We start from the raw sequence: 144,179 nt of genomic DNA on the forward strand, positions 1-144,179 counted from the left end.
CATGGCATGTGTGTTCTGTTCCACATCCTGGTGCCTCACTCTTTCCTAATGCTGCTATGTGATGACTTGCTGTCCCGTACACATGCCCTCCCACCAAGAACCAGGCTGATATGACCATCACTCTGTCTTCCCCATCCTCCAAGTCAGTGGCATCATCTATATTTTGCTTTAGGCAACATTGCTGGCCCAGTAATTCAATTTAGAGACTGGAGATTCCAGCTCTTACCCTGGAGAGGGCTGTCTCCATGGAGGGGAAAAAAATCTCATATTCCATAATTGATAATTTAGGATTTGTATTTTTTTTGCTTTATTTTTTTGTTGTCTATTTATTTGATTGTTTATGGCAATATTTCTTCCTTTTGTAGAATAAGTAGAAGTACAGAAGAAATTGTAAATTTGAGGAAGATGGACTCATGTTTGGAATATGCCAGGATATTTTGCACAACTCAGCTACAAGAGGACATCTTTTTTGACCACAGTGCATGTCGACCTCTTGTCTTACATAGGGATAGCCACCCAAAAGGGTGTGATGGTCTTCGCTGAAATGAGGGGCCTGGGATTGAGTGCAGAGATGTAATATATGAAAAACTAGGGGTTAATTACTTTTTTTAAAAAAAGGGAAATACAAACAATATTCAACAATAAAGTCTTCTCTAAGAATGTGAGCAAAGAAAGATAAAAGCTTCCGCTGAAAACTGGGAGATAAAGTTTCTCATGGTCTGCTGCCAGGGTTGGGATGGTCATTGTGTGGAGATTGTTACCTGGTTTATTTTTCTTGTATTTACTGAACTCCTACTTGTACTATTGAACTCCAAGAAAAAAAAAAAAAAAAACAGCAGGCACTTGCTGCACGCTCCTATTTCAGGCAGCAGAGAGAATTCTTTATTTCCCCCTTAACTACTCCAAAAATGCAAATGGAAAAGAGGGCACGACCTCCTGTGTTCATCAGCAAATACCAGGGCCCACCACCATCCTTCTTCACCCCAGGCCCTGTGGCCTCGAAATTCTGATGATGTATAGCATCATGTTGTTTTCTTAAAGCATCAGCCAGCAGGTGTATTGACACTCGGTTGGCACCCTCCAGAATTAGGCTCTGCACAAGGGAAACTGAACAGGGCAGATGTCTGGGAAACTGGGAAGCCATGGCAGGGGTGTGAAACTCACCAGCCACTTGCAAACAGCATGTGGTTAGTGACCATATTTCCTTGGTGCTAAGGGTAACATCCTTTCACATTTTAACATTTATGAAGTTGGGATATTGCTTGTAGTATATATGGATGTATATTTTTACACACACACACACACACACACATTTGATGAGGTAGTGTTCTGTTTTTCTCTTCAATAACTATAATTAAATCAATGCTGTAGTTTACCAGCATGTTACTTGCCAATGCGGGAATGCACTCATGACCATGTCAATTCTCACAATGTGCTAATGATACTAGTTGCCTGTTTTTTAAAGCCATATGTCAAAGTGATTAGTGCCTTTCTCTTTTTCATTAAGAAAACTTACAGCATGCTTCTCTTTTATTAGGCAATTGTGACACCTGCTGTCAGAAACAAAGAACTTACTTTCCAATTCCTTGCTGGTCTTTCCTATGGAAAAGAGATAAATATTGCTAGAACATGAAAACTTCTAGGAGAAAATGAGCAAATAACAGTTAATTTTTCCTGACCGTTGAAATTCCAGTATTAAGTAGGTAGCATTATGTGTTGAAATATTGTAAGCAGCCCAAAGCATGTCTCTGTGTCTCCCCCTTGTTTTTTCCTGAGGATTTGGTGATGAGTAATTAATGACCACAGATGGACAAATATTTGCAGACATCTACCCATTCTTTGAGCAGGTAGATAGCACCCTTCTATAGTTTCTAGTTCCTTTTGTATGTTTGTTCCTATGTTTTGTTTTGAGCATTTTCTTTTCTTTTAATTTTTATTGGAGTTTAGTTTGCCCATGGGCTCTGTGGGTTAGGATTTCAACAGGGCACGCTGGGGACAGCCCTTTACTGTCTGGGGTCTCAGCTGGAAGTACTAGGAGTGACTAAATGCCTGGATGTCAGAGCAATTGAGGCGATGTCACCCATGCATCTAGCGGTTGATGCTATGGGCAGAGACCTCTGTGCTCTACAGACGGGGACACTTATCTGCTGCTTCCCCACAGCACGGTGAGTGAGCGTTAGCATACGGCAGGTCCTGGATCCAAAGGCCTCCAGAGCCAGGCAGAAGCTGCATGGCCTTTTCTGACACAGTCCCAGAGGTTGTATAGCGTCACGTGTGCTGTACTGTATTGCTTGCAAATGCACCCCTGTGGTCAGTCTAGATTCAAGAGGAGAGGTCCACGTTCAGAGAATCTGTGAACATGTTTTAAAACTACCGCGATCTATTTAATTGTGTGCCCTGGCAGTCCATTTCTTAAAATCAATTAGCAGAGTACCATCGTATGGCTGTGCCATACTTAGTGTAATCGAGTTAACTTTTCATAGATATTTAGGTGGTTTCTAGTTTGTGGCTATCAGGACTATAACTGCAATAAATATTTGTGTACAAGTCTTTCTATGGTCATATATTTTTATTTCTCAGGAAAATACCAAGGATAAAATTACTAGGCCATATGGCAGTATATATTTAACATGAGAAAGTAACACAATGTTTTCTAGAATATTATGACTTTGTATCCCCATCAGTTTATATGTGAGAATTCAAGTTACTCCACATCTTCACCAACAGTTAGTATCATTCATCTTTTTAAATTTTAGCCATTCTGCTACGTATGCAGCATTATCTCCATGTGATTTTCATTTGCGTGTCCTTATTGACAAATGTTATTGAACACACTTTTGTACGCTTATTGGCTATATCTATTTTCTTGTGCAACGTGTGCGTTCAGATCACTTGTACATTTTTATTGTGTTGTGTATCCTATTATTGAGTGATAGCAATTGCTTATGTATCTGGACACAAGTTCTTTGTCAGATATACCTATTACAAATATTTCCTCCTAGGCTATCTATCTCTTGCCTTTTCATTTTCTTAAAGATTTCTTTCCAAGATTAAAAGACTGTTGTTTTAGCATATATGTGGAACCTAGAAAAATGGTACAGATGAATTGGTTTGCAGGGCAAAAATAGAGACACAGATGTAGAGAACAAACATATGGACACCAAGGGGGGAAAGTGGCGGTGGTGGTGGTGGTGTGATGAATTGGGAGATTGGGATTGACATATATACACTAATATGTGTAAAATGGATAACTAATAAGAACCTGCTGTATAAAAAAATAAATAAAATAAAATTGAAAAATTCCAAAAAAAAAAAAAAAAAAAGGATTGTTGTTTTTAGACTTGTGGTTGCCAAAGGGGACGGAGAGGCAGGGGAGGGCTGGACTGGGAGTTTGGGGTTAGCAGATGCAAATTATATATAGGATAGATAAACAACAAGGCCCTACTGTAGAGCACAGGGAACTTTATTCAATATCCTGTAATAAACCATAATGGAAAAGAATATGAAAAAGAATAGATATATATGTATAACTGAATCACTCTGCTGTATACCAGAAACCAACACAACATGCTAAATCAACTACACTTAATTAAAAAAGGGTTTTATTTCTTTTTGTTTTTTAAGTATGTATTTTTTAGAGCAGTTTTAAGTTCTCAGCAAAATTGAGAGAAAGGGAGATTTCCCATATAGCCCCTGCCCCGACATGCATATGCACATAGCCTCCCCAAAGTCCTAAACCAGAGTGGCATATCTGTTACAGCTGAGGAACCTACACTGACATGTCATTATCAACCAAAATCTACAGTTTACATTAGGGTTCAGTCTTGGTGCTGTATATTCTAAGGGTTCGGACAAATGAATAACGACATGTATGCATCATTATAGTATCTAACAGAGCATTTTCATTGCCTTAAAAATCCTCTGTGCTCTGCAGATCTTTTTCCTCCTTGCCCCAACCCTTGATAACTACTCATCCTTTTAATTGTCTCCATAATTTTGCCTTGTTCCAAATATTGTATATAGAGTTAGAATCATATAGTAAGCACCCCTTGGTTGGCTTCTTCACTTATTAATATTCATTTAAGGTATTTTCATGTCTTGTCATGCTTGAGATCGCATTTCTTTTTGGCACTGAATAATATTCCATTGTCTGGATGTACCACAGTGTATTTATCCATTTACCTACTAAAGAATAACTTGGCTGTTTCCAAGTTTTGGCAATTATGAATAAAAGAGCTATAAACACTCATGCATATAGGTTTTTGTGTGAACCTAAGTTTTCATCAACTTTGGGAAAGTAGTACAGAGGGCAAATGCTGTATTACATGGAAAGAATATATTTAGTTTAGCAAGAAACCACCAAATCATCTTCTAAAGTGCTTGTACAATTTTGCATTCCCACCAACAATGAGTAACAGTTCCTGGCACTCCACACCCTCATCAGCACTTGGTATTCTCAGTGTTCTGGATTCTGGCCATTCTAATAGTTGTGCAGTGTTATCTCATTGTTGTTTTAACCTGTGTTTCCCTGATATATGGTATGGAGCATGTTTTCATATGCTTTTCTCCCGTCTGTAGATAGTATTTGCTGAGGTGCCTGTTAAGGACCTTGGCCAATTTTTTAATGTGGTCATTCGTTTTCTTACTATTGAATTTTCAGTTCTTTGTATATTTTGGATAGCAGTCCTTTATCTGATGTGTCTTTTGCAAATATTTTTTCCCAGTCTGTGTCTTGTCTTCTCATTCTCTTTACATTGTCTTTTGCAAAACAGAAGTAAAGTTTGAGGTCCAGTCTTACCTTCATACCTAAATGTTTAATCTCCACGTATTTGGGGATTTTCTGGTTATCCTTCTGTTATTAATTTCTAGTTTGTGGTCCATGAGCAGATGTATGATATCTATTCTGTTAAATTTGTTAAGGTGTGTTTTATGGCCCAGAATGTGGTATCTTCCTGGATGTTAGGCATGAGCTTGAGAAGAATGTATATTCTGCTGATGTTGGATGAAGTAGTCTACAGATGCCAACTCTGTTGTTGATTGATAGTGCTGTTTATTTCAGCTATGTCTTAACTGGTTCTCTGCCTGCTGGATCTGTCCATTTCTGAGAGAGGAGTGTTGTGTCTCCAACTATCAACTATCAAGTGGACTTATCTATTTCTTCTTGCAGTTCTATCAGCCTTTGCAACACACTGTTGTTAGGTGCCTACACAGTAGGAACTGGTATACCTTCTTGCAGAATTGACCCCTTTATCACAATGTAATACTCTTTAACTGTGATAACGTTCATTGCTTTGAAGTCTGTTCTGTCTGAAATTAATAATGGCTACTCCTGCTTTCTTTTGATTAGTGTTAACATGGTATTTTTTTCTCCATCCATTTACTTTTAAGCTATATATATCTTGTAGATGACAAGTGGATTTCTTGTAAATGACATATGCTTGGGTAATTTTTTTTTTTTTTCTTTTTTTTCTTTTTGTGGTACACAGGCTTCTCACTGTTGTGGCCTCTCCCATTGCGGAGCACAGTCTCTGGACGCGCAGGCTCAGCGGCCATGGCTCATGGGCCCAGCCGCTCCGCGGCATGTGGGATCTTCCCGGACTGGGGCACAAACCCGTGTCCCCTGCATCGGCAGGCGGACTCTCAACCACTGCGCCACCAGGGAAGCCCCAGGTAGTATATTTTATAACAACAAAATAATTCTAATTTCTCACCAGTCCCATCCTGATTACTACCATTCAATTCACACACACACACACACACACACACACACACACACCCTATATATATATATATATATATCACACAACCATATATATGATATATACATAAGCATAATTGAATACATTGTTGATAATATCATTTTGAGCAAGTTGCTATCCACTAGATCAATTAAGAATAAGAACAATAAAACTTTTTATTTACCTTCAATTACTCCTCCTTCAATGCTCTTTCCTTATGTATATCTGAGTTTCTGACTTGATCATTTTCCTTCTTTCTGAAGAATTTCTTTTAACACATTTTGGAAGGCAGGTGTACCAGCAAAAAAGTCCTTCAGTTTTTTTCGTCTGAGAAAGTCTTTATTCCTTCTTCACTTTTAAAAAGTAATTATTCTGGGTATGGAATTCTAGGATAGTTGGTGTTTTCTCTCAATACTTTGAATATTTTACTCTACTCTGTTCTTTCTTGTATAGTTTCTGAGGAGAAGTTAGATGTAACCTTATCTTTGCTCCTCTGTAGGTAAAGGTTTTTTTCCTTTGGCTTCTTGAATTTTTTTTTTTTTTTTATCATTTCCACTTGCTTCAAGGTATTTTTAAATTTTGTTTGTGATTTCTTATTTGATCACTGGTTGTTTAAGATTGTGTTGTTTAATTTTACTTTCCCGCTCTTTATGGGACTAAAATTATATACATATTAGAAATCTTGACTTTTTCCCATAAGTTGTTAAAATTTTATTTTTTTCAGAATTTTTACACTCTACGCTCCATTATAGACATTTTCTATTGTTATATCTTCAGGTTCACTGATCTTTCCTTTTGCATGCCTAATCTACTGTAAATCATAAGCAGAAATTTAAATTTTGAGACCAATTTTTAAATTTCTAATAATTCCTTTTTTGTATTCTTTGTATCATTCATCACTTCATTAACTTCGTTTTCTTTTAAATCTTTGAACATATTTCATATCAATGTTCTAGTGGGCTAATTTCATTATTTCTGTGATTTCTAGTTCTTTTTTTATTGGTTTATCTTCTCCTGGTACTGGGTAATATTTTTCTCTATCATGTTTAGTAATTTTTATTGGATGCCAGGCATTGTAGATTTATACTGTTGAATTCTGGGCTTTGTTGTGTTCCTTTAAAGTGTACTGGGATTTTTTTTCCTTAATTTCTCTTTCTGATTGTTCATTATTAGTGTATAGGAGTGCCAGAGATTTCTGCACATTAGTTTTGTATCCTGCAACCTTACTAAATTCATTGATTAGTTCTAGTAGTTTTCTAGTGACATCTTTAGGATTCTCGATGAATAGTATCATATCATAAGCAAACAGTGACAGTTTTACTTCTTTTCCAATTCCTTTTATTCCTTTTTCTTCTCTGATTGCTGAGGTTAGGACTTCCAAAACTCTTGAATAAGAGTGACAAGAGTGGACTTCCTTGTCTTGTTCCTGATCTTAGTGGAAATGCTTTCAGTTTTTCAGCACTGAGAATGATGTTTGCTGTGGGTTTGTCATATATGGCCTTTATTATGTTGAGGTAGATTCCCTCTATATGCATTTTCTGGAGAGTTTTTATCATAAATGGTGTTGAATTTTGTCAAAAGCTTTTTCTGCATTTATTCAGATGATCATTTGGTTTTTATTCCTTAATTGGTTAATGTGGTGTATCACCTTAATTGATCTGCATATATTGAAGAATACTTGCATTCCTGGAATAAATCCCACTTGATCATGGTGTATACTCCTTTTAATGTGTTGTTGGATTCTGTTTGCTAGTATTTTGTTCAGGGTTTTTGCATCTATGTTCAACAGTGACATAATACCTAGGAATAAACCTACCTAAGGAGGCAAAAGACTTGTACTCAGAAAACTAAAAACACTGATGAAAGAAATCAAAGATAACATAAACAAAAGAGAAATATACCATGCTCTTGGATTGGAAGAATCAATATTGTGAAAATGACTATACTACCCAGAGCAATCTAAAGAGTCAATGCAATCCTTATCAAATTACCAATGGCATTCTTCACAGAATTAGAACAAAAAATTTTACAATTTGTATGGAAACACAAAAGACCCCGAATAGACAAAGCAATCTTGAGATAGAAAAAAGGAGCTGGAGGAATCAGGCTCCCTGACTTCAAAGTGTATTACAAAGCTACAGTAATCAAGACAGTATGGTACTGGCACAAAAACAGAAATATAGATCAATGGTACAGGATAGAAAGCCCAGAGATAAACCCACACACATATGGTCACCTAATTTATGACAAAGGAAGCAAGAACATACAACGGAGAAAAGACAGCCTCTTCAATAAGTGGTGTTGGGAAAACTGGGCAGCTACATGTAAAAGAATGAAACTACCTAACACCATACACAAAAATAAACTCAAAATGGATTAAAGACCTAAATATAAGACTGAACACTATAATAAAACTCTTAGAGGGAAACACAGGAAAGACACTCCTTTAAATAAACCACAGCAAGATCTTTTTTGACCCACCTCCTAGAGTAATGAAAATAAAAACAAAAATGGGACCTAATGAAACGTAAAAGCTTTTGCACAGCAAAGGAAACCATAAACAAGATGCAAAGACAACCCTCAGAATGGGAGAAAATATTTGCAAATGAAGTAATGGACAAAGGATTAATCTCCAAATATACAAACAGCTCATGGAGTTCAATATCAAAAAAGCAAACAACCCAATTAAAAAATGGTGGGGGGCTTCCCTGGTGGCGCAGTGGTTGAGAGTCCGCCTGCCGATGCAGGGGACACGGGTTCGTGCCCCGGTCTGGGAAGATCCCACATGCCGCGGAGCGGCTGGGCCCGTGAGCCATGGCCGCTGAGCCTGCGCGTCCGGAGCCTGTGCTCCACAACGGGAGAGGCCACAACAGTGAGAGGCCCGCGTAATGCATAAAAAAAAAAAAAAAAAAAAAAAAAAAAAAAAAAATGGTGGAAGACCTAAATAGACATTTCACCAAAGAAGACATACAGATGGCCAAGAGGCACATGAAAAGATGCTCAACATCACTCATTATTAGAGAAATGCAAATCAAAACTACAATGAGGTATCACCTCACACCAGTCAGAATGGCCATCATCAAAAAATCTACAAACAATAAATGCTGGAGAGGGTGTGGAGAAAAGGGAACACTTTTGCACTGTTGGTGGGAATGTAAATTGATACAGACACTATGGAGAACAGTATGGAGGTTCCTTAAAAAACTAAAAATAGAATCACCATATGACCCAGCAATCCCACTACTGGGCATATACCCTGAGAAAGCCATAATTCAAAAGGACACATGTACCCCAATGTTCATTGCAGCACTATTTACAATAGCCAGGACATGGAAACAACCTATATGTCCAACAACAGATGAATGGATAAAGAAGATGTAGTACATATACACAATGGAATATTACTCAACCATAAAAAGGAATGAAAGAGTGCCATTTCCAGAGACATGGATAGACCTAGAGTCTGTTATACAGAGTGAAGTAAGCCAAAAAGAGAAAAACAAATATCGTATATTAACGCATATATGTGGAATCCAGAAAAGTGGTACAGATGAACATATTTGCAGGGCAGGAATAGAGATGTAGACGTAAAGAATGGACATGTGGACAAGGGGGGGAAGGGGAGGGTGGGACGAATTTGGAGATTAGGTTTGACATAAATACACTACCATGTGTAAAATAGAGAGCTAGTGGGAGGGAACCTGCTGTACAGCTCAGGGAGCTCAGCTCGGTGCTCTGTGATGACCTAGGTGGGTGGGATGGGGGTGTGGGAGGGAGGTCCAAGGGGGAGGAGATGTGGGTGTACATGTGGCTGATTCACTTCATTGTGCAGCAGAAACTAACACAACATTGTAAAGCAATTTTACTCCAATAAGATAAATAAATAAAGTATACTGGACTTCCCTCTGATAGTCTTTTCAGCATGGACTCTAGAACTTTTAGCATGGATCTAGAGTAGTCTTTTAGAGCATGGATCTAGCACTTAGCTTAGCCTTACTACTAAGATGTGATCCCCCCTTACTCTACTGAATGTTCTGAGTGATGAACAAAGTCTCTCCATTCTGGTTCTGAATTTAGCTTGTAGAATTACTAGCTTAGCTTTTGTAATTGTTTGGTTTATTACTCCTCTGTAATTATTCTTTCTCCGGAAGTCGCTATTTTCCTGATTCATGAAGTTTTCTGTTACACACACGCACAAATTTTTGTTCATCCATAAACTCAATGGACCCAATGTGCAGATTTCTGGAGCACTTTCTCTGCTACACTGATCTACAAATCCTATCCTCCTAAGGATTCTCCCACCCAGTTGAACTCTCTCCTCAATTCAGCAGAACCATAGGCTATGTTTGTGTTTCCTCTTCTTGTGCTGCATTTCAGGTTGAAATCAAGGTTACTGTGGGGCTTCCTTGTTTGTTTCCCTTATTTCAGGGAAGCCTGGTGTCTAATTTCTAAAAATATCATTACATATAATTTGTTCTGTTTTCTGGTTGTCTATAGTATAAACCCGAATTTCGATACCCCCTAATGAGGAAATTGGAAATATGTGGACCCATTTTTTCTTATTCCATTCATCAGTTATCTGTGGATTTTGGGGAAAGGAACACCTAAGTTTCATTTGTCACCTTAACACCTATAGTTTCAAAGCAGTGAAGAATAACATTTTAACCATAACATATTGTATTTGGATGCAGTTATCCTAACAAAACGTTGTTCTTATTGTAAAATATAAGAAAAATCCAATCCCTTTAAATAAACGCTAAATTCAAAGATAAAACGCATCATGAATTTATAAACATAAGTGTACCTCCCACTCACAGAAACTATTCCGTATACTCCATTTCTTATCACTAGGTAAAAGGGCAGGAAGAAACTTATTTTAGAGCACTGTACATCGATCTCATGATTGAAATGCAATCATTTCCAGTTCTTGAAGTTCTTATTCAAACCAGAACTATATGTCTTTTTATTCACAGTGTTTTTCCATTCAATACAGGTACACTGCAGGTTCAGTTCCAGACCACTACAATAAAGTGAATATCAAAATAAAGCAAATCACATGAAGTTTTTGGTTTCCCAATGCATATAAAAGTTATGTTTACACTATACTGTAGTTTATTAGATGTGCAATAGCATTATATCCAAAAAAGTACATACCCTTATTAAAAATATTGCTGAAAAATGCTAACCATCATCTCAGACTTCAGTGAGTCACAGCAGTAACATCAAAGATCACTGACCACAGACCACCAAGACAAACAGAATGAAAATGAAAAAGTTTGAAATATTGAGAGAATTACCAAAATGTGACAAAGAGACACGAAGTGGGCAAATGCTGTTGAAAAAATGGCACTGACAGACTTGCTTTATGCAGGATTGCCACAAGCTTTCAATTTCTAAAAAAACACAATATCTATGAAGCACAAAAAAATGAGGTATGCTTGTAAATATTTTTTGTTTGTTTTATGGGAATTCTACACGCCTGGTCTGCATGCCTTGGCCTGGCCACTTATTCTTTCTAAACTTCACTATTCATAGCTTAAGACATAAGGATAATTTCTATTTTACTAACTTACAAGGTATTACCAGGATCACATGAGATAATCTATGAGGTACCTTTTTCAGATGTATTGAGCTATATATATGTCATACACATGTTTGTGAAGTCCCAATGTCCTTGACATAAGCCATTATAATGTATGTGAGAATATTTATTTTACTAAGAAGTTACTTTGATAGTGTATGTCCTGAGTCTCTCTTCCTGAAAAGCATTTGATTTTAACTATATGGAGAACTGGAACATTTGCATGCATTTCATTAAGAAAAGTAATGGGATCTCCAATTAGTACAGTCAAATATTTATTCATTATCCTCAGATTTAAATTAGCTTTTTAAAAATCATATATCTCCCTTAATTGGTAACCCACAGTAAAAAAAAAAAAAAAAAACAACTAGTAAATATGAATATCAAAGCTTATTGCCTGGTCTCTCTCTCTCTTCTAATCTATCATCCTATCCATACCAACCTACTTATTCCTACACTAGGTAGTTAAAAAAATTGTTAAGGTAACTAATAATGATACATAATACATGAAGATGAAAACATCAATTTGAAGCAAGCAACAAAAAGTAAACCTCTGGGTTTTTAAATATTCATCTTTATTAATTTTGTCCTCAATGTGAATAAGAGGTGTTCTGGATCAGAGAGAGATTAGTTATTAGTATTTCCATAATAATAGCTGTATTGTTTCCTTTGCTCCACTCTTACTCCAAGACAATACAATGAAAGCCAGATGGGAAAACTTATTTGAGTGGTCAGATACTCCCTAAGCAAGAAATGGAGAAAAATGGATTTCCTCAGCTGTCTCATGGCTGTCTTTCTCTCCAGTCCAAAAAGAAAACAGAAAAACCTTTGTTCCTTAGAGACAGGATGGAAAAGTTTCTAAGTTCTTACTCTAATCTTTTGGAATATAAATATATCACTCCAAAGGCCAGAGATGCCCCAGACTTTCAGGCTTCTATGACCTATAGATATATCTCCAAGGTCCCAGGTCTCATTTTCCATTGAAATATTAACTCATACTTGTACCTATGGAATTAGATAAATGTCACTGGAGTTCTCTCGCTCTCTATACTGGTGTAGTGTCTTCTCATGGCTTATTCTTAGGTCAGAGTACAAAATTTCTACAGAATTTATTCAGAAGATCCTTGATCTGCAGAAACACAAAAATATTTTCTCTATATTCCTCAGTCATACAATGGCAAGATCATAAAATTTATATGAACAGCAAAAGTAGGAGAAAGTAGCTCTAGGTTAAGTCCTTGAAATTTCTCTTTTAATAAATCTCAGAAATCAACTAATTTCCTAGTTAAGAGACTCTCTCTTTAGAGTAAAATACATATACATAAGTCCTGTGCATATACACACACAGAAAACAAACAAGCAGGAAAAAAATCCATTATTTTCACTCAAAAAAAGTGACTTTGTTTTGTTTTTGTTTTACTTCCACTTGGGAAATTAAAATAAGCTTCACAGAAATTAGAGAACCAAAATATTTTGTTGTAAAATAGAGAGAAAAACTCATTAGGTTGACTTAAATGTTCTTTTGATTTTACTTTTTCAGATAAAGGGCTTTATGCCCAGGGCATGTTATTGAAGTCAGATTTCCTTATTAGGAACAGAGCACTTTAGAGCTAGAAGAATCCTTCAATATTTAACAACCCTAATGGAATCAGAGCTAATTTTAGAAAAAGTATGTCTAGGATACATATTGATTTGTAGTACTGATGAAGTTTGTGTTTCTTCAGAATTATATATTTCCAGTTACCTTTCTATGGTCTTATTACCCAGATGGGCTTTCTAACTGCTTTAAATCATAAATCTTTTAAAATTAGTATATCTTTTTAAAATTTTAATTTATTTTCTATTGGAGTATAGTTGATTTGCCATACTGTGTTAGTTTCACGTGTACAGCAAAGTGATTCAGCTATTCATAAATCCATTCTTTTTCAGATTTTTTTCCCATATAGATTATTACAGAATATTGAGTACAGTTCCCTGTGCTATACAGCAGGTCCTTGTTGATTATCTATTTTATATAAAGTAGTGTGTATATGTTACTCCCAAACTCCTAATTATCCCTCCCCCCCCTTTCCCCTTTGGTAACCGTAAGTTTGTTTTTGAAGCCTGTGAGTCTGTTTCTGTTTTGTAAATCATAAATGTTGACAGGAGGTAGATGCTTGGGATTTTTAAAAAAGGTATTGACCTTTATTAGAGTCAGTGTGATATCCTGAAAAGCACTGGCTTTGTAGAATATAGACTTGGTTGGAATCCTTACTCTGCCACTTACCACGTGTATGAAATTGGAAAGTGAGATAGGTTTACTCACCTATGAAATTACCCCCCATTAATAGATGAGGACACAGGATGTAGAGGCACTGGATGAAGTATGGTTACATGCTGCAAACTTCTGGCAGTTTAACAGAGATATATAAATTGCTAGCTGTGTGTGTGAGACACAGTAAGCACTAAACCCATGGAAAATAATTTTAGTAAATTTCTAAAATAGAAATCATTTTTCTCTTTGTTCAATCTCTGATGGACCATCTAAATATCTCTGACTTTCCATAGCTCTACCTTCTTCACCAACAGGAGGGTAACTCAGGACACAGTTGGAAAACTTCTTGTGCATCTTTTGAGGACTGCATTCGTTTGCATCACTTATACTGACAAGATCATTTACACACTTTCAACAAAGAGTGGTGCCTCAGTGTCCAGGAAAAGAATGCCTAGAAACTTCATTATGAGATTAAATACTCTAAAAGACAAATTTGGCTTTCTTTCAACAAAAAAGATAAAGCGTTATGTAACACAGTGAGCAAAACAAATTGTTCCATTTTTGTTTCTTCTTGCTTTTCTGTTTTTTACTATGTGTGTGTGTACATGTCTGTGTGTATATGTGCAGTACTCTGTAACTTAGGCTATTTGAGAGGACTTCTATTCAACTCTTTTCTCCAGATTTCCATTTCAGTTCCTCTTAAGAGCTCTGATCAGTAAAATGTAATGCAGCAACCTCAATACTATTGAATATTTATCTCCTCAATGGTTCAAAACTTTAAAAACAAACAAAGGAAAAATACACTGAAGAAAACAACGTTGCCTAAGACACGAGTTGTTATATATTTTCTGTAAGGGACTAGATAGCGAGTATTTTAGGCTTTGTGGGTCATGTGGTCTCTGATGTAACAACTACTTCTCTGCAGTAGCCGTAGACAATACATAAACAAATGGGTGTGGCTAAGTTCCAATAAAATTTTATTTATAAAACTGGTGGCCCACAGACCATCATATCACAACCCCTGGCTCATAAAATACAATGGATGCAATTTTATTTCTTAATTTTGTGGAATATCACAGAGCAACCTTCCAAATAGTGGGTTACAAATCATTACATTTAATATTCCACACTAAATACAGCTGGAATATCCTGTCTCTAGCAAGGAAAACTCCCAGGAATAAAATCCCTCCATCTGAGGGATAGGACTGAAATTTACCAATGTGAGTGAAAACTAAATTATGATAAAATTTTCCTTCCTGTTCAGAAGATCTGGTACAATCAACACCATTTTCTCCTTTCTCCACTCCAATCCATCATGCCAGATGTCCTTATCATATGAGAAACAGGTCTGACAATATTTTTTCTGTGTTTAAAATTCTAACAGCTATTGTCTTCAGGATAAAGTATCATCCTGTTACTCTGGCAAACTGACTTCTTCATATTCCATCTTCAACCTACCTGGGAAGCCTTCTTTCATGGCACAATCTACCTCTCCAATCCCATTTAACATGTTCCATTGTTAACATCTCCATTGATCACCCAAATCAAAGGATCTGTCAGAATTTTAGGTATGAGTTGACTTCATCTACATTGTTTTTAAACAATTTCATTTAACTTCATAGCAATACTCTCCTAGAGAGTTCATACCTTTGAGCAAATCTCATCATTCCATTAATATCCAACTAATTTTTTTTTTGTCCTGCTTAAAAGACTATTACAGTTTCTACAGGAATGTATTACTCAGTTGAAGCAACTGAGAAAGTTCAACAAAGGAATGGCAGAAGCAAAGATTAGAGGGGCTCAAGCCGTAACAACAAACAAAAGAGGAAAACATAACACAAAAACAAAACAAAAGCATACTTCCTCACTTCATAGGAAGAGAATGAGAGTAAATAATTTTCTTGGGTGAAGTCTCCTTAAGAATTAGGGGAAAATAAGTATGATTCTTAAAAGAAGAAACCAATGAAAAAATTAAAACTCTCAATCTCAACTTTCTCTTTCTATTTCTGCTTCTAACCATGGCCACTAGCAGGCAGCAGGACCATCACCAACAAAGCACCGTGGAAAGCAAAGGCTCAAAATACTCCATATTTGCATGGCACGTGGCTAGAGTTCGAAACTGGAAGGGAATTTCAAACCTTATGCAGGGGCTGGTTACTTTGAAAGACTAAAAGTTTTTTTTTTTTTTTTTTTTGAGATTATCACTACTCTAGGACTTCTCTGTTATGCTCAGAAGTGAGAGAGCAGGATAATGGGAACCTCACACATTGTCTAAGGGACTTGGGCATACACAAAGCTCCACCATTTGCTGATTACCCTTGAATGGGTGAATTTCCTTTTTGAGACTCAGTTTTTTCATCTGTAAACTGGCTAAATTATTATTTAACTACCACATACTGTTAACACTGAATGAGCAAGTGACTGACAGAGTGAATGCTCAGGGTGTAAGTTTTATTTCACCAAGCTTTTAATTTCAAGGCTGAATCAAGACTGTGCATTCTGAGTTAAGGAATATCCAGGTGCCAATACCCCTCCCTCCCTTAATGTTCTCTTTGTGAGGCGACAACTTTGGCCCCATATGGGGAGCTTCTGGCACAGGTTGAGGGCCATTCCCAGCCTCCGCTCCACGATTAATGAAGTGCTGCTGTACAGGCACATCGAGATCAAGCTGTGCTGGAAGGTATTACTGTGGGTGAAAGCAGTCTACAGAGTTTGAATGGGCAGACTGTAGAGATGGTATCACATTCTTCCCCATTTTCAGAAGAAAGGCACGATCGATATCCAAGTTATTCGAAATATTACTATGACCCTGACTCCTACTACCTGATGGTCCATGAACAGCCCTTAGTCACAGTGATTAGGGGGCTCTTAAGCAGGCTTAGGTTAGCTACACAGAGACCCAAAGAAGCTCCCATTTTCAGGAAAATGAGAATTATTGTGAAATTTTGTTCAGTCCCAGTGAATCCATAATAGTTATCATCTGTTCTATAAAATGAGTGTAGGCCAATAATGTTATGATAAAATTATAATCAAGTTCTTACATTACTATTTATTGAGTACCAACAACATGCAAGGTCTGGTACTGTTAGACTCCACAGGTGACATGTGAATGCTCGCCGTGATCTCTGTCTTCAAAGGGCTTGCACATATTTCAGAAGATAAAGTGAAAATTATACTATAATTTCTATGACTGCGAATATTTGAGAGCAGTGGTAGGCAGAGGGTAACTTCAGATATATCACTTTATTAAGAAATAAACAAACAAACTTACCCAATACTGCAGACTCCACTATATCTAGTCTACCATAACAAGCAGAGAAGAAAGACTCACTCAAAGGTACTCACATACCAACATGCAGACTGTAGAGCAGAGCTAGGCAGGGTATCAGGAGTCAGGGGAAGGAAGGAGCAGCGCGCGCTACGGTGGGTACTAGGGTAATAGAAGTATCATGAAGAATGTGGTACTAGATGTGTTGGGTTCAGGGAAGGTAGACAGGGGATGATGGCCCCTCACCCCAGACAGTGATTTATTATATTTGTCAAATTGAGGCAAAGGGTGGCATGGAATGAAGCACATGATGAAGCCACAAAAAGACTGACACAGTATACTCTGAGTTCTGTTTAATCAACCTCGAATAAAGATGTTTCAGCTGAAATTGTAGGCAGATGAAAGGAGGGCCAACTGTGTAGGAGAACTCCCACAGGCATGCTGATAAAAGGAGCAGGGGCACCAAGAACTGAACGGGCCAACCAACCAAACGGTCACTTGGCTAAAAGTAAAGTCCTTACACCGTTTTGCTGATAATCTTAAAATATTGTGCAAACAGTGGCTAGATAGGATAACTTATGTCTCCTTACATTTGACCATCCATGCTACTAAGAAATCCTCTTCAGAAAGGGAGAAGAGGCCAGAATCTCAGTCATTCATTGGTAATACTCAGTTTCTTGAAAAGAAAATATAAGCTATATGGACAATATCCTGAAATAAATGGTTAATTTACACAAAAAGCTTATTGAGAGTCTGTTAAATGCAAGGAACAAGGCCAAGCATTGGGGGTATAGTACCAAACAGAAAAAAATCTCTACATTACATTTTAGAACAGGCAGAGGATGAAAAATAAATACATGAATAAAAGTCTTCACTGACCAGGTACTAAGAAGCCTTCATTCACCAAGTGGGAAGGGGGGTACGGAGTGCTTAGATATTTGTTCAGAGAGAGGTGCAATCTAAAATAGAGTGAACAGAGAACGTCTTGGTGAAAAGGTACTGAGGAAAGAGCTAAAAGAGGTGAGGGAGGGAGCCATAGGGATGTTGCCTTGAAGCGACAATGGGCTAGCGTGTCCATCCTGGGTACAGGGAGAAGGACAGAGTAGCTGAAGAGAGCTGAGAAGAGCCAGTGATGAGGTCCAAGAGTAACAGGGCTCCAGATCATGTAGGGACTTATAAATCTCCACAAGGAATTTAGCTGCCACTCACCATTAGATGGCAAGCCACTGGAGGATACCAAACAAAGGAATTAACATGGCATTGCTTTCATTTTAAGATGATCACTAACTACTTTTGGAAAAGAGACTACGAGGGAGAGGCAAGGATAGAAATGGTGAAACCACTGGTCAGGAGGTTACTGTAGTAACAGACTGTGGATTTGCTCAGAGTGGTAGCAGTGGAGGAGATGAGAAAAGATTAGATGCAGAGTATATTCTGAAAGAAGAGCCTCTGGAGCTTCCTGAGAGATGGTGTATGGAATGTGAGAGAAAGAGAGGTGCCCAGGCCAACATGAAGGTCTTTGTTGAGTAGCTATTTTGATTGACAGCATTGTCATTTCCTGAGATGAGCGGGATGTGTGGAGGTGCAGTTTTGGGGATGAAAATCAGGAGTTTTGTTTCTGTGTATATTGAATTTGTTATGCTCACTAGACATCAAAATGGAGATGCCAAACGGACAACTGGAGTCAAGGAAATAATTCTGGGACCTATGAATTTGGCAATCAACAGCAGCGCAATAGTTTTTTAAGACATGTGATTTGTTGAGATCTCCAAGGGAATAAGTATAGACAGAAAAGAGAATAAGTTCAAAGAGTGAGACCCTCCAATGTTCAAAGGTCTGGGATATGTGGAGAAATGAGTGAATCAAAGTAAAAAAAAAAAAGCATCTAATGAGAGAGAAAAAGCAGGGCTTCCTTTCCAGTAAGGATAGTGTATCACAAAAAAAAGAGAGAGAGAGGGTCAAATGACAAATCGAATATGACCAAGAAATGAAATTGGGACTGAAAATTAACCACAAATTTAAAATATGGAGATCATTGGTGACCTAGATGAGTAATTTCAGTAGAGTAGTGGGTACAAAAGAGATTGTCTCTTGTACCTGACTGGAGTGGCTTAAAGAGAGAATGAAGAACTGAGAACAGCAATTATAGATAACTCCTTGAGAAGTTTTTGCTATAAAAGGAAAATATCAAGGTTGCTGGAAGGGCATGAGAGATCAAGAGAGTTACTATAAATTGTTTAAAAATGAAAATTACAGCTTGTTGAGGAGTGAAGTGAAGGTGTGACATAGTTCTGTAGGAATTGGCCTTATGGATAGGACCATGAATGCTATCACTTATGCAACTGGAGAAAATCTAATTGCATTTCATTTCATACCCTGTCACTACTTGGCTTTAAATCTATGTTGTTTAAACATTTTGACCTTACTGAAGTTAGTGTATTCCCTAAAGCTCTTATGACACAGTTAAATTCAAAGTGAGAAATAATGTCAACCCTTCAACAAAATTGAGAGTCGTATATGTATTATGCACTATTCATTAATTATCTTAGTAATCTACACAGTGATCTTGTGTAGGAAGCACTATTATCTTTAATTTGCCACGAGGAAACCAAAACTCTAGGAATATTAAGTAATTTGTTCAATGTCACTAGTTAAGTAATGTGACTATGAGAATTAAGAGGTGAAATTTCTATGCACTCTTTTTAGTCTGGGTCTGCCACTCCCCAGGAATAACCTTGTCCTTTTGGGTAGCAGACTGAGTCAATTTTTTTTATGGCTCTTGTTGCATTTATAACATGACATTTACTATGCATACTAATTTGTGGAAAGTAGGGTAATGATAAAAAAAAAACCGTCCAAACTTGTCATTATTCTATCAAGTCAAAATTTCTACTTACAGTGAAGAGGTCTTGGAAAAGGAGAAAAAAATTCAGTAAAAGCATGGAAACACAGCATCCTGACGTTAAAAAAAAATTTTTAAGATCAAATAATCTGATATTCCCAATTTATAAATAAGGCACTGGGGCCCAGAAAATAAGTGATTTGGCAGAGGTAGCAGAATTAGTCACAGGTGAACATAGAGTTCCTGATTTTGAATCTAGTGTTCTCTTCAATGCACTTAAAACACAATTAATCGGCTGAAATTAGCTTCTACAAAAAGAATTGCAAGTTCCCCTTAATTAATGTGGTTTTGGAGTACTTTATAATGATATTTCTTTTAAAGTCAGACAGAAAATGCGAACCTTTCTTCCAGTATTTCTGTGTGAAGTTTTTGCCATTTCTATTGTAATTTGAATAAGATTTTTTTTTTATTCACTTCATTCTCTTCATTCACTTGAATTTACTGCTCCTTTTCTTCATGTTTCTCTTGGCAAAGAGAAACAAGAATAAGCATTTTGAGTCTGCAGAGTGCGCCGCCGTTTCTGACTTAGAATATATTCTTTATCATCTGTCATGCTTCCTGGGCCTCCACTATTGTGAATTCACTCTGTTAAGTCCTTAAGAAGGGGGGCTTCCCTGGTGGCGCAGTGGTTGAGAGTCCGCCTGCCGATGCGGAGGACACGGGTTCGTGCCCCGGTCCGGGAAGATCCCACATGCCGCGGAGCAGCTGGGCCCGTGAGCCATGGCCGCTGAGCCTGCGCGTCCGGAGCCTGTGCTCCGCAACGGGAGAGGCCACAACAGGGAGAGGCCCGCGTACAGAAAAAAAGGAAAAAAAAAGAAGGGGTGAGGGATTGCTCTCAACTTAAGTTGCTGGCTACGAGAGGGGGAGGTGGACTGAGGGAAAGAAAGAGAGAAGGACGCTCAGGACGGCAAGCCTGAAGGGGTACCTGGATTGTGAGGGAGGTCAAAGGGAGAAAGTGGACATGCGCTTCACAAAGCTGGGAAGCCCCCAAGACACATACTCCTGCTTCACTACTTGTTAAAGGGTGATCCTAGTAATGATAAGGATTGGACACAAGAATGTACAACCTCCAAACCCCTCCCTGAAACCAAGATGGCATTCGATTGGAGAACCTCCTATGAGAGGTTGCTTCACTAATTTGCAGCTAAGATATGAGCGGACAGAACATTCTCATATTTGTCTAATTTTTTAATCTGCTTTGTCTGATAAGCAGACTTCCCAGAGCCACTTTGACAGAAATCTGCTTCAGGGGTCATTGTTTGTTTCTAAAGCTTTATATACTTTAGTGATGATGTTAATTTACTTTTTTTTTTTTTTTTTTTTTTGCGGTACGCGGGCCTCTCACTGTTGTGGCCCCTGCCGCTGCGGAGCACAGGCTCCGGACGCGCAGGCTCAGCGGCCATGGCTCACGGGCCCAGCCGCTCCGCGGCACGTGGGATCCTCCCGGACCGGGGCACGAACCCGCGTCCCCTGCACCGGCAGGCGGACTCTCAAGCACTGCGCCACCAGGGAAGCCCGATGTTAATTTAAACACGGAAAGCTGTGACCTGAGACTGAGAGTAAATTATAAACTAGTTATATTATAATATTGCACTATTCCACACTAGTCACTTGATAGAGCTTTATGAGAAAAATAAGTTTCTTTTCCCCTCAAAAAAAGCACTAGTGTATAATAAGAACACAGAGCATGAAGAAATTTTATCTTAATGTCCTGCTTTTCACTTATGGATTATGGGTCATGAGTAAGTTCCAAAAATTTTCTTCTTTGAAAGTTGTTGGCTGCTTCACCTGGATTAGCCATGGATAATGTCACATCTCTAATCTTACAGACATGCTAGAAAGTTAGCTCAGCCATAACTAAAGGCATCAGACAAATGCCTTTAAGCCTTATCCTTTAACATGACACCATAAATAATTGGGATTTCACAATTGGTATTTTAAACATTGTTTATTCTAGTTTCCACAATTTAGACTGTAATAAAGGCAAGCTCAATATAGTTCCAACCTATCACCCAATTTAAAATGCTCTCTTTAACTGTCACTGTGAATGAAGCTGCTAAGTTCCATTTGATATGTGGATGAGTATTTGTTTGGTGATGGGTCAGATATACTGAGTATGCCCATCAGTCTTCAACTATCTCTTGTAATGACCTGAAAGATTATCAGAAACTCTACTGGTAGAGAGGCTCATTTGGATTAAAGTTGTTTCAATTACGCTCAAAATTTTTAGAAACACACGTGGATGTAGCCAGATAATAATCATGTTGCAAATTAGGTTTATTTCATTCAACAAATTTATATTGAATACAGTGTGTATATGCAAGGCACTGCTAGATTTGTGGTACCAGAGTAAGAAAAAGCCATTAGTTTGGTTGAGAACCACCTTGTTAGTGACTGTATATAACATTCCAAGAATCGAGCCCTGGGGATCTGAGGTATTTAGATACTGGGGAGGGAAGGATGATGCAACAAATGAGACTAAGAAGAAGCAGTGAATTAGCATGGAGGAGATCCACAAATGAGCTAAACTCTTCAAAAGGTGAAAGTCATCAACAGGTCAAAGGTTGTAAAAGGTCAAGTTAGTGAAGATTGAGAGTTGACCACTGGATTTGGCAAAGGTGCAGATCACCTTAGCATTTCTCTATAAAATTTAGAACTCACTTGTTAATTTTATTTTTTAAAGAGGCTGCTAGAAGTTTGGTTGTGATTTACTGAATTTATACATGAATTTGAAAGAACTGATATCAACAATATTGAGTCGTGTTGCATCTCTATATTAATTTAGATCTTCTTTAATTTCTATCAACAATGTTTTGTAGTTTACAGTGTACAGCTCTCAGACGTCTTTGCTTAGATGTATTTCTACATATTTAATGCTTTCAGTGCTCTTGTAAGCCGAATTGTTTTTTATTATTTCATTTTTCTATTGTGAGGTCTTAATCTACAGATTTATCTATTGTTTCATAGATTATCTAGAGATTTTCATCAGCAAATATTGGCAGTTGTATATCTTTCTTTCTAGTCATTATTCCTTTTATTTCTATGCTTTATCGTAATGGCTAGGAACTCCAGTACAATCTGAGTAGAAATAGAAGAGTTGGCAATCTTACAGTATCCCTGATCTTAAGGGAAAAGTGATAAATATTGAATGATTAATATTATATTGCCAGTAGACTTGTCATTTGTGTACTTTATGAGATTAAGATAGCTTCCTGAGAAGTTTACTGAAAGCATTTCATCCGTATCCATTGAAATGTCCATACGGTAATTTACACTGATTGATATTTGAACGTTAAACATACTTGCATCCCTGTGATAAAACCCTCTTTGCTGTATACAGTTCACGAAGATTTTCTTAAGGATTTTGACACCATGTTAACGATAGATATTATTCTGCATTTTTAGTTTTGTGTGTGTGATGTCTTTGTCACATATTTAATATTAAGAGGTGAATTGGGAAGTGTTCTCAAAAATGAATTGGGAAGTGTTCTCTCTTCCCATATTTTCTGAAGAATGTTATTTTTAGATTGTTGAATAGAATTCACGAATGAAACTACCTGTGCCTTGAGGGATTTTTTGTGTGTATGTGTGGGGAGGAGGTTTTATGATTACAAATTCCATTTTATTGAGAGGGTTATTCAGATTTTCTATTTCATTTTATGTCAGTTTTAAATTGTAATTTACAAGGAAAATGTATATTTCATGTATGTTGTCAAATTTTTGGTATAAAGTGTTTCATAATATTCTCTGATTATTCTTTTAATATCTGTGGTACCTTTAATGATAACCTTTTTATAATTTCTAATATTGGTAATCTGAGTTCTCCCTCTTTTTTCTTCTTGACAAATCTAAAGAGGTTATCAATTTGTTGATCTTTTCAAATAACCACCCTTTGAATTGTTTATTATTGTTATTGTCTGTTTATTTCACTGAATCCATCTATTATCTTATTATTTAATTTATTCCACTTATTTAGTGTTTACTTTTTTATGCAAACATTTGATCTTTCTGTCATAGTATTTAAAATATTTAAAACCATGATATTTCCTTCAAGCATTAATTTAGATGCATTTCAAACACCCTGACGTCTTTTCTTTTTATTATCATTCCTTTCAAAATATTGTCTAATTTCTTTTAAGATTTCTTCTTTGATTCATGGATTATTTAAGAGTGGGTTATTTAATTTCCAATATTTGGTAGTTTTTACATACCCTTTCTCAAGCTTTGTATGATATCATTTTTAAAAACATGTATTGCAATTTGTTTTATGGCCAAACCTATGTTCTAATTTGTTAAACATACCTTGAAAAGAATATGTATTTTGCAGTTACTGGGTGAAGTGCTCTATAAACAACAATTAGGACAAAGTGGCTGATAGGATTATTTAGATCTTCTATTTTTACTTATATTACTTGTTTATCTGTTCTGTCAACTGCTGAGGGAGGAATGTCAAAACATTCAATTATGATTTGGAATTGTTTATCTTTTCAACTTTTAAAATATTTTCTTCATGTTTGGAAGCTTAGCTATTAGGTTATACACATGTACTATTATTTTTTCTTTATGGTGAACTTACTCTTTTATCATTATGCCATTATGGAATGCCCGTCTTTTTGGGAACTGTACTCTACCTGGTATCAATACAGCCTAGCTCCACATTCACATATTTACTGTTTCCATAATACACTATTTTTCATGCCAACGTACCTGTGCCTTAACATTTAAAATGTGTCTCTTGTAAGATGGCAAGTAGTTGGGTTCTGCCTTTTTAGTGGATTCTGACAATCTGATTTCTAATTGGAAAGTTTAATCCATTAACATTAATGTCATGAATGATATGGTTGTATTTAATATTGAATTTCTGTTTGTCCTCTGGTTTTCTCTCCTGCCCTTCTTTGGATCTTTGAATTATTTGATTTCTTTTTTACTCTTATCTACTGGCTTTTTGTTTATTGACTGTTTTTATAGCAATATCTCCCTGCTTTAGTTTAAAGCTTTTGTTTTAGAGGTTACAATATTTACAGTTAATATTGTATAATTTCACGTAAAATGTAAAAACTTTGCAATCATATTAAATCCATATCTATGTACATATGATACATATATCTTAATACATATTAACCCAACAGCTGTATATTTAGATAAAATGTATATAGCACTTATATATATGATACATATACATCACAATTTTTTGCATCAATTTTGGTGCTTAAGGCAAGAAGATTTTTACTTAGATAATATTTTCTCTAGGTTCTTCTCAAAACGATGCCTTGTTAAAACTGCCAGAATCTTTTACCATCTTTACCAAACCATGAAATCTAGGTAGAAAGGCTTTTCATGTGACTGGGATTGATTTTGCTTATTTGCTTTTAGCATAAGAGGATCTTGCTGAGAAGTGAAAGCAGCCTAGGGCCTTCACTCTCACATAATAGGTTTTATCTGCTAACTTTTTAGAATAAGTGAATCTCACTACCTCTCTGCTCTCTTTTCCAGGCAGTTCCTAGCCTCAGATTACAGTGAGACATACTACTCCACAAAAGGAGAGCAGATCACCAAGCATCCTCAGATCACAGTATCTTATGGGACCTTCCTATGTCTCTTCTCTGAAACTATTGTTCCCTCGTATGATTTTTAAACCCCATCCTAGCTTTACAAGCAGCTTCAGAAAGTGTTACATCAGAAATTACTCCTGCATTGACTACCATCACTGAATGATTCTAGAACAGAAACTATGACACTCTGACCTCTAAAGGAGATTGATCACTGCCTAACAAGCAAATCAATGACTGCTAATGTATTTTCCCTTACCACACTGACTTCTATGTACCCAAAATAGGGTTAAGTCTGGAGGAAGGGTAAAGCAGGACACCAGAGAAGTATAAGGTACCATGATGGAATAGTAATTAAGCTAAAGGATAAAACTTCAAGACATGAAACAAGTTTAAAACCTCCATCTAACTGACCCTTATGGGAGTCAAATCCTCTTGCCCTGTCCTTCTGATGCACCAACACTGAGTCCTCTCCTTCATTCTCCAAATGAATCTTTGTTCATTAATCATGAATATTATTCCAGTGGATATGAGTTCTATTTTTATATTATTCCCCTTTACAGAACATGCCCACTGCAGCCTTCTAGCCAAGATGACTTTATTCTCTTCTGTTAAATGTATACTTTTAAACCATATTGCCTCTGTTTAAGGCAGCTATCAACTATGAAATCTCAGTCATAATGCAATCTTTGTAAAATAGAACAGTAAGAAAACTGGGTAACATTCTTTTATACAGTGAGTGGTTGTTCGTCTGTGAGAGTCTGAGGTCCAGGACCATGGAAAGTGTCACACATAGGCAGGAGCTGAACATAAGGAACTGATGGAAAGAGAAATTATTTGGCGGAATCACCATGGATGAACACCCAGTAGGGAGTAATAAAGATACCAACTTGATCGAAGCAGAGAGGCAGGAGACAAAGCCACGAGGGGACCTGGTTGGAGAGTGAGACCTAATTTCTGCGATCACCAAAATTTTGACTTTATTTCATAGGCAACTGGGGGAATTTATAATAATAGCACAGGAGGGGTAGTTGATAGGATTTTAAGATGGATTAAAAAAGTAATATTTCAAAGGAAAAGGGTCACATTTCTGAGGTTAGCATCAACAAATAGACTCTTAAATTTGTGAGAGAAGAATTCATACACTGCTTCACACAAAGTAATCATGCAATTAAAAGGCTCTAAAGTAGCTTCGAAATTTTCCAATGAAAGAATGCAATGAATGAATGCATAAATGAACGTAAGTGTAGTTTGTGAAAATGAAATAATGATGTATTGTGAACATAAAATATGTAGATATTAATATTTATATAATATAAATACATGTACTTATATCAGTAGCCTCTTCATCTATTTTAGGATCACTGTTTTTACCAGGATCCATCATACATGAATTTGATTCTGCTGCCAGTATCAGCACATGTAATGGTCTGAGGTATGCACCGTATCCTTCCACCTTTATGAGTTTTCTATGAATTTTCAAGGACAGTCACTTCTCTTTTCTTTTAAGACCTTTAAATAGAAAAATTATGGAAAAAAGCTACTGTATATTTTCAGCATGAGGATCCACTCCAGCCCATTGTTTATGTTCATTTTTGACAAAAAGATGTAAAACACAGCCTAAGCAAGACAAGTTTTTCACTATATGATCAAGGGATTCAGAGTTGGAATGTGACGGGAACTCATCCAACCTGTCCTCTCATGTTACAGATCAGGATACTGACATCAGAGACTTGCTCCTGAGCATTCATTTTGCTGGTGGTTGAACTCTGTCCAAAAACCAGGCCTCCTAATTTGTAGGCCTGTGAATTCCCACTGCATCACACACAACGCTTCACAGCTTTTTACTAAATTAGGCAGTGTTTCCAGACTCTGGAAAGTAAAAAATGTCAGAAGTAAAGCCTATATTGTTGTCTCTAGATCTTGGGCTCAAGGACAAAGGAAGAAGATGTGGGGAGGCAAAAGAGTAAAGAGCAAGAAACCTGTGTCTTCATTTTTGAGGATTTTACTTGAGTAGGTCCCAGAATTTTAAAGAATGAGAAACCCTTTAATGACACAATTACCACATAGTAGTGTCTGTACCTTCATATATTTACTCCGTAATTAATGAATGATGGACTTGAAATTCACAAAATTTTTGCAAGAACTCACACTTGCCAGAGGTCCTCAACCCCAGGTGGGAGTTGTTACTCTACCTATGCTTCAAGGAGAGGTTGGGCTGTTAAACTTCTGAAAATCCCAGATGAGTTGACTCTTAGAAAAGTTTATTGAGTCAAAGGTTACATGCCATCTCACCTCTTTGTCCTCTCAGAATACCTGGCTACATGCTTACATGAGGCCTTGACTCTGCAGTTTCCCTTTCTTGAAAAGGCAAACTCCATAAAGTGGAACAGAGAAATATTGTGTAAGTAATGTAGCAGTAAAATGAAAGAGATCTTAAAGAGACAATTGTGTTCCCAATTTCCACAGGGGGTTCTTCAGGGTGAGTGACCAAAGGTACCTCATTGAACCAGTGAAATATTCAGATGAAGGAGAACATTTGGTGTTCAAATATAAACCCCAGATGCAGCAACCTGCCAATTATTCTTGTACAGAGCTCAATTTTACCAGGACAGCTGTTCCAAATGACAATACTAAATCCATGGAAGACTCCAAAAAGGAAGTGAGTGCCTTATTTTTAAATTATCTTTATCCCAAGTCAAATGCCTCTTACTTTCTTACTGATCTCAAGAGAGAGATTATGAGCCCAATTAATGAAGTGTATAGGCTGCCTGAATCTGAATCTTCATTGTTTGAAATCTGAAATGTCAAACTTTTGTTTTTGTTATCTATACAGAAAGTGTTCATTCCCTACAGCAAATCCCAATTCGTCTCATCAGTTTCTAAGACAGGGCATATCTACAATCCTACATATAGATTTATAGTATTAGGGCTATAAGTGGTTGGAAAGAATGAAATCTCTCTTAGATATTGTCTTTTCTTTCCTTGTCTTTCCTGCCACTTTTTTGGGAGGAGTTGTTGATGATAAGCCAGGTTATCCCCCTTTCATCACGCCAAATATTCTAATTGTTAAGGTGGAATTTCTAGTAGAATGAAGGCACAATGATAGTCCTCCATATTTTAGGCTTTTCTGTACTTGTTCATATCAACTTAAATCCCCTCTACATGTTAGCCTTTAAGATGTGTGAGTGTTTATTTTCTTCACATATCCATGGTGTATGCTGTATCTGAAACTTACTAGATGCCTAATAGATGGGGTTTTTTGATTGAATAAATCAATCAATAAATGATTACTTAGTTCAGAAAAGAATGACAGTCAAATATTTGAACAATATGCCTCTGGTTTATATTCAAGAGCATATGCATGTACCTCAATGCATGACACTGAAAGCTGAAAACTTAGAATTTCTTGGTATTGTGTTTTATAAAATAAAAGATCTATAATTAACAACTTTCATATGTTTCCTTGGAATTGACACTCCCATAAAGGGAGATTGGGAGATAGAAGAGGAGTAAAAGGAATACAGTCATTCCTTTTGGCCAGTTATATGTCTTGCTCTCAACTGTAAATGGTCCTTTTACATGAGCTTACTTAGTAAGCATTTACTTTGTAAATTAAAAAAACCCTAAATGTTAAAAACTGGATTCATGATTCTTTGTTTATAATCCTTATTTTACCTGAAAGACTAAGCAAAAATAAAAAGGATAATAAAATATGGAATGTTGTTTCAGGTTTACTAGAATTTGATGCATAGAACCACACGTTTTAATAATATAGTGGGTTTTATGTACCTACATTTCTAGAATTATTAGATATACTCCTGCATGTCAACTTCCAATAATACTAACATTTCTCACCTTGAAAATTTTAGCTTAAAATGTTAAGAGACATTAACCGTACTTCATTCAATTTTCCATAAATTTCCAGAGTATGGAAAAAGAAAAGTATATTGAACTGTTCATTGTTGCTGATGATAACATGGTAAGTTTTCAGAGAAACATTTGCTCCCCATTCATTCTTATAAAACTATAGTTGTGATTTTTAACAAAGAGAAAGTAGTATTTCAATCAGAATTCCATTCCAGGTTCAATGTTCTGTTTTTAGCTTCCCCAAACAGACATATATAAGAGATGATAATGTCCTTTGGCAGTATAGCAGACTAAGCCAATATAGAACCTCCCTCCACATTATGAACATATGGAAATGATGAACAAATTCAAAAAATTGAAAATATGTTCACCATCTATAGTTGAGCTAAAAAAACACAGAAAATCTCCAAGTGCTAAAAATGAGGCAGAGAATCTCCATCAAAATAGTAACTAAAATTCAAAGGCATGGTGACACAACACACAGTATATAGAATATATTGCATAAGGCCCAGAGCCACAAAGGGCTGTCCCATCTCTGAAAGGGAACTGGAAAAGCTCTCTAGTGAAACTGCAAAGAGAAAGGAAACGTTTTGTTTGTCTGCCTGTAGCAATGGGCAGGGAAAATGTTATGCATGGGAAAACAAAATCCTAAGCCTGTGTCCTGCACTGATGTGGAGCATGACATACTTTTCTTTAGATACAGAAATGCCACGCCAAGCTTTCAACAAAAAAACTGATCAGAAATTCGGTAAACTGCTGGACTCCAAGTCAAAAATGCCCTATAATCATAATCCAAGGTAAAACTAATCACACGAGGAAGAGTCAACCAACATAGTGAAAAGAAGAATGAGCTCTCCAAGAACTGCAAATCATCCAACGATATTTCAGATTATACATCTTACAGCAGAGTATAAAAAGATATACAACAACAACAACAAAAAACATGGTTACAGGGTAAGAAGGGTTGTTTTTTACATCTCTATTAGAAAATTTTAGGCTAAGCAGGGAAAACATGCAACAAAAATAGAAAAGATTTGAACCACATAAATATAGGTTTGATCTAATCAATTGATGGATGTATACTGCAACCAGAAAAAAGACAGTATGTATTCATTTCAAGTTCAAACAAAACATTTTCAAGAATTAAACTGACATTTTGCCACAAAGGAAGCAAAACAGATAGGAAAGATATATATGGAGAAGATCACCGCTTTTTTTTAACCACAACCAAATTGGAAGGTATAACAAAAAAATTGTTAAACTAGACTACAAAACGAAAATTGATTTGGAAACTAAAAGAAAAATACATTGCCAAATATTAATTGACTAAACAAGTCAAATCTGAAAGTATGAAATATTTATAATAGCAAAAAGAAAACATTAGTTGAGATAAATCTTTCTAGATGCAGGTGGCATAACAGTAATTAGAAGGACATTTGTAGACAAACATTTATATTAAAAAAGAAAGAAATTTAATGAATTAAGAGTCTAACTGGAAAAGTTAGAACATAAACACAGAATAAAACCAAAAAAGAGAAGGAAAAATAATTTTAAGAATGAGTAAAATTGATAAAAAGCACAAGACATAAAGAAACAAAGTCAAATGCTAGTTCCTTGGAAAGATAAATGAAATAGAGGAACTTCTGACAATACTTATTAAGACAAAAACAGAAGTACAAATAAAATTAGGAATGAAAGAAAAACATAACTATAAATATAGGAAAGGTTATAGATATATCATTAAAAAATATATGTACAACCTTGTGCCAATAAATTTATGAGAAGAAGAATGTAGTACAATGTTAAGAAGCTGACTTGAGAAGAAATAGGAAACTCCAAAAAAAATATAACATAGTTTTAAAGTTAAACAAGTAGTCCACAATCTACTGACAAATAACTAGGCTCAGATGAGTTTAAAGACAAATTTTTACCAAAATTTATTGTAACAGAAAACCCCATCTTTTATACACTGTTTTCAAGAATAGGAAACATTCTTCACACATTTCATAGTTATTATAACGTTCATATTAGTTATCTACTGCTGTGTAACAAACTACCCAAAGTTTAGTGTGGGTCATTTATACAGTTGCAGTAATCTGGTGGTTCCACTGGGCTGGCTGGATGGTGTAACCTGGCCTTAGCCACTTGTCTGGTACATAGTGTTGGGTTTGGCCCATGTGTCCCCAGTAGGCAAGCCCGTTCTTCTGGTATTATAGCTGGGCATCAAAACATCATGAGAGACCAGGCTTCAATGTACAAGAGCTTTTCAAGCTTCTGCTTATAGGACACTTATAAATGTCTTATTAACTAAAGTCATATGGCCAAGTCTAGAATCAATGGTTGAGGGAACCACACATCGGTGCAGATACCCGGAAGAGTGATTCCTTAAGAGTCATTACCATAACAACCTATGATGACACTGATAACAAATCCAGACAAGAAAGTAAAATTATAAGCCAATTTCACTTACAAATACGACTGCAAATACCCTAAAAATATTTGCAAACCCAATCCAGCACATATCAAAAGAAAAAGTGTGCATAACAATGAAGGTTTATTCTAGTAATGCAATGGATTTGATAATTAAGAGGACATTTATGGGCCTATCATGAATAGTTTCAGTAGAATAGTGGCATTTAAATCAATGAGTAGTAAGTTGAGGAGTGGGTAAGAAATGAAAATTAAAGGGATTTTAATGTAATATCTTTGGGGGTATTCAGATATTTAAGATAACAGGCGAGCAATGGAATGTTAACTATAGGATAATTGCAGCATTCAGAAAAGGCTTTTTTAAAATTATTATTATAAAAGAAGCTTGACCATTTGCATTTATCTCTATGGGATACCTTATGTTATTATTAAGTGTATTTTATTAGGTCTAAACTGATAATGTTGAGAACAAGTACAAATAGGGAATCCATTTGTGAGAAGAGAACAACATAGAAAATTAGCTGGAGCAGGAAACTGCTTTGTCTTCTTAGCCTTTTCCTGGAGAGAAAAGAGGGGAAACCACAATTTCTTGCCCCTCTCCATCTTATCCCTGGCTCCAGGTCCTTGATTATATGCTCCTTAGTTTGCAGCCACCATGGATACAGGAGTGCTGACAAAGTTGTTTTTTGCAATATAATGGTTGCTGTGGAGCTTTAATAAGTTTTGTTATGAATATGGACTCTAAAGCACACTTATCAGTTGGTTTAATAAATCAACGTAATGTAATATATTTAATGTGAAGAGGGAACAGAGTCATAAAGAAAACCTTAAAGTAGTGCCAAGGTGAAGCATGACTTTTGAAACTGCTATATCTAGTTATTTTATACAAAACATGTACTTCTGCATAAGTTGCCCAGATATTTTAGCCCTCTGGAAGGAAAGCCAATGAATTTTTTTCTTCGAAATATCTCATGATGTTGAATTTTTATTCAACTCCTATGATTAATGAGTATTGATTTGATGTCTATATTTCCAGTATCGCAAGAATCATCACCCTAACAAACTGAGGAATCGAGTTTGGGGAATGGTCAATTTTGTCAACATGGTAAGATTTGATACAGCCTGAATCAAGCCAAAAACACAAATGGAAAGAAACTTTTAGGATAGATCTCTGCTGGATTTTTGTAGTAATACTGATATTAAAACAGCCCAAAACATAACAGTTCACCAAGTAGTCTAACAAAATTCCACTGAAAAAAAAAATCACAGCAACAAATGCATCATAGCTCTAAGTTTTTGGTTTTCTAAGTAAATGACACTTAATATTTACGGAATTTTCAAATATTGGTCACTATCACAAAATTTATAAAGTAATGTACAAAGATTTGAATACCCATCATGAGTAAATCAAATCCACTATTTTATTTTCTTCTATGACCTTTGCATAGCAAAAAGTCTTTCAAGCTATAATTTATTGCCCATGTTTAGACAGAGAAATCAGGGGAAATATTTCTGTAAAATTCACTAAAATGATTAATTCGTCTAACATGAAATGAACTAGTATCCTGTCAAAGAAGCAAGACTGTGAATTATACACATCTTTTAAAAGCTGACTCCTTCCAACCAGCTCCATTACCAGGATAAAGAGGCCCCAAAGAAAGACACTGTAAGAAATCGCTCCTTTAGATCAGTGGTTTTTGCATTCACCAGTTGAAGGACATTTGATCTTTTTCTAGTGTTTTACTAGGATGTTTGGGGCCTGAATCAGACCTGAGTGCACTGAATTCCCAGGGTGGATGAGGCCACCAGTTTTGCTCCGCAGATGGGGGAAGCCACAGGCTGAACTCCGTTCAAGTTCCGCAGTTGAACGGGCTATGTAGCGTCTCACAGTGAGGGTCCCTGGTCAGACAGGCTGAAGTCTATATTCAGCAATGAGTGGGGCTGCAAATTAAATTCCCTGCTTGGGCACAGCAGGAGAAGCAGCCCTGAAACTGGTAAAGCTCTTTGTTTGCTGCCTTAACTCAAGCTGACCCCAAGTTTCCCAGCTGAATAGGAGTACTGGCTTTGCTTGCAGACTACTGGCTCTGTCTGCCCTTCTCTCAGCTTGAGCACCACTGGCATGCACATCTTTCAGGTGTTCTCACCAGCCCTTCGGGTCAGATGGGGCTGGAAAACACTCTCCACAGTGCGCGGGGCTGTCTCAGCCCCCTAGCATGGGCAGGAGGCGGAGGAGTTGCTTCAGGGTACTCTCAATTTCCCAAACAGGATTGGAGGGGCTGAGAGCTACCATTAGCCTTGGATATAAATTAATCCCTTTCCTGGGCATAGTGGGGAGCTCCCACACCCAGTACTGGCTTTGCTCTGGGGGTGATCTCAAGTGCTGCTTCTCCTGCTTCTTATATCTTGCAATTGTCTTTATTACTCCTCTAACACTGACCCAAATATAAGACTCTAACTCTCTCCTTGGGGTCCCATCTCCAAGATTGTTGCACATTGCTGAACTTTTACTAAAGATTTTCAGTTCAGACTGGGGGCTCATACCACAAACAATTTAAAGTAGCACAGTCTAAAAGTCCTTGACTCTTCCCGTCATATCTCTTCTTACTGGCCCTTTATCCTCCACACTCATTATTTCACTGCATCCTTTCTCACTTTACTTTTATGTCTTCACCTCTTTTGTCTCAGAAATTCCAAAGTTCTTTCTCAACAACCTTCCAAATATGTATATCCAAATCCATCCAAGCATTCTGTATATAAAATATGGCTTTATTTTATAGGATATTTTTTCACTAGAAGAGAATACATCCATAGAATAACAAATATTGTTCCCATTTGCACTTGAATCCAGTTTTATGGACCTAAAGCCCACCCATGAATGTAGAGAATTCAAAGGTTAAAAAAATTATCTTGCTTGGTGGGACCTAATTCATAAGGTTTATTCCACAATACAATCAGAGCCAAAAGGAAACGGACATCTAGTTAGGTTTGAGATCATGATTTAACTAAAGGGTCTAACTTTATAAGAGTTTATGAGAACCATAGTTCTCACGGTTATGAAATGACTTAAACTCTTAAACTCTTTTGTCCTGGCATCAAAGTACCTATCAACTAGGTGTTTACAAAAGCAGATGGGAATAGGGGTGAGAATCCTTGGACTACAACTATTTCTGTCTGTTTTGAGGCTTTGAGCAATCCCCAATAAGATTTCTGACACAACAAAGTAGTTCCAAAAATCAAACATGGGGAACAAACATGAAAGCTAAGCTATGGGTTTTTGAAAACAGTATCAACTTTCTAATCTGCTACAGAACAAACTCATGACCTAAGTAGAGAGATGAATAAAGAACATTCATTCCATTATGTGCCACTGTTCATAAATTCATATTTTCAGGTCAGGTATAATCTCAGAGCTTTAGTAAATTATTTATTTTAGACATATCCTGAGCCCAGTGTGTGTAAGGATTATAATAGTTCAAGGAGAATCAGGTGTTTTTGGTCAAGTTTCTTTGTTGGTCATGGCAATTCACCCCAGTATCCTGGACGATTCAACTCTACATTCTGTTTCAATACAACTGTTTGTAAAATGAGGTCTAAACTTTTGCTTATGTACTTCACACATTAAAATTACTTTTTTAAATGTAAAGGAATATAGTCATGATAAAGGATCCTTCTGCAACCTGACATTGTGAAAAATTATTTCTCCTTTGAACAGATTTATAAAACCTTGGACATTCAAGTGACATTAGTTGGCCTTGAAATATGGACAAATGGAGACAAATAGGTATAGATTCTAAATAGAAACTACCTTATTACGTTTTTCGTCTTGGCAAGAAATAATCCTTTAAAAGAGGAAGAATTTTGATCATGTTATGTTACTCAGGTCTGTCGCTGCTCTATTTTCCTGCATATCTTAGGTGGATTATTAAAAAAAGAAAACAAAACAAATAAACCAAAATACTTTTAAAGCAGCTGATTTTTGGATAAAAAGCCACAGGGACAAAAACTTTATGTGTAGCTATACAGAAAATTTCCAGGTGAGCTTGTAAATAACCTTTCTTCCTAATAATGATTAATATCAGAAATGAAAACCTTGAAATATTCATGTTGCTGGGCAGAGTTGAAAATGTCATTAGGTAAGCAAAGCACCCTTAGAATCCATTTACTTTACTTATCAGCATCCAATTTGAACTCTCTTCAGCCTTCCATGCCATGCCATTTCAACACTGCACCGAAACCCACCTTTCTGAGAAAGCACTTCATTTTCTGGACATTTTCCCTCAACAGAGTGTGTGCATCCAGACCAGCTCTTCAAGAGCATCTATACTTAAGATAACAGATTATTAATCTGATAAATTAAACCTGCCACAGCTTTAATGTTCCTAAGTAAAAGGTTGGATTTTTCTGTAATACTAGGTCATTAATTCCTTAAAAGGGGGGTTATTTTTACCACTTTGTCATTCAAAATACCTAGTACACTATTCAGCCTATAGGAAAATGATAAATTATGGTGGAACTGATCTGACATCAACTTTGTGTTTCACATAGTCCTGTCATCATAAGGAATGTTAAATTAGGGAAGAACAAATTTGAAGCAGTGGAGTCTTTTAGCATCTCTTTTGATGTCTTTAAAGCTACTATATGAGTGGTATCCACTTTAACTATTTCATCTACCTATATTGCCAGTATTTCTCCTAAAGTCTACAAACATAGCCTGCAAATATGCTTTCTATCGTTATCTAAATGTTAACTTTCAGTCTGAGCTCAGAACTGTGAAGCTTCCAATGCCATAGTCAGAGGTCAGGTTCAGCCCTTTGGCAGATTGATGAGTGAACCAGACCTCCAAATATCATTTCTGATTTTCATATCCAGGATGGTCCACAACACATATCTCCAGGGGAGTAGTGGTTGGGTTCAGATATTCATGTACTACTGTGCCCCAAAATTATGGAGATACAGTAAAATATTATCATGACCTTCACAGCAGGCAAGATTAGCTCTATTTGCCTATTCCTTGCATGTATGTCTTAAAATACTTAATAAATTAGCCTAGGAAAATTAAGTTGGTATAAGTAGACAATCTTTTACTTCCATGTGTGTCTCTTACTCTGAGCAGTAGCTTTACACACCAATAGTATGTCTACAAATAGAGATATGGGGGAGTGCTACTAAATGACTAACTGGGCATCATATTTAGAACTTTTTATGTTGGTTTCTTATATGTCTTCCCTCTATATTCACATAGATCTAGAAGTGATTGGATACCGTATATGATATTATCATGGTGTGACTTTTGGTTTTCAGTGACCATCAGCAAAGTCAGAATCCAGATTGTGCTTCCTCTGGTGCTTCATCTCCATAGCTGGTATTCTCCCAAGATCTCCAGAGTCTGGGAAGACCAGAATTCTAAGTTCTTCCAATATGCATCGTCAAATACTAAGACTTTAAAATGTAGGGACAGGAACATATCAGTAGTGAAGAAAGAAATATAGCATATCTTCTTGATCAGAAAAGTTAAACACTGAAAGGGGTCATCTAGCCTGACTAGCTTTCTTGTATTTGAACCGTCTCTATTATACTCTACATATGGCCCTTCAGCCTATGATAGTTCTTTTTAAAGTGGTCCAACTCTAAATGTTCTTCTTGAAAGCATATCAAATTTGGCTCCCTTTAATATACACATCTACATCTGTCTTTTTAGATAATCCAGGAATAGACTTGTTTTCCAATGACAAGTGTTTTAAATGTTTGATTATACTTATCAAATCCTCTATGAGTTTCTATGGTTGATTAATTTTTTGTTTTAATTTTCAACCATGGCAAATTAATCATGGTGTTCAGTCCATTCACTATGCTGCATTTTACCCTCTGAACACTTTAAACTTTTCTGGTCTTTTAAGTGGTTTTATCCAAAGTTGAGTGTAAGGCAAACTAAAGTCAAGTCAAATGGACTCTGACCTTATTATTATTTCTGGGGGGAAAATACTCGTTTATGATTTCAACTCAAGACTACATTGACTTTCTCAATGCCTCTAAAATACCACAGGTTTAAAATGAGCTTCGTATCAACCAAGGTCATCCTCAATTCCAGAACTCCAGTGCCAAGGCACTAGCATTGGAGGGGTTCACTGCACTCCAGTGTTTGTGTTAACTGAACTACGAGTTTATTTATATCTCATTTATACCGGAAAGTGGCTCTACGCACATGCACAGAGAACTTCCTATCCAGGGGGTATATGCCTGCCCTATTATTCCTCCAGTGTCGTTAAGGTGGGCTGTGTTTTATTTATGTTATATTACTTAATCAAAATGCTTACCTTAGATTTCTGTAATCTTCTGTGTCCTATTGAAAGGGACCATGTATGCATCCTGTCATACATTCCCACCAAAATGTCACGATGAAACTGTCATGTTTCCGTTATTAAATGGGAAATGTTTTATTAAAAACTATAGATAAATAATGAAGATAAGCCAGTGTTTTCCAGAGTTTATATGAATGCCATACACGGATTAACCTACAAAGATTAGGAAAGCTCTTTTGCATATTAAATATAGTTATTTATAAGGACATGTGATGTACATAAAATTTGATGGCTGGTTTAGCAAGTAAGGATAATTGTTCTTATGTGGAAAATATCATACCTAGATGGCTTTACCATTCACTTTCAGAAAGCCTAAAACCTACATACTGCTGACTCCCCTTGTTTACCTGATCCCTTCCCAAGTCACTACACTTCTAGTAAATGCTGCCCAAATAACACTATCTAAGACATTCTTTAAGATATCAAGGTTTTGAAAAAAAAAAAAAAAGGATATGCACAAAGACTATGAAAATACATTACAAAATTTGTTTTAAAAAAAAAAAGATATCAAGGTTTGTGTTGATTTCCTATAGTGTCTCTGCCTAATTGTTGTTATGCTTAAGCAAGTCTTGTAAGACCTTGAACTTAAAAGCCAGTACTTATTAAAATGACTACCTGATTTATTATTCCTATGGTTCTTTTTATGATTACGCCTTTGCCCATGGTATTTTAGAAACAAAATTTTGCATAATAGGGAGTCAAATTAATCTAATATAGGCTGTCCACTCCAATTATGACATTATAACCCATCCAGGACACATTTTAAATGTCATATGAGTAAGATGAAATCACCAAATTAGGGGTGTTTTACTTTACAGTAACCTGATATCCCATTTTTACATTACTGATCTTCTGACTTTCTTCATAGTAGTAACTGCCTCTTCATGATTGTATAACATTATCGCCTAATGTGAGACTATAAATTGGAAACCCAAAACTCACATATTTTTATTTTTATTCCCTTTGAATATCTAATAATAGAAGACAATCAATAATGTTTATTTTATTGTGTAGGATTTTAATTAATAAATTTGAGCTATTTGTAAAAATGAGTCTATATAAAACCAACAATGACTGCACCAAAAAAAAAAAAATTTCAAAGTGTTAGTGTTAGAGACATCCAAAAGGTTACTTGTCCAACCTCATTATATATAACTGAAGAAACTAAGGTGCAAGAACGGAAGATAACTAGGTCCACGACCCCTTAGATAAAATACTAGTTAACCAGAAGCTAGAAACCAGCTCTCAACCACTAGTTCAAAGGTTTATGTACTGTAGTGTACTATCTTATAGAAAGTTCTAATGCACATCTTTTTTGGCATCAGGATCTTTTACCTGACCTAAATGCAATTGTAAGCAGAATGGCACATCAGTTGGGGCATAACCTTGGGATGTGGCATGATGATTACCCATGTACCTGTACTTTGGGAAAATGCGCGATGGATAGTGATGGAAGGTGAGGCTTAAACAACGTAGAGAATATATTTCAATATTGGGGGAGTGGCTTTGAGTAAAACTCAATATTGTAGGGACATATTGTTATTATCTGGAATTTTCCTACTATCTCCTGGGTAAGAACTCAGTAACTGATATCTAATTTTACATCATTATCTACATAATTAGTAATATTTTGGGGGGACCATAACATCCCACTCAAACGTATCCAAGACTTTAAAAGTCCATCTGTATCCAATCATTGTATCAATAATAATGACAAAGGAGTCAAAACAAAAGGAAGATGGAAGGGAGGCAAGTTTCAGCTTAAAAAGAAATATATCACATTCCTAAGATGTGTAAGAGCGTACTATATATTAATAGTTTGTTTCAGAAAATGTTTATAGAGAACTACTTTGTGCCAGGCACTGTGTTAACTAGTGCTTATTTTTAAAAACTTTGAACACGAGTCAGTCCCTGTATTGAGAAGCTTGTATTCTTGCATGGATGGTAGGCAAATATAGATTATTTCAAGTGGGGCAAATAAAAAGTGATATGGGAGCAGCAGGCACAATTGGTCAGAACCATGGGCTTCAGGAAGGATATTCTGGAGGATATATAGTCTGAGTATTTTCACTAAAATAGTATGTGTTGGCTGTGTTTCAATAAGACATTTTCTATAATAAAGAGTCCAGCTACTACTCTGCTGTAACAGTGAGACAAGAGTAAAAAAGGTAAATGGACCTTGAGTCTGTCATTTACGTATGTTTTTTTGTTCTAACTTCTTCATAGAACTTTCATAGCTGTTCTACCACTATGCATTGAAATGATTAATCTTTATTTTTAACTCGTCCTATCTCTAGCATTCCTGCACTAAAATTCAGTAAATGCAGCAAAACCCAGTACCAGCAATACCTCAAGGATTACAAGCCAACGTGCATGTTCAATATTCCATTTTCTGATAAGTTAAGTGATTATCCATATTGTGGAAACAAGAGGTTGGACGATGGAGAAGAGTGTGATTGTAGCCCTGTTCAGGTATTTGCAAATGATGTTGCCTTTACATTTACAAAGTGTAACCTCAGCTAGAATCTAGACAGGGATGTAGCCATTAATCAACCATGGTAATTCTTATAAAGCTTTAAAAACTGTGCTTTAAAAAAAAAAAAATGGAAACAAGTTGTTGGTGCAGCCTCAATTCAAGGCTTCTTACCAAGTCATGTAATGATCTTGCTGGAGATTCAAAGCATCACATTAGCCTGGTTTATACATTAATTGGCTCCTCTTGTGAGAAGGGCTCATAGGTGTCGTTAAGTCTGATCTCTCATGCACAGTAGGAATCTGTTCTACAAAATCCCTCACAGTCAGTCAATCGAGTTTTACTCAGGGTCTTATGAGGTTAGTCTATATCCCTGTTGACCAGTTCACATTATTAGAAAAGTTAATTGAGCAGAAACCTTCTAAACTTACACATATTCATTGCAGTCTCTGATACATTTAGAATAAGCCTTGGAGGCATATTTTAAATTAATTCTTATTCTGCTTTTCTCTAACATAGGAGCTTTTTCTTTCAAGAGGTCATCATATAGGTATGTGTCCTAGATAATGACTTCTCACATTATCAAGTGCTCATAAATCACCTGGGCATGTTGTTAAAATGTGGATTCTGATTCAGTAGGTCTGGAGTGGAACTGAGATCCTATTCCTACCAACCTGCAAGGTTGTCTAAGGCCACCGGTCCAAGGACCACATTTTAAGTAGCTATGCTCTAGACACTGCACAATTCAAAATTCACTCTGGCTATGAAGAGACTCCAAGATCAGAGCGGAGGCAGCGAAGGTCCAGAGGTTACAGCTTCTATTGTTCAAATGTCTCAGATTAAATGGAAAGAGAATCCTAACTTTGGAAAGTGATGCTTTGCCTATGTGCATTTTTTGGAATAGTTCTACAGTTTCATTCCAACGCTTGAAGTACCTTACATGACAGGATGCAGACGATATTTTGCAGTCTTAACTTTGTTTCAGCAGATAGGGTCTAAGTGTCCAGCCTGTTATTATTATCTAACGATGCATTTTGTTAAAAGTTCAGCCAGAAATATTTAGCGTCTTGAGAAAATATAAGATCAGAAGTCTCACACCCAACATTTAGCATGAGAAGCAGCAGGACTCTTCCAGAGAACAGAAGTCATCAGGAGAACGGAAGGTCACAAACTTTGGGCTTTGTATGCTACCAGTGAGAATCATTAGCTGTGGAGTACTGAACAGCACAAGGGAAGGAAACAAAGTAAAAGTCCCAAACACCAGTTGCAAGTGGTAGTCTTTGTATACGTATCACAGCCAAGGACTATGCATTTGGATTTAACTCCGAAAAACAATTATGGCTAAACTGCATAGAAGCACCACAAATTAACTCTTCAAACAGGAGCCAAACTACAAACTGCTTCTAATTTTTTTTTTTTTTTTTGCAGTACGCGGGCCTAGGTTCCAGACGCGCAGGCTCAGCGGCCATGGCTCAGGGGCCTAGCCGCTCCGCGGCATGTGGGATCTTCCCAGACCGAGGCACGAACCCACGTCCCCTGCATCGGCAGGCGGATTCCCAACCACTGCGCCACCAGGGAAGCCCTAATTTTTCATTTTTGATTATTGCCAGGACTGCACTAATCCTTGCTGTGAGGCACACAAATGTATGTTGAAGCCAGGATTTAGTTGTGCAGAAGGAGAATGCTGTGAATCTTGTCAGGTAAGATCCTTTGCTAGGACTGGGTTTCTCTGGTTTCAGTTTATTAAGTATACATAGAACCAAAGAGTCATTTGGCCACTGAATGACTTTCCACCACTAATCCCAGATTGGAGCTAAGATTGCTTGTACCCAATACAGCCTCTTCTGAGATGCTCAGACTTCTAAATACTAAGCAGTGTTATGGTCTGGAGAGTGGAGAAGCAGGTAAGCAGTGCTTGGACTTTTAGGAGTGGAGTTATACGACTAACATGATTCTTGCTTTTTTTTGCCGATCATTACCAACCTATTTCACCTCAGCTGAGGGGGAAAATGGCATCCCAACAACAGTGAACTGAAAGGGAAAAGGGTTATCCTGGAATTGGAAAGTGACAGTGACTAGTAGCTGGAGATATATTCCTAGGAAAGATGACCAAAAGTCCAAATGCCTCTGTCTAAGGGTTTATTGACACTTCTTTCACGCCACTGGATTGCGAACTGACAAAGGAAAGGAAGTGTGTTTTATTCATCTTCAAATCTTCCCAAAACCCAGCACAAATTAAATGCATATTGAATGGCTGAATGAGAGAGAATATTTCCATGTCGTGCCCTCCAGCAGTGAGAGCCTGGGTATGTTTTTAGTTCATCTGAAAAGATCTGATTTATTGGGAGTGGTGATTCCTCATTAGAGTCAGGTGCTCCCAGTTGTGTGTGTACGGTGGGGGGGTTGTGTGTGTGTGTGAGAAAGGGATGTACTAAAGGGATGAAGAAGGCAAGATGAACAGAACATATGCTTCATTTCTCCATTTTATGTCCATTCCAACTCTTCTCAGTGCTGCTCTAATACCAAATTTCAAAAACACCAACTTGTCGCTCCTAAAATTACATAAAAACCAAGAATGCTAATAATTCTCAGTGGAGTGGAGAGGGAAGTCATGATCCATCCTTAAAACTTTTAGATAAATTAAATGGGGCAACCTCCTTACTTCCTCCTACTTACTGAACCTTTCCTAACCTATGGGTGTCCAAGATTCAATCTATTCGTTTTTCTTCAACAGCTGAAAAAAGCAGCGTCTATATACAGACCAGCAAAAGATGAGTGTGATTTTCCTGAGATGTGTACTGGCCACTCTTCTGGGTGTCCTAAGGACCAATTCCAAATAAATGGGTTTCCTTGCAAGAATGCAAAAGGCTACTGCTTCATGGGGAATTGTCCCACCCGGGATGATCAGTGCTCTGAAGTGTTTGATAAAGGCGAGAGACAATTACAGTGAATGATTGATAAAGATAACAGCTGTTATTTCTGTTACTGTCCCTTAGGAATCTGGGGACAAGATTGGAGATAATGCCATTTGTGCCAGATATTGGCACCTGGCACCTTTCTGAATAATATCTTTCATATTCATTGACTTTACCTCTAATATTAATTGACTAGCTCAGTATGTGGGTTAAGGTATGTTTCTTTTTTATATTCATATTCCTTCCTAAAATATCCTCTCAAGGCAATAGGATAGTTTTTAAGTTATTTAGTTGTCCCATTCTGCTTCACTGCTACATGACACTGAAATTTCAATTATATTAGAAAAGTAAGTCATTTTATGATACGTCATATTCATGCTTTCAATGTTTTACTTTTATCATACCGTTTTTGGGTCCCAGAGGCAAAAGATAGTTCTGATATCTGCTACAAGATGAATAAAATTGGAAATAAATTTGGATACTGCAAAAACAAGGAACACATATTAATTCCTTCTGAAGAAATGTAAGTGCCTTGTAAAGAAAAGTATGTGCCCTCTGAGAGTGTTTTGCAAAATCAGAACAGCTCTTGTTCTGACAGCTGCCAGCCTGTTTTTACTGCGATTAGGAAGAAAGGGAAGCAAGAAGGGAGAGAGCACACATCCCTGATGGAATTAACCGGCATTTATGTTCTGTATTTTGTAACTGAAAGTCATGGAACACAAGGAGGAAAGATGGGAAAGATTTAAGATTCTTAGGAAGAAAGGGAGGAAAAGAAGCTACCAAAAAAAGAGAGAAAGAAGCAAACAGAAGGAGGGCGAAAGTAAGTAGAAAAGGGGAGAAGAGGAAAAAAGAAGGAAAGCCATCCGAAGAAAGAAAGGTAGACGCCGAAGTTGAAGACGAATGGGACAATTGGATGTTAGATCTGATTTTTAAAAAGCATGTGCTGACCCCCACTTCCGGGTTTGTTTCTGACATTTGGCAAGGCTTTCTGTGTGCCCCCAAACAGGATTTGGACTGAAAACAACAATAATAAAAACCTAGAATCGAGTTCAACTTTGCTTCTAAATGTAATCCTAAAAATGGGCAGTAGCTTAATTTCTCTCACTTCCAATTGCTGCCTAATCTGTAAAGAGGGGGTTATAATAATAGCAACTTCATAGATTTGTTACAAGAATCAACTGATGTGCTCCACGCAAGAAAGAGTAAGAAGGAAATCTTAATATCCTGATTAAAGTTATGCTAATTCAAATTACTAATAAGAAATATTCTCCTGTAAACTTAAGCTAATATTGCTTTATGAGAATTACATAGATATTATAAAGAGATACAATCATTTTACATCTTTGTCTACTCATCTCAGTTTCCAGGGTCAGGAAACAGGGTCCAACAGTTTACCCAGCCTCTCCTGGGCTCTGACAAGCCTGGTTTAGAAAAACGTGACCGAGCCACTTCACTTCCAACCTAGTCTCTAAAGTTCTATTGTATTTCTGGTCCCAAGTGTGAGAATACTCCTCCTTTCCTTCAGAGACATCAAATGTGGAAAGATATTCTGCACAGGTGGGCAGCATTCTTCTGCCCTTGGAGAAGAAAAGATCTATCACCTTAAGAAGCCTCTGAAGTAGAATGCCACTGAATGCAAAACTTTTTTTTTATACCACAATTCTAAGGATTTTGGCCTGGTTGCTCCTGGAACAAAATGTGGAGATGGACTGGTAAGACGAAGGCCCTTTGTTTTATTAAAACTGCTTGTCCAGTCACTTAAAACCTCACTGGATCCTATAAATGGTTCCAGAGGGCTTATATATGGGAACACAGAAAAAAACTCTGCAGTATTTTTTTAATTGAGCAGAGTAGCAATAACACTATAGTAAATATTCATTTTGCTTAATATTTGTTATACAAATTATGGAAATATTATAAATGTGCTTAATTAGTGTCTTACAGTAGATGCTCAATAAAATTATAGACTGAATTTTTAAAAATTTATTTGACTATGAAGTAGCCATAGATCCTTCATTTATTTTATTCATTCAGACATATTTACTGGGCATGTACTATGGTGCCAGTGTCTGTGCAGGGCACACTTGATGTAAGATGAGTGTACTTGAGAATTGCGTAGATTAAATTAAGTGTATCACTACAAAACTCAACTGTTTTCACGGTGATGTGATCAATGTGCACGAGTCCAAAGGCAGTGGCTGACTTTACTTGTAGAACACAGAGTGGCATCTTCTGACACCATTAAATGAGCGACATTTCAGCTTTGACTTTATGAACATTTTTCAACACACAGAAGATGAGAAAAGACCTTTTAAAAAGAAATATACCTACATAATACGCAAAGGTACAAGTGTATGGCACAGACAGGTAGCTGACAATTTCAGAGTGACTGGCGCTCCGAGTGAAATGGCAAAAAATTAAATTGAACAGGTAGAGTGAAGCCTGATTGGAAAGGCCTTATCACTCCAAGATGAAAACGTGAGAATGTAAACTAAAAACAGTAGCCATCTCATCAAGGTTTAAAAACACAAGAATATTTGAAAAAATATAACGCCGTAGAGAAAATCAGCAATTTTGAAGTTGAGCGGTTTCTGTGATATGCACCACCCCCTGACACTGCCATCCACAAGCATTACAGTATCATTCATATAATGAGATAGATAAATGAATTGGAAAGTAAAAATTCAGCATGTAAAAGCAGAATTTAATAATTTCATAGAGACCTCTATTTCAAGTCCATAGATTTAATTATACAGTTTCCCATTAAAAGACTAAATAAACATAAAAATGGCGAGGAGTTAATACCTGTGAAAATTTGGGTATGTGTACCAACCACAAACTAGAAAGTTCAAGGACGTTCAGTAAGATAGAGTATATGAGGCATTGGTTTGAAGAAAATACCGAATAATTTTCTACTCACTTCAGGTAAGGAAAATCAGCCAGAGGTACAAAGCAAACATACAACATCCCTTTCACAGAATGGCAGGAATTAAGCCAAGAAAATGATAGGGGAGCAGTTACTAAGGAACACTTCGTGATTGTGCAAACACATCACGACCATGTAACGCCACATTGAGTGCCTAATTCCTTCTAGAGAAATCTTAGTACAGAAGTGCGCCACTCACAATGGTACCAATTCTTGAACCAATTCCTATTGAGGGAATCTATGCATAGCAAACGCTAGTCTGTAGAGGTATCACAAGGACACTACTGACAGAATTTGTCATTTTCATATTTATTCTGAGATACTATTTTTTAGACTTGAGGAACTTTAAATGCCTAAAAACATTCTAGTTTCTCTTAGTAGTTATTCTTTCTGGGTAAATTTTAATTTGGCATGGGAAAAGAGGACAAACATATCCCATTACCCCTGGGTGCCCTTTTCCTTAGTTATACTATAGAACTTACAACATAGATAAGAAAAAAAATGAAAAGTACAAGATGAGAAACAGTAAGAGAGAAAGATAGTAGACTGCAGAGAGAATGAGAGTAGAGGAGAGAAGAGAAGAAAGAGAGGAAATTAGTTAATTCTTTCATTCTCTACCAGAGAAGAATTGCTCAAAAACTGTCTCTGTAGTTATCTCTTTATTAAACATACAGAACAGCAAAATCAAAATAAAATACATCTCAGTATTTTCCTTTAGTTGAGCCTGAAATACTTGAAGTGAGGTCTACATGGGTTTTAAAACAATGTTTCTCAGTGTTTAATCATGTATATAGAAAACCCATTCTAGAAGCATAAGGAAAGAAGATAAATAACAGACATAAGACAATTCAGTAGTGAACAAAGGAGACCAGTCTAAGATATCAAAGATGATAGTCTCCTATGAAACAGATGCATTTTTAAAAAGAGGAAAATCCTTTAGAAATAAGTTAAATTTATATTTTAGACTATTTAGAAGGATATTAAATCTATAAAAATGATATGATTTGAAATCAAGAAGCACTGCCTTCAAAGTGCAAAATGAATCGTGATTGCCTGTTTATATGCAATTTATGCAGTAAGCCATGGAATAGAAACTCCAGGGGAAAAAAAAAAGGAAATTGGAAGCTAAACTTCTTAACACAGAAAAATAAGATAAGGAAAATTTTTAAAATAAAAGAAAATGAATAAAAGCAAGAGAAACAGTGCTAAGAAACCTGATACAGTGTTAATAGGAATTCTAGATAAAGGAAACAGAATAGAGGTAAAAAAATGTAATTAAGGAAATAATACCCAACAATGTCCCTGAGCTTAGGAATGAATAAAGTAAAAACTCAGTACCAGGAAAAAGTCATAAAAATAAATGAGCATTTAGACTTATCTTCATACCATGAAGTCAACAATAAAGAAAATGTTCTATGAGCACAAAAGAAGGCAAGTATTATTTTTCAATAGGAAAAATTATCAAGTTACCATCATATTTATCTCCAACAAAACATGCCGGAAGATAATGCAGCAAAATCCACAGTTTTGGGAAACAGAAATATGGTGACCCTAAAACCATATATATAACCAAGCTATTATTCAGAGTGTAAAGTAATAGAACAACACCCTCACAACCTTATGATTAATATACAGTAAAATTAGACAGCATTTATTTTCTGAAAAGAAGAATAGTCAAGTACTCCAGCCAACTGGAAAATGAATTTAAATTGAAGTGATATCTGCACTTTCGTATTCACTGCAACATTATTCACAATAGCCAATGGAAACAATTGAAATGTCCTTGGACAGGTGAATGGATAATGAAAATGTGATTATATATGTAAATATATATATACACATATATGTGACTTTATATATATATATATATGAATATTATTTAGCCTTAAAAAATAGAAATCCTTTTTAACAACATGGATGAACTTGGATATTTCACTTATGCTAAGCAAAATAAGCCAGACACAGAAAGACAAGTACTGTATGATCTCACTTATATGTGGAATCTAAAAAAATTAAAGTCACAGAAGCAGGAAGGAGAATGATGGTTGCTGAGGATGAGGGGTAGGGAAAACAGAGAGACACTGGTTAAAGGATACAAACTCTCTGTTATAAAATGAATAACTTCTGGAGATCTAATGTAAAGCATGGTGACTATAGTTAATAATACCGTAATGTGTACCTGAAATTTTCTAAGAAGTAGATCTTAGGTGTTATCACAAAAAAAGTAACTATTTGAGGTGATGGGTGGGTTAATTAGGTTGTTTGTGGTCATCTCACAATGCCTAAGAGTACCTAAAGTCATCACGATATACACTTTAAATATATACAATTTTTAATTGCTAAGTATACCTCAATAGAGTTGGAAAAACATTTCCAGATGTAAGCTTTTTTTCTAAAGAAACAGGTAAAACTAAAAATAACAGTTGACAAATAAATGAGCTAAGATAAGCCAGGCAATAACCACAAGCAACACAACAACAGTAATTTGGTCATAAAACCTACCCCCCAAGACGAGCATAATTTAAAACGAAAGTAATAAGTATAAATAAGAAGATTAATTGATTTTGACAAAATGCCCAACCAGCAACTGTGAAATAAACGATCACAGATCCTTATCAAATGAGAAGAAAACCTGATAGAAGTAACAGAAGAAATCGCTGCAATTACAATGGTGGAATCTTTGATAGATTAACATTTGAAGAATTAATAAGGACATAGACATTATAATAATTAATGTTTGTATACAACAGTATTTGAACGTGCAGTACACATTTCAAATAACCATTGAATATTTATAGAGGATTTCTTCTTCCTCAGAAGATTCTACATGTGGTTTTTCACAACAGAACAAATGATGCAAATTCTAAGAGCAAGTAATTCTAATTCATCTTGGTGACTTCATTTCTAGGTATGCAGCAATGGTGAATGTGTGACTACTGCACAGGCCTACAATTCAACCGACTGCTCCTCTCAGTGCAATGAAAATTCTGTAAGGTTTGACTCCCTTTAAAATTAGTGTCTTACCAGTCATTTATTTACACAAGACTTCATTCCTGAGCCCATGTATAAGTGCAGGTGTGCGCATGGGCATGTATGTATGTATGTATGTATATATGTATGTATAGTGATTTTTAAATCAAATATGCATTTGGGATCCATTTTTTTCATGTATCATCAATAATATTGATCCAAAAGCCAAACCAAGTATTATACATAGATAATGCCAGTGTTGCAAGTATATGTCTTATCATTGGACTGGTAATCTAGAAACCCAGGAGCTTACATATGAATGAAGTTTAAACCTGAAGTTTAACATTGGATCTATCATAATTTCACTTACAGTTAAATTACACCAATATCAACAATAGCCTAAAGCTTTTGAGAAAAACAATAAAAGCAATTTTTTTTCACTCATTTAACACTGTTCAATACTAGCAGTACCTAGCTAGGTACTAGCAGTACCTAGCAGTTTGCATGTGTGGGTAACATCTTTCCTAAGCCAAATTAATCAGTAAAACGTATATAGAGTTGTACTCTGTCAATTACTTTACATATATATTAAATTTTAAAAGCTTCATAACAACATTAAAAGATAAGTACTATTTCTATGCCCACTTTTAGAGTCACACTGATGGTATGTGCAAGGAAAAGCTGAGAATTCAATACAGAAAGAGTGTGTGTTCTTAACCATTACACAATGCTCTTTGATAAACTAAACATTATGCCATCGCTTTTTTCCCACGTTAACATTATCTCACTGTTACTAAGCCTAGTTAGAGTCTCCTCTTTGGCTATGACATGTCCAGCTCTAGCCGGGCTGTTCATTTAATAAGATTTATGGCTTCTGGAAAAATAAGTCAAACTACCTGGCTCATCTGGTTTTGAATTTGTCAGGATCATTCTCTTGTTCCAAGGCCATCTTCAAAGACAGCTGCTCCCTGTATTTTGTTTGCTTATTTTTCCCAACATTGATTTTGGTAAGCAGTTTCGTTAATTAATCAATAAAAAGTTCATGAGTGTGTGGGTGTGTGTATTTTTGGGTGTGTGTGTTTGATGTAGAGCTGGCACTAAGCTAAATGAGCTTCAAAACACAACTTACCTCAGTCCTTTGATGAATTATGATTTACGGCTCTTCCAGGTGGATGATGGTGAACTTGAGTGCCAGTGTGAGGCAGTACAGGCATCTGCGGAATGGGAGGAAACCTTAAAGGTTACCAGTGAGCATCCTAGATTAATATAATATCTTTCATATATCAAAAGCCTCACCAGTGAGAATGCTTTTTGCTTATATTCTAAGTCTACTGCACATATGTTGTTTTTCTGTATGGATTTGTATGGTCTTCTTGGTACACTGGATATTTAAATACCCAAGTTTGAATTTACTAAAATTTCTTTTTAGAATGAACATATCTCCTTCTAGTTAAATTTGGATGAGTTCTTCTAAGAACCCGTAACACAATAAGGCCTTTTCTATAGTCAATGACTGATAATCCAACTTTTCCTGCTGACTGTGATTCCCTTAAACACAATGGAATCTTGGGTGGAGTGTTAATTGTTAATACAGATAATAATTTGTGCAATGTTTTGGTCTTTTACTTTATTTAAAAAAATAACCAGTGGAGGGAGAATTAAAGCCCTTTAAGGAAGGAATAAGCAGAATTGTAACAGCTCAGTTAAGTGTTAATATTCCATCATCCTAAAGTTGATGTCCTGGCTGAAGTTCATGTGTCTTAATGTTACAGATATCTCCATCCTGGTGGTTGGGCTCATCCTGGTTATTATTGGTGTTGTGGTTGTCATAGTATTAATTCGTTACAAAAAATGTATGTAAGTTGAAGCAAGTTCAAAGGTATGTCTGTATTCTCTGTGTGTTGAAGGGGACCATGACTGAGACTATGTAAGCTTTATGGCCATAGAGATGGGAGAAAAGTATAAGCCTCTTACTGAAGGCCAAGTAGATTAGTAATAAGTCAAGCTTTTACACACTTTGCTCTCATTGAAATGTTTATCCCAGTGACTCCCAAACTTTGCTGCACACTGGAATCAAAAGGGATTTAGGACTGACATACATATACTACTATGTATAAAATAGATAACTAATGAGAACAGACCGTACAGCACAGGGAACTCTACTCAATGCTCTGTGGTGACCTAAATGGGAAGGAAATCCAAGGAAGAGGGGATATTTGTATACGCGTGGCTGATTCACCTTGCTACACAGCAGAAACTAACACAACACTGTAAAGCAACTATACTCCAATTTTTTTTTTAAAAGGAGATTTTTAAAAAATACTAAATTTGATTCCTCCATCAGATTTAATTGTTATAGAGTGTAACATGAGTATCAGTCTTTAAAAAATCTCCGAGATGATTTAATATTAACCACCGGCTTACCTCATACTTTAGCTGGTATCAACATTCAATTCCTTTCTTGACAGCCCACCGAGAGAAACCCTAGGAGTGGAGAATAAAGGATACTTTGGTGATGAGCAGCAGACAAGGACTGAGTCCATCTTACCTGATATTCACCCCCTACATGTAAGAAAATACCATTTGCACTAGTTAATCAATTTAAAAAGTAGTTGTATGTATGTGTGAAGTGGAACTATCCCTAAGCTAAGTGAGGTGGGAAACGCAGAATGGTCTAACCTGATTCCACACCAATAACCTTCCGTTGACAGGTGGGGAAGGAGAGGATGGCAGGACTCAAACATACCAAGACACTATTTCAGAGCAGAATATATTGGTTAAATAAAATACTAATTTGTGCATGACTGGAAAAATGTACAAGCATAAATCATATTCTGGGATATGAAACAAATCTTAATAAATTTAAAAGAATTGGGGTCATACAAAATATGTTCTCAAAATAAAATTCTATTAGAGATCAGTATCAGAAAAATACTGGGAAAAATCTTTTTCTCGTAAAAAATTTAAAATGTACAAGACTAAACGATGGTGTTAAGAGATAAATATCTGGGGGTAAAAGTGTAATCACATGCAAGGAGGAGGTCATTATTTTAAGTTGGGAAAGTGGCTAATTTGGGGGGAGGAAGTGGGTGACAGTAATGATAGGAAACTTGAAATGGCCAAGTTTTATTCCTTAATCAGTGCAGTGATTGCAAGGATATTTACCTTAAATGGTTCATTAAGCCATGAATCTGTTTTGTGTGTGTTTTTTATCTGTATTGTATTTTCCCAAGAAATGACTAAAAATGAATAAGGGCAACAATGCCAATTATTAGTGGGGATATAGAGAGTAAAAACTCTCATAAAAGCTAATGAAACTTTAAATGGTACAACCAATAGGTAAAATTCATACTATACCCTAAACATGATCATACACATTCGCTGTAATCCAGCAATTCCTGTCATTATGAACACACCGAACAGAAATGTGTACATGTGTATATCGGAAAACATCAACAGTAATGTTCCAACAGCATTATTTGCAAGAAGTGAAAATAATACGTATGTCCAATAACGCTACAGAGAAGGAAAAACGAACAAACTACTGACATTTACAACATACTATTATATGTGATATCTTACTGTCACATACTCTTAGACAACACACCGAACCTAAAAGCAAACTGTATGATTCAACTTATATAAATTCAAACTGACAAAACTACTGTATGGTATTAGAAGTCAGGGTAGTCTTACCACAGGGAAGATTTTCAGAGGGAACAGTTAAAGTTTTATGTTTTGATCTGGGTGGGGTTCGGTTACCCATAGGTGCTCATTTTTTAAAATTCACCCACCTCATACTTTCTGTTTGTACATTTCTTTGTGTATCTTTTACATTAAAAGAAAAGTCTATTAAAATAACACCCATAGCAATATATGAAAACCTAATAAAAAAGTTGACAATCCTGTAAAAGTCCTTGCAAGCAGTGGCTTGTTCAGCACCTTTAACAACAGCTATGATTTCCAAAGCATTTGACTCGGTGGAAAACAAAAAAAAATGTGAGTGCTGCTTAGGAAGCTACAAAAGCATTCCTTTAAAAAAAGTTAACCAGTGAGGAAAGAATTTGAGATAAGATTATACCGATGAAACTGCCCACTAGGACCTAAGTCTTGAAGGAAGTATGAACTGATCCTTGTTAGATGCAAATGCCAATGAAAATATAATGGTGCTAGTATTTTAAAATAAGGATTTTTTTTTTTTTTTTGGTTTTGCTCCATGGCTCCAGAGATTTTGAATGCTTTACCCCAACTCTCCATGTCCCAAAAGCCCTGTGCTTTTTACTGTACAATATTACAGAACAAGCTCCCACCCTACCCCCAGGAACACATATATGACATTATAGTAGAAAGGCTTTTACTGAACTTCTCTTACTTATGTCTGTATAGTTTACCCTTTCTCTGGTAATATGATGGTTGATCATTTTTATCCATTCATACATTTTATTATGCCAGTGGTGACCCAAATCAACGAGTCTACATTGTCCACGCAAATGAAAGGAAAATATTGTGTAATAATTTATTAAGCTTACACTGAGATTTTCTGATATGAGAACACAGGATGCTAATATCAGGTTTAAATAAGAAACTGAATGTAAATGCACTTAGCACCGTGTCTGGTATATATTTAGCACCTAATATGTGTTAAGTGTCTACTATGCCTCATGCACTGTCGCAGTAACTTTCCTAATTACATTTTCTTTAAATTAATGTGCAAAACAGTTGCACTCCCAGAGAAAGGATTCAGGTGAAGTTAGCCTGAGCATATGATCAATGATAGATAGTCACCAGAGGTTCAAACAGAGCCTGGGGCATATTTATATTGAATACAAAATCCTTAAGGGCTTTTTGGATTTTTAATTAAATGGGGGAACTTAGAAGAAGAGCTTATATTTGTTAAATATATGAATGAATTTAATTAACCATATAGCATAATATATTATAAATGTAGATTGTATAGGACAGTTTGGGTCCTTGAATCTCTTGTTTAGGTTTTTTGTATTATTTGTCATAAAATTATATGAATAATAATGATTTAGCTGACTCCTGTCTGATACATTAGTTACCCATCAAAGGCCAGTTCTCAGCAAAATTGTGGTTTGGAAAAGATCTGTGTTTGGTGTCCTTTCCCAGTTACATTAATGATATTTGGTTAGCTTTTCTGTCTGGTACCCAGTGCCTCTCCTAGGTCCTGTTTCCACTGAACCACGCTGCCTGGTTGTATTAATGTCCACGGGGGTTAAAAGAAAGCACTTCAAAAAGGGTAACTTAGGCAGGGCACATCTGCATTACAGATAGTAAGTTCTGGAAATCCTCAAAGACCTCCAAGGTCCAAAGGGATGTGCCTGGTTGTGGAATTTCAGGCATGCAGACAATTAGAGACTCTAAGATTTGGAAGTTAACAGACTGACCTTGAACTACTCATATCATAACATGTAAAGAAACTCCCACTCTTATATGTATGCTTGATTTACAGATAAGTTGTTAGACTCATCCATCACAAGAGAACAACGTAGGCAAGAATATGGTCTCTGTGTGTTTCAGTATCTGTACATTTACTAGGACTGTATCCTGGAGACGACTAGCAAATGTATTTTGTAGGCTTGGAAAATAGTCATATTTGTTTGAGCCCTAACTGCAGGTTAAGAGTATCTCTTTTCGTCAGCCAAGAACTGCAGAGTCCTCGGAGAGACTCCAACCAGTTTCTTGAGTCCGCACTACATCACGCTGGTATGGTCCCTTGGCTCTTTTCTGTTGGTTGTGCTAGTCTGTGTACATTTCACTAATAATCTTGGTGCCACGTAACCACTCATTGGTCCCTTGAAAATTTCCAACAATATAACATGGCTCTCTGACTTGAGGCAGAAATAGGAACTTCCTACTTCTCAGCAGGGCTGGGATTAGGGTGATAAAGAGCACAGTGACTCTTGTAAGTACACAGTCAGATACCGTCATTATTTAAAATACTGACTGTGCTCATCACGAATTCTTGGGAATTAATTCTGATTTTTTTTTTAAACACCACATCAACGTATTATTGATTGTGATCACAGAGTTTGTTTGTACCCCTTAAATGCTGCTCCTGGGACAAATGCCTTGCTCACCTCGCCCTGGTCCCAGCCCTGGTTCTCAGGGGTCAAACCCAATGACAGCTTCCAGAGAGGCCTTGATCAGCAGAGGGCTTTCTGCTAACTGAGGAGATGTCTTCCCTGAATAAATATTGATAAGAACCAAATAAGCTAAATCAGCCCACACATGCACGAGAGACACGGAGCCAAAAAAGAGATATTACCAGGTTTCTAAGAGCACCTGTACCACTGGAATCTTTATCTAGACCTGTATCCTCAAGGTGACACAGAACACTTCCTATTCAGAACTGGACGCCGAAATCACCGAGATTCTCAACTACATCTTTGTAAACTCAGCAATTCTCATTACGCATTGTTCAATGGCTAGAAGGGTGTGATCAAGGTAGTGTTCAGTCTGTGGCTCCACAGAATCGGCCTGTCACACAAAAGGGTCTCAGAACGTGCTGTATAGTCAGGGTGGCACGGAATGAGCATGTCTCCCCATGCCCTGCTCCACCAGCACAGTCCCTTTTTATAAATTGGTTTTACTGGGATTTCAACTGAGATTTTTTTTGAATGAAAACTCTAGTACTTGAAAAATATCTGGCAATCTTCTTACCAAATATATTGTTGGAGAGAGTTACAATCAAGATAACAAGGAAACATGGCTTCTGATAAAACTTCACTTATCCTGAACTATCATTGCCTCACCCCACCCCCATCCCCTCCATTCCCTAGCAATTTACAGTCTTAGGTTTTTCATGGATCAAAAAGAGGTGGTCTGTGTGTATATGTGCTCATGTGTATGTGTGCCTGTGTGTGAAATCTGATTTGGTTCCTGACACAGATTTTTCAAATGCTAGCCTCCTTTTGTGTTCTTTATCTACTCATTGATTGGAGAGATCCTCTGTTCTTATCAAAAGATTAGGAAGGTTGAAATTGTTTCCCCTGATATGTTTAAATTTCTAACTGATAGAAATTCAGCAGTGCATGTTTTAGTCCAAGAATTTTCAACTTGACTGAAGGAGCAAGCTAGAATTCAACAGTGTCAGAGTCTGAACACATTTTGGAAATAACAACAAAAACAAAATTTCTTTCTCAAACTTTTCTTGGTTAAAGTATACATAACCATGGGTTCTCATGAGGTATTTTAAAGGACATAACAGTACTGGTAATCATAGAAAAGGTATCCTTTCTAATGGAACAGTTTTTTCCATGATTACTTTGTCCAAGTTTTCACTTACAAATCAATAACTGACTATGCCCGAGGGATGATTTCACTTTTGAATTATTAGGTCTAATGTCAGAAAATTTATCAAAAAATTGTGATTTTTGCCAAAGGGAGACAAAATGAGCATTCAGAGTTGTTTTCATTCCTTCATTCATCCATTCAGTGACTTTTGTTGAGTCCCTACAATGTACTGGGTTAATGTGAAGCTTTCCCCAAGAAAGCATTCTTACTAGAAATACTGCCCAATACACTTTCCCTGTTGGGATGGAGAAGAAAAGACTTTTCTAATGGTCCCTCCACTCCACAAGGATGAACCTGTCTCATACTGGGGAGTAGAAAGAGATGCTCCTTAGTGCAAGCAAACTGGCTTCTTGTATTGAAAAATAAAATGATTTTCTTTCTTTTGTGATAGGCTTGTTGATTTTATTTCATAATGACGGCTTAATTAGCCATGGCTAAGGCGATATGGGAAAATGTGAATAAATGAAGTACAAGAGAATCCAGAAAGGTTACTGTAATTAGTAGATATAAATGAAATATAACATGCTTATAGATTTTGCAGAAAACAATTTACTTTTAACCATCTCTTTTTATTTAGAGCTTGAAATTGGATATCCAACACGGCCGTGCAAGGCTACGCTGAGGATTCTGGATGCAAGATCTTCTTAACCTTCCCTAGATGTTTGCTACACATATTTCTGGTAGTTTTTCAAATGTTTTTTATCCAGACAGAAAACGGTGAAGAGAAACAACATCTTCTGTAATATTTACCTGTAGAATGGCACAGACATAGGCTACCCAAAAAATCTACCATTTTTCAAATGCTCCTTAATACAAAAAATAGTCTTCTTGCTCTAGGATTTTCTTACGTTAATCTAATTACTTCAAAAAAAAAAAAGAGTCAAAACTTAGAGGACAGTAAATTACAACGCTGAGTCTAAGAAGTAAAACATCTCTTATGACAGGTTATTTCTTTGGGAACATAAAAGTACTTATCTTAATTTGAACCTGACATAATTACCATTAATTATGGTTTAAATGAACTTCTCTCCTGCAGAGATGCCAAGGAAATCTGTGCAGGAAACATCAGATTCCACTAGTTAATTAAAAGGTAGACAGTGAAAGAGGGAAAAGAATAGTCACTTTAACTACAAAAATCCTTCTTAAACTTGTGGTGGCAGCCAAAGAGGACATGAAATGCTCCTGTTAATTCTAAATGACTAGACGTTAATTCAAAATTCCTTATTTTTTAGAATTCCTTAAGAACTTGACAGAAAAGTCAGAGCATTACAAAAATTTCAGAAAATTGACTCCAGCAGAGAAGAAAGACAATTCCCAGGAAGGGCTTTTGAGATCCTTACAATATACGGGTTTGAGCACTTCCTGTGCGATTTCTGCACTGTTTCCTTCCCTTCCTGTCAGTGGACAGTGATGCGCAGGATTGTCCTGGGAATGATTTCAGCTCCTTCTTATATGGGGGCTCCTCAAAGTGTTCTCATGGGTTCTGTTTTCTTTTTTGTTAACTGCTAAAGCTATCTGCAATTATTTTTTCACTTACTGAAATAAAGTTTTCAAGGGCTAACTGCAAATTTTCTGATTCAATGAAATAAAGACTGCAAATCAAAGAAGAAAGCTGATGGTTCTTGGTGAATTTCTGTGGCTCTGCTGACTGGTTGATGGGAAGAGTGAGTGAAATCAGCAAAGGACAGCAGTGACTCAGCACTTTGTACCTAGTGTGCTTTCAAAAAGCATCTGTTTTTCTAATCAAAGCTATTCCTTTAAGAAACAAAACTGGCACCTTGGATGGGCAATGCATTCATGCACCAAGGGCATTTACCAGCCTGTGGCAATGAAATAAGGTTTCACAGTATATATTGATAGGTGTTATAGATTTAATTTGTCCCATTTTCCAGAGTGACATGAGTCTGGTCTTGGTAGGAGATACAGAGTCTGCCTCTGTGCTCTGACCTCCACAAAAGTGCCTGTCTCCTGTGTATCCTCCACAGGATAAGTTGGACACTTAAAAAAGAGATGATGAATACTTACCTGATTAAAATAAATCTTTATATGTAAAAGAAAGAAAGAAACAATACTGATAAAGGCATGCTTAATGCAAAATATACTAATTGAAATATTTTATGTAAATTTTTGAGAAAAGAGAAATTCCATATCATATATACTAGCCTCATTAAAGCAAACAATAATCCTCATGTCCAAGACAAATATCATATGATATTGCTTATATGTGGAATCTAAAAAAAAAAAAAGGTACAAATGAACTTATTTACAAAACAAATAGTCACTGATGTAGAAAACAAACTTATGGTTGGCAGGGGAAGCAGGGGTCAGGGGGAGGGTTAAATTGGGAGACTGGGATTGAGATATTCACACTACTATATATAAAACAGATAACTAATAAGGACCTATTGTATAGCACAGGGAACTCTACTCAATACTCTGTAATGACCTATATGGGAAAAGAATCTAAAGAAGAGTGGATATATATATATGTATAACTGATTCACTTTGCTGTACACCTGAAACTAACACAACACTGTAAATCAACTATAAACAATTTTTTTAAAAAAGACAAAATGAAGGGATGTTCACATATCCGTATTTGCCTGAACAATACATGTTGATGAACAATGTACATTTTGGTGATATTCCCCCTTTAAAAGAACCATTTTCTTGATTTTTTTTTTTTTTAATTGTTCCCATATCTCTTTCAGAAAACTCCCCTCATGGTGTCCTTTCCGAGGACATCACTCATATCCTCTGTCTTGGGCTCTACATTCAGCTAACTACCAATTTCTAGTGATGCTTTTTTTTTCAAATTTCTTTTCTCCAATTATAAATATGTCTGGAATTCCCTAAGTCCTCCTGCTTCATTGCTTCCTGCCTAGATAATCACTCTAGTCTTCTAATCTGCTTCCCTGTTTTTCAAATAACCCCAGGGGCCTTCTGACAATCGAGCCTCTTTTTAATTTCAGGTGGTATTCACCATGCTTGCCCATACTACTCAACCTGGGCCTTAGAGACTTTACCTACAGTCCTTTCAAATGCTGCCTCTCTCTGCTCTATTTCTTAGGGATCTTCTTCTTCCAATATTGTCTACAGATCAAGAAGCATTTTCACAGCCATCCCCTACTAGTGGGCCCCTTGTAGGCCCAGTTCTGTCCCTGGTTATGGAGCCAGTTATGATTTCATAGCCTTGATATTTCTAGCTCTTGTCACCTCCCAGGGTTTGAATCCTTTCCCTTGAACCCACAAGCACTGACAGAACTCCTGGTGGGAATGGACTTACCTGTTAGACCTACTGTCCGAGCACCTCTGCCTCCCACCTCAGCCCCGTAAGTGCCTTGCTGCCCTGCCACGAATAAATAACCCTTCCTGATGCTAGTACTTGCCTCAACTTAGACCGAGCTTACTACGGGTCTGGGATGTTGTGTCTTGGGATGCTGGGCTGTGCTTACGGCTGGGTCATGTGCCCTCTGCCCTGGACAGAGGCAGATTCATCCACAATCTGGGGCTTCGGGGCCCATCACATGCACTGCTCCTTCCAAGACCTTTTATCTAACTTTGTATTTACATTTTTTAAGGACATTCAGTGGGCTGGTTTGGGTTGGTGAGCAGGAAGCCAAACGATTGATCAGCAAAAGTGCCGACAGAAAACAAATAGGACAAAGATGCATCTTAGTTAGGCTGAGGTTTAGTCATAGGGAGGACGAGAGTGGACCGACCTGAAATGGGAAGAGGCGGGTATGGACATGAGGGAAGCATGGCAGGTTTGACAAGCCCCCCACACCATCCCACCCCCACCTGGGGGGTGAGTACCTAAGAGAGCACCACAGAGGAAAATCCAAGGCATGAGTGAAACCCAGCTGAACTTTGACGATGCTCCCCAGCCCAGGCACAGACCAAGGACAGAGGGCCAAAGGTATATCGGCTCCCAGAATTTGAGCAAAACCGCTGCCCAAACCTCTGACCTGTAAGTGATACAGAACCAGGGAACCCCACAGGAATCAGTAAAATATAAAAAGAAGTCAAACTGAGCAGAGACGTGAGTGGCTGTACATTGCAGGGGGTGGAGGGCAGTTGGGGGATAGATTCTGCAGTTTAACTTCCCATAAAATCACTTTAAAAAATTCTCCAGGGCTTCCCTGGTGGCGCAGTGGTTGAGAGTCCGCCTGCCGATGCAGGGGACACGGGTTCGTGCCCCGGTCCGGGAAGATCCCACATGCCGCGGAGTGGCTGGGCCCGTGAGCCATGGCCGCTGAGCCTGCGCATCCGGAGCCTGTGCTCCGCAACGGGAGAGGCCACAGCAGTGAGAGGCCCGCGTACCGCAAAAAAAAAAAAAAAAATTCTCCAAAAAAATATATCAGAATCCGTATTTGTTAAAACACATTGTCTAAATGCTACAGTGCCAAGGAATCTCAAGTATATTTTTATATCATTTCTGCCAGGAATGCAGCGATGGTGACCCAAACGAAAACAAGACAAAACCAGCATTGCCAATAGCATCCATTACAGTCCTGCCTCGGTATCTGTGGAGGATTGGCTCCAGGACCCCCCAAACAAAACTCCTCCCAAGCTCAAGTCTCTTACATAAAACGGCAAAGTATTTGCATATAACCTAAGCATATCCTCCCAGTATACTTTAAGTCATTTCTAGATTACTTGTAATACCCAATATAATGAAAATAGTAGCTTTGTAAATAATTGTAAATAAAATGTAAATGCTATGTAAATAGTGGCTGGGATGTGGCAAGTTCAAGTTTTGCTTTTTGGAAAGTTGTAAATTTTTTAAAAAATATTTTTTCATCCTCAGTTGGTTGAATCCCTGCATGCAGAACTCATGATTACAAAGGGATGACTGTATTCTCAAATATCAACCAGCTCCATATACCCAATTTGCCTTTTTCTCAAAGCATCTGTACTGACACGAGATTGTGGAATTAAAAAAAAATCCACACATTTTAGCACACACATGTGCTAAAACTGGGAAATATATTCTAAAGAAAGGTAATAACCTCCTTATAAACGTGCATATATATGTGGCAGGTCTGTCTGGACCTGACAACCCATCAATGAAGTTCATAGAATGGTCACTAGGTGGCGACATAGGAAACTAAATCTCCTGTGAGCGGGCAGCTTGCTGGACGATTTCATCCCTTTGTCAGACAACACCAGGCCGTCAAAATCATGACTTTAAATAAACGTACTAAGAAATGTGTTAAAGTTATGTTCTTGATTATTAAGGAGGTAACTCTGTGAATTTAGCCAGACACAACTTCCTGTCTGCCAGGGTCGTGGGTTGAGGTAGAAAAATAGGGATCATTATCACTGAACAAAAGGGGAGCTGGGCTGGCAGCCTGAAAGCTATGATTGGAGATTTTAAATTGGAAAGACAAGTACTATTTATTCTCAGTTCTGCAATCCAGTCTTCTTGAAGCTGACCTGTCAATAGTCGCAAATAACCCAGTCTCCTGAAGACTCCTGTGAGGTTCTGCTTTTGTTTTTAAATTCTGTATTATCTGTGTACTTATTTTTTAGAAGGCCGGCAGATTAGCCACTTCTGCCATGGAAACTTGAAGAGCTCCCCCTTTTCCAGGGACACCTAATGGATAGAAAATGTCAGGAAAAGCCACAGCCTGTGTGACATGACTTTTTGGTGGACCCTTGATGACAACTGATCATCACTAAAGACTGAGAAATATTGATTAGACTCCTGAGCTCATTGGAAGCTTCCTGATGACTTTCTAACTGAAGGTCAGGCTTTTAAGAAACTCAAAAGCCGTTCTGTATGGAAGTGGCTGCCTCGTGGCCTTGACAGAATCCATTAACATCTTTCTCCAGGAAAAGCGGTAACCGTGAGCTATACATAATGGATATTGATTTCTAAGGAAAGAAGATACATATAACTTTAAACCTCAGAGGTCTCCAGGAATGAAAGACATAGAAAAAGATGTCTTCAGCGTCACCCGAGTGCTAGCTCAGAAGAAATTATGCCAGAGCTGTCTTAGAGAATCTTAGATAACTGAATGTAAAACCCAGTGTTCTTGCCATGGATACCAGCAATTTGCTACAAGGAGAGCAAATACAGTATTTACTGAGTGCACACTATTTGTTAAGCATTATTCTAAGCACTTCATATGTATAATTTCATTTTAAAATTAAAACAATTCTGAGTGAACTAATATTATTATTCTCATTTTATAGTTTGAGAAAATCAAGGTCAAAAGTCAAATAATCCACCGAAAGAGAGACAGCTGATTCAATTACATAGTCAGGACATCAACCCAGGAAGTCTAACTCCAAAGAGTACGCTTTCAATCAATCCCACGCTGCTGGTGTAAATATACTTTTGATTATATTATAGGGAAAAAGCAGAGGCCTCCTCCAAATTCAGACTCCTGGAAAGGAAATTAATATATCTCACTCCCATTCTCATTTTCCATCCACCAAACTTCCCAACCTTTGCAGCCTCAGGGACAATGATTCATGGGTTAACACAGCAAGGAAAGAAAAGGGAAGCCAGGCAGCAGTCACCTCACGATTAAGCCGATTTACCCTAGTTGAGATGCTGTGGTCCACAGAGAGCTGTGTCTGGGGATACAGCTGAGGCTTTAATACCGTTTGCCATTCTCCTGGCCACTCCCTAGGGGGTGCTTGTGATCCTGGAATCTTTTCTGTGTTTTACAACTACTTCAGGTTCTGGACGATGCTTTCTCAACAGAACGGGGCTCTCCCTGGGTGATGTTTTAGTTCAGTTTAGCATGCCTGGGGAACTGTCTGATGCTACCTCCACCATCTGTGTTCAGGGAAGGAAAACCAGCAGAATTATTGACACTTAGCAGCTGATGGGTCACGGGGTGGCAGGCATCAATAAAGAGGCAGAACCCTCTGATGAAGCTTTCTTCCTTGCTTTAATAATAATAAAAAATGCCCCAGATGAGTGGTCACCTTTCACAGGTAAGGAAAGAGAGGGTATCTGTACTGCACCCTTTCAGACTCCAGGCACCTGCTAGACCTTTACACACTTCTCCTAGGATGTCCACTGCAAAGTTCTGTGACAACTATTATTTTATAGACAAGGAAACTGACGATAAGTGGTCCCCAGACATACAGCTGTAAACGGGCCTCAGACTAAAAGCATGATCTGAACTGTCACCCATTCCAGTTTTGAGGCTGGAGTGGGTAACAGTCAGGCACCAATGTAACAACAACATAACAGGTCGCCGGTGAACGACCTAGGAGTTTATTCCTGGGGAACGCGACTTTGATCTAGAAAGGGGTTGCCCAACGAAGAGCAGTGGGTGGGCCTGGGTTTGGGCCATAAAGCAACAGATATCAATTTCATTTTTCACACCTTCTCCAGGTTCTTTGAAGTAATGATTAGAGGGAAGGAAATATTCAAAGGTCTGTCGTCATTCCAAAAGGACTCAAAGAAAGGACTTGCTGGATAGAAAAACATGAATGATTTAAGGAAAATCCTCCAGCATTTAAAAATCATTCTCATCCCATATTTAAACTTTTCCATTCCTCACTTTATCAGGATCAGCTTCTTGATATAAAAGTTTATGACGATGACCCGGGAAAGGTGACATTTTTTTTTAAAAAGAAGAAATCTGAGGTCCTGACTCTGGAACATGCTTCTTCAGGTCCACCCGGCAAAGTAGCTGGAGATTAGTTTGATCTCAGAAATGTGTGTGATGCTCTCTCTGAAGAGGGACTTAGATTAAGATATCATGATCTTCTGCAGTCTTTAGGCTGCCCAGGAAAGATAAAGAAATGATCTTCTGAGATTGGTTCAAGATGGCGGAGAAGAAGGACTTGCTCTCACTCCCTCTTGCGAGAGCACTGGCATCACAGCTAACTGCTGAACAATCATTGACAGGAAGACACTGGAACTCACCAAAAAAGATACCCCACATCCAAAGACAAAGGAGAAGCCACAATGAGACGGTAGGAGGGGCACAATCACAATAAAATCAAATCCCATAACTGCTGGGTGGGTGACTCACAAACTGGAGAACACTTATACCACAGAAGTCCACCCACTGGAGTGAAGGTGCTGAGCCCCACGTCAGGCTTCCCAACCTGGGGGTCCAGCAACTGGAGGAGGAATTCTGAGAGAATTAGACTTTGAAGGCTAGCGGGATTTGATTGCAGGACTCTGACAGGACTGGGGCAAACAGAGACTCCACTCTTGGAGGGCACACACAAAGTAGTGTGCGCTTCGGGACCCAGGGGAAGGAGCAGTGACCACAGGGGAGACTGAACCAGACCTACCTGCTAGTGTTGGAGGGTCTTCTGCAGAGGTGGGGGGTGGCTGTGGCTCACCATGAGGACAAGGACACTGGCAGCAGAAGTTCTGGGAAGTACTCCTTGGCATGAGCCCTCCCAGAGTCTGCCATTAGCCCCACCAAAGAGCCTGAGGAGGCTCCATTGTTGGGTCGCCTCAGGCCAAACAACCAACAGGGAGGGAACCCAGCCCCACCCATCAGCAGACAAGTGGATTAAAGTTTTACTGAGCCCTGTCCAACAGAGCAACACCCAGCTCTACCCACCAGCAGTCCCTCCCATCAGGAAACTTGCACAAGCCTCTTACATAGCCTAATCCACCAGATGGCAGACAGCAGAAGCAAGAAGAACTACAATCCTGCAGCCTGTGGAACAAAAACCACATTCACAGAAAGATAGACAAGATGAAAAGGCAGAGGGCTATGTACCAGATGAAGGAACAAGATAAAACCCCAGAAAAACAACTAATTGAAGTGGAGATAGGCAACCTTCCAGAAAAAGAATTCAGAATAATGATAGTAAAGATGATCCAGGACCTCAGAAAAGGAATGGAGGCAAAGATCAAGAAGGTGCAAGAAATGTTTAACAAAGACCTAGAAGAATTAAAGAACAAACAAACAGAGAGGAACAATACAGTAACAAATGAAAAATACACTAGAAGGAATAAATAGCAGAATAACTGAGGCAGAACAACGGATAATTGACCTGGAAGACAGAGTGGTGGAGTTCACTGCTGTGGAACAGAATACAGAAAAAAAAATGAAAAGAAATGAAGACAGCCTAAGAGACTTCTGGGACAACATTAAATGCAACAAAATTTGCATTATAAGGGTCCCAGAAGGAGAAGAGAAAGAGAAAGGACCCAAGAAAATATCTGAAGAGATTATAGTTGAAAAATTCCCTAACATGGTAAAGGAAATAGCCACCCAAGTCCAGGAAGCACAGAGAGTCCCATACAGGATAAACCCAAGGAGAAACACACTGAGACACAGAGTAATCAAACTGGCAAAAATTAAAGACAAAGAAAAATTACTGAAAGCAGCAAGGAAAAAATGACAAATAACATACAAGGGAACTCCCATAAGGTTAACAGCTGATTTCTCAGCAGAAACTCTACAAGCCAGAAGGGAGCAGCATGATATACTTAAAGTGATGAAAGGGAAGAACCTACAACCAAGATTACTCTACCAGCAAGGATCTCATTCAGATTCGATGAAGAAATCAAAAGCTTTACAGACAAGCAAAAGCTAAAAGAATTCAGCACCACCAAACCAGCTTTACAACAAATGCTAAAGGAACTTCTCTAAGTGGGAAACACAAGAGAAGAAAAGAACCTACAAAAACAAACCCAAAACAATTAAGAAAATGGTCATAGGAACATACATATCGGTAATTACCTTAAAGGTGAAAGGATTAAATGCTCCAACTAAAAGACACAGGCTCGCTGAATGGATACAAAAACAAGACTCACATATATTCTGTCTAAAAGAGACCCACTTCAGACCTAGGGACACATACAGACTGAAAGTGAGGGGATGGAAAAAGATATTCCATGCAAATGGAAATCAAGGAAGCTGGAGTAGCAGTACTCATATCAGATAAAATAGACTTTAAAACAGAATGTTAGAAGAGACAAGGAAGGACACTACATAATGATCAAGGGATCAATCCAAGAAGAAGATATAACAATTATAAATATATATGCACCCAACATAGGAGCACCTCAGTACATAAGGCAACTGCTAACAGCTATAAAAGAGGTAATCGACAGTAACACAATAATAGTGGGGGACTTTAACACCTCACTTACACCACTGGACAGATCATCCAAAATGAAACTAAATAAGGAAACAGAAGCTTTAAATGACACAATAGACCAGATAGATTTAACTGATATTTATAGGACATTCCATCCAAAAACAGCAGATTACACTTTCTTCTCAAGTGTGCACGAAACATTCTCCAAGATAGATCATATCTTGGGTCACAAATCAAGCCTCAGTAAATTTAAGAAAATTGAAATCATATCAAGCATCTTTTCTGACCACATCGCTATGAGATCAGAAATGAAATACACGGAAAAAAACGTAAAAAACACAAACACATGGAGGCTAAACAATACGTTACTAAATAACCAAGAGATCACTGAAGAAATCAAAGAGGAAATCAAAAAATACCTAGAGACAAATGACAATGAAAACATGACTATCCAAAACCTATGGGATGTAGCAAAAGCAGTTCTAAGAGGGAAGTTTATAGCAATACAAGCCTACCTCAAGAAACAAGAAAAATCTCAAGCAAACAATCTAACCTTACACCTAAAGGAACTAGAGAAAGAAGAACAAACAAAACCCAAAGTTACCAGAAGGAAAGAAATCATACAGATCAGAGCAGAAATAAATGAAATAGAAATAAAGAAAACAATAGCAAAGATCAATAAAACTAAAAGCTGGTTCTTTGAGAAGATAAAATTGATAAACTATTAGCCAGACTCATCAAGAAAAAGCAGCAGAGGACTCAAATCAATAAAATTGGAAATGAAAAAGAAGTTACAACAGACATTGCAGAAATACAAAGCATCCTAAGAGACTACTACAAGCAACTCTATGCCAATAAAATGGACAACCTGGAAGAAATGGACAAATTCTTAGAAAGCTATAACCTTCTAAGAATGAACCAAGAAGAAATAGAAAATATGAACAGATCAATCAGAAGTAATGAAATTGAAACTGTGATTTAAAATCTTCCAACAAACAAAAGTCCAGGACCAGATGGCTTCACAGGTGAATTCTCTCAAACATTTAGAGAAGAGCTAACACCCATCCTTCTCAAATGCTTCCCAAAAATTGCAGAGGAAGGAACACTCCCAAACTCATTCTATGTGGCCACCATCACCCTGATACCAAAACTAGACAATGATACTACAAAAAAAAGAAAATTACAGACCAATATCACTGATGAATATAGATGCAAAAATCCTCAAAAAAATACTAGCAAACAGAATCCAACAACACATTAAAAGGATCATACTCCATGATGAAGTGGGATTTATCTGAGATTCAAGGATTCTTCAATATATGGAAATCAATCAATGTGATACATCATATTAACAACTTGAAGAATAAAAACCATATGATCATCTCAATAGGTGCAGAAAAAGCTTTAGACAAAATTCAACACCCATTTATGATAAAAACTCTCCAGAAACTGGGCATAGAGGGAACCTACCTCAACATAATAAAGGCCATATACAACAAACCCACAGCAAACATCATTCTCAATGGTGAAAAACTGAAAGCATTTCCTCTAAGATGAGGAACAAGAAAAGGATGTCCACTCTCACACTACTATTCAACATGGTTTTGGAAGTCCTAGCCATGGCAATCAGAGAAGAAAAAAAAATAAAAGGAATCCAAATAGGAAAAGAAGTAAAGCTGTCACTGTTTGCAGATGATATGATACTATACATAGAGAATCCTAAAGATGCCACCAGAAAACTACTAGAACTAATCAATGAATTTGGTAAAGTTGCAGGATACAAAATTAATGCACAGAAATCTCTTGCTTTCCTATACACTAGTTATGAAAAATCTTAAAGAGAAATTAAGGAAACAGTCCCATTTACCACTGCAACAAAAAGAATAAAATACCTAGGAATAAACCTACCTAGGGAGACAAAAGACCTGTATGCAGAAAACTATAAGACACTGGTGAAAGAAATTAAAGATGATACAAACAGATGGAGAGATATATCATGTTCTTGGATTGGAAGAATCAATATTATGAAAATGACTATACTACCCAAAGCAATCTACAGATTCAATGCAATCCCTATCAAACTACCACTGGCATTTTTCATAGAACTAGAACAAAACATTTCACAATTTGTATGGAAACACAAAAGACCCCGAATAGTCAAAGCTGTCTTGAGGGAAAAAAACGGAGCTGAAGGAATCAGACTCCCTGACTTCAGACTATACTATAAAGCTACAGTAATCAAGACAATATGGTACTGGCACAAAAACAGAAATATAGATCAATGGAACAGGATAGAAAGCCCATAGTTAAGCCCACGTACCTATGGTCAACTAATCTATGACAAAGGAGGCAAGGATATACAATGGAGAAAAGACAGTCTCTTCAAAAAGTGGTGCTGGTAAAACTGGACAGCTACATGTAAAAGAATGAAAGTAGGACATTCCCTAACACCATACACAAAAATAAATTTAAAACGGATTAGAGACCTAAATGTAAGATGGAACACTATAAAACTCTTAGAGGAAAAGATAGGAAGAGCACTCTTTGACATAAATCACAGCAAGATTTTTTTTGATCCACCTCCTACAGTAATGGAAATAAAAACAAAAATAAACAAATGGGACCTAATGAAACTTAAAAGCTTTTACACAGCAAAGGAAACTACAAACAAGATGAAAAGACAACCCTCAGACTGTGAGAAAATGTTTGCAAATGAATCAACAGACAAAGGATTAATCTCCAAAATATATAAACAGCTCATGCAGCTCAATATTAAAAATACAAACAACCCAATCCAAAAATGGGTAGAAGACCTAAACAGACATTTCTCCAAAGAAGACATACAGATGGCCAAGAAGCACATGAAAAGCTGCTCAACATCACTAATTATTAGAGAAATGCAAATCAAAACTACAATGAGGTATCACCTCACACCAGTTAGAATGGGCATCATCAGAAAATCTACAAACAACAAATGCTGGAGCAGGTGTGGAGAAAAGGGAACCCTCATGCACTGTTGGTGGGAATGTAAATTGATACAGCCACTATGGAGAACAGTATGGAGGTTCCTTAAAAACTAAAAATAGAATCACCATATGACCCAGCAATCCCACTATTGGGCATATACCCTGAGAAAACCATAACTCAAAAAGAGTCATGTACCCCAATGTTCATGGCAGCTGTATTTACAATAGCCAGGACAGGGAAACAACCTAAGTGCCTATCGACAGATGAATGCATAAAGAAGATGTGGTACATATATACAATGGAATATTACTCAGCCATAAAAAGGAACAAAATTGGGTCATTTGTAGAGACGTGGATGGATCTAGGGACTATCATACAGAGTGAAGTAAGTCAGAAGGAGAAAAACAAATATCGTATATTAACACATATATGTGGAACCTAAAAAAATGGTACAGATGAACCGGTTTGCAGGGCAGAAATTGAGACACGGATGTAGAGAACAAACGTGTGGATACAAAGCGGGGAAAGTGGCGGGGGTGGTGGTGGTGGGATGAATTGGGAGATTGGGATTGATATGTATCCACCAATATGTATAAAATGGATGACTAATAAGAACCTGCTGTATAAAAATCAATAAAATAAAATTCAAAAAAAAAAAAGAAATGGTCTTCCATGTAGCACACTGAGCATATCTGATGCCTCAGTACTGAGGCACTCCCAAGCAATTCAGAATAGAAATCAATTCATCCCATCTCATTAGTGATGCTTTGGTGTTTTAACAGGTTTCTATGCTGAAAATCTCACCAGCTGGACCCTGTGCCACTCAACATCCCACCTTCAGAACTGAATTATCAGACACAAGGCCAATGTAATGTCATACTCCTGCCTGGGTTCACTTGGATCTTCAACTGAGAGAACGCTCAGAAAGAAGAGTGAGAAATCTAAAAAAGATTATGTATGTACATGGATAACTGACTCACTTTGCTGTACAGCAGAAACTAACAAAATATTATAAAGCAACTATACTCCAGTACAGATGAATTTTTAAAAAAAGGGAAAGACGGGGCTTCCCTGGTGGCGCAGTGGTTGGGAGTCCACCTGCTGATGCAGGGGACACAGGTTCACGCCCCGGTCAGGGAAGATCCCACATGCCGCGGAGCGGCTGGGCCCATGAGCCATGGCCGCTGAGCCTGCGCATCCCGAGCCTGTGCTCTGCAACGGGAGAGGCCACAGCAGTGAGAGGCCTGCAAACCGCAAAAAAAAAAAGGAAAGAAGAGTGATAGAATGAACATCATTTCAGGATGACAGAACAGCCAAAATATGACCTTCTTCACTAGGAACTCCCCCACTCAGTGACACTTCTAAAAGCAAACAAGCAAAAACTAGAAACAGAGACCAATAATCCTTGTAAATTTCAGAGGGAAAAAAATGGCATAAAAATAACCAAATGAATCACAAATATGGATTGATAGCATTTAGGTTCTTCTTGTTTCATTATTCATTTACTTCATTATTCAACAAGGATTCATTGCACACTTGCTGTGTTGGAGGTATTGTTCTAGGGACATGAAGATATACAGGTGGATAAAGCTCTGCCCTAAGAAACCCAACCCTCACGGGAAAGCAAAACAGGCCTCCAAATGGATGGTCATAAAATAGTGTGATGAAAGGCACAAAGGAGGAAGGCAGTAGATTGGGTTGCCCAGGGGAAGGAAGAGGAGGTGTGTACTGTTTGGCAGAGTGGAGAAGCCTTCAAAAAGGCATGTGAGTTTCCAGATAGAAAGTACCCACCTTAAAAGTTACAGTGTAATATAGCTGATTCACTTTGTTATACAGCAGAAACTAACACAACATTGTACAGCAATTATACTCCAATAAAGATGCTAAAAAGGACTTCCCTGGTGACGCAGTGGTTAAGAATCCGCCTGCCAATGCAGGGGACGCGGGTTCGAGCCCTGATCTGGGAAGATCCCACATGCCACAGACCAACGAAGCCTGTGCACCACAACTACTGAGCCTGCACTCTAGAGCCCACGAGCCATGATGGTTGAAGCCCGCGTGCTTAGAGCCGTGCTCCGCAACAAGAGAAGCCACCACAATGAGAAGCCCGCGTGCAGCAACGAAGACCTGATGCAGCCAAAAATTAATTAATTAAAAAAAAGTTATAGTGTACTGAAATTTCAAATCACCAGTTTAAAAAAGAACTCAAAACCTCAGAGGCAAGTTATAGGTTATAAAGAGGAATCAAAATCAGGGATATCATTATATTTCTCAATACCGTATAGGAGGTTAGGAGAAAATAAATCAATGCCTTCAAATACTGAGGAAAAATGTTTTTCAAACCGGAAGTCTAAACTCAGCTAAACTTCATAATCAAGTATGAAGGTAGAATAAACATTTTCACCATGCAAGCTTTCAAAATTTTAGCTGTTATTCACCTACTGGAAGTTGGTAGAGGAGGTGCTCCAAAATGTAAGAGAATAAAAGGATAAAGAAGACAAAAGATTTGAGGAGCAGATGATTCAACATAGTAGAAAAGTAAAGGAAATTTCCCAGATGTGGGTGGAGGGAGGTCCCAGGATGACTGCTGTCCTAGGGAGTCCCAGAAAGTCGCTGGTCAGATTGCAGAAAGGATAGAAAGCTCCAGAAGAGATGTCCTCAAGAGGAGATAAACAAAAACACAATAGTGGACCTGGCTGAGAACAAAGTGTCTTTACCATCCTGAGATGTAGTTTCCAGTTCTTCTGGAGCAGTGGTGCTCAGTGAGGGTGATTTTGTTCTTCAGGAGACATATGACAATGTCTGGTGACATTTTTGGTTGTTCCAGCTAGATGGAAGTGTTAGAAGGAGACCAGTGACATGCACAAGACAGCCTCCTGCCCTTTACCATCCCATCCAAGAATTATCAGACCAAACTACCAGTAGATCCAAGGTAAAAAAAAAAAACCCTGTCCTGGAGAGTTTAATACAAAAAAATTTTAATGGGGCTATTTGAAATCCAAGGAAAAAAATGTACAAGGAAAGAAATGTAATCACCTATACTGTGCTGTTCAACTATAAGCGATATTTAAAACAACTGTGCTATACCTATTTTGGAAAGATTAGGAAACAAGTGGCAAGAAGAAGGAGATAAAAGAGTGGTGAGTCTTTATCGTTCTCAGATGGAAGATGGTAGATAATTCCTAAAATTGACAAATGTACCAATGGAAACATAAGTGACTTATTTAGAAATATGGAGGTATCTGGTAGTGGAAATAACTTACAGTACTGGTTGTTTAGTGTATAGTGACTGGGAAAGTATGGGGCAGGGGCTCCTATCTTTCATTATAAATCTTGAATATCATTTGATATTTTAAACTATATGTATGTTTCATGAAAAAAAAATACCTTTAATGGACATAAGGTCTCTGTTCATCCTGAGACCCAGTAATCTAATTCAGAAATTAGACTTCTGGTACATGTAAATGAGTAAATAACTTAGACAATTTCGATGAAAATGTAATATTTTAATTTTCTGATTGAGACACCAAAAGATGCAATTTTTCTGATCTTTGCAATAAATTTTCCTTTATATTTCAAGTTGGTTTCCCCCAGTGGAGAATTCAGGCTGGGCAGACTAAAGGGAGTGTATAGAGGGGCTGATTCATCAAGCACCAAGATGGTTCCAGCAACATCCTGCCAGAGGGTCCATGTAAAATTGTGATTAAGAGACATAATTGAGGCTGATCCAAAGAGACATGTGCAGAGTGGGTCCTTAAACTGCAATACAGGAAGCATCAAGAGCCCACATATTGAAAATCAACTGGAATTGGAGAGCTTGGCAATTTGGAGAGAACTGGCTGGAATGAGAAGACTAGGAGGTGTCCTGGAATAACTAGAGAGGTGGGAGCCCATGACCGCCACTAAGGTTGTGCAAATTCTCCACAGACATCAGCATCTGTGAGTTCACCCAGTAAAGAGGAGGGAGCAGAGAAGAATGTCAGACTATCTCATGAAAGGAAGACTCAAAAATTGAACAAATACACAAAGGGTAAATTGTTCTCTTACTGTGAAATTCGATGTATGACTTCTGTAAACCACCCTAAATTAATGAAATAGATGAGATCACCAGTCTTCAAGTGATCAAGACAGAACCCTGCTTTGCTGCAATGCTGAAACAGCATCACTGGATGACAGTGTCACTAGAAATCTGATTGACTTGACAAAGCATCCTGCTTTTGACTAAGGAGTCTAGCATTGAGGGCTTGTTTCTTCTGGGTAATGGGTTTACTTACCTCTTTGCTTTAAGGGGCACTGCTAACATAGGCCTGTGATAATCAAGTCTTCAATAATACACAAGGATTTTTTTAAGTGATTTACTATTTTAATTAGATGTGGTGGTGATTAAACTATCTTGCATTACACTACAGTAGTTAGAAGAGGACAGTGCAGTTTTCTTCTTATTACTGAGAATAATTTTTATTAGCAGATTCAGAGGATGCACGCATGTATAAGTAGAGACGGTTTTTAAAAGAGGAATATAGCTATGTCACAAGAAAAATATTAAAAATCCACTAAGCTAATGATGCTAATACTTGCATTCATGTGGTTAAAAAATCCTTGTCTTTTTCATACCAAATTTTTCAGCTATGCATATTGTTCAGTATATAATTTTTCTCTTAATCACAGGAGGTACAAAGTTGCTCCTTAAGACAATTGCATGATATTAGAAATAGAAGAACTACAAGTTTGGTTTTAGTTAGTTTTTTATAAAGCCAATGATAACCAAGGAAATTATGGTATTTCTAATGGCAACCAGAGTAGGGTAGGAAGCTCAAGACATGGTCTGCCGTACACCTTGGTGCTGTGTGGGTTTGGGTTGGTTTGGGAGGTAAGGATATATCTGATAGGAAACAAAAGATAATTTAAATCATCCTTGTTATCAAGTCACTTATATCAGCTTGGGAATAAAGGCTAATTTGTCGAGAAAAAAATCCCGTGTTAAGTGTCAAGCACTCACCTCAGATAGAAGAGGAACACAGTGTGAACTACCTCACGTGTGAACGTCTATGGGTTTGAACCCTGAAGACCTTGTAAAAGACTGTCTTTCAGGCTCCAAACTTTGGCCATTGCAGGGAAGAGAAAGTAAAGGAGGCAAGGAAATGATTAAATTTCTCTCTATACGTTTGCATAATTTACTAGTTAAAAGCAAAGGAGATTACTTTTAGTAATTTAAAAAGAAACAATGTGCTTTTTAAGATAGATAAATGAGTCACGCCTGATTTCCCATCTCCATTCTCAGCATAGAAAATGGCTTGTTGATGTCCTAAACAGAGTCAGAACCAGAACAAATAATCTTCTGTAATAAGGGCATCGCATCCTCGGCCTCTGCTACCACAGAAGGTGGATTGTTAAGTGCATTTTCAGCCCCACTGCCCACCCCTCTCCTAAGTAAAAAGCCACTCAGAGTTCCCCGTCTACTCTGTGTGCTACTGGGGAAGAAGCACTTAGGATGAAGATATTTGGTCATTCTTTACTTCAATGTGGCTTCTATACTGAATAATATGAGAGAGAAATCCTAGTTTTAAAAAAACTTGGGAGGACACTAAGTATACTTTAGATGCTTTACCATCTTTTTTTTTAAACATATTTTTTGGAGTATAATTGCTTTGCAATGGTGTTTTAGCTTCTGCTTTATAACACAGTGAATCAGCTATACATATACATATATCCCCATATCTGCTACCATCTTTTTTAGACTCTCCTGAAACCCTAATCACACATTTTTCCAAAATAGCAAATTCTCTTCTTGCTACTCTTTTCATTGACAGTCATCAATTACCCACATTGAGTGCAGCATCTGTGATCTGCCTAGACCCTGTTGGCTACAACATCAAAATTCTGCTTAGCTTCACGCAGAGGTGGGGAGAATATTCACCCTTTTTCCTGGTTTGGTGCCACATGCAATTACATGAGCCCTAAAACAGATCAGTTTCTATACAGTTAAGTCATGAAAATCTCATGAAACTCAGTTTCCTACGATCTTAGGAAACAGGCAAAAAGAAAAAAATTTAATAATTCTCTCCATCCTTCTCATTAGGCCCTGCTCCTATTCACAGCACCCCTTTCAGGCATAAAATATGGATACAAAGAGACATGGCTGATAGGGGCATGAGGAAGGAAGGCTTGGCCTAGAGGGATTAACTTATCTAAGCAAGTCATTCTGAGTTCCAATATAGAAGCATGCACGCTGAGGGGGTAGGGGAGGGTGTAAGCGGCAGAGGTAAGAAATTCAAAATTACAAAGGTTGGACTAATCAGAAAAGCTTTGATGGAGAAGATAAAGCCAACTTGACCTTGATAGAGAAGAAGGATTTGGGACTAGAGAGCTTGGAGTGCATTTCAGGGGTGGGTAACATTTATGTAAAGATAACGAGGTAGAACATTAAAAGACTGTGGACAGCAGGTGCTGGGGAGTCAGGGGAGATGGGGTTGAATGGGTCAACAAAGCCATTCAATAGAAGAGCTTGAAAGCTAGTTAGAAATATTTAAATTAAGACTCCACAGAAAGGGTACAAAGGAACTTATCTACAAAACAGAGATAGAGTCACAGATGTAGAAAACAAACTTATGGCTATCAGTGGTAAGACGGGGAGGGATGAACTGGGAGACTGGGATTGACACATACACACTATGAGATATAAAATAGATAACTAACAAGGACCTACTGTGTAGCACAGGGCACTCTACACAATACTCTGTAATTGCCTGTAAGGGAAAGGAATCTAAAAAAGAGTGGATATATGTACAGGTATAACTGATTCCCTTTGTATACACAGGAAACTACCACAACACTGTAAATCAACTAGACTCCAATAGAAATTTTTTTAAAAAAAGAAATACTTAAATGAGATGTAGTCAGCAATAGGAAAACATTAAAGTTATAAACTAAACATGACCAGATCACTGGGAGGAATTGTTTCAGCAATTTGGGTTAATTTAATAGGATTTTGGAGTTGTGAAGGTGTTCTCCTCAGAACCACCACGTTAGACTTTCAGGAAGACGTGGGAACCAATAGAGCCAAGACAATTCTTCTATAATGGCCCATTTGGAAATCCTGAAATCTTTAGTTAAGGGAGTTATGGCACTTTGCTAAATCTCTGCAAGGAGGAGAGGTGACAGATAAATAGGCCTAGGACACAATTCTGAGTTTGGAAACTGCAAAGCTGTCCAAGTGTCCAGAAACTCACCCAAAAGTGACTGCCACACAGGAAAGTTTCCCTAATTTCCATTTCTTAAAAAATGAGTCAATGATTCTTTAGGTTTATGCTACATCTATTATGACACACTGCTTGATTGGCAGTCTAAAAGAAGCAATAGTGTAGAAAAGGGCAAAGAGATGAAAATGACCAGAATTGGCTGCAAGCAAAGTCCATCTATCATGGATGGACTCCAGTAAGATTACAGGTCATAAAATGCCGTATGCTTTTTGATCATCTAAATGGCTGCACATGACTTTTTCTTTATAATCTCATAGAGAAGAATTAAGAAATACAAAATTAGTGGAGGGGAATAAAAGTAACGTGTTTCTGAACATTTAAGAAGGGTCGAGGTCTGTGCTATGTTCTTTGCATTTCCTCATTCACTATCAGTTTTATTAAGCCTAGGGGTGTTAAGTAGTTTGTTCAGGATCACACAGCACCAGGTTGTAAGTTAGGATGCACCATCTTCAACAATCAATGACTTCCACGTGCTTCTCACCTGGTATAACTGAGCAGAAGTAGTTTCTTTGAATCTATATATACTCAACCCAATAGATCGGATTTTTTTCTTCCAAGTAGTTTCAACAGGTGTGCTGCAGAGCTAAGACCCTGCCTGCTTGCAATCACTCCTATATCTCTCTGATCTGAATTAAGCCTCTAGTTAAAGAAGATCCACTCTCTATTCCTTTCCTGACACTTTCATTGGGTTTCCTTATTTTTTTTTGCTCCTTCATTTTATGTTTGAAGAAAAAAGATTTGATGTCATTTATTCATTTATATTTTCATATATTTTAGCACCAGCTATATGCAAAACATTCACAAGAACTAAAAGAAAAATAAAACTTCAATCCCTTATTCAAGGAGTTTTTACAAAGACTTAAGGAATGGACAATTGTGGCAAGAAATATTATTGATCCTCTAAAATTGTATATGTATATTGAGTAATGTATGTTGAAAGTGACCCTGGAAAACATATCATGTTGAATTGATAAATTGTATGTTGTGAAGGATCTGAATGCCAGGTTTCAGGAACTTGAAATTTAGGCACTGAAGAGTCATTTTATATTTTTGAGGAGAAAAGTCATTTTAGTATCCCTTAAATCTGTGTCATTTCCAAATACAACTGTGAGATTATCAAGAATCCATGATGTATGTAGAATAAAAATATAGAATTTAGAAATGGAAGATGCTTTTAAAATTACTCTGTTCCACTCTCTCATTTGTCAAAGAAGATGTTCAAGCCAAGAGAGGTTTTTCTTTTCTTTTTTAAAAAAAATTTTTCACTTTTTTGTAAAATCCTCAAGGTCTGGAATAACTCTATAAATGATACTGGTTAGAAAAATGCTGCTGCATCTACAAGTGACATTTCCCATTTGGAATAAGGTCATTAGTGCTTTACTCTTCAGTGACTGAGCCCACAGCTTTGCCAACAGCCGGTGCCCCAGAGACGGCTGAAACTAAATTTCCATCCTGGAAATGATAGAGGTAGGTTTCTTTCCTGCTCTAAAAGCTTATAGCTCTTCTTTAGCAGCTGGCCTATTTGTTGAACTGTAGAAAAATCTCTCTTTCATGAAGGAATTTCATTTCACAGATTCAAAAAGTAGTTCAAGGCTATCAAAGGTCATTGGGCCATTTTCCTCATTTTTTTTCAGTGAGGAAAGTGATACCCACAGAGCCTGGGGGACTGGCTAGCTAGCAACCAGGTGGAACTAGATCCCTCCACACCTAGCATGTGTCCAGGATTGCTTCCACTGTACCATGTTTCTTTGATACCTTCTCCAACGTAATTCCAACATCATTAAAGAACTTGCAATGACCCATTATGGAGCAGTTTCAGGAAGAGTTCCATCTGCTCATTCAATGTCATTCTGGGTCCCCATGGATTTTTATTCCAAACAGAGCAGCTAGGATGAGAAAGAACGAGACTCCATCAGGGTTTCCTCTTCTTTTGTGGCACCTTTATTGAATGCACCACTTGCTAGCCTGTCTTCTACTGAACGCTGTTTGCTCTAGTGATTTAGCATTGAAAACATTAGGAAAAATTGTAAGATAGATATTCTGCTAGACACTTTGCCTGTTACCTCATTCAGTTCTCACATATCTCTGAGGCGCTGTGTGTACGTATGTGTGTGTGTGCGTGGGTGTGCGTGATTACCTTTATTATGTAGATTACAAAACTGAAGCTCTGAGAGATTAATCTGTCCAGGTCCCACACCTAGTGCATGGCAAAGCTGGAAGTAAACTCTGGTCTCTCCAAATCCAAATCCATGCTCTTTTCACTGCACCAGTTTCCTCACCGAATGCATCAATTCTGCCCCCTAAATTAAGTAAAAGTAATATTTGCTTCCATGCAAGGTTTACAATGAACAGAACTGCACTTGAATTTATATAGCATCTTGCATTTCCCAAAGGTTTGGCATCCTTTTTTATTGCTTGCTCTATGGGGAAAATGTTTATAAGTGATTTTTGCAAGTCATGGTGGTTAAAAAAAAAAAAAGCAAGGAGTTAGGGCCCTGAGTAGCGATGGTTCAGGCAGACCCGAGGAAGGATTACAACTTTTAAAGTTCCCTGGGTTTTGTTAATGTCCTAGATTGATAAGCCCATCAGTTTCAAGTCTGGAATTAGTATAGGATTGATTGCCAGGGCCACTGAGGACTAAAATACCAGGTCTCTCTATTAAAAAGCAAAATGAAAAACATTACAAAGATAGATTTGGGAGTCAGAGAGAACTCATGGTTGTGATTTGTGGAAGTCTTGTTACCACCACTGATATATCAATGACTCCATGTAATCTAATGAGCCATCATAAGCCTTAAATCACCTAGCATTACAAATCCACTGGGGTGGGTAAGCAGGAGACGGTGTCACTGTGTCACAACACTTCCATGCAGTGGCCGATACGGTGACTGCTTTCCCACCCATTTCCTTTGGCGCTATTGATTAGGCTGCATGCATTTACATAAACACAACAGAGACAGTAGTCTGGTTTATACTGCAGTGACCTCTACTTAGAAACATCAATTCTCCAGAAACTCTAGCCTCACGGTTCCCAGAACTGAAAACTTGAGAATAGTATATTTAAGTAAAATTGAGGTGCTGTAAGGTTGAACTAAGATGTGGGAGTTAGTCTTCCCACCTACCTCCAGCTACAGAAATAGACTACGCAAGATGATTTAGATCATAAGCGGAAAGAAAACCAAGAAATGGAGTACTGATACAGGGACCTTACCAGCAGGCATGAAAAAGGTGCAGCAACAAATTCTTCTGTGAAACATTGTGGCTAAAATCTCTGGGGCTGGCACTTCCCTGGTGGCGCAATGGTTGAGAATCCGCCTGCCAATGCAGGGGACGCGGGTTCGAGCCCTGGTCTGGGAGGATCCCACATACCGCGGAGCAATGAAGCTGGTGCGCCACAACTACTGAGCCTGTGCTCTAGAGCCTGTGCTCCGCAGCAAGAGAAGCCACTGCAATGAGAAACCCGTGAACCGCAAGGAGAAGCCCGTGCACTGCAACGAAGACTGGCCCCACTCACTGCAACTAGAGAGTGTGCAGCAACGAAGACCCAATGGAGCCAAAAAATAAATCAATAAATTTTCAAAAAAAGCTACGGGGCTGCAACTCAAGTCCAAGGCAGGTGCTAGAAAAATCTGAACTTGCTCCTTGTTCTGCACTGATTTTTTTTTTGGAGTAATATTAGACACAAAATCTGAATTTGGGTACCTATTTCCACATCTGTAGTTTGGGGCATATATCTTTTTGACGTACTGGCATATCTTATTCACGTAGAGCACAGCAGTATTTAATTCATAGATGACACTAAAGTTAGGTTTATTGAATAACTTAGGATTTGGTCTTCTGATTGCCTGTAGCATGCGACATCATTAAGAGACGGCATAGTTTGGTGGTTAAGTGTATATAGATGGGACTCATAAACCCTGTGTTTGAATCTTAACTACACTGCTTAACACATGTAAATGTGGTCAAGTTCGGAAATCTTTCTGGATCTGATTTTCCTCAGGCGTAAAATATAACAGTACCCATCTCATGAGGAAAGGAGCTAATACATGTAAAGAAATTAGGATATATCCTGCACACAGAAAATGTTAGTACATGTCAGCAATATTACTGTGTTAAAAATAGCTTCATTAGCTCTGAGTCCTTTATTCTATCTATAATTTCTATTAAAGGTATTTATGAATACCAAAATGCCCAGTGAAGAGCAAGGGAAAGTGAAGGCAATGATGAATAATCAAAGAGGAAGAATAAACATCTTACACATCCCAGATTCCCCGGGTTGCTGTCATGTCCTACAGTACAAACAAATCAAAGCATTAACAATGTGCTTTCATAAAATACAATGCATTCCTCATGAACTCAGGAATGTGAAAATGAAAGGCATCTTCTTACAACTGGGAAAGAGGACGAGAGGGCAGGTTTGCTATCTAATTCCCTTGTTTGAATTCAGTATTATTGTTTGCATTCTTTCTCTGGGCATAAGATGTTTATCATAAACTTTGTCTTTGAGGCCGTTAATTTGCTGGCTCTTCCTCCACCTGTATACTCACAACAGTCCCACTGGGGAAGCACTGTTTCAGATTCTACATCTTATGCATGACTTAGAGGTTTACACATTCCACCGAATTATTTCCAAAGGAATAAGGCAATAAAATTTCTGATTTTGTCTTTAAAACACGTAAGTAATCTAGTTACAATGAGACCTCCTTGAATGAACAGGGTTGAAACCCTTTACGAGATCATGATCCTGAGCCCCTTCTGCCCTGGTCATGCAGTCCTAACTATAGCTCGTGGGCCTATCATGTGAAGACTCTGGGCCAAGTTAGACGAAACCAGAGGGACCTACAAGGAAACAGGCTGCCACTTTGGGGCTCAAGTATTGGTCTTACTTCATCAAGCCCAGGGTCTGTTTTTCCTGTAGTTATTCACAAGCAGCTGCTTGTAAATTGTGCTGCGGTCTTGCATTAATCTCTACTATCAGTTTCCAGACTATGGGCCTGGGCTTCTGTCTCTGTTTCCTGATCTTCACTCCAGTTCCTGATGGCATTGGAAATTGAAGCTGGAGCCCAACTGAAGTATGTAGGACTCTGACATACAACTGAAGCCTCACTGGCATTTACTTTGGGGATTAGATTTGCTTTCTCTACTTCCTTCGTTGGTTTCTATTTTGTTCTAAGGCAAATGGACCACCTGCAATCATAATGTTGATTTCACACAACTAGGTGTATGCCCACTATTTAGAAGTTCTCCTTATTTTGCACCATCCATCAGATCAGATTCTCTTGTGTTTAAATGACAACCCAGATCAAAAGATAATTAATGTTGCTTGTAGATAAACTCATCCAGGTTTATGTATGCTCTCAGAGATTAGCACTACATTTGGGTCTGTTAGTTTTGGCCCAGTGTCTACTTACTCTGCTCCCCACTGAGCTGTAGGTGATTTATCATGCCCCACGGCAGAGCCTCTTGTAGCCATGCTTCATTAAACATTAGAATTAAACACATGTATACGTATATATGTGTCTATGTGTGTGTATGTTTACACATGTAAGTATGTATACACATATGCAGTCTGGGTCACTATTTTCTCATGAATTCATATGCCAAATCCAACTTTAAGTCCTTTACTCATTCAATAAATATTATTTGAGCAACTGCATCATGCCAGGTACCGGAAAACAGAGGAAGAACTAAAGATTAAGGAGATATGGTCCAACACCAGAAGAAACAGAAAATCTGGATAATCTTATGTATCTTAAAATATTAAAACTATAGTTAAAAAAACAACAAATCTTCCCACAAAGCAAACCTCAGGTCCAGAAGCTATACCAATGAGTTCTATCAAATATTTGGTAATTAACTGTGTTAATTCTATACAAATTCTTCCAGTGAATACCAAAATTCTTCCACTGAATAGCAAAATGAAAACTTTTCCCCAGTTTATTTTATGAGAGGAGAATAACCCTGATGCCAAAACTTGAAAAGGACATTTAAAAAAATGACAGATCAATCATGAATAAAGTTGCAAAATTCAAAAGCAAAATAGATTCAAATAAAATTAACCCGTATATAAAAAGGATAATACATCACAATAAAGTTGGGTTTATTCCAGAAAGAAAAGTTTGATTTAACATTAAAACAATATAAATCATATTAACAGACTAAAGAAGAAAAATTACACAATCATCTTGATTTATACAGAACATCATTTGATAAATTTAGCATCCATTTATGGCAAAAATTCTTAAAGTAGCAATAGAGGATGTTTATTAATCTGATTTAAGGCATCTACAAAAAACCTACAGCAAAATGTATCCTTAATGGTGAGAAATATGAAGCTTTACCTCTGAAATCAGGAATGAGACAAGAATACATCTTATCACTAATTTCATTTAACATTGTATTAGATGTCTTGGCTAGCACATTAAGGCAAGTAAAAAAAAATATATGAAGATAGAGAGGAAGCAATATTATTCATTGGTAATGTGACTTTTTGTTGTTGAATAAACAACAAAATCTACAGACTGTTTCAATTGCTAAGTGGATTTAACAAGGTCACGAGATACAAGATGACAGTGCAAATGTAAACTGTATTTCATTATACTATCTAAAAACAATTAGAAAATGAAAGTTTAAAAAACCATACCATTTACAATACCATCAAAAATTGTAAACTTAGGAATAAATCTAACAAAATCTGTGCAAAAATCTCTACACACAAAAAAAAACGATAAAACATTCTTGAGAGAAATTAAGAAAAGTTTAATAAATGGAGCCAGAGATGTATCATGTTCATAGTCTTCCAAAAGAAGAATGCATATTTTAAGATATGCATTCTTTCTAAACTGATTTGGAGATCTGATAGAATCCCAGATCCTTGAATGTGTGTGTGTGTGTGTGTGTGTGTGTGTGTATGTGAGTGTGTGTAGGAGTATATGGAAAATAGCAAGCTGATTTTAAGTAGTGTTTTGCATCTGGAAATGCAAAGGATTGGAAATGGCTCAGATTAACTTGAAGAAGAGCAAAATTGGAGAACTTAGACTTCCAGGTATTAAGAATTTTATAAAGCCACAGTAATTAAGGCAGTGTCAGCAGACATCAAGATTTTTTATAAAGCTACAAAAATTAAGACAGTCTGTAAATATAGATAAATAGGAAAAAACAGTAATACAAAAAATAAAGGGTTCAGAAGCAGACCCACACATATACTGACACATGCCAGAGCAGTGGCAAAGGGTAGTCTTTCTCTGAATGCTGCTGTCTTTTGATAGCCTTCTGGGAAAAGGTGAACATCTACCTCTATCTCACTCCATATACAAAAATCAATTGTTGGTGGACTGTGACCTAATTTGGAAATAACAGAGAAGATAATGTACAGGAATGTCTTTATAATATTGAGGAAGAGAAAGTTGCCCTTATGCAGGAGACACACACACACACGTGCACGCGCGCACACACACACACACACACACATAATTAATGATAAAGGAAAAGACGGATGAATGGAATAAAATTAGCAATTTCCGGTCATCAAAATATACCATTCGAAATGTCAAAATACAAGCCACAAAATGGGAGAAGATACTTGAAAAACATAAAGTTTAAGAGCACTTGCAGCACAAATTAATAAATGACTCTTACATCAATTAGCATATAGACAGATAATTGGATAGAATATCAGCCAAGAATGCTAAAGAGGCATTCACCAATGAGGATAACCAAATCACCAAACAGCAACAGACACATGCAAAGGTGCTCAACCTCATTAGTCATCAAAGAAATACAAATTGCAACGAAATACCACTTACTCTCCAGAATGACCAATATTAAAAGACTGATATAGACACTGCTGGTGAGAATGTAAATTGGTATAATTATTTTGAAAAACCCTTCGGCAGTCTGCTAAAGATATATCAGTGTGTGTGTGTGTCTGTGTGTGTGTGTGTGTGTGTGTGTGTGTGTGTGCATTTTAAGATCCAGAAATAACACTCCCTAGTTTAGGTCTAAAAGAAATACATGCATACATGCATCTGAAAACATGTACAAGGATGTCACAGCAGTATTATTTTTAATTTCAAGTGATTGAATAACAGAATATATTAAATATATTGTGGTGTATTCATACAATAGAATACTACAGAGGAATGAAAAATATGATTTACTGCTACAAGCAGTATTATAGATGGAGTCACAGGCATAATTTTGAGTAAAAGAAGCCAAACACAGAAGAGTGTATGCTACATGATTGTGTTTATGTAAAGGGCAAAACCAGGAAAAACTAAGTGGGAATAGTAGTAAGAGTGCCATCTGGGATGCAGATACTGTTCTATTGCAACTGCTCTGTGAAAAGACATTTTCACATTTAATATCTGTGCACTTATTTGAATGTACATTATGTTGTAATTATCTGTTATTAAAACATTAAAATATGGTCCCTGCAGTTAAGATCCTTGCAAACTTAATGTGGGGACTACAGATTCACAAATAATACATGATCTTTCCCTTGCTCATTTATCCACCTTCATTCTAGTAATATTTTCCTGTGGGTCACTAATGCCAAAATCTGTAGCTGTAGCCCTGACATTGCTACCCTGCTGTCAACCAGACTTGATGCAATGTGATCCCTTGAGCACTTCCTCATCTCATCCCACAATTCCGTTCTTTCTAAAATCACTGAGTCCATTTTCTCCTCCCGTGTCTGACAATTCTGCTTGACATCCTCCTGTCTTTTCCTGGACAATTGTAGTGACCACCTAATTGATCTTCACAAAGGCATTTTATATGTATTGTAAATATAATTCCTTCAAGACTATAAATATGATGATGCCATTCTTTGGCTGAAAAATGTCAACATTCTTCAACTGCCTACTGATTGAAACCAAGGCCTCTGAACCACATGGTGTTACTATCTATTTTTGTTTCCTTTGTTCATAATATTTCCTCTGCCAAGAATGTCTTTCTTACCAACTGCAGAGACCTAAGTTAAAACGTTCCACAATGTCCAATTCAAATGCCACCTCTTCCATGAAATTTGTTCCTTAATTCCTTCCTGATTCAACTTCTCCCTCCTTTCCAAGATCATCACTTTACTTCTAAAGCTCTGGTGTGCATCTATCAATTTTCGCCTTACATAAAGGGCTGAATTTGCATAAAAATACTTAAATGCGTAATTGGAAAGCATGAGTTTGAATGCTACCTTTGCCAGTTATTAGCTGTGTGATTTGGGGCAAGTCATTTAACTTGAGCCGCCATGTCTTTTTTTGTCAAGATATGAGAGATGCATAAGACTTTCCAAGACCCATCACAATATAACCCTTATTATCAAATAAAAGCCTTTCACATCTCTAGGGAGTCTTGGGAGTCAAATAAAAGACACTTGGTTAGGTGACCTCTAGGGTCTCTCCAAGTTTCATGAACCTCTCCATGTTTTACAGATACCTGTGTACATTTTCCTACCTCTGCAGTGCTGCAAGCTCCTAGAAGATGGTGTTTGTGATTTACTCATTTTTACTCCCTTAGCCCAAGTATAGTACCTTATATACTATACATGCTCAAGAAATATTTGAGTAAATCATGCAAAAGAACCATATATTGACAGGATGGTATCTTACATAGAGAGTTAGGTAACTAAGGAATTTGATTCGGAATGGTCAAAGATGCTGTAATCAATGATCACATCACAAACTAAACACAAGTGTCATGTCTGAGTCCGAGACGATAATAACTTGATAGCTCATCCAATCACAGATAAAACAGTGAAAGGAACGCTAGTGATCATCTAATTCAAGCATGTCATTTTATACGTGAGTTCCCTCAAGTGCTGAAATGCTTTTCCCACTTAATGTAACAAGAAAGCTACAGCTAGAAGCAAGGTTTCCTCTCTAGAGATTTCTTCAGCGTTTCACATTGCTTTCCTCTGGAAGTTCTGTTGTTAGGCAACCGTGAGCTCTTTCAACCACTTAAGTTTTAAGTGCATTTTATAAAATCTCTCTGCTTGACAGATCTAAATGATGGTGGAGTTTAGTAGGGAAAAAGAAAAAGCCTGGAAATGGCCAGTTTGTGAGCTTATGGCAGCTAAACCCAATCCATTTCCCCAACTGGCAAGTGGGACTGTCCTGCCTGTTGGGAATAATGAGTAGGGTAATGGCATTACAACAGCAAGCACTCAGTGTCCACACATGCCCTGGGAAAGCTGACTGAAGCACTCACATCTCTTTCAAGGGCAGTGGATGTTAATCTCAGTATGTCCTTCTAGAATACAGATTTTATGTAAAATTCCATTTTTAAATTATTTTCTTTAAGAGGATTTTCACTTGGGATGTTCTGTATTTAATCTGACTTTTATAGCAACTCAAAACAGTACAGAGGCCTTTCTCTCTCACCTGATTATTTTCGACTTCCCCTGGAAAATTGCCCTGGGATCTCTTCTGGCCCACTGCTGAACTGTGGTTCTCTTAGTTTCCTCGGCTGCTTGACCAAGGCAGCAAGGGGAAATTGAAGCTGATTCTATAACTGGATTCAGCACTGCTTCTCCTGTTTGTCTGCAATGCACCACAAAATCTCTTCCAAGCAGAGCTAGCCTTAATTCTGGTAACGTTTTCATTCCTGTATTTTTTAATGTATAATATCCTTCCATTTTGACATGTGGGCCACATATTTAAGAGGAGGCAGTGTGTTGTTCTTCAGAGCCTTGGAAATGATGAACAGATTGTATCCAATTACTACTCTCCTGACAACTCTTTTGGCCAAGAGGCAAACTCTGGACCTACGTACTTTCACCAAAAACTGATAATTGTGGGGTTTTTTAAGATCTTAATCCAACCCTGCCAATGATATAAGTCACCTATTAAGTTACAGGTGATAAAAGAGCCAAGGCTATTTTTGTACTTAAAAGTATTTGAAAGTGTCCAAGTGCCATATACATTTTATTGAATAAATTCTTGAATCACCTGTAATAAAACATGTTAGAATTACAACTTATAATCATTTAGTTTTATGTAGCACTTTTCAGAATATAAAGTATTTTATTTTTGAAGTTCATAGTGACCCTGTGAGGTAGACAGCTCTGTAAAGGTAAGCATCAGCTGTAGTTTGCACAGATGAGAGAACTGAGACTCAGAGAGGTAACAGGACTTGCCCAAAAGCATTCCACGGAAATGCTGGGACCTGAAACCAAGACTTATAACTTCAATCCACTACTGTACTAGTAATGCTTCTCTTTGTCAAGAGTCAGTAAACTATACTTATTGAGCTGTTTATCCCATCCTCTGCTTGTTAGAAAGCAGTGATAATTCTAATTATCTAATACTAATACTAAAAGTAGCTAATACTTTTGGAAGCCTGTCACATAGGCCCTATGATTATCCTCTCTTTACTGATGAGAAAACTCAGGCAAAGATAAGTTAAGTAACTTGCCAAATTTCACACACTTAAGAGGGAAAGTGAAGATTCAGACCTAGGCCAGTTGGTGACTCCGAAACACCCCTTGTTTGATGTAACACGTATAAGGCAGCTAGCTAGAAATAAGGGGCAGTGGGGATTATGCAAGCTCAGGGGTTCATTTGGGGACCCATCCTGCCACCCCAAGGTCATTATGCTAATATTAAATCCCTGAAAGCTTCAAGCAAAGACGGTGCTAGGTTTATGAAGGAAGAGGCATTGTAAGCTATCAAGACTATGCAGCTAAAGAATATTAAATTCAAGCACTGGAGGTCTGAGAACACAGCTGAAGATGGGGGTAGAGTAGAGGAATGGCCCTTCCACCAAGTGTTGATTGGAACACTTGTCTACTTTAGAGCACAATCCTGCTCTAAAATATTCCTACATCTTTTTTTTTCCCAGTGACATAGTTTGAATAAAACATGGTAGTTAGGATGATCATACATCCCAGTTTGCCCAGGTCATTTCTGTTTTATGTCTTTTCTTTCAGACAAACTATTAACAGTACGCCTTTCACTCTCAAAAGCTTCCCAATTTAGGTAATACATTATGCGGTAGAAACTTGTAGTTTCTGAGCTACCAAAGACTTTGACTTAGTGGAAAAACCTATATTTTGTTATAAAATTGACAAGTGTGGTTTCTAGTTACTAGATGTTTTAGTTTGATGAAATTAAGGATGTTATTTCAGTCTCATATCTTTCATTTGCAAAACAGGGACACCAATATAAATCTTGCACAGTTATTATGAGGATTAAGTAATGGAAAATCACTGGCTGCCAGTAGAAGTTTTTTCCCATTATTCACTTCTGGTATCTTATTCATATTTAACACTTAACTGCATACTGACCATTATATCTTCCCATATATGCTGCTTCTCTTCCAAATTAGAGAAGTTCCTCAGTAGATATAATAAGATGTTAAATCATTGAATGTCCCAAGCACTCAATATGTTTCTGTGTACATTCTCTTTGTGTAATAAATGTTTGTTGATAGTGGATTTGTCTATTAATTGATCTTACTGAAATATTTAAAGATCAATAGTATCATGGAATCGATATTGATACCAGAAAGTCATTCATTTAATAGAAGAGAAAACTGACACCCAAAGAAGAACAAATTTTACCCTCTTGGGCATAAGGAAAACAATTTTGACAGTTATAACACTTCTTTCATCTTACTAGGGTATCCCTTAGCAAGCAACTGTAAAAATATTTTACAAGAGTGGGATGCATTGAAGTCTTTTCCCATATATTATCTCTTTTTGATCCTCAACTCAACACTCATTATTTCCATTTTGCACATGAGAAAATAGTACATACCTCGTTAAGGAAGTATAAAGTATAGCATGGCCTTAAAATGAATCAGGCTCTCTGTTAGAGATAAGTTCCTTAAAGAAACATTGCATTGTATCTTAAGGCACTGACATGGTTTAACTACAGAGAAAGCCAGTTCCAAATCAAAGTTTGCATAAATATATATTTGCAGAGAACTTAGTAAGCCGATATGCATAGAATTCTGGGACTTTTGCCTGTGGAGCTGGGAGGGAGAGTAAGACACAGTGGCTAGCTTGAGACAAAATGCCAAAGCCTTACTAGAAGGAGCTGATCTTGCAACTGAGGTCCGCTGAAGAGATAACCAGGCAGCTCCAAGCATAGTGAAATAGTGAAACAAGACTCAATTATGAGTATCTAAGTGATCAGTGTTGAGGAACAGAATCAGGTAGGGAGGACATAGTATGGGGAAATCAAAAGGGAGAGGGGCAGGACTCTTGGAAATCAGGTAAACTGTTGCTGTGATTCTAGGAAATTTCCTCATTGAGCAGAATTCAAGATTGAGCCCCTAGAGGAGATAGGAACTCTGCTTCCCCTATTAGCACTCATTACATTTTATAGTAAGGTCTTGTTAAATACCTATCACCTCAATAGACTGTAAACTCTGTGAAAGTAGGGAAAATCTCACCTTGTTCCTGCTGTAATCCAGTACCTAGCTGACACATTGTAATTATTCAATAAATATTTGTTGCAAAAATGCATGAATTGAAAAGCTACATAGAACAAGAGAATCTTAATTATGGAGACTAAATAGAAAAAAAAAAACACTTTAGCTAGAGACTAACAATTCAGGGAGAGAAAACTCTAACATGGAAATCAAGCTGGGGTCCCAGGGGTCAGCCTGAAATTCTGGTAGTGGTGTGCACTTACCTCCACATACAAAGTCCAAGGTCAACTTGGCAGAAAAAGAGACTCCATGGGACAACTGAAATTCAGACTGAAGTATATGACTTAATCCCAAATCTAACCAGAGAGGAGCAACTGCCATTGACAACCTCTCTTCTTATTAGGGCTGGCTAAGAGAACACAAGGCTGGCTGCCAATGGATCAAGCACTGGAGAGTCACAAAGGCATTTGTCCTTGCATTAGGTCATGTAAAATAGACACTTCTGGCAGACTCTGTAAAGTCTACATATTGGCTTCACTGTTTATTGCAATTTGATGGAAATCTGGGTATTGATTTTTTAAATAAAAGCAAGAAATACTTGGAAAGATTTTGATCATTTCCATTAACTTTATTAGGACTATAACAAATCATCCCACTCAAGATTAGAGCATTTGTGTAGAGAAGACAAGAGTCCTGCATTAAATGTTTTGTCCCATGCTCTGCCTCTCACTAGGCAAGTGTAGTATGTATGTTACCTAAAAGTACTTCTAAAGATGTTTCTGTTTCTAACTTGTTATTTTGTTTTAATGTAAATAATTCTACTTAGAAAAGACCATTTGATTATTTGTTTTGAGGTGAATTAAAGACTTCAGGAAATATCCAAACTATTCAATATTCATTTGGATCTGTTAACAACATTTTCTTCATTTCCCATTTGAACATCTTTGCCTATAAATAGTAAAATGTAGCATTTAAGGATAATTCAGACTCAGCTATGAGTCGCGTTGGGATAAGTGCAGTATGAGGTGAAGCTGAGACATGGTCAGATCAAGACCAATGGTACTAACTCTGGTATACTTAACTCTGCATCCTAGAACTTAGGGAAGGGTATGAAGTGGAGTTTACATGCTCAGAAAGTGGATGAAAGAATGAATGAAAAAATGAAAGAGCGAATGAATTAACTAATCTTGAAGGATATGTATGCTGATTAGCTGCCCAGCAATCCAAAGTAAGGCCCAAAGAGATCAAGACAAATAGGTTACTATTAGCCACGATAACATGGAATCAGGTCAAGCCCACGGCTCACAAGAGTCCCCATACTTTGAGAGTAGCACAGCTCATCCTTGAGGAAAGGCAGGTGCCAGCAACAACAGCTAGGTTAAAGGTTAAGACTAATTTTATCATGGAACTGCAATAGTTGAACAGGAAGACAAGACATAGCCACTTAGAACAAAGAGGTACACCTAAGAGGTAAAGCTGAAGGCTGTATCCCTGTGACATTCAGAGGTTCAAGGTTCATCAGAGGTGAAACAGATAACTGACAAGAAATTTAATTCAATATCCATTAATTCAGAAGGATTGGAGGCTGTCGATATCTTCTTTCTGTCTTGATGAGAATTGGTTAGAGACTTAGAGTGTAGTTAATTTAAGCCACGAGTAAAATGCTTCAGCATCTCATGACAGAGCAGGAATGAGTAAAGTAGGAGGTGATACCAGAAAATTCCTGCTAAGAGCAAAATTTTCTTAGTTATCATCCAGAATGAATAAATTTCACCCAGAGTAAAGGGGAGACGGTAAAGAAGGTGGCAAGGTGGAAGGATCTATGCAACTTCTTGAAATCCCTGTAACTATTTGTGAACTAGGTTCCATTTCTCCTAGTTTTACAGACAAGGAATCTGAAGTTCATGTAATTTAAAGAGCTTATCTGAAATTATAATACAGAAAGTGATAGAGCTAGGAGTCAAATCTAGATCTTTTCCAAGATCATTATACCTTCAGCCATCTTAAAACTCAGAGGAACTAAGTCTGTGACCTGTAAAAGAGACAAAAGACTCAGATCTTCTCTTCTGGAGTGAACTTTCTTAATCCTATTAGCTAGTAAGAATTATGGTCATTTTCAGGTACTTACTCCCAGGTTCTGACTCAGACCATCACAATATTAACCAGTCTTCAAATGTTTATGGGGCTAGGTTCTGAGTGAGACATAAAAAATTGTAACTCCTACATCTTGACCTCATAGAATTTACAATCTAATTGACAACAGGAGATAAAAATGGTTAGATAACAATGTGCTAGGTCACAATACTAGTATAGAACTGTCATGAAACAGGACAGAAGCACTATGTGAGGGGTCAACATATGAGGTAAGAATAGTTAGAACTGCTTTAAATAGAAGAAATGGGATTTTACTTTTGCCTAAAGCATCGGTGGGATTAGGAAGAGAGCTGATGGGAAAGGCCTTCCTATAACAGAGAAGAGCAAGTATCTGCTCAGGATAAACATGACATGAGCCTCTTACCCCTGGATCTCCTTAAAGCTGCTCCTATACCTTAGCTGCATTCAACGTTCTTTCTCCACATACATAGATTTCTACTCCCCACTCCAGCAACTAAACCAAGAGTAATCCCCAAGTTGCCAAAGATAAATGTATAAGAAAGTATAATCCATGGAAAATATTGGATATTTTGGAAGCCACGGGGTTTGATACACATAGAAGACCATCCACTTGTGATTCTCTTTGCTCTTTTACTTCTAGTGTGCAAATAGAGATATTACGGTCAGCAAAAAAGGAAATTAAGGTTCCTTTTCTTAAATCAAATTGACCATTAGCATTGTGATATGTTTTAAATGGAGATAAGTGGCATTTGCTTCTTTAACCATATGTTATATCACACAGAATGTCTTTAGTATCAAGAGTTAGCTCCAACACTGCATCATGTAGGATTTATAAACACAAGGGTTAAAGTATTAGAAACTATCTTTAAGCAACTTGGAAAGTGAACAGCCAATGAAACATTCTTTGGATGAGGTAATGCTGTTTGCTTGCGCTTCACTGGTTGAGTCTAAAATTCCTGTTTCCAGGAGTTGAAGGATAAGTTCCTCTGCAACCAGAAAGAACTGGATACTCTCCAATTGCTTATATAAGATATTTTATGATCACTCAATAAAAGCAAGTCCCTCCTCAACTTGCCAATAGCTTCCTCTGAATTATTTCCCAACAACACTTGTACATAAACTCAACTGTAGGGATTTTTGCTGGGTCCAAAAGAAAACCTACATAAGATATTAAGAAATGCAGTTAAATGCTCAGTGATTATATTTGTGTGCTATGGTGTAAAGAATACTGCAACCTTCCTCTCACCTTTGCAACTTTGTGCTGCTACTTACTACATCTAGAATGTAGTTTCTTCTATTCTTTTCTTTTTTGGGGAAGGGAACTTTGGATTTCTTAGCTCACAATGGTAATAACTGTGCTAGTCCAGCCTACTTCATAGTTTCTGCATGCAAGGACATCTAATTAAATACTGTATGTGCAAGAGTTCTAAAAGACATAAATGTCTACCTCAACTTCCAGACTTGCCTATCATTTTAAGGAAGACAGTATTGATGATTTCTCATTTTTGAGGCAAAATTACCACCCTTTATAAGCAAGCACAGAAAACCTCTTGGCTAGAAGTGGTACTTTCATATGTTGAAGAATCCCTGGAGCTGAGAAAGCTTTCTGCGTTTTAATGCTAGAGAGAAAGATGCAGGCTTTCTTTGGACAGAGTTCTATCCAAGCTGCTTTGAGTCTTAATTATCTAATCAGAAACCACTTTTACCTTTGTGAAATACAGAAATGTTGTCTGGGACACTGGGACACTTAACTTGCATCTTCAAACCCACTAGGGTTCGAGGCAAGTAGCTCACCTTCATGTGACAATGTCTAACCATCTAGGTGCACGACCCACTGCATAGGTACATCTACAGCTTTAAGTCTCTTGCTATCTTGGCAAGAAAAAATGCAACAGATTCCTTTTCGAAGAGACAGTGCTGGTTATAGATTTTTAACACATTCAAAAGCAAACTCCTGATATCCTTACTACCCAACTCCCACCTTCCAAAATCACCACTCCTCCTATCTTAGTAAGTGGTAATCTTAGTCCTCATGTTGTTAAGACAAAACACCATGGAAGCATTCTTCTTTCCTTTTTTTTCCCCTTCATCCAACTGTGAATCTATCAGCAAATCCTGCAGGCCTATCTTCAAAATACATCCACAATCCAGCCCAGTGTTTGACTACACTGCTGATCAAAATTGCTGTCATTTTTCCTCTGGATTATTGCAGTCACCTCCTAACTATTTTCTTTGCTTATGGCTTTGTCCTCATAAAGTCTATTGTTCACACAACTATTTGAGTGATTGTTTTTAAAAAGAAGACAGCTATGTCACTCCTCCCCTCCAAACCCTCCAATGGTCCCACCTTACTCAAAAATAAAAGGCAGAGGCTTTACAATGATCTGGCCCTATCACCTCCTGTCTGCCTCCTCTCTCTTATCACTGACCCCTTCAGCTCCCTGAATAATTCAACCCTTCCACCTCACCTTTGCACAGGGTGTTTGCACAGGGTTTGTACGGGATGATCCCTCTCTCTCTGTCTCTCTCTCTCTCTCTCTCTCTCCAGATTTTTCCTCTATTCCTTTTCAGAGGCCTTTTTCAGAACACTCCATATAAAATAACATCCTCTCCATAAACCCTATCTTTTTTACATTGCTATATTTTTCTCCACGTTTCTTATCACCATCTGGTAGACTTCATATTTTCTTGTTTATTGCCATTCTTTTGCACTACAAAATAAACTCCATGAGGACAAGAGCTTGGTCTGGATTTTTCTCCCATATTCAGCCTCTAGCAGTAGGTGTTCAAAGTACTCGGCAAAGGTACTGTTTAATATGTGATTTGAGGTAGGCATGAAATACTTTAATATTTAAGAAATACTGAAGTGCAACTATGAAGTACTAAGATATTTCCTAAAAATATTGCAATTTATATGTTCCTGGAAGAGACTTTCAGCATTTAATCAGTGTCAATACCATTGCAATAGTGTACAGCTGCTTAAGGATATTATATTGATTTGGGAAATATGGAAAAGTAGCATACAATGAATGCTTAGAATTCCTCAGACCCTGGGTGATTTTCTTTTGTTAGCATTTTTATCCCGTTTAGAGAATCTCAGTGGGCAATAATTATTTAGATGCACATATTCTTTTGCATTCTTTATAAAACCAGTCTTTCATATGTTTAAGTGTGAACATATGTGCTGAGATATTAAAAATATAGAGAGACAAATTCTGACATACAAGTAAGTTACTCTCTAGACAAGAATTAACCATCAGAATTAACCATCATGTAGGTTGGAAAGAACATATTTAATCAGTTCTGTAGACTTTAAAAAAGGGTCTGGAAGAATCAGCATACCTCTCAGAGATCCTCATTTATGTGCAGAGCATAGCAATCTCATAGGGAACAACATGGCATATGTTAAAGAAAAATGTATTCTGACCCTAGTTAAAATGTTAAGGAAGATTTTATTCAGGACTATTGCAATAGGTTTCAAGACTATCCCAATAGAGGAAATAGATAAGGCTCAATCCTGAATACAAAAAGACAGCCGGGGATTTATAGCTAAAGAGCAGACCTAGGGGTCAGTGGGTAGAAAATTGCTAAGAGAAGACATAAAGGGTAGGGAGATTTTTGCTAAACTTACTTCGCAGGATTCTTGCTAAAACTGAACTAGGCAGATCAAAGTCAGGACCCAAGGACGATGCCTAGTCACAAAAAGAGCCCAGAGGAGCCTGACTAGAGTTTGGGGAAAGAGTCTTTGTCACATAAAAGGTCTTCTCAAGAGCCCATTTGAAGTCCCTCTGCCTCCAAATATCAATAATTAAATAAGAATCATCCATTGTTTAATTCAACAATATTCATCCACTGAGCTTGCTATAGGCACTGTGCTAAATAAGGAGGGAATAAATTTGAATATGATGCAATCCTGACCTGGGAGCTGCCACTCTAGTGGGGAAATCAAGGTGTTAAGTTAATAATTACAATGTAATAGAACACATGCTTTATTAAAGGGGTAAAACATTCCTGCTATGGAAACACAGGGGTGGGAAGGGAATTAATGCTAAGTAACAGAGAAAAGAACATGGATCAAGAAAGTCTTCTCAGAAGAAGATTCTTTTGGATTAGATCCAGAAGGAAGTGGAGGCACTGACCAGTTAGAAAAAAAAGATTGGGTTTTCAAGGCAAAAGCAACAGCACTTACACAGGTACATACAGAAACATATGACATCAAAAGTGGCAGCTCACTGAGAAATGGAGGAGGAGGCTAGAAGCAGCATTGGGAGTCCGGAGAGAAACAGAAATAGATAAGGCTGGTAGTCACCTGGAGCCTGACTGTGAAAGACATTGTCCTTGAATACTTCATGGACTTGGGCTTGACCTTTGATGGTGAGAGGGGAGAGAAAGTCAAATTTGTAGTTTAGAAAGATTTCTCTGGCACGAGTGGAAGAGGATAGATTGGAATAGGAACAGGCCAAATGGAAGTCAACTAACTTAGTAGTTCAGATCCTAGGAGAGAAAATACTGAAGATCTCAAGGAGAGATAATGGGTCTGGAAAGGAAACTAACGACTTTAGAGGAGACAGATTTCTATTAGTAATCCAATATAAAGTATAAGGAAAAGTTAGAACTTAATAATGGCTCCCAGCCTTCTGGGTTGGGTGTTTGTGAAGATAGTGGTGGTATTAACAAATGTAAGGAGTACAAAAAGCAATAGCAAGTTGTCTGTGGGATATAGAGAGATTTGCTTTGAAAACGTTCAATTTAAGGTGCTTGAGAGTCCAAATCTAGATGTCCAGTACGCAGATCTGTGTGTGGGTTTGCAGCACAGGAGGAGGTGGAAGTTGAGAGAGGAATTTGCAAATCACTGTAATAGAAACGGATGTTTGAAACACTGGAGAAGGAAAGGGGATACAGGAAGAACACCAGGTAAGGAGGCAAATGGAATATGGAACCATGATGCACTAATGCTTAAGAGAAAGCCTGGTGTGTCCAATAAAAAAAAGCATGGTTTATGTTATATAATCTCAACTGTTCTTAAAGAAGGCATATTATATTAATGAGAAAAGCCTTGTTTTGAGAGCACATTGATAGGTTTGGGTAAGCAAATTTGGGCTATGCAAGTTTGCTGAATTACTCTGCACGTTAAAAAGAACTGAAATTCTTTAGAGAAAAATAGGGGAAAGGAGAACAAAAAAAGAAAGGCAGGATGCTTAGCGAGATCAGAGGGATACACCTTGGCAGGAACTTTAGGAAAAAAATATGCTGTAAAGAGACTGAAGTTCTATGTTCAGCTTTAAGTTCTCGTCCCCAAATGAAAACTTCAGTAAGTCCGCAGTCCACTGACGTCTTTATGCCTGTGGATTCACTAGCAGGGGATATGGGGGGTGGTAGTCAGTTCTCAAAGATCTATTGATTTCCACTTTTGCCTACTTAGTACAATTAAAAGATGATACATAAAATAGAGGAGGCCATGAGAGACTAGGCCTTGAGAAATGACCAAAAAATATTGTGTGGAGGGTTCCCCGTTTCTCACAGGGACAGGAATGTTCCAGTTGACCTTTGGGTTACATAGTATAGACGTATATAAATGATACATATGAATAAAATATACACTAGATTCAGCTGGCTAGCTCTGTGATCTTTGCCAAGTTGCCAATATTTACCCATATATCAACTCTCTTATACATGTTCCCATACTCATATACCAAATTCAAATTCAAAATGATACTCTCATTGAGATGCTTAGCATGAACCATCATATTTGTCTATATATTTCACCACCTTTCTACATTCATTACTATGTATACATGCAAAATGTTGCCTCATTGTATATCCCAAAATAATACAGAAAGAAAAAAAATATATATATATATACACTCTTCTTAAAGCTACATATCAATCTCTGATTTTAGAAAATGACAATTTTAATTTTATGAGAGTTTTGTGATTAGGCAAATCATGCAAAACAGAAAAAAGAAGCTTAAAAACATTTCCAGGATACCAAAAAGTTAAATCAGAAAGGCTTTTCTATACAGGTCAACACAGCAAAGCAAACCTTAAATGCATTCTGCAGGCAGACTCCTGTCAAGTTTTCATGCTGCCCAATGAGTCCCAGAGGACGCCCTTATTCATGCTGCAGATACTGCAGAGATGTGGGTGTGGCTTCTAATACAGAAGCTGACTGTCTATGAATATTCATAGACACACTCTAGCTAAAATCCTCTGATGGTTTTCTGGGAACAGTTAAAATAGAAACAGTAAATTTTCTACAGCTAACCAGATACAGTTAGTTAAGGAAGGATGCTGAGTTCTTGGGAAATGAAAGTATACAGCACCCCACTCCAAAGAGCAAATCTCCTCTGAATCAGCCTCCCCTGAGTTAGGGGGGGCATGTGACTTGAAATGAATTGGTAAGAAACAAGAAGCACAATTCAGACAGCTACAAAGCAACAGAATCCCATTCTTTCTTAAGATGGTGTCTATAATTGGATATTTCTGGATCCCCAGGAAGGGTTCCAAAATTCAGATAGCCTCAAACTTATTTATTTTGGCAGAATTGTGCACCTAAAGGTATCATTTTTCCCCTAATTATGAGGTGATCTTTGTACAACTTGGGAAAGATACAAAGCTGTACAAAGAAAGCCCAAATGCTTTAAATCCCCTACACAAAATTAAAATTATGAACACCGTTAACACAATAGACTATTATTTATCATATATAAATTCCTTTATGCAAATTTTTAACCTGTCTACTTATCTATCTAATCTACCTGTATACACATATACACACTATTTTTTAAGACTTTTTGAAGAGCAGTGTTAGGTTCACAGCAAAATTGAGGGGAAGGCACAGAGAGTTCCCACATACACCCTGCTTCCACACATGCATAGTCTCCCCCATTATCAACATCCCCACCAGAGTGGTACATTTGTTTAAACTGATGAACCTATGGTGACATATCATAATCATCCAAAGTCCATAGCTTACATTGGAGTTCACTCTTTGGTGTTGTACATTTTATGGGTTTGGTCAACTGCATAATAGCATGTATCCTTCATTACAGTATCATACAGAATATTTTCACTGGCCTAAGAATCCTCTGTGCTTCACCTATTCATCTCTCCACACTCACAACCCTGGCAACCACTGATCCTTTTACCATCCACATAGTTTTGCCTTGTCCAGAATGTCATGTAGTTGGAATCATACAGTATGAAGCCTTTTCAGATTGGCTTCTTTCACTAATATGCGTTTAAGTTTCTTCCATGTCACTTCATGCTTGATAACTCATTACCTTTTAGTACTGAGTAATATTCCATTGTCTGGATGTACCCCTATACATTTATCTATTTATCTACTGAAGAACACCTTGGGTGCTTCCAAATTTTAGCAATGATGAATAAAGCTGCTATAAACATCTGTCTGTGTTCAGGTTCTTGCAAAAACGTAAGTTTCAACTTTGGGCAGATACCAAGGAGTGCAGTTGCTGAATCCTACGCTAAGAGGATATTTAGTTTTGTAAACAAACAAACAAAACACCCACCAAACTGTTTTCCAAAGTGGCTGTGACATTTTACATTCCCACTAGCAATGAATGAGAGTTCCCACCACTTCACATTCCTCACCAGCATTAGGGATGGTCAGTGTTCCAGAGTCTGGCCATCCTGATAGATGGGTAATGGTATTTTTTAATTTGCATTTCTCTCATGAGATACGATGTGGAGTATCTTTTCATATGCTTATTTTCCATCTGTACCTCTTCTTTTGTGAAGTGTCTGTTTAGATCTTAGGCCCAGTTTTAATTGGGTTGTTTGTTTTCTTTTTTGTTGAGTTTTACGAGTTTTTTGTATATTTTGGATAACAGTCTTTTATCAGATACGTCTTTTGCAAATATCAATATTTTCTCCTAGTCTGTGTCTTGTCTTATTATTCTTTGACTTTGTCTTTCCCATAGCAGAAGTTTTTATTTTAATCAAGTTCACCTTATCAATTAGTTCTTTCATGGGTTGTGCCTTTGTTGTTATATCTAAAAGTCATCATCATACTCAAGGTCATCTATATTTTGTCCTATGTTATCTTCTAGAAGTTTTGTAGTTTTACATTTTACAGTTAGATTTGTTATCCATTTTAAATTAACTTTTTTGCACTCATAACCTTCTTTATTACATGTGCTTCTTTCAAGTACTTCTCTAAATGCATTACAGAATGACTATCACATCTATTCCCTGAAATACCATTATTTTGAGTTAATTTTTATGAAGAGTATAAGTTCTATATCTAGATTTCATTCTTTTGCAGGTGGATATCCAGTTTTTTCAGTACCATTTGTTGAACAGATTATCTTTGTTCTGTCATATTGCCTTTGCTCCTTTGTCAAATATCAGTTGACTATATTCATGTGGGTCTATTTCTGGGCTTTCTATTCTCTTTCATTGATCTATTTGTCTATTCTTTTGCGAATACTACACTCTCTTGACTACTGTAGGTTTACAGTAAGTCTTGAAGTCGGGCAGTGTCAGTGTCAGTCCTCCAACTTTGTTCTTCTCTTTCAATATTGTGTTGGCTATTCTGGCACAATATACTTAAATGTATATTTTATGTATCTAAATATATTAGTATCTTACTATATACTGTTGATATCTCTTTTCACGTTATATGAAGGTCATTCTCCCAAATCTTTAGTGATGATCTCAAAATTCCACATTATGGATATACTACCATATATTTAAACAACCTTTAATTGTTAGATATTAAGTACTTTCCATTTTTTGCTATCATAAATAAGAATATAATAAATATTCTTGTATGTAAGTCTTTGTGGACCTCTTTGATAATTTCCTATGAATAAAGTTCTTGATTAGAATTATCCAGGAGAAACTTCCCAAAATTTTGGAAAATTTATCAGAATTTTTACTCATAAATGAACATTTCTTCTTTCCCCACATATTCACCACCATTAATAATAATGATGGGGCTTCCCTGGTGGCACAGTGGTTGAGAATCTGCCTGCTAATGCAGGGGACGTGGGTTCGAGCCCTGGTCTGGGAAGATCCCACATGCCACGGAGCGGCTGGGCCCGTGAGCCATGACCGCTGAGCCTGCGCGTCCAGAGCCTGTGCTCCGCAACAAGAGAGGCCACGATAGTGAGAGGCCCACGCACTGCAATGAAGAGTGGCCCCCGCTTGCCACAACTAGAGAAAGCCCTCGGACAGAAACGAAGACCCAACACAGCCAAAAATAAAAATAAATAAATTAAAAGAAGGCTCAACATTTAAAAAAAATAATAATAATGATGATTATGGTCATGGTCGTGATAGCAAGAAACTTTAATCTACATTCTTTGATTGCTAGGGAAGCCAAACATCCTTTATGATTATTTCCTCTCTCCCTCCCTCTTTCCTTCCTCCTCCTTTTCCTCCTCTCTTCTTTCCTTCTATTTCTTTCTCTATATTTTGGTAATGGTCATATTATATCCTCTCTCTGTCTTTCTATCATTATCAGGTATAGTTTTTAGGAATATGTATTTTTTTGTTAAATGAATTAGAAAAACTTTTCATTTTTTTTCTTCCACATTCACATAATTTATTTGTCATGAACATTAAATCTTCTTGGAAGTTCAAAGTAAAAGTGGACCTGGAATTATCTGTTGGGACTATAGTATTTTTCAGATGTAATTTTTCTAAACAAACAAACAAACAAAATCCCCTTTTGCTATATCCATGGTCAACTCATTTCTTCTAATTTTTAAGCCCATTGAAGTCATAAAATTTTGAGACAAGTGTACATTTCTCTTTCAAGACAAATGTGTCAGAAAGTTTTATATATTTGATTATTTATTAAAAACTCCTTTTGTTTCATTAGTTATATACTCTTAACTTTGTGAAGTTTTTTCTATACCTCTTTTTAAAATGGATTACAAAAATTTTTATACTCCAATTAATTAGTAAAGACCAGTACTTCATTTCTTGGGGCGGCATCATTTCTTTAATCTATAAATGGTCTTCTTTTTCCCACTTAAGGCTTTTGTTGTGGAATTATTTACCTGTTAATTGATGCTGCGTGTACTTTGCTTTAGCATTTTATAAATTATTCTTGGTCTAAAATATTCTCTTCATTTTACTGATGATAATTCCATCTAACCTTATTTCAGAAGAGTATGTATTGGATAAAAGGGCTGTTCTTTGCTTTCGTTATCCACTCTATAGGGATAATCAGAGTATCTTGATTGAATATTTTACCATAACTCATGTTTGGTCTTTTTTTTTTTTCCATTTTGTCTTTTGTCTCTTTTGCTCTTTCAGCTAAGCTTTTTTTTTTTTAAACATCTTTATTGGAGTATAATTACTTTACAGTGGTGTGTTACTTTCTGCTTTATAACAAAGTGAATCGGCTATCCATATACATATATCCCCATATCTCTTCCATCTTGCATCTCCCTCCCTCGAACCCTCCCCACCCCACCCCTCCAGGAGGTCACAAAGCACCGAGCCAATCTCCCTGTGCTATGCGGCTGCCTCCCACCAGCTATCCATTCCACGTTTGGTAGTGTATATATGTCCATGCCACTCCCTCACCTTGTCCCAGCCTGCCCCTACCCCTCTCCAAATCCTCAAGTCCATTCTCTACGTAGGTCTGTGTCTTTATTCCCGTCTTGCCCCTAGGTTCTTCATGACCATTTTTTCTTTGATTCCATATATGTGTGTTAGCATCCGATATTTGTTTTTCTCTTTCTGACTTACTTCACTCTGTATGATAGACCCTAGGTCCAACCACCTCACTACAAATAACTCAATTTCGTTTCTTCTTATGGCTGAGTAATATTCCATTGTATATATGTGCCACATCTTCTTTATCCACTCATCTGTCAATGCACACGTAGGTTGCTCCCATGTCCTGACTATTGTAAATAGAGCTGAAATGAACATTTTGGCACATGACTCTTTCTGAATTATGGTTTTCTCAGGGTATATGCCCAGTAGTGGGATAGCTGGGTCGTATGGTAGTTCTACTTTTAGTTTTTTAAGGAACCTCCATACTGTTCTCCATAGTGGCTGTACCAATTCACATTCCCACCAACAGTGCAAGAGGGTTCCCTTTTCTCCACACCCTCTCCAGCATTTATTGTTTCTAGTTTTTTGATAATGGCCATTCTGACTGGTGTGAGATGATATCTCATTGTAGTTTTGATTTGCATTTCTCTAATGATTAGTGATGTTGAGCATTCTTTCATGTGTTTGTTGGCAATCTGTATATCTTCTTTGGAGAAATGTCTATTTAGGTCTTCTGCCCATTTTTGGATTGGGTTGCTTGGGTTTTTGATATTGAGCTGCATGAGCTGCTTGTAAATTTTGGAGAGTAATCCTTTGTCAGTTGCTTCATTTGCAAATATTTTCTCCCATTCTGAGGGTTGTCTTTTTGTCTTGTTTATGGTTTCCTTTGCTGTGCAAAAGCTTTGAAGTTTATTAGGTCTCATCTGTTTATTTTTGTTTTTATTTCCATTTCTCCAGGAGGTGGGTCAAAAAGGATCTTGCTGTGATTTATGTCATAGAGTGTTCTGCCTATGTTTTCCATTAAGAGTTCAATAGTGTCTGGCCTTACATTTAGGTGTTTACTCCATTTTGAGATTATTTTTGTGTATGGTGTTAGGGAGTGTTCTAATTTCATTCTTTTACATGTAGCAGTCCAGTTTTCCCAGCACCACTTATTGCAGAGGCTGTCTTTTCTCCACTGTATATTCTTGCATCCTTTATCAAAGATAAGGCGACCATATGTGCGTGGGTTTATATCTGGGCTTTCTATCCTGTTCCATTGATCTATATTTCTGTTTTTGTGCCAGTACCAAACTGTCTTGATTACTGTAGCTTTGTAGTATAGTCTGCAGTCAGGGAGCCTGATTCCTCCAGCTCCATTTTTCTTTCTAAAGATTGCTTTGGCTATTCGGGGTCTCTTATGTTTCCATACAAATTGTGAAAGTTTTTGTTCTGGTTCTGTGAAAAATGCCAGTGGTAGTTTGATAGGGATTGCACTGAATCTGTAGATTGCTTTGGGTAGTAGAGTCATTTTCACAATGTTGATACTTCCAATCCAAGAACATGGTATATCTCTCCATCTATTTGTATCATCTTTAACTTCTTTCATCAGTGTCTTATAATTTTCTGCATACAGGTCTTTTGTCTCCTTAGGTAGGTTTATTCCTAGATATTTTTTTTTTTGTTGTTGCAATGGTAAATGGAAGTGTTTTCTTAACTTCACCTTCAGATTTTTCATCATTAGTGTATAGGAATGCCAGAGATTTCTGTGCACTAATTTTGTATCCTGCTACTTTACCAAATTCATTGATTAGCTCTAGTAGGTTTCTGGTAGCATCCTTAGGATTCTCTATGTATAGTATCATGCCATCTGCAAACACTGACTGCTTTACTTCTTCTTTTCCAATCTGGATTCTTTTTGTTTATTTTTCTTCTCTGATTGCTGTGGCTATGACTTCCAAAACTATGTTGAATAATAGTGGGGAGAGTGGGCAACCTTGTCTTGTTCCTGATCTTAGTGGAAATGCTTTCAGTTTTTCACCATTGAGGGCAATGTTAGCTGTGGGTTTGCCATATTTGGCCTTTATTATGGTGAGGAAAGTTCCCTCTATGCCTACTTTCTGGAGGGTTCTTATCATAAATAGTGTTGAATTTTGTCGAAAGCTTTCTCTGCATCTATTGAGATGATCATATGGTTTTTCTCCTTCAATTTGTTAATATGCTGTATCACACTGATTGATTTGCGTATACTGAAGAATCCTCGCATTCCTGGGATAAACTCCACTTGATCATGGTGTATGATCCGTTTAATGTGCTGTTGGATTCTGTTTGCTAGTATTTTGTTGAGGATTTTTGCATCTATGTTCATCAGTGATATTGGCCTGTAGTTTTCTTTCTTTGTGACATCTCTGTCTGGTTTTGGTACCAGGGTGACTGATAGAACGAGTTTGGGAGTGTTCTTCCCTCTGCTATATTTTGGAAGAGTTTGAGAAGGACAGGTGTTATCTCTTCTCTAAATGTTTGACAGAATTCGCCTGTGAAGCCATCTTGTCCTGGGCTTTTGTTTGTTGGAAGATTTTTAATCACAGTTTCAATTTCAGTGCTTGTGACTGGTCTGTTCATATTTTCTATTTCTTTAGCTAAGCTTTCTTATTTGGTTTGGCTTTCTCCAATAATTTGGGAAACATACCTATTTTTGCATTTTATGTCTCGTTAACTCAAACTCTTAAAACTATCCTAGAAATTTATTTCTGTAATAATTAGAGTCAGCAATGGTAAAACATTAACTGTCTTTCATGTAAAGGGGGAATAAATTATTTTCTGTTTTCTACGCTTTTGGTGCTATTTTCTTGGATTTTAGACCTACTGTTTGCTTGGATTTCTCTTTGTCACCAGATTAGTGTTTTCCAAATTTACCTAATGATAGAAATCACATCAGACTTTGGCTGCTAACCCAGATTGTTTGGTTCCATCCTAACCTACGGACCCATACTCTTCAGGAGTGGGCATGGGCATTAGTATTTTCAACTTGTACTCAAGGTGTTGTTTGTTTTAAGAAGATAAGAGTTTATTTTCAACCTTTGTATTCAATGGATATTTTTCCTGCAAACGTCAATTGTGTTCAATTCAAGAGTCTTTCTATGTTATCTATCTATTTATCTATTATTACTGCTAGAGTTTTTAAAAGTTCTTTGTGTTGAATGCTAATATCTGTAAATTGCATCTTCAGTCTTTGGATGAAAACTTTTGCCTTTTAGCCATCTTAATGCTTTTGCTTTCAATTGTGAAACTTTTAGATATTTAGTTTTTTTTTTATTTCCAATTTTGTACTTTATACACAATGCTATCGTGAACATCTCTGTTCAATTACCCAGACATGATTTGATAAATATTAACAAAGTTCCCTCTAAAAGACTGTATGAATTCAGAATCCTGACAACAGTGGTACAGTTGCTCTATTGACTGTTATTAATTTTTTTAATCACTGGAACTCTGAGAGACAAAAACCAAAGTTCACTCTGATTTATGTTTTTCTTAATTAGATGACTGAACATATTTTCATATAGTAATTTTCTATCTGAATTTCTTAACTTTCACACTCAAAACTTCTCTGCACTATTTATTCATTTAAAAAATAAAATGTAGCACCTAGTATGTGCCAGACACTGCTCTTGGGGCTTAAAACACAGTAATACATTTACTCTATCACTAAAATGCTCACTTTTTTTAATGTGTGAGAGATTTCATATATTAAGAATTGAATCTTTCCCTATCATATAATTTGAAAATGATTTCTCCCGTTTATGATATTGCGAGTTTTATTTTTAACTTTATTATGATAGTTGAGAAGGAGAGAACCAACTTTATTTTGTTGAAATTCCTAGCCATTTACCCACATTCATTAAGCAATCCTTTGCTTACTGATTTGAAAGGCCATCCCAAAACGTACTTGTACAAGAGATACCTGCAAACATAATGTTTTTAAAATGAATTTTATAGTGCGTTTATACATCTTTTAGAGATTTAAAAAACATAGTTAAGAGTACAGAAAAAGTTACATCTTCCCCTATATTTTAGCGTATTTAATGGCATCTGTCTAATAATCTCAGATCTCTACAATGCAGCCAAGAACCTCCTGGAGGAAAAGAGGCTTGTAAGCATCTACATTCCACATGACAAAGAGCAGGCATTAAATCTCAGCCTCTTAGAATCTACACATTGTCAGTCGAGAGTCTAGTCAAGTGACCTTGATTGTAGCATTCCTGATTCACTAAGATTAGAAAGTATTGGGCTTCCCTGATGGCGCAGTGGTTGAGAGTCTGCCTGCCAATGCAGAGGACACGGGTTCGAGCCCTGGCCTGGGAGGATCCCACATGCCGCAGAGAAACTGAGCCCGTGAGCCACAACTACTGAGCTGCGCGTCTGGAGCCTGTGCTCCGCAACAAGAGAGGCCACGACGGTGAGAGGCCCGCGCACCGCGATGAAGAGTGGCCCCCGCTCACCGCAACTAGAGAAAGCCCTCGCACAGAAGTGAAGACCCAACACAGCCAAAAATAAAAAAAATAAAAATAAAAAAAAATTTTAAAAAAAAAAGAAAGTATGAAAGGCATTAAATCTATAAGAAGGCTTATAACGAGCAGTGAGAAATTATGTTAAACCTTGACAATAACAGAAAAGAGAGATGCAGAGCAAAATACAGGCATGAGGAATAAATAACACAATGGTTGAAGGTCATTTAATAGAGTGACAAATAATTTACTCACTTCAAAATGTTATAAAAATTGATTCTCGAAGGGGCTTCCAGGAAGATGGTGGAAGAGTAAGACGCGGAGATCACCTTCATCCCCACAGATACACCAGAAATACATCTACACGTGGAACAACTCCTACAGAACACCTACTGAACGCTGGCAGAAGACCTCAGACCTCCCAAAAGGCAAGAAACCCCCCACGTACCTGGATAGGGCAAAAGAAAAAGGAATAACCAGAGACAAAAGGATAGGGAAGGGACCTGCAACAGTAGGAGGGAGCTGTGAAGGAGGAAAGGTTTCCACACAATAGGAAGCCCCTTCGCGGGTGGAGACTGCGGGTGGCGGAGGGGGAAAACTTCTTAACCATGGACGAGAGCACAGCGACAGGGGTGCGGAGGGCAAAGCGGAGAGATTCTCGTATAGAGGACTGGTGCTGACCGGCACTCACCAGCCCGAGAGGCTTGTCTGCTCCCCCGCCGGGGCGGGCGGGTCTGGGAGCTGAGGCTCGGGCTTCGGTCAGAGCGCAGGAAGAGGACTGGGGTTGGCGGCATGAACACAGCCTGCAGGGGGTTAGTGCGCCACGGCTGGCCAGGAGGGAGTCCGGGGAAAGGTCTGGACCTGCCGAAGAGGCAAGAGACTTTTTCTTCCCTCTTTGTTTCCCGGTGCGCGAGGAGAGGGGATTAAGAACGCTCCTTAAAGGAGCTCCAGAGACGGCCACGAGGCGTGGCTAAAAGCGCGGACCCCAGAGACGGGCATGAGACGCTAAGGCTGTTGCTGCCACCACCAAGAAGCCTGTGTCTGAGCACAGGTCACTATCCACACCCCACTTTCGGGGAGCCTGTGCAGCCCGCCACTGCCAGGGTCCCGGGATCCAGGGACAGCTCCCCCGGAAGAAAGCGCGGCGCGCCTCAGTTTGTGCAACGTCATGCCAGCCTCTGCCGCCACAGGTTCGCCCCGCACTCGGTGCCCCTCCCTCCCCCCAGCCTGCGTGAGCCAGAGGCCCCGAATCAGCGGCTCCTTTAACCCCGTCCTGTCTGAAAGAAGAACAGACGCCCTCCGGCGACCTACACGCAGAAGCGGGGCCAAATACAAAGCTGAGCCCCTGGGAGCTCTGAGAACAAAGAAGAGAAAGGGAAATCTCTCCCAGCAGCCTCAGAAGCAGCGGATTAAAGCTCCACAATCAACTTGATGTACCCTGCGTCTGTGGAACACATGAATAGACAATGAATCATCCCAAATTGAGGAGGTGGACTTTGAGAGCAAGATTTATTATTCTTTCCCCTTTTCCTCTTTTTCTGAGTGTGTATGTGCATGCTTCTGTGTGAGATTTTGTCTGTATAGCTTTGCTTCCACCATTTGTCTGAGGGTTCTATCCATCCGTTTTTTATTTTTAATTTTTCTTTAATTTTTTTCTTAATAATTACTTTTTATTTTAATAACTATTTTATTTTACTTTATCTTCATTCTTTCTTTCCTTCCTTCCCTCCTTTAGACAACGAATCATCCCAAATTGAGGAGCTGGACTTTGAGAGCAAGATTTATGATTTTTTTGCCTCTTCCTCTTTTTGTGAGTGTGTATGTGTATGCTTCTGTGTGAGTTTTGTCTGTAGAGCTTTGCTTCCACCATTTATCCTAGGGTTCTATCCATCTGTTTTTTTTCTCTTAATAATTATTTTTTCATTTTAATAACTTTATTATATTTTACCTTACTTTATTTTATTTTACTTTATCTTCTTTCTTTCTTTTTTCCTTCCTTCCCCCTTCCTTCCTTCTTTCCTCCCTCCCTCCCTCCCTCCTTTTCTCCTTTCTTTCTTCCTTCCTTCCTTCCTTCCTTCCTTCCTTCTACTAATTCTTTCTTTCTACTTTTTCTCCCTTTTATTTTCAACCATGTGGATGAAAGGCTCTTGGTGCTGTAGCCAGGAGTCAGTGCTGTGCCACTGAGGTGGGAGAGCCAACTTCAGGACACTGGTGCACAAGACACCTCCCAGCTCCACATAGTATCAAACATCGAAAATCTCGCATAGATCTCCATCTCAACACCAGCACCCAGCTTCACTCAAAGACCAGCAAGCTACAGTGCAGGGCATCCTATGCCAAACAACTAGCAAGACAGGAACACAACACCACCCATTAGCAGAGAGGCTGCCTAAAATCATAATAAGCCCACAGACACCCCAAAACACACCACCAGACATGGACCTGCTCACCAGAAAGCCAAGATCCACCCTCATCCACCAGAACACAGGCACTAGTCCCCTCCACCAGGAAGCCAACACAACCCACTGAACCAACCTTAGCCACTGGGGACAGACACCAAAAACAACAGGAACTACGAACCTGCAGCCTGCAAAAAGGAGACCCCAAACACAGTAAGATAAGCAAAATGAGAAGACAGAAAAACACACAGCAGATGAAGGAGCAACATAAAAACCCACCAAACCTAACATATGAAGAGGAAATAGGCAGTCAACCTGAAAAAGAATTCAGAATAATGATAGTAAACATGATCCAAAATCTTGGAAATTGAATGGAAAAAATGCAAGAAACATTTAACAAGGACCTAGAAGAAATAAAGATGAAACAAACAACGATGAACAACACAATAAGTGAAATGAAAAACACTCTAGATGGGATCAGTAGCAGAATAACTGAGGCAGAAGAACGGATAAGTGACCTGGAAGATAAAATAGTGGAAATAACTACTGCAGAGCAGAATAAAGAAAAAAGAATGAATAGAACTGAGGACAGTCTCAGAGACCTCTGGGACAATATTAAACGCACCAACATTCGAATTATAGGGGTTCCAGAAGAAGAAGGGAAAAAGAAAGGGACTGAGAAAATATTTGAAGAGATTATAGTTGAAAACTTCCCTAATATGGGAAAGGAAATAGTTAATCAAGTCCAGGAAGCACAGAGAGTCCCATACAGGATAAATACAAGGAGAAATACGCCGAGACACATATTAATCAAACTATCAAAAATTAAATACAAAGAAAACATATTAAAAGCAGCAAGGGAAAAACAACAAATAACACACAAGGGAATCCCCATAAGGTTAACAGCTGATCTTTCAGCAGAAACTCTGCAAGCCAGAAGGGACTGGCAGGACATACTTAAAGTGATGAAGGAGAGAAATCTGCAACCAAGATTACTCTACCCAGCAAGGATCTCATTCAGATTTGATGGAGAAATTAAAACCTTTTCAGACAAGTAAAAGCTGAGAGAGTTCAGCACCACCAAACCAGCTCTACAACAACTGCTAAAGGAACTTCTCTAGGAAAGAAACACAAGAGAAGGAAAAGACCTACAATAACGAACCCAAAACAATTAAGAAAATGGGAATAGGAACATACATATCGATAATTACCTTAAACGTAAATGGACTAAACGCTCCCACCAAAAGACACAGATTGGCTGAATGGATACAAAAACAAGACCCATATATTTACTGTCTACAAGAGACCCACTTCAGACCTAGAGACACATACAGACTGAAAGTAAGGGGATGGAAAAAGATATTTCATGCAAATGCAAACCAAAAGAAAGCTGGAGTAGCAATTCTCATATCAGACAAAATAGACTTTAAAATAAAGACTATTACAAGAGACAAAGAAGGACACTACATAATGATCAAGGGATCGATCCAAGAAGAAGATATAACAATTGTAAATATTTATGCACCCAACATAGGAGCACCTCAATACATAAGGCAAATACTAACAGCCATAAAAGGAGAAATCGACAGTAACACATTCATAGTAGGGGATTTTTAACACCCCACTTTCACCAATGGACAGATCATCCAAAATGAAAATAAATAAGGAAACACAAGCTTTAAATGATACATTAAACAAGATGGAATTAATTGATATTTGTAGGACATTCCATCCAAAAACAACAGAATACACATTTTTCTCAAGTGCTCATGGAACACTCTCCAGGACAGATCATATCCTGGGTCACAAATCAAGCCTTGGTAAATTTAAGAAAATTGAAATTGTATCAAGTGCCTTTCCCGACCACAACGCCATGAGACTAGATATCAATTACAGGAAAAGCTCTGTAAAAAATACAAACACATGGAGGCTAAACAATACACTAATTAATAACGAAGTGATCACTGAAGAAATCAAAGAGGAAATCAAAAAATACTTAGAAACAAATGACAATGGAGACACACAACCCAAAACCTATGGGATGCAGCAAAAGCCATTCTAAGAGGGAAGTTTATAGCAATACAATCCAACATTAAGAAACAGGAAACATCTTAAATAAACAACCTAACCTTGCACCTAAAGCAATTAGAGAAAGAAGAACAAAAAAACCCCAAAGTTAGCAGAGGAAAGAAATCATAAAAATCAGATCAGAAACGAATGAAAAAGAAATGAAGGAAACGATAGCAAAGATCAATAAAACTAAAAGCTGGTTCTTTGAGTTGATAAACCATTAGCCAGACTCATCAAGAAAAAATGGGAGATTCAAATCAATAGAATTAGAAATGAAAAAGGAAAAGTAACAACTGACACTGAAGAAATACAAAAGATCATGAGAGATTACTACAAGCAACTCTATGCCAATAAAATGGACAACCTGGAAGAAATGGACAAATTCTTATACATGCACAACCTGCCAAGACTGAATCAGGAAGAAATAGAAAATATGAACAGACCAATCACAAGCACTGAAATTGAAACTGTGATTAAAAATCTTACAACAAACAAAAGCCCAGGACCAGAGGGCTTCACAGGCAAATTCTATTAAACATTTAGAGAAGAGCTAACACCTATCCTTCTCAAACTCTTCCAAAATATAGCAGAGGGAGAAACACTCCAAAACTCATTCTACGAGGCCACCATCACCCTGATACCAAAGCCAGACAATGATGTCACAAAGAAAGAAAACTACAGGCCAATATCACTGATGAACACAGATGCAAAAATCCTCAACAAAATACTGGCAAACAGAATCCAACAGCACATTAAACGGATCATACACCATGATCAAGTGGGGTTTATCCCGGGAATGCAAGGATTCTTTAATATATGCAAATCAATCAACGTGATACACCATATTAACAAATTGAAGGAGAAAAACCATATGATCATCTCAACAGATGCAGAGAAAGCTTTCGACAAAATTCAACACCCATTTATGATAAAAACCATGCAGAAAGTAGGCGCAGAGGGCAATTTCCTCAACATAATAAAGGCGATATAGGACAAACTCACAGCCAGCATCGTCCTCAATGGTGAAAAACTGAAAGCATTTCCACTAAGATCAGGAACAAGACAAGGTTGCCCACTCTCACCACTCTTATTCAACATAGTTTTGGAAGTTTTAGCCACAGCAATCAGAGAAGAAAAGGAAATAAAAGGAATCCAAATCAGAAAAGAAGAAGTAAAGCTGTCACTGTTTGCAGATGACATGATACTATACATAGAGAATCCTAAAGATGCTACCAGAAAACTACTAGAGCTAATCAATGAATTTGGTAAAGTAGCAGGATACAAAATTAATGCACAGAAATCTCTGGCATTCCTATACACTAATGATGAAAAATCTGAAAGTGAAATCAAGAAAACACTCCCATCTACCACTGAAACAAAAAGAATAAAATATCTAGGAATAAACCTACCTAAGGAGACAAAAGACCTGTATGCAGAAAATTATAAGACACTGATGAAAGAAATTAAAGATGATACAAATAGATGGAGAGATATACCATGTTCTTGGATTGAAAGAATCAACATTGTGAAAATGACTCTACTACCCAAAGCAATCTACGGATTCAATGCAACCCCTATCAAACTACCACTAGCATTTTTCACAGAACCAGAACAAAAAATTTCACAATTTGTATGGAAACACGAAAGACCCCGAATAGCCTAAGCAATCTTGAGAACGAAATACGGAGCTGGAGGAATCAGGCTCCCTGACTTCAGACTATACTACAAAGCTACAGTAATCAAGACAGTATGGTACTGGCACAAAAACAGAAAGATAGATCAATGGAACAGGATAGAAAGCCCAGAGATAAACCCACACACATATGGTCACCTTATCTTTGATAAAGGCAGCAGGAATGTACTGTGGAGAAAGGACAGCCTCTTCAATAAGTGGTGCTGGGAAAACTGGAGAGCTACATGTAAAAGTATAAGATTAGATCGCTCCCTAACACCATACACAAAAATAAGCTCAAAATGGATTAAAGACCTAAATGTAAGGCCAGAAACTATCAAACTCTTAGAGGAAAACATAGGCAGAACACTCTATGACATAAATCACAGCAAGATCCTTTTTGACCCACCTCCTAGAGAAATGGAAATAATACAAAAAGAAACAAATGGGACCTAATGAAACTTAAAAGCTTTTGCACAGCAAAGGAAACCATAAACAAGACCAAGAGACAACCCTCAGAGTGGTAGAAAATATTTGCAAATGAAGCAACTGACAAAGGATTAATCTCCAAAATTTATAAGTAGCTCATGCAGCTCAATAACAAAAAAACAAACAAGCCAATACAAAAACGGGCAGAGGACCTAAGTAGATATTTCTCCAAAGAAGATATACAGACTGCCAACAAACACATGAAAGAATGCTCAACATCACTAATCATTAGAGAAATGCAAATCAAAACTACAATGAGACATCATCTCACACCAGTCAGAATGGCCATTATCAAAAAACTAGAAACAATAAATGCTGGAGAGGGTGTGGAGAAAAGGGAACCCTCTTGCACTGTTGGTGGGAATGTGAATTGGTACAGCCACTATGGAGAACAGTATGGAGGTTCCTTAAAAAACTACAAATAGAACTACCATATGACCCAGCAATCCCACTACTGGGCATATACCCTGAGAAAACCATAATTCAAAAAGAGTCATGTACCAAAATGCTCATCGCAGCTCTATTTACAATAGCCCGGAGATGGAAACAACCTAAGTATCCATCATGGGATGAATGGATAAAGAAGATGTGGCACATATATACAATGGAATATTACTCAGCCATAAAAAGAAACGAAACTGAGCTATTTGTTATGAGGTGGATAGACCTAGAGTCTGTCATACAGAGTGATGTAAGTCAGAAAGAGAGAGACAAATACCATATGCTAACACATATATATGGAATTTAAGGAAAAAAATGTCATGAAGAACCTAGGGGTAAGACAGGAATAAAGACACAGACCTACTAGAGAATGGACTTGAGGATATGGGGAGGGGGAAGGGTAAGCTGTGACAAAGCGAGAGAGAGGCATGGACATATATACACTACCAAAAGTAAGGTAGATTAGCTAGTGGGAAGCAGCCGCATAGCACAGGGAGATCAGCTTGGTGCTTTGTGACTGCCTGGCGGGGTGGGATAGGGAGGGTGGGAGGGAGGGAGACGCAAGAGGGAAGAGATATGGGAACATATGTATATATATAACTGATTCATTTTGTTGTAAAGCAGAAACTAACACACCATTGTAAAGCAATTATACTCCAATAAAGATGTTTTAAAAAATTGATTCTCATGCCATTAATAATGAGACATAAGTAAACAATAAATTTTTACATGATATTCAGCTAAAAGTGGCAAAAAATCAGATAATTCATCTTTTAAAGCTTTCTATAAACTGACAAATCAAATATACATGAATTATGCTTTATGCTTTAGCACCCCAACATGTGCTTTTGTGGAACACATTTAGAAGAAGACAGACCATGAGATTTTTCTATTGTTTGAGGTAGATGTAATTTTGTTGCTAGTTAGTAAAGTGTTAATTTAGTGGGCTTGGGATATCCAAACCCTGAACATTTCAAAGAAAGGACTGGCCCTTGCCAGCTTCTGAGAGATAACCTCTAAGTCCCTGTAATACCCTACTTGATAAGAATATCTTTGTATACCTGGGGACTTGAGACAAACCAGATTTACTCCAACAATGTGATTTATGATAAATACATATTTTTATTTATTTGGGGTCTTGGGCCACACTTTATCAGTTTGACCTCTGGGGAGCAGGAGGAAGGTTAAGGCTGAGTAGTTAAGGTCAGTCTTGCAGGCACCCTATGCCTATGGGACTGACCTAAAATAAAAACACTAGACTCCAAAGCACAGCTGAACTTCCCCATTGGCAACACTTCAGATGTATTGTCCTATATCATTGCTGTGAGATTTAGGTGCTGTCCATATGACTCCACTGGGAGAGCACAGTTGGAAACTGAGGCCTGGTTTCTCCTGGACACTGCACTACGCACCCTTTTCCTTTGCTTATTTTAATCCATATGATTTCAATTTGAAATGAATTTTAACCATGAGGATGACAGCTTTACTGAGTTCTGTGAGTCCTTCTAGTAAATCACTGAAGCTGAAGGTGGTCTTGGAATCCTTGACACAGTTGCTGAGACAGCTAAACATCTTCAGTAAGTGCTTGCTAAGTGTCACAAGAGTTACTGAAACTTCAGTTTGGAAATGGCTACCAAGGAAATCTGAGCTGTCACAAGAGTTACTGAAACTTCAGTTTGGAAATGGCTACCAAGGAAATCTGAGCTACAGCTGGAGCTGGAGCTTGAATTCTGGATTTCATGTGTATCACTCTATACTTAGAGTGGAAGCTGCATGCCAAAAGCATTATACCCAAGGAATATACCTGGCCCAGCTGTGGAGTAAACCAGAGAAACTGAGAGGTCAGAGGGGTCCAGTCTCATGCTCAAGGCTAGAGGTAAGGATACAGTTTTGAGCCAGGTATTTGGGTTTACACTTACTACCTCCTAACTCTGATGAAAAGTATAAGTTAGTTAACCTTTCTGTGCCTCCAACTCTCACATTATATATTTCTAAAGAAATATATAAAATCATAGAGAATTTTAAGAAGCAAGCATCAACAATATTAATATAGAGGTATAAGTCTTTATCCCACAAGCCATGCCTGTTTGTCTTTCTTCTGAATATTCACATTCAGGATTTGTCCTTTGTATACTCATATTCTGGCTTCTTTCTCCTAAGGAATTATTCTCATCAGCTATATTGCCAGGGTGGGATTAATGCTGTAAAAGATATTAATGTTTTTATGATTGTGTTATTTATAATCATACTGTTTTATAACAAATTACACTCCACGATTCAGTGCCAGCTAAGCAGAATACGCAAGGTGAAACTCTAGAGTCCTTGAATCATTTGAGTTGATGGAGGTGACCACCCCTGTCACTTGTAAGCTTTGTGACATGGTGCTTGTCACTTAAGTTCCTGGACACTATTTACCTCTACAGAATTCCAGTGATGAAAACATCAAGGTCACTTGCATTTTTGGAGGGTTAAATGAGAAAATGCATGGAAGATTGATATCAGAGTCAGCCCCAGGAGTAGATACTACAAACATATGTTGTTTTTGTTAATATTTGTTCTGAGTAGGTACCATGTGCTTTGTGTCAGGCACAAGGGTAGTGATTCGAGGATTTAACAAATATTAAGATATGGTTAAACATATGTATATAAGAATGAAAATAGATGTGCATCTAGGTGCTTATGGTTCAGTAAGGAGACCGACATGCATAAAGATACAACGCAGCAGAGGTAAGTGAGTTGGGGAAGGGCATTTCAGGTAGAGGGTAGAGTCAGTCCTAGTTTGTGCAAAGGTGTGATGAGTATATTTAAGAGACAGTGAAAATTAAAGTTTCCAGAAGCTGGAAACTAGGCTGTGTGGGCGGAGATAAGGAGGGTCAGAGAGGGCACCCAGGTACTGGAACTGAATCCTTTTCCCCACAATGTCACCAGTGTTTCCTCAGTTGCTTTCCTAAAGGCAGAGACTGTAGAGGCATTTGGACTCTCTGTCTTTAAGCTTTCCCTTTAGACTGTGCAGTATGTTCCTTCAGAAGCTAAAACAAATTACCCTTATTGGCAGATGGCTGAGACTACTGCAGTTAAGGCTGTGTGGCGTGTCTGCATTTCCAATGAGATCCTTCTGATTTATTTCATCTGCAGTAATTAAACTTGCCTTTCCTTGCGGCAATGACTTTAAAATGCCAGGCGCTCTGGGCCTCATTGAAGAAGTTTGTCGTTGTCACTGTTGGGTTACCCAGATGCATCTCAACTCTTGCTGTGGCCATTTCAGATTTTCACCTGCAAACTCTAGGAACGAGGTCCTCAGCTATCGTACTGAGGTGCAGCTCACAGCCTTTCCATCCATTAGAACCAAAGACTGATAACGCTCTCATCTCTTTCTTTGTATCCCAACAGAATGATGACTCCATCCTAGGGTGTGTTTGTCAGGGTTCCCCAGGGACAGTAACAGGGGAACAGGGCTCTGTCAAGCTATAGAGAAAAGAACCATTTTGGAATATTGTATGCACCTTAAAGGATGCAAAATATAAAGACTTCAAACAAAAATAAATAAATAGATAAGCTTCTTAAGCACAAAAAAGAATGCAATTAGTGCCAGAATTCCACTTCAGAAATCCACAGACATTTAAACTAAGTTTCTAATCCCCAGCCTTCAATAACATGCTTTGATTGTCTCATTGAAGAATCTGCAGGCATATCAGGAACAGTGCAGAAAAAAACAAAGGAAGCCAAGTGAAAGGCACATGCAGTAGAAACACTCTTTGCACAACGTTGCTGGATAAGATCATTCTTCAGATAAAACTCAAAGGAGATAGCCAGGTATAATATTGTGATTTATAATAAGATATATATACTTGATCTTAGGTCACTGTTGTTCCTGGCACACAGCCTGTAAAGCCTTTGGTATTGCCGATAATGAACGTGATAAAGATGTCTTTCTTTATGTTAATGAGGTGACTTTTGGAAAACACCTAAGGATGGGGACTGGTTGCCAGGGGAGCCAAACATGTGATTAGAGGGTTGGAACTTTCAGTCCCACCCTCTTGACCTCCAGGGAGTGGAGGGTGGCTACAATCACCAATGGCCAATGATTTAATCAGTGGTGCCTACGCAATAAATCCTCCATTAAAACCCCAAAAGGACAGGGTTCGGAGAGCCTCCAGGTTGCTGAACACATCCAAGTACCTGGAACGTGACGCAACCCAACTCCATAAGGACCGAAGCTCCCAGGCTCAGGACCCGCCCAGACCTTACCCCATGTACGTCTTCATTTCGCTGTTACCTTTAGTATCCTTTGTAATAAATCTGTAATTTAGTGAGTAAACTGATTTCCTGAGTTCTGTGAGCCTTTCTTGCAGATTAAACGACCAAGGAGGGGGGTTGTGGGAACCTCTAATGTACAGATAGTCAGAGGCACAAGTATCATCTTGGACCTAAGATTGGCAATGGAAGTGGAGGCGGACTTGTGGGACTGAGCCCTGCTTAACCTGTGAAATCTGATGCTATCTCCAGGTAGACAGTGTCAGAATCGAGTTAAATTTATGGGACACCTGGCTGATGTCCCCAGAAAATTGATGTGTAAAAAAAAAACCAAACACACACATTGGAATTAGTGTCTGAATTGTACCAAGTATATAGGCTATTGGGAGGTGGGTGTGGGAGAATGAAAGAGGCACTTTGGATGTGGCAACGAGTAGGGTTTGGTAAGACTGGAAGGAGAGTGGGTGGTGGGAGTGGCTGGAGATAAGAATAACTAATTATTATACAATTATAATTATATGGCCAACGTCTTGCTCACTTACTCCATGTAGGGCACTGAGCTAAGTCTGTTAAATGCCTTATCTCATTCAATCCTCACCAGGGCCCTGTGAGGTAGGAACATCATTATCCCAGTTTTGCAAAGGAGTGAACTGAAATGCAGAGATTGTGATGTACTGGTCAAGGTCATTCAGCTCTGTAGCTAGGCAAAGGTCAGGTGATAAAAGTTCTTATATTCCAAGCCAAACTTGGAGTTTACCTCTGAAAGCAATGGGGAGACGTGGAAGGATTTCAACTAAAAGAGTGGCATGCTCAGACCTGTATTTTGTAAAGATAGATTTGGAGGTGGGAGTGGAGGAGGAAAGGGGGAGCCAGGGGGCAGAGGAAAGCAAATCAGGACCAACTAGAAAGCCTTAGCCGATATCTGGAGGTAAATGATGAGGCAGAAACTGGGCAGCTGGTGAGAAGGGAATAGCTTTGAAAGACAAACTATAGTGGACCATCATAAGCAATTCAAGAGTTAAAGCAATGTTCTCAAGCAGATGCTAATGACATTTTATTATTTTATATTTCCCAAAGGATGATGGGAATCTGAACAATTATACAGGATTCGCACCATGGTAAATATTTACTTGGCAATTTGGAAAATCTGATTAGTGATTAATAGAGTTGTTTTAAACTCATGGGTCATAGTCATTAAGAAAAAGAAAATTGGGCTTCCCTGGTGGCGCAGTGGTTGAGAGTCCGCCTGCCGATGCAGAGGACACGGGTTCGTGCCCCGGTCCGGGAAGATCCCACATGCCGCGGAGCAGCTGGGCCCGTGAGCCATGGCCGCTGAGCCTGCGCGTCCGGAGCCTGTGCTCCGCAACGGGAGAGGCCACAACAGGGAGAGGCCTGCGTACCACAAAAAAACTAAATAAATAAAATAAAATAAAATTGCCTCTCTTGTTGCATTATATTTTTTTTTTTTTTAACATCTTTATTGGGGTATAATTGCTTTACAATGGTGTGTTAGTTTCTGCTTTATAACAAAGTGAATCAGCTATACATATACATATGTTCCCATATGTCTTCCCTCTTGCGTCTCCCTCCCTCCCACTCTCCCCATCCCACCCTTCCAGGCTGTCACAAAGCACCGAGCTAATATCCCTGTGCCTTGCGGCTGCTTCCCCCCAGCTATCTACCTTACTACGTTTGTTAGTGTGTATATGTCCATGACTCTCTCTCGCCCTGTCAAAACTCACCCCTCCCCCTCCCCATACCCTCAAGTCCGTTCTCCAGTAGGTCTGCGTCTTTATTCCTATCTTACCCCTAGGTTCTTCATGACATTTTTTTCCCTTAAATTCCATATATATGTGTTAGCATACGGTATTTGTCTTTTTCTTTCTGACTTACTTCACTCTGTATGACAGACTCTAGGTCTATCCATCTCATTACAAATAGCTCAATTTCATTTCTTTTTAAGGCTGAGTAATATTCCATTGTGTATATGTGCCACATCTTCTTTATCCATTCATCCCATGATGGATACTTAGGTTGTTTCCATCTCCGGGCTATTGTAAATAGAGCTGCGATGAGCATTTTGGTACATGACTCTTTTTGAATTTTGGTTTTCTCAGGGTATATGCCAAGTAGTGGGATTGCTGGGTCATATGGTAATTCTATTTGTAGTTTTTTAAGGAACCTCCATACTGTTCTCCACAGTGGCTGAACCAATTCACATTCCCACCAGCAGTGCAAGAGTGTCCCCTTTTCTCCACACCCTCTCCAGCATTTATTGTTTCTTGATTTTTTGATGATGGCCATTCTGACTGGTGTGAGATGATATCTCATTGTAGTTTTGATTTGCATTTCTCTAATGATTAGTGATGTTGAGCATTCTTTCATGTGTTTGTTGGCATTCTGTATATCTTCTTTGGAGAAATGTCTATTTAGGTCTTCTGCCCATTTTTGGATGGGGTTGTTTGTTCTTTTGTTATTGGGCTGCATGAGCTGCTTGTAAATTTTGGAGATTAATCCTTTGTCAGTTGCTTCATTTGCAAATGTTTTCTCCCATTCTGAGGGTTGTCTTTTGGTCTTGGTTATGGTTTCCTTTGCTGTGCAAAAGCTTTGAAGTTTCATTAGGTCCCATTTGTTTATTTTTGTTTTTATTTCCATTACTCTAGGAGGTGGGTCAGAAAGGATCTTGCTGTGATTTATGTCATAGAGTGTTCTTCCTATGTTTTCCTCTAAGAGTTTGATAGTTTCTGGCCTTACATTTAGGTCTTTAATCCATTTTGAGCTTATTTTTGTGTATGGTGTTAGGGAGTGATCTAATCTCATACTTTTACATGTACCTGTCCAGTTTTCCCAGCACCATTTATTGAAGAGGCTGTCCTTTCTCCACTGTACATTCCTGCCTCCTTTATCAAAGATAAGGTGTCCATATGTGCGTGGGTTTATCTCTGGGCTTTCTATCCTGTTCCACTGATCTATCTTTCTGTTTTTGTGCCAGTACCATACTGTCTTGATTACTGTTGCTTTGTAATATAGTCTGAAGTCAGGGAGCCTTATTCCTCCAGCTCCTTTTTTCATTCTCAAGATTGCTTTGGCTATTCGGGGTCTTTTGTGTTTCCATACAAATTGCGAAATTTTTTGTTCTAGTTCTGTGAAAAATGCCAGTGGTAGTTTGATAGGGATTGCATTGAATCTGTAGATTGCTTTGGGTAGTAGAGTCATTTTCACAATGTTGATTCTTCCCATCCAAGAACATGGTATATCTCTCCATCTATTTGTATCATCTTTAATTTCTTTCATCAGTGTCTTATAATTTTCTGCATACAGGTCTTTCGTATCCTTAGGTAGGTTTATTCCTAGATATTTTATTCTTTTTGTTGCAATGGTAAATGGGAGTGTTTTCTTGATTTCACTTTCAGATTTTTCATCATTAGTATATAGGAATGCCAGAGATTTCTGTGCATTAATTTTGTATCCTGCTACTTTACCAAATTCATTGATTAGCTCTAGTAGTTTTCTGGTAGCATCTTTAGGATTCTCTATGTATAGTATCATGTCATCTGCAAACAGTGACAGCTTTACTTCTTCTTTTCTGATTTGGATTCCTTTTATTTCCTTTTCTTCTCTGATTGCTGTGGCTAAAACTTCCAAAACTATGTTGAATAAGAGTGGTGAGAGTGGGCAACCTTGTCTTGTTCCTGATCTTAGTGGAAATGCTTTCAGTTTTTCACCATTGAGGATGATGTTTGCTGTGGGCTTGTCATATATGGCTTTTATTATGTTTAGGAAAGTTCCCTCTATGCCTATTTTCTGGAGGGTTTTTATCATAAATGGGTGTTGAATTTTGTCGAAAGCTTTCTCTGCATCTATTGAGATGATCATATGGTTTTTCTCCTTCAATTTGTTAATATGGTTTATCACATTGATAGATTTGCGTATATTGAAGAATCCTTGCATTCCTGGAATAAACCCCACTTGATCATGGTGTATGATCCTTTTAATGTGCTGTTGGATTCTGTTTGCTAGTATTTTGTTGAGGATTTTTGCATCTATGTTCATCAGTGATATTGGCCTGTAGTTTTCTTTCTTTGTGACATCCTTGTCTGGTTTTGGTATCAAGGTGATGGTGGCTTCGTAGAAGGAATTTGGGAGTGTTCCTCCCTCTGCTATATTTTGGAAGAGTTTGAGAAGGATAGGTGTTAGCTCTTCTCTAAATGTTTGATAGAATTCACCTGTGAAGCCATCTGGTCCTGGGCTTTTGTTTGTTGGAAGGTTTTTAATCACAGTTTCAATTTCAGTGCTTGTGATTGGTCTGTTCATATTTTCTATTTCTTCCTGATTCAGTCTTGGCAGGTTGTGCATTTCTAAGAATCTGTCCATTTCTTCCAGATTGTCCATTTTATTGGCATAGAGTTGCTTGTAGTAATCTCTCATGATTTTTTTTATTTCTGCAGTGTCAGTTGTTACTTCTCCTTTTTCATTTCTAATTCTATTGATTTGAGTCTTCTCCCTTTTTTTCTTGATGAGTCTGGCTAGTGGTTTATCTATTTTGTTTATCTTCTCAAAGAACCAGCTTTTAGTTTTATTGATCTTTGCTATTGTTTCCTTCATTTCTTTTTCATTTATTTCTGATCTGATTTTTATGATTTCTTTCCTTCTGCTAGCTTTGGGGTTTTTTTGTTCTTCTTTCTCTAATGGCTTGAGGTGCAAGGTTAGGTTGTTTATTCGAGATGTTTCCTGCTTCTTAAGGTGGGCTTGTATTGCTATAAACTCCCCCCTTAGAACTGCTTTTGCTGCATCCCATAGGTTTTGGGTCGTTGTGTCTCCATTGTCATTTGTTTCTAGGTATTTTTTTTTTTTTTTTTTTTTTTTTTTTTTTTGCGGTACGCGGGCCTCTCACTGTCGTGGCCTCTCCCGTTGCGGAGCACAGGCTCCGGACGCGCAGGCTCAGCGGCCATGGCTCACGGGCCCAGCCGCTCCGCGGCATGTGGGATCTTCCCGGACCGGGGCACGAACCCGTGTCCCCTGCATCGGCAGGCGGACTCTCAACCACTGTGCCACCAGGGAAGCCCTCTAGGTATTTTTTGATTTCCCCTTTGATTTCTTCAGTGATCACTTCATTATTAAGTAGTGTATTGTTTAGCCTCCATGTGTTTGTATTTTTTAAAGATCTTTTCCTGTAATTGATATCTAGTCTCATGGCGTTGTGGTCGGAAAAGATACTTGATACAATTTCAGTTTTCTTAAATTTACCAAGGCTTGATTTGTGACCCAAGATATGATCTATCCTGGAGAATGTTCCATGAGCACTTGAGAAAAATGTGTATTCTGTTGTTTTTGGATGGAGTGTCCTATAAATATCAATTAAGTCCATCTTGTTTAATGTATCATTTAAAGCTTGTGTTTCCTTATTTATTTTCATTTTGGATGATCTGTCCACGGGTGAAAGTGGGGTGTTAAAGTCCCCTACTATGAATGTGTTACTGTTGATCTCCCCTTTTATGGTTGTTAGTATTTGCCTTATGTATTGAGGTGCTCCTATGTTGGGTGCATAAATATTTACAATTGTTATATCTTCTTCTTGGATCGATCCCTTGATCATTATGTAGTGTCCTTCTTTGTCCCTTTTAATAGTCCTTATTTTAAAGTCTATTTTGTCTGATATGAGAATTGCTACTCCAGCTTTCTTTTGGTTTCCATTTGCATGGAATATCTTTTTCCATCCCCTTACTTTCAGTCTGTATGTGTCTCTAGGTCTGAAGTGGGTCTCTTGTAGACAGCATATATAAGGGTCTTGTTTTTGTATCCATTCAGCCAATCTGTGTCTTTTGGTGGGAGCATTTAGTCCATTTACATTTAAGGTAATTATCGATATGTATGTTCCTATTTCCATTTTATATATTGTTTTGGGTTTGCTACTATAGGTCATTTCCTTCTCTTGTGTTTCGTGTCTAGAGAAGTTCCTTTAGCATTTGTTGTAAAGCTGGTTTGGTGGTGCTGAACTCTCTCAGCTTTTGCTTGTCTGTAAAGGTTTTAATTTCTCCATCAAATGTGAATGAGATCCTTGCTGGGTAGAGTAGTCTTGGTTTCAGGCTATTCTCCTTCATCACTTTCAGTATGTCCTGCCACTCCCTTCTGGCTTGTAGGGTTTCTGCTGAGAGATCAGCTGTTAACCTTATGGGGATTCCCTTGTGTGTTATTTGTTGTTTTTCCCTTGCTGCTTTTAATATGCTTTCTTTGTATTTAATTTTTGACAGTTTGATTAATATGTGTCTTGGCGTGTTTCTCCTTGTATTTATCCTGTATGGGACCCTCTGTGCTTCCTGGACTTGATTAACTATTTCCTTTCCCATATTAGGGAAGTTTTCAACTATAATCTCTTCAAATATTTTCTCAGTCCCTTTCTTTCTTTCTTCTTCTTCTGGAACCCCTATAATTCGAATGTTGGTGCGTTTCATGTTGTCCCAGAGGTCTCTGAGACTGTCCTCAGTTCTTTTCATTCTTTTTTCTTTATTCTGCTCTGCAGTAGTTATTTCCACTACTTTATCTTCCAGGTCACTTATCCGTTCTTCTGCCTCAGTTATTCTGCTATTGATACTATCTAGAGTGATTTTAATTTCATTTATTGCATTGTTCATCGTTGCTTGTTTCATCTTTAGTTCTTGTAGGTCCTTGTTAACTGTTTCTTGCATTTTGTCCATTCTACTTCCAAGATTTCGGATCATCCTTACTATCATTATTCTGAATTCTTTTTCAGGTAGATTGCCTATTTCCTCTTCATTTGTTAGGTCTGGTGGGTTTTTATCTTGCTCCTTCATCTGCTGTGTGTTTTTCTGTCTTCTCATTTTGCTTATCTTACTGTGTTTGGGGTCTCCTTTTTGCAGGCTGCACTTTCGTAGTTCCCGTTGTTTTTGATGTCTGTCTCCAGTGGCTAAGGTTGTTTCAGTGGGTTGTGTAGGCTTCCTGGTGGAGGGGACTAGTGCCTGTGTTGTGCTGGATGAGGCTGGATCTTGTCTCTCTAGTGGGCAGGTTCACGTCTGGTGGTGTGTTTTGGGGTGTCTGTGGCCTTATTATGATTTTAGGCAGCCTCTCTGCTAATGGGTGGGGTTGTGTTCCTGTTTTGCTAGTTGTTTGGCATAGGTTGTCCAGCACTGTGGCTTGCTGGTCGTTGAGTGAAGCTGGGTGCTGGTGTTAAGATGGAGGTCTCTGGGATATTTCCACCGTTTAATATTATGTGGAGCTGGGAGGTCTCTTGTTGACCAATGTCCTGAAGTTGGCTCTCCTACCTCAGAGGCAGAGCCCTGACTCCTGGCTGGAGCACCAAGAGCCTTTCACCCACACAGCTCAGAATAAAAGGGAGAAAAAGTAGGGAGAATTAGTAGAAGTATGAGTAAAGAAAGAAGGAAAGGAGGAAAGGAAGGAAGGAAGAAAGAAGCAAAGAAGGAAAGAAAGGAGGGAGGGAGGGAGGGAGGGTGGAAGGAAGGAAGGAGGGAAAGAAAGAAAAAAGACAGAAAGATGATACAGTAAAAATAAAATAAAGTATAATATAGTTATTGAATTAAAAAATATTTAGAAAAAAAAAAAAAGGGACGGATAGAACCTTAGGACAAATGTTGGAAGCAAAGCTATACAGAGAAAATCTTACACAGAAGCATACACATACACCTTCACAAAAAGAGGTAAAGGGGGAAAAATCATAAATCCTGCTCCCTGAGACCACCTCCTCAATTTGGGGTGATTCGTTGTCTAAAGGAGGGAAGGAAGGAAGGAAAGAAAGAAAGAACGAAGGTAAAGTATAATAAAGTTATCACAATTAAACTTAATTATTAAGAAAAAGAATTTTTTAAAAAAAGTCATGGACGGATAGAGCCCTAGGACAAATGGTGGAAGCAAGAGTATACAGACAGGATCTCACACAGAAGCATACACGTACACATTCACAAAAAGAGGAAAAGGGAAAAAAATCATAGATCTCGCTCCTAAATTCCACCTCTTCAATTTGGGATCATTCCTTGTCTATTCAGGTATTCCACAGATGCAGGGTATATCAAGTTGATTGTGGAGCTTTAATCCGCTGCTTCTGTGGCTGCTGGGAGAGATTTCCCTTTCTCTTCTTTGTTCTCACAGCTCACAGGAGCTCAGCTTTGGATTTGGCCCTGCCTCTGCGTGTAGGTCGCTGGAGGGCGTCTGTTTTTTCGCTCAGACAGGACGGGGTTAAAGGAGCCGCTGATTCGGGGCCTCCGGCTCACTCAGGCCGGGGGTTGGGGGATGGGGGAAGGAGGGGCACTGCGTGCGGGGCGGGCCTGCGGCGGCAGAGGCCAGCGTGACGTTGCACCAGCCTGAGGCCCGCCGTGCGTTGTCCCGGGGAAGTTGTCCCTGGATCCCGGAACCTGGCAGTGGCGGGCTGCGCAGGCTCCGCGGAAGAGGGGTGTGGAGAGTGACCTGTGCTCGCACACAGTCCCCTTGGTGGCGGCAGCAGCAGCCTTAGCGTCTCCCGCCCGTCTCTGGGGTTCGCGCTTTTAGCCGCGGCTCGCGCCCGTCTCTGGAGATCCTTTAAGCAGCGCTCTTAAACCCCTCTCCTCGCGCACCAGGAAACAAAGAGGGAAGAAAAAGTCTCTTGCCTCTTCGGCAGGTGCAGGCTTTTCCCCGAACTCCCTCCCGGCTAGTCGTGGTGCACTAACCCCTTCAGGCTATGTTCAAGCCGCCAACCCCCGTCCTCTCCCTGAGCTCCGTCCAAAACCAAAACCCGAGCCTCAGCTCGCAGCCCCGCCCGTCCCGGCGGGTGAGCAGACAAGCCTCTCGGGCTGGTGAGTGCCGGTCGGCACCGATCGTCTGTGCAGGAATCTCCCCGCTTTGCCCTCCGCACCCGTCGCTGTGCACTACTCCGCGGTCCCGAAACTCCCCCCTCCGCCTCCCGCAGTCTCCGCCCGCGGAGGGGCTTCCTAGTGTGTGGAAACTTTTCCTCCTTCACAGCTCCCTCCCACTGGTGCAGGTGCCGTCTTTATTCTTTTGTCTCTCTTTTTTCTTTTGCCCTACCCAGGTACGTGGGGGGTTTCTTGCCTTTTGGGAGGTCTGAGGTCTTCTGCCAGCCTTCAGTAGGAGTTCTGTAGGAGTTGTTCCACGTGTGGATGTATTTCTGGTGTATCCGTGGGGAGGAAGGCGATCTCCGCGTCTTACTCTTCCGCCATCTTCAAGGTCCCCCCCGCATTATATTTTAATTCCAGGCAGGAAGGCTTATTTACAGAGCTTATAAACAACAGTTTTTAAAAGTGAGACAACATAAACACGGTATCATCCTGACACTGCATGAGCCAGCCTCTACAAAACAGGACAAATTTCCTCAGCCCCAGACCAGTAGTCTGTTTATAAGGGGTGAAAGCTCATTCCCTAACACCACCTCTTAACTCATGCCCTTGAGAGGAAAAATAAAGTTACAGAACTCTAAGGGAACTGCAATTAAAAAAAAAAAAATCACTTGGTTAGCAGCCGCAGAAACAGATTCCCTCAATTTCTCTCTCATATCTTCACAAAAACTGGTCAAGGTCAAATTTGCACTAGTCATGGTTTTCCCCCTAGAAGAAAAGTAAAAGCAGTAGCTACTTATGATTTTCCAGAAAAAGCCAGACAAGAGAAGTATCAGAACTTGAGTCCAGTTTACCTGGCTTCAGAGTACCTTTCCCCATAATAACACGAGCGCCCTGGGGATTCAGGGCATGAAATAGCATGGTTCAGAATTTTTCAGAAAGGCCAATGGGAGGTTAAGTTCCTGCTAAGTCCTATATTTTATATCTTAAAAATTATAATCTGTAAATAGTTTGTTATTTATGTTGAATTTTCATAAATCATGTTCAAAAAAGCCTTCATATTTAGAAGGCTGGATAACTTTTTGAGAAATGCAAATTAAACCTCAGAATGGAAAAAGGGATCAAAGTTGATATAGATTATCTTGGCACAATCCCTAAATCTTAAAAGAGGTGAGAAGCCATGAAATGATAATATATAAAAGAAGGACATCGTGTAAAGTTTTCTGAGCAATTTGTTGTTTTTTTAAAATATAACGTATACACCAAAATGTGCACAGACTTTAAGTGTATAAGCTGTAGTATTTTTACAGTGATCCCATCCATGGAAACAGTGACCAATTCAAGAATCAGAACCTGGTCATCACTTCAATCACTACTTTCTCTTGAACGATGAAATTACAGACAATGTTTGTATCCTCTCAAAATTCATTGGTTGAAGCCCTAACCTTTAATGTGATGGTATTTGGAGATGGGGTTTAGGGAGATATTTAGGGTTAGATGAGACCATGAGGGTGGGTCTCTCCCCAAAGATGCACAAAACAGAAGTCACATGGGCAGACAGCAAGATGGTAGCCACCTACAAACCAAGAGGAGAGGCCTCAAGATGAAACCTGTCTTTCTTGACACCTGGATCTTCAACTTCCCAGCCTCAAGAACAGAATAAATTACTGTTGTTTAAGCCACCCAATTTACAGCATTTTGTTATGGCAGCCCAAGCAGACTGAGACAAATGGTAACCACTGTTCTGACTCCTAGCAGCATAAATTATTCTTCCTTGGTTTTGAATTTTATATATCTAGAATTACACTGTATGCATTCTTCACGTTTAGCTATTTTACCTTGGTATAATGAGAAATTCATCCATATTTCCCAGAATAAGGAAATACTTTTTGTATTTTTAGTTTACTGAAAGGTTTCCTTTTCTTTCTTTTTTCTTTAACTCTGAACAGTGTTGAATTTTCTCAAATGTTTTTCTGCATCGAGAGATAATATGATTTCCCCACACACATCATTTTCCTGCTAATATGCAGAATTGCTTCATTAGTTGATTTGCAAATATTAGCTTACTCATATTGGTGGAGAAAGATCAGTTTAATCAAGATGTATTATCATATATATATCAAATATATATCATATCTATATGATATATAGATATATATATCATATGCATATTGCTGGATTCACTGTGCCAAAATTTTGGTAAGAATATTTGCATCTACGTCCACGAGAAAGATTGCTGTGCAATGTCATTATCAAGTTTTGAATTCAAGGTTATATTGTACTCAAAAACAATAGGGAAGTGTGTTCCCTTTGTTTCTATTCCTTGAAATAATCTTTTAAGATTGGTGTTATTTTTTTTTTCCTGAAATACTTGGAAATATTCATTGGTGAAGTTATATGAGGATGTTTTTTGGGTTTTGTAACAACAAAAACAACAGTTTTTGTTTTTTGTGTGTGGAAGGTATTTTAACAATGGGTTCAATTTCTTTGCTGAATATTAGGCTAGAGATTTTTGTTCCCATTACTTTCAGTCTGAGTAGTTTTTTCTTAAGTAATTTATTTATTTCATCCCAATTGTCAAACTTATTGGCAAAAAGTTGTTTCTAACATCCTCTTTTCACTTTAATGCATGTAGGGGATATGTACTGATGTTCATTCTTTCTGTTGGTTACTTGTGTTTCCTCTCCCTTGCTGCCTTTCTTCTTTTCTTCCTTCCATCCTTCTTCTTCCTTTCTTCCTTTTGTCATTGATCACTACTTCTAGGTTTTTATCAATGTTAAGTTTTTAAAAAGAGTCAACTTTTGTCTTTGTACTCTTGTATTTTATTAATATCTACTGTTGACTTTATTATTTTCCTTCTCTTTTATTTAATTTAGTTTTCCTGGGTATTTTTATTTACTAGCTTCTTTCTCTTCTAATATATGCATGTAAAATTAAAATTTTGCCTCTGAGCCCTACTTTAGCTGAATCTCACAAGTTGCTAAGTGTTGTATCTTTGCAGTAATTCCATTCAAAGTATTCTCTAATTTCAGTTGTAATTTCTTCTTTGACCCACAAATTACTTAGGAGAGCACTGTCTAATTTCTAAAAGGTTGGAGATGCTCAAGCTATGTTGTTATTATTTATTTCTAGCTTAATTCCACTGGGGATTGGACATCATACTCTGAACATTATTAAACCTTTGAGTTCGATAAAGCTTCCTTCACAGTCCAGCATATGATAATTTCAGTGAATTTTTTAACTCATTTTTCTCTCTGTGCTTCATTTTGGGTATTTTCTACTAACTGTTCTCCCTAGTCACTGCTCTGTCTTCTGTTATGTTCAATTTGCTGTTAAAATCACCAATTCAGAGATTGTTATTTTTCTATTCAATAATGTCCATTTGATTTTCTACATATGCTCTAATTACATGTTAAAATTGTACATTATTAATATTTTCCCTCTTTTCCTCTATTTTCTGGAACATTCTAATCAAATTTATTTTAAAGAGTTTGTCTGCCAACTCCAGTATCTGGACTACTTGCTGGTTTACCCTCTAGTGTCTATTTTGTATCTTAGGGTTTGGCCCTATATCCTATCTCTTCACATGTTTAGTAATTTTTTATTGAATGCCACACATTTGGGTAAAAAAATTGTAGACGCTTCAAATTACTTTATCTACCATAAGAGAGGTTTCCCCTTTCCTTTGCTAAATAGTTAGGAGACGATTGTGTTAATCTAATCACCAACTGCTCAGGGCCAACACTGAGGTGCAGTTGTGTTAAGGTTTGGTCAACTTCTTTTTTGTACCTGTTCCTAGGGCATGGCCCCTCAGGGCTTTCAATTGAGATCTTTGTAAATCTTTGTCTCCTCAGCAATAAAAAACTGCAGGAATTTCTGCTCTAATTTCTGGGGGGTTTCAGTTTAGCTCTTTAGCCTTCCATCCCACACAGCATCACAGTTTGACAATTGTCTTGAGGAAGAGACCAGCTGTGTTTAAAGTCCCTCAAATTTTCAATTTTATCACTCCATTTCTGAATAAATGACAAAAGCTCTGCTGATTTCTCTGTCTACAGGAATGGTCCTCTTTCAGAGGTCAAGCCTAGATCCTTAGATTATAGCTGTACCAGATCTGCAAGTGCCTCCAGGAAAAAAGAAGTTAGAGCTTTGCATCTGTGTCAGCTCACCACTCCAAGGGGGGTTTTCAGTTCTCATCCCTTGCTTTCAGGTTTCCTGCCCCTTGTAAGTATTTGTTTTCTAAGTAGCAGGAGGCTGTGGAAAATTCCACTCAGCTTTTCCGAGACTTGGGCTTAGCTCTTTAGTCTCCTATTCTATGTAGATTTGTAGTTCAGCACATGTATTAAAGAGGAAATTGGCCATCTGTTTGAGGACTTTCGTATCTCTAAACCTGTCACTCAAACCCTTCATGACTGCTCCAATCTCTAGTGCTTATTTTATACCCCAGTAGTCCACAACCAGGCTGAGTCCAGGCTTTCTCTGTAGTCCTCATAGTTCTGTGGTTCTCTGACACATTAAATCTTTAAAAATTGTTATTTTATCTGACTTGTCTGGTTGGTTTCAGCAGGAGCATTGGTCTGCTATGAAATTCTCTATCTACCCCAAAGCAGAAGTTCTGACTTGGCTTTTTATATAAATTAAACAAGTGTCATTCCTCATTTTTTACTTCTACACGGAAGTTACGTTCAGATCTTCTGAATGTATACTCAATAGCTTTACTTGGGGCTTCTCAGCATATAAATGAAAACTGACAAAATAATTTTATTTCAAAGAAAAGGAAAATCCACACATCATAATTTATTTCATCTTTTCTGAAAGTTGCTGGGTGTTTTTAATCTACAATCACTGATAAGAGAAACCATCAAAACCAGTTTTTCTATAAATGTTAGCTTTTAGATAACATCTAGACTTATGACTTCTGAATAAGAATTTCTTTACTAATAAATTTTATAGCAGATCATGTCTTTTTTGTCCCCTGTCCCCCCCTTCAGTGACACTGATTGCAGATTAACTCCACTCTTGCCCCACACCTCGACTTCAAGCATCCAAACATGACCTTCTCCCTCAGTGTTGTTCACCAGGAGTTTTGATACTTCTGAGTTTCATAATAGAATTTTAGTTGGGAAACATGCTTGTAGAGGGGTTTGAGACTGTTTAAATATAAAGGCATTTGATATCAGCATTTGTCTGGTATAATGGGATTGAGAAGTTCTGACACCTCTTTCCTTTGGTAGAACAATAACAATGGTAATATTAGTGTAGAGGTTTTTTGCTTACAAAGTAGCTTTACATAATCTCATATTTACATCGCAAAAATCATATAACCAAGTTATCATTATCTCCATTGGAGAGAGTTATTGATTTCCCCAAAGTAAAGTGGCTAGAAGTAAACTGAACTGGGGCTCAAATTCGGGTCTTTTTATAAATTCCGTGCTGTTTCCTTTTACTTCATTGCTTTAGTGAGGATAACTAGCATAGCAAGTATTGTGCTAGAAACTGGGAAACTGTAATCATATAAGGTCCTGCCCTTATGTCTACATAGTCCATGAGAAAACACAGGCTAATGACTCACAATTTTCAGACAGTGTAATAAATATCACACTATGCAGATGATAATATAGGAACACAGAGACTTAATATTTAAATTAAAAACAATGGATTGATCTCAGGTGGCCTTGGCCTGCAGCAACTTGAAGCAAGGTTTTGGTTCCTGGCCAGAGATAGAAGTCAGACTACAGCAGTGAGAGCGCTGAATCCTAGCCACTTGACCAGTGTCCAGTGACAAGGCCTTGACCTGTCAGCTGTGTAGAACTGAATTTCCACAGACAGATGGAAAGCAGTGAAACAAGTAAAGTGTTTATTAGGAGGAAAAAAGGTACGTGTGGATAGACACGTGGGCGGTCTCAGAGAGAGTCGTGCCCTCATGGTAGTTTGAATCACTTATATGGGGCATTTTTTCCGGTTTCCTTTGGCCAGTCTCTTGCTTTGCCTGGTTCTGAGTCTGTATTTGGTTTATCTCAAGGTCCTCCCAGGTGTGCATGTGCATCTCTTAGCCAAGGTGGATTCTAGCGAAGAGGCCAATGGGTAGGTTGACATCACCTACTATGGGATGGCGACCCCTCCCTTTTTGACCTTCAAGGAGTCTTTCTGTGCATGTGCAGTCAGGAAGGTCTCCTTGACCTTGAAAATGAGAAATATGTGGTCTCTTATCTGGGCAGGGCTTAGCTCCTCCTCCTCTTCATCTTGGAGTATTTGTCCACAGGGGACAAACTCCAGCTGTTCAGCATGGGACCCACCTATCTCCTGCCTCAAGATTAGTAAAGGTTTATCTGAGGAATGACAAGTGCTGAGTTTTCAAGGTGCAAGGGTTGGGCTAAGAATAAAGGAAGAACATTTTCCAGAGGCAAAAGTAAATGGAAAGACACATGCTCTAATGTTCTAAGTACAATATTCCACCTGGGGAATGGTTCAGAGGCAGTGATTAACTTATACTCTATTAAAGATTCTTAGAGCTAGAATTGTTCCCCAGAGTCTGCCCAGCCAGTCTACCTGTTAGTAGCCACATAGCATCTTAATGATACCAGCCAAGTGGTCATTAGTCCATAAAAAAAAAAAAAAACTTTATATTCTTTCTAATAATATTTTCCATTTGCTAATAACACTTATTTCAGAATTATTTCAATAAATAATCTTCAGAGCTCATATACTACCTGTTTCTGCCTTGGGTAAGATTAAATGATGATAGACAAGCAAGAGCACAAACAATAACAAACTAATATTTCAATTTGTTAAACTCATCATATATTTTACCAACTATTCTTGAAAATGTCACTGCAGCCTTTGAGGACATTAATTTCCTTCCACATGGAGCAGGTCATCAAAAACTCAGCTAACTTTGGTTATGTTTAATGGACCAAAATTTACAATTTTTTATTATATCAACTTCAATATCCTTTACTTTCATTTAGTGACAATTTTCTAACCTAAAAAAGATGATAGAGAAAATAATGTAATTTTTATTATAATAAAATGCAATTAAATGTATCACTGATCCTACTGTAAATTAAAATAGTTTATCAGTCATAATAATTGTTAAATTTTTATAAAAAGTATACTTCTCAAGATGTCACATATCTTATTTCATCCTCACATTTTACGACATTATGAACCACAAGCAGACATTATGTCTGCCTGGCCCTTGGTCACAAGTGCTGAACCTGAGTTAAACTCCTTTTCAAATCCAGTGATTTTCCCATTACTCCATGCTGCCTGACCACTAGTCTCCCTCTTTTCCTCTCTCTTTTTTTCTCTTACAGCCTGTTCTTCTAAAATCTTATTATACCTTGTAAATTCTATAGTGAACAGACTGGAGTTTCCTTCCCTGGAGTTTAGGCTTTTGATTAGAGTTCCTGAATCCTATAACCAAATGACGAATGACTTTGACATTAGGGAGCTCTCTCTTTGTGTCAATTACTGAGTATTCCCTTTCTGAATCTTAGATTCATTTTTTATTCCTGACACAGATGTAGGACTTGACCTACTTTCTAAATTTATATTACATTGCACTTTACCCTCACTTCTAACAACCCAATTTATCTCATTGCTTTGAAGAAAAAATTGATGTGAGCACACTTCTTGGTGAATGTGATATTGTGGTTTATAAGAAATATATATCTGTCCATTCGGATGAAATATATTTCTCATATATATTTGGTATTTGTCCACAGCTCCTGTCTCAGAGTTCCCAAAACCCTTAGAATTTCTTAAGTCTTGAAAGTGATAAAAGTGTCTTCTATTATGCTAATGAGGTGACTTGTAAAGCACCTAAGGATGGCGGCTGGTTGCCAATGGAGTCAACCAGGTGATTGGAAATTTCAGTCCCACCCCCTGACCTCTGGGGCAGGGCAAGGGGCTGGGGACTGGGTCAATTACTAATGGCCAATAATTTCATTAATCATGCTTATGTAATGAAGCCTCTACAGAAACCCAGACAAGGTTCAGAGAGCTTCTGGGTTGGTGAACACCTGGAGATGTGGTAATAATGGTGCACTCCCAGAGGGGATGGAAGCTCCAGACTTTTGCCATGGTTGCTCTATGCTTCTCCTCCATCTGACTGTTCCTGAGTTATATTCTTTTATAATAAACCAGTGATCCATAAATAAAATGTTTCTCTGAATTCTGTGAGCCACTCTAGCCAATTATGCGAACTGAAGGAGGGAGTTGTGGCAACCTCTTATTTAAAGCCTGTTGGTCAGAAGTACAGGTAACAACCTGGGCTTGTGATTGGCATCTGAAGTGGCGGGGAGGGTGCAGTCTTGTAGGACTGAGCCCTCAACGTGTGGAATCTGATGCTATCTCTGGGTAAAGAATGTCAGAATTGAATTAAATTTAGGACAGCCAGAGAATTTCTTGGTGGGAGTGGGGGCAGGGAAATCTTCATATATTTGGGGACCAGAATTGAAGTTCCTGAGAAGGTGATGGAGACACACAAGGAAGAGAAACATATAATAGGGAAGAACTGGGTTTTTCCTTACACAGGAGAAGATCTGTGACTTTTTCCATTTCGGTGAATTTTTAACTTAAACTCTTAGCAAGCCCATCAGCTCAAGATGAGATGTGTAAAACTACTGAAGAGATAGCAAGAAGAAAAAAATTAAAACTTATCCTAGTTTGTCACTTAACTGAAAGGTTAAGTATATCAAAATAGACCTTGGGGTCAAGCTCATTAAAACCATAATCTTCACAAGCAAGCTTGGGGAACAACATTCTGGTAAATCATTTCTATCTCCCAGTGAAGATATTGCAAAATGGAAATTAAGATTAAAATATAAGAAAACCAGAGGATAGAAGAATTTAAGAACAAAGAAAAAAGGGTGAATCTTATTAAAGCAATAATACAATAAAATTTCCAGAGCTGAAGAAATGTCCTCAGATTTAAAAGTACAGCTGAGTTACAAAACAATACATGAAGAAAATTTCAAAAGTTTCCAAGTGAAAGAAAATCACATGAAGAATATTTGGGATTTGAATGCTTTCAGATTTCTAATTAACTATTGTTTCACATAGAGAAGTGACATAATCTTATTTACAATTTTAATATAATGACTCTGGATGCTTGTAAATAAATGAATTGTAATGAAAGCAGGGAGGCCAGTTAGGAGGCTATCACAACCATCTGTTGACCTAAAACATATAGACTGTCAGTTATTTCTCCAGCAAAAACAAATTTATTCAGGATCAGGAGAGAATTGCAATTCGGGGTGTGCAACAATAGCAAGCCACATGCAAGTCCCTGCAAAGCAAAGGAAGGAGAACTCTTTTATAGAGGGAAAAGGGAAGTTGGGAGGGCTATCATAAACAGAGTCCATGGCTTTTCATTGGCTGGGTTGTTGCTAGAAAAGAAGTAATCTTTCTTCTTCCTTTTGGGCTCTGCTACCATCATAGGACCTGAGAGCTCCCCCTCTGGCCTCTCACCTCTATATAATTCAGGTTTCTGTTTACTAATTATTTTACACATCCCACCAATATGATGATGATAATGAGGATGGAGAGTTATCATAGATCTGAGATACAATCAATAGGAGTATGGAAATAAGGAATCCTAGGGGAGGGAGACTTACCAACTTACAAAATCCCATAGATACTTCCCATATACCTCATCATGACTGAAAGTGACACAAAGATTGTATCTGCAGATAAGCACAGTCTGAAGATCTGGAATTCTTTTCACAACATCAAATAACCTTTACTTTTATATCTCTACATTACATACATATATTCTTTTGGCTGAGCCAGTTCCAAGATTAGACCCCAAGAGACCTTGTACACTTCCACTTTTTCTCTTGGTCCTCTGCTTTCCCCAACAGAACAAGATTAAGCCTACCTTCTAGAGGGCGAGGGGCCCCATGAGACAGAGCTGAGTCAGTTGCCCAGCAAAGATCTCAGAACTGTGAGAAAGCCCAGCTAAGATGTGCATTAGACTAGCTGAACTACAGCTGACCACAGACATATGAGAGCCTCACTGAGCCTAGACTAACAGCCAACTTCACCTATATTCATGAACAATAATAAACATTTTTTAAGCCAATGAGTTTTGTGATGGTTAGCTATGAGACATCATTATGACAAAGACAACTGCTACATGCATCTTCTAGGGAGGAAAATATGGTCCAGAGAGGTAATTTACAAAATTGTTTGCAAAGAAATTTGCCAAATGGCTCAGTTATTAAGTATTAGAACCAAAATTCAACCTCTTTAATGCCTGGCTCCTAAGCCAGAATCTCCTTTATGTTGCACAAACTGTGAACAAACACATCAATATAACCCGTCATGTACCCAGACTCAGAAGTTGATACTGAACCAATGGGGATATTATATCAATCTCTTACTCAAAAGTCTTTTACTCAAAAGTGGCATGTTTGTTTTTTTACCCCTACAGTCATCTAAATTATTTCATCTGTTTGCAAGGTCCTCTTGTATCTGGGCCCACACCTTCCTTTCAATCATAAGAATGACCCAAGAAGGGCCATCCTGTGTTACACTATAAACAGAGCTACTAATGAAACAGCATTTTAAAATCCCAATCACTCTTTACTAGAACCACGTCACTTTAGGCTTTGAGCAGAAATTTGAGCTAGGGGACTGGCTGACCAAGAAAAACTTTATTCTGTGATTTTTTTTTCTACCAATGATTAGTATTAGTCTTTTATTTTACCCAGAAAGCATATTCACCCAGAACCTTTCTTTCCTTTGGATGAGACTCTTAAAACATCCTTTGAAAAGTCCCCTGAGCAAGGGGTGGAAGATTGCTATGTCCTATTCCATCTGCTACAGCACAAACCCACATCTCATGTTAAATGGTGGTGTGACTTCCATTGATATTGCCTAACCTCAAACCCTACTGAACTTCCTTCTACCTATTTAAACTCCAAGCCCGTGCACTTCTTGTTTCAGCTTTCACACATAAAGAGGTAAAAGTTTTCTATGCCATCTTTACAACAAACAAAGCTGGACAATCTAAAAAGCAATGACTTTTCTTGCACACTTCAGAGCATTGAAGACATAGGGCATAACACCAAACCCCAAATCTGGAAAGACGGTGGTATCCAGAAAGATACGCTTACTGGAAGAGAAAAATTGGGAGTCATTAACTGGTAGGAAAATTCACAATTTAGATTTACTGTTGGAAGCTGAGTGTGAACTAGCGTGAAAGGAAGAAACTCCTGGGAACTCAGTCTTAGGGGATCCCACACTTTTGTGGGCCTTCCCTCTAGGAACCTCACAAGGTTTTCACAATGAGGGTCCAAGAAAGAACTACAAAACAGCCAAAAAATGGCAAAATGTCAATAGTAATTTTTACCTATCGATAATTAATTGTAAATAGATTAAACTCTCTAATTAAGACACAGAGTGACTGAAATGATTAAAAAAGGAAAAAAAGGATTTAAAAAAACCATTCAACTACACATTACCTATAAAGGACTCACTGCAGATTTGAGAATGTACATAGGCTGAAAGTGAAGATATGGAAAAAGATATTCCACATAAATTGAAATCAGAAGTGAATGAGAATAGCTACATTTATATCAGACAAAATAGACTTTAAGTCAGACACTGTAATGAGAGACAAAGAAGGTAATTTTAGGCAAAGGAGTCAATTCATAAAAGGCTATAACAACTATAAATATACATGCCCCTAATGTCAGAGCACATAAATATAGAAAGCAACATTAACAGATCTCAAGGGAGAAATAGACATCAATATAATAATAGTAAGAGACTTCAATATCCTACTTTCAATAATGGATAGACTATTCAGACAGAAAATAGATAACAAAAAGACAAAAATAAATGGAAAGATATCCCATGTTAATGGATTAGAATAATTAATATTCTTTAAATGTCCATAATACTCAAATGGTTCAATGCAATTTCTATGAAAATTCCAATAGCATAGTGCACAAAAACAGAAAAAAACAATTATAAAATTTATATAGAACCAAAAAGACCCCAAATAGCTAAGCTAGTCTTGAGCAAGAACAAAGCTGGAGGCATCACAGTTTCTTTTTTCAGACTATATTACAAAGTTATAGTAATGAAAAGAGTATGGTACTGATGTAATAATAAAAACAGACCAATGGAACAAAATATAGAATGCAAAATTAACCCATATATGTATGATCAATGAATCTTCAACAAAGTTGCCAAGAAAACACAATGGGTAAAAGATAGTCTCTTCAATAAATGTTGTTGGGAAAATTGCATATCTACATGCAGAAGAATTAAATTGGGTGCTTATTTTACACCATGAACAAAAATTAACTCAAAATTGATTAAAGACTTAAATGTAAGATATGAAGCCATAAAACATCTAGAAGAAAACATAGGGGAAAATCTCGTTGACACTGGCCTTGGTGGTAACTTTTTGGATGTGACACCAAAAGCAAAGGCAACAAAAGCAAAAAAAAACAAGTGTCAAACTAAAAAGTTTCTTCACAGCAAAGGAAGCAGTTAAAAACAAAGTGTAAAGGCAACCTACAGAATGGGAGAAAATATTTGCAAACCGTATCTATGATAAGGGGTTAATATCCAAAATACATAAGGAACTTATACAACTCAAAAGCAAAACAAACAAAACAAAAAACGGATTTAAAAAATGGGCAAATGGTCTGAATTGATATTTTTCAAAAGAAGACATACAAATGGCCAACAGAAACATGAAAAGGTGTTCAACATCACTAATCATCAGGGAAATGCAAAGATGACATCTCAAAACCATAATGAGATTAATCCTTTGTCTGTTGTTTCATTTGCAAATATTTTCTCCCATTCTGAGGGTTGTCTTTTTGTCTTGTTTATGGCTTCCTTTACTGTGCAAAAGCCTTTAGGTTTAATTAAGTCCCACTTGTTTATTTTTGGTTTTATTTCTGTTACTTTAGGAGGTGGGTCAAAAAAGATCTGGCTGTGGTTTATGTCAAAGAGTGTTTTTGCTGTTTTCTTCTAAAAGTTTTAAAATGTCTGGTCTTATATTTAAGTCTTTAATCCATTTAGAGTTTATTTTTGTGTATGGTGTCAGGTAGTGTTCTAATTTCATTCTTTTACGTGTAGCTGTCCAGTTTTCCCAGCATCACTTACTGAAGAGGCTGTCTTTTCTCCATTGTATGTTCTTGCTACTTTGTCATAAATTAGGTGCCCATATGTGTGTGGGTTTGTCTCTGGGCTTTCTATCCTGTTCCATTGATCTATATTTCTATTTTTGTGCCAGTACCATTCTGTCTTACTGTAGTTTTGTGGTATAGTTTGAAGCTGGGGAGCCTGATTCCTCCAACCCCGTTTTTCTTTCTCAAGATTGCTTTGGCTATTTGGGGTCTTTTGTGTTTCCATACGAATTGTAAGATTTTTTGTTCTAATTCTGTGAAGAATGCCATTGGTAGTTTGATAGGGATTGCATTGAATCTGTAGATTGCTTTGGGTAGTATAGTCATTTTCACAATACTGATTCTTCCAATCCAAGAACATGGTATATTTCTCCATCTGTTTATGTCATCTTTGATTCCTTTCCATATACTGAAGAATCCTTGCATCCCTGGGATAAATCCCACTTGTTCATGGTGTATGATCCTTTTAATGTGTTGTTGGATTCTGTTTGTTAGTATTTTGTTGAGGATTTTTGCATCTTTGTTAATCAGTGATATTGGTCTGTAATTTTCTTTTTTTGTGATATCTTTTTCTAGTTTTGGTATCAGGGTGATGGTCACTTCATAGAATGAATTTGGGAGTGTTTCTCCCTCTGCAATTTTTTGGAAGAGTTTGAGAAGGATCAGTGTTAGCTCTTCTCTAAATGTTTGATAGAATTCGCCTGTGAAGCCATCTGGTCCTAGACTTTTGTTTGTCGGAAGATTTTTAATTATGGTTTCAATTTCATAAATCATGGTAGGCCTGTTTATATTTTCTAATTCTTCCTGGTTCAGTTTTGGAAAATTGTACTTTTCCAAGAATTTGTCCATTACTTCGTGGTTGTCCATTTTATTGGCATATAGTTGTTTGTAGCAGTCTCTTATAATCCTTTGTATTTCTGTGGTGTCAGTTGTGATTTCTCCTTTTTCATTTCTAATTTTATTGATTTGCATCCTCTCCCTTTTTTTCTGGATGAGTCTGGTTAAGGGTTTATCAATTTTGTTTATCTTCTAAAAGAACCAGCTTTTAGTTTTATTGATCTTTGTTACTGTTTTCTTCATTTCTATTTCATTTATCCCTGCTCTGATCTTTATGATTTCTTTCCTTCCACTGACTTTGGGTTTTCTTTGTTCTTCTTTCTCCAGTTGTTTTAAGTACAGGATTAGATTGTTTATTTGAGATTTTTCTTGTTTCTTGAGGTGAGATTGAATTGCTATAAACTTCCCTCTTAGAACTGATTTTGCTGCATCCCATAGATTTTGGGTCATTGTGTTTTCATTGTCATTTGTTTCTATGTATTTTTTTTTATTTCACGGAGCTCAATATCAAAAAAGCAAACAATCCAGTTAAAAAATGGGCAGAAAATCTAAATAGACATTTCATCAAGGAAGACATACAGATGGCCAAGAGGCACATGAAAAGATGCTCAACATCGCGAATTATTAGAGACATGCAAATCAAAACTACAATGAGTTATCACCTCACGCCAGTCAGAATGGCCATTATCAAAAAAGGTAGAAACAATAAATGCTGGAAAGGGTGTGGTGAAAAGGGAACCCTCCTACACTGTTGGTGGGAATATAAATTGATACAACCACTATGGAAAACCGTATGGAGGTTCCTTAAAAAACTAAAAATAGAACTACCATATGACCCAGCAATCCCACTACCAGGCATATACCCTGAGAAAACCATAATTCAAAAAGAGACATGCACCACAATGTTCACTGCAGTACTATTTACAATAGCCAGGACACGGAACCAACCTAAATGCCCATCGACAGATGAATGGATAAAGAAGATGTGACATATATATACATTGGAATATTACTAACCATAAAAAGAAATGAAATTGAGTTTTTTGTAGTGAGGTGAATGGACCTAGAGTCTGTCATACAGAGTGAAATAAGTCAGAGAAAAACAAATACCGTATGCTAATGTATATATATATGGAATCTAAAAAAAAAAAAAAGTTACTGATGAACCTAGCTGCAGGGCAGGAATAAAGAGGTAGACGTAGAGAATGGACTTGATGACATGGGGTGGCAGGGTGAAGCTGGGGCAAGGTGAGAGTAGCACTGACATATGTACACTACCGAATGTAAAATAGTTGGCTGGTGGGAAGCAGCAGCGTAGCACAGGGAGATCGGCTTGGTGCTTTGCGTTGACCTTAGAGGGGTGGGATAAGCAGGATGGGAGGAAGGCTCAAGAGGGAGGGGATACGAGGACATGTGTATGCATATGTTTGATTTGTTGTGCAACAGAAACTAACATGGTATTGTGAAACAATTGTACTCCAATAAAGATCTATTTTAAAAAAAAAGAAAAAATTACCATAATGAGATGTCGCCTTACACCAGTTAGGATGGCTATCAACAAAAAGTTAAAGTGTTGGCGAGGATGTCGAGAAAGGAGAATCCTTGTGCATTATTAATGGGAATGAAAATTGGTACGTCCATTACAGAAAACAATATAGAGGTTTCTCAAAAAATTGCATATAGAACTACCATATGATCCCACAATTCCACTTCCGGGTATATATCCAAAGGAGTGAAAATCTGGATCTCAAAGAGATATCTGCACTTCCATGTTCAATGCAGCATTATTCACTATAGTCAAGATATGGAAACAATAACAAGATATATATATATACATATATATGAATATTATTCAGCCTTAAGGAAAAAGGAAAATTGTGCCACTTGCAACAACATCAGGAGAGCTTGTTATGTCAAATAAACTAGACACAGAAAGATAAATACTGCATGATCTCAGTTATATGTGGAATCTGAAAAAGTCAAAGTTGTAGAAACAGAATAGAATGATGATTACCTAGGGCTGGTGGGGAGAAATGTGGAGCTATTGGTCATGAGTACAAACTTTCAGTCATTAGATAAATCAGTTCCGGAGACCTAATGTACAGCATACATTATATATATACACACATAACTATAGTCATATCATTAATAATATATTTAAAGTGTTAAAAGAAAAAAACACCAACTTAGAATTCTACTTCAGTGGCATTATTCTTTTTTGTTTTTAAGCCATAATCACTCATTTATCCCTTCATTTATTTGTTCTTAGCAGTCCCTTTTTTTTTTTTTTTTTTGTCCACACCATGCAGCATATGGATCTTAGTTCCCTGACCAGGGATGGAACCTGTGCCCCCTGCATTGGAAGTGCAGAGTCAACCACGGAACCGCCAGGGAAGTCCCTCAGTGGCATTATTCTTAAAAGGCAAAGGACAAACATACTTTCTCAGTCAAATAAAAATGGACAGAATTTACAGCCAGATGAACTGCCCTACAAAGGCTTCAGTGAGAAGAAAAAGGATATAGGTCAGAAACTTTGATATACACAAAGAAATGAAGAACATCAGAGAAAGAATAGGTGAAAGTAAATTAAAACTTATAATATTTTTATTCTTAACTAATCTTAAATATAACTCTATTTAAATCGATAATAGCAAAAGTATTGGGTGATGATAGCACATGGATAAATTAAATGGATAAGAGCAATACCAAAAAATATGAGAGAAAGGAA

At 37.7% G+C, this 144,179-nt stretch overlaps 1 protein-coding gene across 1 annotated transcript; it reads left to right on the forward strand.

The window, feature by feature from the left end:
* Nucleotides 1-2,073: 2,073 nt before the first annotated feature.
* Nucleotides 2,074-64,224, forward strand: ADAM7 (ADAM metallopeptidase domain 7). Its single transcript, XM_032633906.1, is given in 22 exon segments — nucleotides 2,074-2,165; nucleotides 25,237-25,315; nucleotides 26,652-26,664; nucleotides 26,667-26,727; nucleotides 27,762-27,954; nucleotides 29,221-29,274; nucleotides 32,629-32,697; nucleotides 35,305-35,369; nucleotides 35,371-35,472; nucleotides 37,775-37,859; nucleotides 39,277-39,407; nucleotides 40,249-40,423; nucleotides 42,035-42,124; nucleotides 43,159-43,354; nucleotides 43,760-43,862; nucleotides 44,865-45,051; nucleotides 49,174-49,254; nucleotides 50,404-50,482; nucleotides 51,008-51,093; nucleotides 51,095-51,114; nucleotides 51,704-51,803; nucleotides 64,090-64,224. Coding segments are annotated over 22 exon segments (2,196 nt in total).
* The last annotated feature ends 79,955 nt before the right edge of the window (nucleotides 64,225-144,179 follow it).

The sequence above is a fragment of the Phocoena sinus genome, chromosome 6, assembly GCF_008692025.1.
Source record: "Phocoena sinus isolate mPhoSin1 chromosome 6, mPhoSin1.pri, whole genome shotgun sequence".
NCBI lineage: Eukaryota > Metazoa > Chordata > Mammalia > Artiodactyla > Phocoenidae > Phocoena > Phocoena sinus.